General features: G+C 38.4%; 5 protein-coding genes across 7 annotated transcripts; 3 read left to right on the top strand and 2 right to left on the bottom strand.

Moving 5' to 3' along the window:
- The first annotated feature begins 3,178 nt into the window (after nt 1-3,178).
- Nucleotides 3,179-5,965, top strand: LOC133650855 (organic solute transporter subunit alpha-like). Its single transcript, XM_062048565.1, has 8 exons — nt 3,179-3,254; nt 3,509-3,660; nt 3,805-3,878; nt 4,479-4,637; nt 4,735-4,846; nt 4,927-5,073; nt 5,437-5,542; nt 5,630-5,965. The coding sequence occupies exons 1-8, from the start codon at nt 3,179-3,181 to the stop codon at nt 5,791-5,793; spliced, it is 990 nt and encodes a 329-aa protein (XP_061904549.1). The 3' UTR covers nt 5,794-5,965.
- A 2,616-nt stretch (nt 5,966-8,581) lies between these two features.
- si:ch211-244c8.4 (mucin-17) lies at nt 8,582-14,641 on the top strand. Its single transcript, XM_062048566.1, has one exon. It carries the CDS (start codon nt 8,752-8,754, stop codon nt 11,536-11,538), a length of 2,787 nt encoding a protein of 928 aa, XP_061904550.1. The 5' UTR covers nt 8,582-8,751; the 3' UTR covers nt 11,539-14,641.
- Nucleotides 14,642-15,207: 566 nt separating this feature from the next.
- phldb2a (pleckstrin homology-like domain, family B, member 2a) lies at nt 15,208-40,166 on the bottom strand. 3 transcript variants are annotated; one of them, XM_062048569.1, is made up of 18 exons: nt 40,051-40,166; nt 38,955-39,064; nt 37,753-38,049; nt 37,100-37,668; nt 36,687-37,007; nt 28,725-28,859; nt 28,097-28,234; nt 27,060-27,203; nt 26,527-26,637; nt 26,361-26,444; nt 26,123-26,260; nt 24,969-25,068; nt 20,893-21,100; nt 20,716-20,806; nt 20,457-20,603; nt 18,196-18,415; nt 18,031-18,116; nt 15,209-17,076 (listed from the first exon to the last, which is right to left on the bottom strand). In XM_062048569.1, exons 2-18 carry the CDS (start codon nt 38,998-39,000, stop codon nt 16,936-16,938), a joined length of 2,976 nt encoding a protein of 991 aa, XP_061904553.1. In that variant the 5' UTR covers nt 39,001-39,064; nt 40,051-40,166; the 3' UTR covers nt 15,209-16,935. The 3 variants fall into 3 exon arrangements, with proteins under 3 accessions (XP_061904552.1, XP_061904553.1, XP_061904554.1); XM_062048568.1 differs by having other exon boundaries at nt 15,208-17,076; nt 20,893-21,097; nt 37,100-38,049; XM_062048570.1 differs by lacking the exon at nt 27,060-27,203 and having other exon boundaries at nt 37,100-38,049.
- Nucleotides 40,167-43,977: 3,811 nt separating this feature from the next.
- On the bottom strand, nt 43,978-50,785 carry LOC133649956 (V-set domain-containing T-cell activation inhibitor 1-like). Its single transcript, XM_062046673.1, has 4 exons — nt 50,605-50,785; nt 45,333-45,641; nt 44,417-44,692; nt 43,978-44,351 (listed from the first exon to the last, which is right to left on the bottom strand). The coding sequence occupies exons 1-4, from the start codon at nt 50,783-50,785 to the stop codon at nt 43,978-43,980; spliced, it is 1,140 nt and encodes a 379-aa protein (XP_061902657.1).
- gabrr3a (gamma-aminobutyric acid type A receptor subunit rho3a) lies at nt 50,547-78,842 on the top strand. Its single transcript, XM_062048571.1, has 9 exons — nt 50,547-50,926; nt 55,420-55,532; nt 65,354-65,421; nt 65,494-65,717; nt 67,216-67,298; nt 71,230-71,367; nt 71,452-71,604; nt 78,068-78,261; nt 78,414-78,842. Exons 1-9 carry the CDS (start codon nt 50,784-50,786, stop codon nt 78,714-78,716), a joined length of 1,419 nt encoding a protein of 472 aa, XP_061904555.1. The 5' UTR covers nt 50,547-50,783; the 3' UTR covers nt 78,717-78,842.
- The last annotated feature ends 30,620 nt before the right edge of the window (nt 78,843-109,462 follow it).

Raw genomic sequence — 109,462 nt, forward strand, 5'->3', positions numbered from 1 at the left:
CATTAATTTTAGTGTGAACATTAGCGATTAAATAGTAACGTGTCATTCCATGTAGATATTTTAACACCTAGCTCCTAAAAACTGCACTATTAACACTTGTAAATTATTTATGTCCTATGAAAATGTGAATAAAATATTCTCCTATTTTGGAAAAATACTGTAATAAAAAACTAAATTACTATTTTATGGTCTGCCTTTTGAATATATTTTTTGGTATAGAAGTACTATACATCCATCTGGCACTGAATATTTGCTCACTCTTCCTTGCAAACGTGCTCCAAATCTGTCAGATTGTGAGGGCATCTCGATAGCAAAGTCCCCTTAGGGCAGCGTTTCTCAAAGTGTGGGGCGCGCCCCACTGGTGGGGAATAGAGACATGACAGGTGGGGCGCGAGGAACGGGAGGAAATTTCACTTTGATTTTTTTTATTTTTTTATTATTATATTCTTAGATTTTTTTTTTTTACTATGCTTTCATTTTCTATACACACTGGAAATCACTTTGTGGTTCTGTCTGTGAAATCTGCTATATAGATAAATGTAAATTACTTATTTTTCCTGTATGCTTTACATTTCTAGGTAGGAGCGAAAGTTTGACAGACAGCAACAGTAACTAATGGGGGCGGGGCTAAGCGGAAGCTTTGTGAATGGCGAGTCACTGTGCGAGGATTTGCTGTTTTGCAAATACATCAAAAATAGAGCCACTGCTGATGAGCTGTTCAAGATAATGAACAGTTTCCTCAAAGAACACGACCTTAAATGGGAAAACTGTGTGGGCTTTTGCTCTGATGGCGCGCATGGCAAAGTCAAGAAACGGGCTGCAGGCTCTAATAAAGAGGGTTGCGCCAAATGCGCATTGGACACAATGTGTCATTCACCGGGAAACACTCGCGTCAAGGCAGCTCAGCCCCGAATTCAATGAGGTTTTAACAGTGGCAGTGTCAAGCCTGCAACCCCGATTTGAAAAGCTGTGCAGTGCAAAACAGGCTCATTGCAGCCACTAATGCTGGAGTACTGTAAAACTCATGTTCACTTGCCCTGTCCTCCTTTTTTTGGCAAAGATTGCAAAGTGGCACTTTTATTTTCATTTATTATTGAACTTGATGCAAGTTATTTGATTTATTATTGAACTTGATGCAAGTTATAACACTTTTATTTGATTTATTATTGAACTTGATGCAAGTTATAACACTTTTGTTTTATTTATTATTGAACTTGATGCAAATTATAACACTTTTATTTGATTTATTATTGAACTGGATGCAAGTTATAACACTTTTTTATTTATTTATTATTGAACTTGATGCAAGTTATGACACTTTTGTTTTATTTATTATTGAACTTGATGCAAGTTATAACACTTTTGTTTTATTTATTATTGAATTGATGCAAGTTATTTTATTTATTATTGAACTTGATTTTATTTTGTTATTGAGTTTGAATGTATAAAACTTGATGTTACTTGATGTTCGATAAATTTGAAAATGTTAAGCTTGGCATTAGCGTTCTGTTGGGGCGATGGGGGCAGGTGGGGCTTGAAAACTCCCCCTTGTCCAAAGTGGGGGATGACAAAAAAAGTTTGAGAACCACTGCCTTAGGGTTACCCCTCACATTTCCGTGAGTTTGAGTCAGGGTTGTGAGCTGTTACAAAATATCTTTTTCGTTTTCTGACCATGTCATTCTCCTCCTACTGGCCTTGGTCCAGATGCTTGTTGACTTGTTTTGCTGTCGATGATTATAGTAATAATAGAAGTAAGGCAAATGCGAAGAATTATGCAGTTCAAGGCCTTACAGTTCCCCTTCGATCCTTTAGATGGCGTTGCAGCACATTATAAAGCAGCTTACTGTCAAACAAATTAAACAGATATAGTGCAGATCCCTCCACCAAAGCAAAACAATGATTATGAGATGCACATTATTACTCCTAGCTAAGCTTATTATAATACAGTATGAGATGTTTGTTAAAAACTGAAATAATTAAACAAATCCAATTGTCACAGTTTGATTGAAGTTATGTTCGATATGGTGCCACTCCTGTCCTCTAATTGGCAGTATTGTGAATTATATAGTTGTTGCTAACTGAAAAAACGAATGAAGAATCACTCACTATCCGCTAAATACCAACTTTTCAAATTTCCTCACACACACTTTGCGAATGTCTGTAGTGATGTTTTAAACACTTGGAATTGTATTTGAGTTTGGTGAAGTACAGTCGTCCCTCGCCACAACGTGCTTCAAATATTGTGGTTTCACCACATTGCATATACAGTATATATATATAAATATTTTTTAAACATATTGTACAACATGTTTGCCCTAAATTAACTAAAAATATTAATACTATACTAATATGGCCACCAGATGAGACTAAACCAATCAGATTACACTTTTTAGTATTGTAGCCACTGATTGGCTCAGCTTCAGACAGCATTACTATATTATATGAAGAGTGTAAAGATGACTAAAAGGTGTTATTTTATGTCTAGAGGGCTTTCATAATGTAAAAAACAAGTATTAGGAAAGTAGAAAACCATTTATTTGCGTTAGTTATGCAAATATTTTATTTATAATAAATAATTCCTACTTCACGTCAGTTCGCAGTCTTGTCCGGTACCAATCAACAGTGATAAACAATGGATTACTGTAAACTATATGCAAATCGCATATCGTTATACTGCCATGTTGGGGACCCCAAAACTAGAATAATCCACTTCTCAAGATAAAAAAAGATGTCTATTACTGTTGACAATGCTTTCTGATCATGCAAAAATATGTTCTAAATAATATATAAACTATATATTCCTCACAATCCTTTATCTGTTTTACACCTTTTTTATACTTACTGAGCCACACGCCCAGCCAAAGTTCAAGTTGGCCGTTACATTCACTGCCTCTCTTGTGGTTCCATTTTAATGACCGTGACTGAATGACTGAGTGACAGTCACTTATGGAAGGGTTCTCATAAACTTGTAATTTCTTACTGTGTCATCACGCCAGGGCTCCTTAAAAGTGGCATGAAGGTTAAAGTACACTTCACTTGAACTTCGCATTCTGCCATGTGAGGGAAAATACACTTTTTGTGACATTTTGATTCAAGGTTTGATCAGAGCTTATGAAGTTGTAATTACAGGACAGTTTAAGGCTATTTTGTTAACAATTGAAGAGGAATCTCAGGAGCCATGGAGGAAGCTGACAACAGTACCATTGATCCAGCTTGTTTACAGGAGCCCCCGTTGGCAATGGATGTTCTAAAGCGTAAGTGTTTCCTATCACAAAGCCACACTGAGCATCTGGGATCCTCAAATGTTTATTATGAATAATACTGCATTTTATGTATGTTGTCTTCACCTTCTCAGCCCAAAATAACTGTAGCAACAACAGACTTTTAAGCTGTAATACACTTCCTGTTATATGAATCAGGCTTACGATTTACAATTTCTTATTTCATGTGCCACTCATTGTAAACTTTACATTGACCCCACTCTGCTATTTTGGGTTGTTCGCTTCAGAGCTAGATGCGTTTGGGATGTGCCTGTACGCCATGCTCACCTTCATGTCCTGCATCTCCCTGCTGCTCTACCTGGAGCAGTGTGTTTACATCTATAAGAAATTGCCCTACCCCAAAAAGACCACCATCATGTGGGTCAATGGAGCTGCTCCGGTAAGCATCCCTTATCCTGGTCCTGCTAAATATTACTCATGCTTTCCTCTATATTTCTTTATTAAAGAGCCCTCACACAACTTAAAAAAAATAGAAAATGTAATAATGAAAAGGGTAATTTCTGCTTTTGTGTCTCGATTTCAGGTCATTGCCACTATGGCTTGTTTCGGGATGTGGATCCCCAGGGCCGTCATGTTTACAGATATGACGTCAAACTGGTGCGTTTTTTATTTTTAGCCTTCATGTTATTTAAATCTATAAATTGCAATATTTCAATTTGTATTATTTTGATTTAGATTTCTTATCTAAATATTTTAAATAAGTAGTACAGTATTGCATATTTTGAACATTGGCTATACTTGCATTGAGAACAGATATCAGTTATAATAATGTTAATATTATTATTATTATCATATTCGGATATTAATATTAACAGTATTATATATTGAACATTAAAATGTTGGTAAAACAAAACAGCAAAATAACATTTTATTAATAAACACGTCTTTCCGTTTTTTCTACTTTCTTATATCATTTCAGGCCCAAGATACCCATTGAAAAAATACGATCACTTTAACTCACAATTTGAAAAGAGTATAATTAACTCTGGGCTTTACTTACATCCTGTAAGTGTATGCTTATGCATATATCTAGAGGTTAAAACATAGTTTAAACCGCTTCATGAATCATTACACATGCAAATGTCAAGTATCATATCTCTAACTATGATTGATGCAAATCCTGAAAAAGTATAGGATTTTGTTTACTTTGAAAGTTTTAATATTTTAGTTTTTTAATTTGAGTTCATCTGTCTGTAGTTATTTTGCAGTAGTGGTGTACAAAGTGTTGGTCCTTCTGATAGAGGAGTTGGGTGGCAGCAGTTTGTTTCTGAAGCGCTTTTCTGGAAAAACTTTCAAGATAACAACAGGGCCGTGCTGCTGCTGCTGCCTGTGTTTACCTCGCGTGCCCATGACACGGTACTGAGCCGCCACTTGTGATGATGACCCATTCACTGTTGTACAGGTTTAATCATGCATGCTATTGTCTAATATAACACATTTTGTTATCTTTAAGGCGATTGCTATTCTTGCTGAAGTTGGGTGCACTTCAGTATGCCATCCTAAAGACTGTGCTCAGTGTCCTCTCCATAGTACTGTGGACAAACGGCTACTTTGACCTCTCGGATGTAAAGTTTTATCCCTTAATTACATATGCTCGCATTAAGGTAGACTATCAATTACCTAAAAAAAACCTTTTCTTTTCCAGCTGGAGATCACGGGCACAGCAATTTGGATCAACCCATTCATTGGCGTTCTCACCATTACCTCCTTGTGGCCGGTAGCCATCGTGTTCATGAACACCAACAGCTTTCTACGCATGATCAATATTGTGCCCAAATATGCCATGTACCAAGTGAGTACACACACGTCATTCACAATGAATGCCGTTACATGCCCCAATGTTACAGTAGGTACACCTTCACAATCTGTCGAGGATATGTAAATAGATACTAGTCATGATTAAAGCAAGAACTTTAGTTAAATCACAACACAAGCATTACTGTCACAGGTCAAAATAACCATCAAAGCAGAAAATGCAATGGCAGAAGGGTATGGCTGCTCAGTACAATATGGGCCGTGTAAAGTGGCCATTCCACCAATGCCATTTGTAACAGTGAATGTGATAATACACATATTGAAATACTCTATATACCTTAGTGAAAATACAATGCACAGACTGCGCATGTCCCTAATAACATCTTTCTTTTATCCTTAGCTAATACTTGTATTAAGCCAGCTGCAGACATCCATCATCAACATCCTGGCTCTGGATGGAACCATTGCCTGCTCCCCTCCTTTCTCTTCGCAAGCTCGTGGATCTAGTAAGAGACATTTCTCCTAATCTATTTTTATTAGTCTTGCCTTTGGCATGTCATGAACCAAATTCATTTCTTGCTGTTATCCCGCAGTGCTAAGTCAGCAGATGATGATCATGGAGATGTTCATCATCACCCTGGTCACTCGCTTTTTCTACCGTCGTACTTATGACACGCTTGCCTGTGAAGCACATGACAGCAACCACCAGAAGGACAGAGTTTCCCTGCAAGCTGCTCACATGGAGCACAATGTCTGAACGAGTGTGTCTCAAAGAGGCTCTTTATCCGAGGTACTGGCCACTTAATCAGGTTATGTGATGCAACACTACTTCATTGTCACTTGGAAGGGAATCACTCCACTAATTATCATCTGAATAAACTTTGAAAGTTGATTTTTTAAGCTCTTATCAGGCATTATGGGGAAGTAACAAAAAACAACGGAAACATTTTCACAGGATGCACTAAATTTTAAAGTTTTAAAAGCGTCTGAGTGACATTAAGAGTCATCGTGCATTATAGAGTATATATATACACAGTATATAGAGTATATAGTTATCGAACACCTGCACAAGATATTAAGACTATCAAAATATCAATAATGCTTACTATTATATTGTATTATCGTAGCTGCATCATACTGCTCAATGATGTATTTTTCAGACTATAAATCGCTACTTTTTCCCATGCTTTGAACCCTGCAGCTTATAAGGCGGTGCGGCTGATTTATGGATTTTTCTTCGTTAATGGCCACAATGTTTTGTATTCAACAAATACTTTTCATAGAACACGGACAGAGACACTGAACGTGTGTTATTGTTTGTGCTCAAGGAACTATCTTTTGGACGAGTTTGCTCACTGTAGGTGGTGCAAGTTAAAAATGTACTTCCTATTTTGTTCCTTTAACCGAAAGTATTCGTCCATAGCGTTTCTGCTCGAAAGGATTCTTCATTTATCATTCCAAGCAAGGTTTGTAAGTTTTACAATATAACTAAAGCAATTAATACTTACTAAGCCCTCCTGTGTGTGATGTATGTAGGAGTGTTATAATGCATATTTGTACGCGCTATTGTAATATAATCAAGCTAGCTTTGTTAGCATTAGCGAATATGCTAACACGTTTGCAAGTTTCTGTGTTAGTATTATTAACTTACAATGGCATTCTTTTTGTATTGTTTCGGTTTTGTAAATTCAACAAAACGTCACCGTGGAGTTATTGAGTCTGCTTAGCTGATTGGAGAGCTAGTTCCGCAGCTAACACGTCCATGACAATGACTTATGTTTTTTTTTAATCAGCCATTTTACTGCCGTATTACAGGCACCGTTTGGAAACAATTTAGGTATGTAAATAAATATTTACAAAATGTTTCTTACCGATATATATCTGTGGCTTATAGTGCAGTGCAGCAAATATATGTAAACATTTATTTTTTATAAAAATTGGTGGGTGCAGCTTCAATGCCGGTGCGCTCCACAGCCCGAAATATACGCTGGTAAGCGATAAAATGCGCTTTAAAACTAACTCCAATATTTGCATAAAATAATGTTTGCATCATTATCTGTGAAGGTATCATTCTTGAAGTTCTTGTATTGTATGTTATTCGATAGAATAAGTGAAAGTGTCCAGTGGGTTTAAAGAGCACTTATTTATTTTAGACATTATTACTATAAATAGCATTTCTTAATGCCCTAAACATTCTGTTTTTCATTCTGTAATGTATGTTCCTTACATGCAAGTTTACTTTGTAGGGTATAAAAGTGAAATGCTATTTCATCATCATGTTTATGGAGAATCAAGTGTTAGGCCTTGTTATTTGTACTGTATGTCTGCAAATCTGGATCGTACTTGCCTCAAACCTTATGATGTCTGTGAACAAAAGGTTTATTTAAAGAGAGCTGACCCACTTATATAAACATTAGATCAGGAAATTTTACTTTTGATGTGAATGAGGCTGCAGCTTTTCTTGTTGTTCATCCAAAGCCCACAAGAGAGCGTGTTTCACTTCAAAACCTCAATTATTGACCTGAAAATAAAGAAGTATGCCCTCTCTCTATCATCCCCTCATATGAATCATTTATATACTCGTTTATATGCAGGGCGTCAGCAGAGATGATTAAGGCACAAAATGAAATTTGGTTTAGAGAAGTTTGCCTGCAAACAAACTGGTTATAGTTATTTTAGTTACACGTAAAGATTATGCATGTATTATTCAAATAGTATTGAGGTATATGAATATACTATGTGTACATGCACATACAGGTATGTACAGGTATATACTCTAGTTGCACACCATTCTGATATATTTACCAGTATGCAATGTTTGATAATGCTTAACATATGAAAACAACACAGTATTTTACATAAACACTGGAACTTTGGATTCAGTTCAATCTATTTCTCAGAGATCGGTTTGTTTCTACTTTAAACTCATTTTATTTTTAAGTCCCTCAGCATTTATGAAACATTTCTAAACAACTTGATTTAACACTGTTTAAGTGTTCAAAGGGCTGCCTCCCAACACTTTAAAATTAATTTACTGGTTGTAGAAATTGACAGCCGCCTAACATTTTATTTTAAAACTTAGTTCGATATACTTCCCAATAGTCTGCAATGTCTCACATAAGTATTTTAAATTGTATTGGTGAAGTGAGCTAAGCTATCTACTAAATACAAATGTATTTAATCAAGTCTGTCACACATTTTCTAGGAAGTAAACACTGCTACATTAATGGATTTTTAAGATCGATATCGAGATTCAGCGAGTTAGATGGATTAATGATGACATTAAAAATAAATGACATAATTTGCTCATCTAAATTTAGCCCTATTAATAGTCCATTTGTCTTTGATGTTTATGTAAACAGTCATCAGGCATAGAGAGGAGGGAGAAAATGTTGATGACAGCCCCTGGCTCGGCATTGATGACGAAAGCAGCTTAGCCCTCAGTTGCCATGGTAACCATGGAGAGGAGCCAGGCAAAAAAAAGGAGTCAAAGGGGAGGGGCTTTGGAGAGAGAAATAGAGGAGAAAGCGTTGGAGATAGACAGAGGGAGGGGACTCAGGCAGACGAGAAGACGAGAAAACGAGAAACGCGGCGAGAGCAACAGAGGTAAAGACGTTTTTCCGAGGGAGACAAAGATACGCTCTCATATAAATGCTCCATCCTGTAACGAGGGAATAATAACCGCAGCAAGAGAGGGGGGGACGACGCAAAGAAGATGGATGTACAGACAGACAACATGGACCCCCCTCCTTGTGAGTCAAGTGGGAAAATTCGCAAAGGATTCAAGCTGTTTGGAAAACGCAAGCCTGGTAGCATCTTTTCTATGAAAAACAACAAATCACCTGTTATCAGGAGCCAAACCCACGATGGATTACCAGAAGGTGCTTCACCTGATTCTGAGTCGGAAGCAGACAAGGAGAAGGCGCAGGGGGTGAGTCAAGGAGACGGCGAGCATACAGAGGAGGAGCTGACGGACGAGATGGCTGCTGCCCGCAACTCCATCTCTTCAACCGGCTCGGCCAAGTCCCTCAGTTTTTTTTCTCGACTGAAAGGGGCTCGTAGAGGAGGCGGAGACCGCAAGGTCCACACAATTTCCCAGCCAGTGCGTCCACAACGGCAAGGGCTGAAGAGTCTTTTTGACAGCGTGAAGTTCCGCTCGAAAGACAAGGAGGACAAAGTGGACGCTCCCCTAAGCCCACTGCTCATGTCGTCCCGATCTAACAGTGTGGAAATTATCAAAGAGGACCTCAGTCTCACCCCTAAATCTCACCCTCGTTCCCTTGAGAGCCCTGAGAAAGTGAGCAGTGAGGCCACTCAGAGCTCTCCGACAGCAGCAGGTGATATGAAGGATGGAAAGGTGGCACCTGAAAGTAGCCTGGGCTCCTTGTTGGAGGACATTTCCTCTCTCCTCACCTTTGAGTCCATCTCCGGAGGAGACATCATGGCCGGTGTGCAGGCGGAATGGGGAAAAGTCAAATGTGCCACAAGTTCGGAAGCACCTGAGGTTTTAGCATCGACCACTTTTCACCTCTCTAGACTAACTTCCGCCACGCCAACAACCTCCACTTTTTCGCCTGTAGCCACCCCTCCAATCATGAGCACTTTTACCAAACCCTCCACATTTACCACTCAGTCGGTCAAACCAAGCTCAGACTCTGCTCTAACCTTTGAGCAACCTTGTATTGGAATTACAATCAAATCTGCTAACATTAAACCTTCATTTACTCTAGTGACATCAACAACTCCTCCAAAAGTGTTCACCCCTTCAGTCACAATGACTGCTACTACTACCACTTTCAATAACCAGGCCTCTATGAACAAGACACGTCTTAACTCAACTGATGGCCAACTGGCTTCATTAGACACTGCAGCACATCCATGTTCAACCCTCACCTCAGTAAGTAAGCCTGTCCCTGAAGCTACCCCTCCTCTTTTCACATCTGTCAAACCTGCAACCCCACATCCAGCCTCCCCTTCCACCTTTAACCAACCTGCTAATGATTTTAACTTGCAAACTTCCAACTACACCAAACCTCAAAATGTACTTGCAAAGGTTGAATCCGCTTCAAATACCATACCTCCTTTCATTTCCACCATAACAACGGTTATGCCATCTGTGCCAAGCATTTCTATACCTGCACAGTCGGGGATCCTTAATAGGAACTCTATCCCTCCAGATTGTGCCCAACCTGAGACTAGCCCACCCAGGGCTGAACAGTCTCTTGCGTTTTTAGACACCACTAGTCATGCAAAAGGGCAGATTCCAGTCTCCCAATCCAAAACTCCTTCTTTACCTGTGACTGTATCAAAAGACCCTCCTGCTCCTGCATATATACCAGTGTCTGGATCTCCTTCAGTTGGTGTGCCATCCTCAATTTACGCCCCTTCCTCTGCCCATGTTCCAGTTGCAGTGTCAAAAAGCCCCCACGCCCTTGATAATTTTACAATTGCACTGTCAAAAGGCCCTCCTGCCCTGGCTCATATTCCTGTTCCAGTGTCAAAAAGCCCTCCTTTCCTGGATAATGTTCCAGTTCCAACGTCTAAAGGTCCTCCTGCTCCGGCTCATGTGCCAGTTACACTATCAAAAGGCCCTCCCACCCTGGTCCTTGCTCCGGATCCAGTGTCAAAAAGCCCTCCTGCCCCGGCTGATGTTCCTGTTCCAGTGTCCAAAAGCCCTCCTGCCCTACTGTCAGAAGGTCCTCCTTCTCTTGCTCATGTGCCAGTTACACTATCAAAAGGCCCTCCTACCCCGGCCCATGTTCCAGGTCTAGTGTTAAAATGCCCTCCTACCTTGACCAATGTTCCAGTTACATTCTCAGATAGCCCTTCTGCCCTGACCCATGATTCAAAAAGCCGTCCTGTTTCCGCTCAGATCCCAATTTCTCCAACCAAATCCTCCCCTTCCCCTGTCACTTCCCTTCCGACTTCCCCTGTGCCTTTGCCAAGTGAAGCTGCACCATCTAACAAGATGACGGCAAGCGAGGAGCCGACAAACGGGCAGTTGTCTAGCCCGGGTAGCACAGATGCACAAAGTCCCAAAGTGGAAGAGCAGCTTAATGGGTCACGCATGGACCCCTCCAAAGAAAAGAGGACACAAGTAAGGGCAGTAAGCAAAATCCCTGTAGTTGGTGGAGGCCGAACAGGAAAGCAAACAGTGCGAGACAGCCACCACGCTGAGGATGAATCAAGCAGGGACCCACCTACTCCTGTGTTCGAAGAGAACAGGCCTCTCTTGGGCTTCCACGATACAGGAAGCAGAGACAAAGGTGTCAGTGTTGAGGTCCATGTGCCAACCACTAAACACAGCCAGGAGCAGAGTCAGCTGCCTCACCAGTCCAAACAACCCGTCAGTTTACCGCGTGACTCCAGGATCCCCATCAAGCACGGCGCCTCACAAATCCCACAAGCTAGAGAATCACCTCGCACCAAGATACCTGTCTCCAAGGTGCCGGTACGCAGGGTTGGGAATAAACCGCCATCTGCTGGTGGTACAAGAAAATAAAAATCATCCTTGTGACATCTCCCTCACTCCCCTTTAACTTCACAACTGTGTGTCGGTTTTTCATCTACTGGTTTCACGAAGGAAAGACGCCAGCACTTGAGCACAAACATCTGCACAAGCCTGACTGGCACTCAGGAACATTGTGGAGCAGGAAAAGGAACAGGTTGGGTGCTTTTCCTACAGACTTTAATTCAGTCTTTTCTACAGTATTTTAACTTTTGTTACACATGCTTTTTGTAGAGGACGTCAAACCCTTACTTCTTTCCTGGAGCACCCCTATGTTGGTATCCAGAGCAGCTCCAAAAATATACATTCCACAACCTATCTCTGATGTATGTAGCAGAAAATGTGCCATTTCGTTTGTTTTTGAGCTGGTCCCTATGTACATGCGCCCTTATGTGTTTGCCTGCTCCTATGTAACATGGCTAGATCACAAAGGGAGAGACTTTGAAGAGGGCATGGAAGTGATTCAGTCAGCTGCCATTATGAATGGCTCAGTGGACATTTGAAAAAATGCCGAGATGAGGCCTCTGGCTCGTGCATGGACACATATCCTGATCCCGCTTATACTCAGATGATCTGTGTGCATAGTCATAACTATGTAGTTTCCTATTTAACCAATAAAATATGTGTGCTTAGAAAGTGGACAACTCGTTTTAATGCAAATATAAAGCAGGATTTATTATGAAGTCGGATTATCCTTTCAGCTAATTTAATATGGAAGAATGACATAATGCTGTCATTGAGAACGAAGGAATATTTTCACTGTTCAAATCTCAACATGGTTTCACTGTGACCTCCTCACGCTGCAAGCTCACTGACCTGAATAGAAGGCACGTTCATGTCAACTGCAACCTGGCCAATCGGCTACGAGGGAGCACAATTATCATACGTAGCTTAACACGAAAAGGGCGTGCTAATTAGTGTCATTGCCATTTCAGGCGTGTACTGCATCTCAGTCAAAGTGATGCAAACAGGATTACATTGATGATGGATTTTAATAAAATAAAATGCATTGTCATTTTATTTTTATTTTTGGCGCTACCTATGATTTGTGCTCCAAATGTTTTGGAAGAAAAACTAGCGTTTATTACAGATACCATCATAGGTTTATAATCATTAGTCCAATGGTTAATGACTTATGACTCGAGCAGCAATTTCGTCTAAGATATTTTGCTTTATGGCGGCCATGTTTTTCATCCAAACTTTCTCAAATTTCACCGACATGTGCTTGCCAGTCCCCTTAAGGCAGGGATATTCAGTGAAATTGTTTGGGGGCCACATGTCCAGAAAGCTAAGGACCATGGGGCCGGATTTCTCCCTTCACTATTAGTCTTATTGTGTATATTCCTGAGAACCAGTGTCCTCTTCAGTAGACATTTCATTTTGGTCTACCGTATTTTTCGGACTATAAGTCGCAGTTTTTGTCATAGTTTGGGTGCGACTTATACTCAGGAGCGACTTTTGTGTGAAATTATTAACACATTACCGTAAAATATCAAATAATATTATTTAGCTCATTCACGTAAGAGACTAGATGTATAAGATTTCATCGTATTTAGCGATTAGGAGTGACAGATTGTTTGGTAAACGTATAGCATGTTCTATATGTTATAGTTATTTGAATGACTCTTACCATAATATGTTACATTAACATACCAGGCACGTTCTCAGTTGGTTATTTATGCGTCATATAACATACACTTATTCAGCCTGTTGTTCACTATTCTTTATTTATTTTAAATTGCCTTTCAAATGTCTATTCTTGGTGTTGGGTTTTATCAAATAATTTTCCCAAAAAATGCGACTTATACTCCAGTGCGACTTATATATGTTTTTTTCATTCTTTATTATGCATTTTCGGCCGGTGCGACTTATACTCCGGAGCGACTTATAGTCCGAAAAATACGGTATTTATTTTGTTACAGTTACAGGAGCGCTCTGCTGTTTTTAAGGACCTACTAGCGTTTTTAAGAATCTGCTGCAAAAATGTTAGTCTCTCAAGTTTTTTTTAACTGAGCTCACAGGCCACCAGTTGAGTCGCCCAAATAATGAAAAAGAGAGGACCAAAAATGGAAACTTGAGGAACACTAATATAACCAAAGAAGCTGAACAAATGACTACTAACTGCATTTGAAGAACAAGCTGCAGCAACACCTTAGTTGCGTAAATCACATTACTAAAAAAAATTGTACCAGCCAAAAAGGAAAGGACTCATTTATGTAAATCCCAAGTTTGCTAGCAAGGTTAAAATGTCAATGCAAGTATCTTTGATTGATTGATCGAAACTTTTATTAGTAGGTTGCACAGTATAGTACATATTCCGTACAATTGACCACTAAATGGTAACACCCGAATAAGTTTTTCAACTTGTTTCAGTCGGGGTCCAAGTAAATCAATTCATGGTAATCTGCCAATGTGTTTACTTTGTTCCATATTCCTCTTTACAACAGGAGCACTCTAATGTTTTTAGGAATTTGCTGCAAAAATGTTTGTCTCCCTAGTTTTGAAATGAACTCAGGGGCCGGTATGGTTTCATTTCCGGGGCAGGTTTGGCCCCAGGGCCACAAGTTGAATACCCCTGCCTTGAGGTGTGTACCAGATTGGGTTGCAATTCGACTCAACACCCAAACGTGGTTGCAGTAGAGCATGTTTTGACAAATGTTTACCCTTTTGTGAGCACCAGTTCAGTAGAATGTGTTTTACACACTGTAGATGTCCTGTCACGTAAAAGACATGTTTTTTCGTGGAGAAGTTAGGTGCTTTTTTTTTTATTTCTTCTTTTCATGAAGCTATGGTGCACCATACAGATCAGTAATGTGCAACACACGTTTGTTTGTATTGCAATATTAAACATGAGCTTAAAGAGCATGTAGAAATAATGGCTGTTTTGGAAGCAATCATAATTACATTATTCACTTGGGCCATGATCCTTTCCGCGGTTTGGAATAGGAAACCCATATGAGAAGGTCCACTGAATAGAGCCTTTTGTCCATATCACATGATAATACCTCATCAACACTTAAAAGTTATTACTACAAAGAACTTTATGGCAACAGAACACACTGAAGAGTTGGCATTGCATAAGCTTTCTTAGTCAATAAAGTGTTTGTGTGTGTTCCCAGCGTGATGCAGCAATTTCAACAACCATAATGCACTGGGACAGCCACCCTGGTACATCTCGTGGATGTGTTTGTGTCTGCATCTGCCTCTGGAGAGCAATGTGCCTCTTTAGAGCCTAATTTAGCATGCTTCATTCTGTGTTTCTATGCCAACCCCACTAGGTCAACCAATAGAAGTGTGTGAGCAACAGTGGGAGGAGTTTCTAAACATGAGTGCTTTACTCAAGCACTTAAAAGACACAAAGTGTGAATTGAACACATGTTTTAATGTTATTTGGCGGATACATTTGATCTAATTGTGTTTGTATCTGGGGTAAATAACTGGATACTGATGATTGTCGTTTTGCCTAGAGCAATTAGGGTACACACAAGTCACGTCAGGGTAGCAAATTTACATGAATGCATGCATTCCTTAGGCACATTGCATTTATGCCAGAGCTGCTTAACGCCATCATGTTATTCACATGTTATGGGGTTCACTGACAAAAATTTAATGTTATTTATTATTCCCAATTTTCATGGAAAAGTGATTAGTTAATCTAAAATCCAAAAGATATTACTTAACGTCAATTTATGCCTGCAGAAATAATACAAGATACCAAAATAACATTTGTATTCAAAAGTATTTATTTCATTTTTTTAAGACACAAAATATATATATTTTTTAAAAAACGTGTCAACCATGTATTGTGCAATACAAAAATATATAATTGTGATATACAACGCATATACAGGAGCATATTGATGTTCAAATTTAAACTGACAAACATTTCTATACTGCTCTGCGAGAGTTGACTGAGAGCATTACGTCATTTTGGTACAATAAATCTCGCACTGAGGCCCTCTGCTGGTTAAAAAAATAATACTGCAATGTTGACGTGACCTTATCACATTGTGTTAGCAGCCTTTATTACAGCTAGAGGGCGCAATTTGTTCTACTGATAATACTGGCAGCAGCAATCATAAACGCTATGGAAACAACCAAAATTAAGTACATTTAATTTTAGATAATTTATTTTAAATTGGAATACATTTTTTGTATAATATAGTATCCAACAAACAATTGAATTGTGAAATATTACACTAACTAACTATAGTGAAACTATTTACTGATTATTAATATAATGACCAGGTTATTTAATTCATAATAAGTATTTTTCATGGCCTTTTTAATTATTCAATGACTTGGCATTTTTATGAAACAGTCAGTAATCTGATCGGTTGAAAAGCATGGTAAATCTAAATGATGTATTGGTCATGAAATTAATAAACAGTTATGATATAATATATCATATAATAGAGTTGTATAATAGTTTCATTATTAATATTTATCAAATTTTACAAATTAATTAATAGTGAAACTTTTTAACTTCCAATTGTATTAAATCATTTCACATTTAATTGTCTATGTAATCATCTAATTTTGGCACACAAAAAATCCCTCCCTAAAATGCTGGCGTTTATAAGAGGTAAAAATAATACACTGTCACGTGTAAAAAGTAATTGTAAAACATATGGCAACATGTGCATTCATGTAAACACTAAGTAAGACAATGCTGTTGATTAGAGATCACCAGGACACTCCGATCAAATAAAACAGACTTAAGTGCTTAAGAAACATGACTAATGATTATAGTGATTAAACGTAAAGATATGGAGAACAAGGAGTAATTTACACCACTGTCAATTATGGAATAAAAGTGCGTGTTTTTGCACATTATAATGCCCCTTTTGCACTGCACAGAACCGCCTCTGCATGGCTCCAGTAGCCTGTGACATGTCGGTTGGCACTACTAGCATATGCCTACACTTCTGGATGCTCATTGGTCAAGCAGATTTTATTTGAATTCATATGACTAAATAAACATGCTAACTGGATGCTGCGGTATTCTCCACAGTCTCTACTTTGCTGCAGTGCCCTGTTTTCTCGCTGCCCTCTGATTCCTTACTGAGAAATAATCATAGGCAACACTTATGTCTTCATAGCTGTTCCGATTTTTGTTAGTTTTTTGCCGTTTTCAGCTGTATTATTTTGTAGTAGACCTGAACCATGACTGTGCGGTAGATTATTATTATTTTTGCTAGTTTGACACTACAAATGGATGTAGATCTAGTACATAAACAATTATAGCTTAATGATAAGACTGGTACATTATGATTTTTATAATTGATTACATGATAGAGTGGTTGAGCGACCGAATGTTCACATACTTGTTCCAACAAATGTTGTGGAGTTGTGCAAATCTTACACACACAAAACACCTCTTAGGCTGCGTTACAGCATGAAGTGCATGTGTCCCTCTGCGCCCGTCACAATGACATCCATCCAGATACGCATGGCCTCAGGGGACGGGGCTACCATGTAGTACACACGATCGTGAGTCTTCACACTGAAGGTCAGCGAGGGGTTGGGACTCTAGTGTGTGTGTGTGTGTGTGTGTGTGTGTGTGGAAGTAGTTTTGAGGAAAAAGGAAAATATGGGAGAAAGTTAGGAAAGATGTCAACACTATTAAAAAATAAGGCAAACAAAAAAGATGGAGGGTCAAATGGGACAAAATTAAATAAATAAATAATGTAATAATTAAATTTGTCATTAACAATAATTGGAATTAAATAAATAAATGTCTTATTTTCCATGTAAAAGTACATTTAATTATTTTGTGATTTAGTTATGTCATGATTGAATTAATTTTTTCACAATTTAATTTATTAGTTCATGATATGATTTATTTAATTACTTCACAAATGTATCTGTCAAGCTCAGCCATCAAAATCAGTGGGCGGGTCCTAACACCTGATTGTTTACCCCTCCACTCGACCAGGGAAGCGGAGGAGTACTGGTCGATATTTTGCCTGAAAGTGCGGAAATAACTCCGACAACTTCAATAAATTCCTTTACGTTTAACTGCTACTTGCTCTGGGTTCAGCAGGTCTTGCTTCCACAAAGTCGGCAAGGTCTACAATATCTAACGCCAACTCCTGAAAAAATTAGAGGGAATCCTCCTTATTCACTATGTTTTAAAGGACTTCCCAAAGTTCCAGGCTTTCAGACCAAAGCAATCATTGGACTAGAGTCCTGTTAGCGTCGCCCACTGACTTTGATGGCTGTGTTTGACATATGGAAAACAATCAGGAAGGTTCATGAAATAAATAAATAAATCATGAAGTCAACAATTAATTAAATCAATAATTGATTAAATACTGAACTAATTTATTGACTGATTAAATGTACTGTTATATCAAATACATTATTTATACATTATTGTATTTGATTCCAATTATAATCAATTGATGACACATTTAAGTAATTCTTTAAATATTTATTTATTATTTGATTTTGTCCCATTTGACCCACTATAAAAATGCTTACTTTGTGTGCATTCTTCAAATGGTCATAGTAAACCTCTTCTATGGCCTGGAAGTAAATGACTCCTTTCATCTTGGTTTCATGTTTATCTGTGGTAAACAGAGGAGGAAAAAACCCATCATATTTTCAAACTTCACTCTCTTTTTAATTGCAATACGAGTTACTTGCCTGCATAGTAAGTGAGAGTCCTGCGATTGTGGTCAAACACAAACCAGCGTTTCTTCCAGGTTTTGATTTTCCCCCCCATCTTGACAAGGAAGCCTCGGCACGTTTTGTCCGTGACGGCCAAATGGAAGCAAGCATCCGGATTGTGTCCCGCCACCTCGATATGGTCATGAAGGTCGAAGTCGTCTTTCCTTACAGGCAGGTAGCGTGTCAGTAGTCTGGACTGTGGGCCAAACATGTTAGTTTACACTTCATGAGATATATGCAAAATCTAATGAGATCCAATACAAGAGCTCGGTAACACTTTATAATAAGTACACAATATTAGGCATTAATAAAGCATGTGTATATTCTGAAGTCATTATTTATAAAGCATATTTCCGACATGCATACTAATTAGAATGAAGTTTATAGACAAAGTTATAAATGTTTTATTAATTATTAATAAACATATTAATTAAAGATTAGAAAAAATGTAATTCATAATTTATAACCCATGTTTTTGACATTAATTCTCATTAGTTATTATCATTATTTATACTGTATGTGTAAGTGCATGTATAAATGTACTTGTAAAGAGAATAATTATTTACATACCCTTTCTAAATGATCTAGCAAACCATTGACAATACCTAAACAACTGGTGTGTAAATGATGCAATACTATATGTTGATTCAGTCATTTATAACATATAGAAATACAACATTAAGCATTTTGTAGAGATTATTAATAGCTAGAAAAGGCAATTTTTGTAGAAGTTACGCATGAATGCTGAAATATTAAAGCTGAACATAGCATTTCAGCATTTTTTTTCCCACCCAAAAATAGGACTGAGGTGTACTAAGCAGTTGCATCAAGTACGCAAATGAATGATTCTGAGGTATACATGTGAAATTCGCTAAAAAATCTAGCATGACATTAGCACACATCAAGTACCAAAATACATCACTCTGAGGTGTATACCTGCAAAAATAAACTAAAAAAAGCTAACATGCTAACATTAGCATTCTAACAGTAAGCATGCGTCAAATACCAAAATAAACGATTCTGAGGTGTATACCTTTAAAATTCAGTAAACAAAAGCTAGCATGTCATTGGCACACGTCACGTACCAAAATATATGACTAAGGTGTATACCTGCAAAAATGTATTTTAAAAAAGCTAATATTAGCATTCTAACAGTAAAGATGCATCAAATACCAAAATAAATTATTCAGAGGTGTATACCTGTAAAATTGGCTAAAAAAGCTAGCATGACATTACCACACGTCAAGTATTAAAATATATGACTGAGGTGTATAAGTGCAAAAATAGCTAAAAATTATTACATTTTGAAATTTGCAAAATTGTCCATTCATTTCGAATGGGGATAAAGTGTCGCAGAAAAGGTGAAATTCCCAGAAATGTGTCACATGTTCATAGTTATATTTTTGATTCTATTAAATATATTCTTATAAACACAGTTATACTTTTTAGCATTCACACAAGGAGAAAAATATGACCGCGTTTATGACAAACTAAGATGTGTTCGGAAGTATGCTTTAGAAATTATAAATTCATTTTTTTCCGATGCTTTATTAATGCTTTAATAAATGTTACGCAACAGCTCTATAATAAATCATGCCATTTTAAGTTGACAATGGTCAGCTTTGATTGATGTTACTTTAACCATATTTTTTAAATTGTGGTTGTAGTTAGCAGTGGGAGCTGTTTAAATAATGTTGCTTCACGTAAGGAGCTTAAGAAGATTTAAAGAAAAATGTTTAAAATCAAAGGGGGTTGCATCTTTTAACAAAGTAAAAAGTGAACCTTTTAGATCTAGGTCTTGTATTGGATGTCACTAGATCCGTGCAGGTAAACCAAATAGTTTGGACACACCTTCTCATTCAATGTGTTTTCTTTATTTTCATGACTATTTACATTGTAGATTGTCACTAAAGGCATCAAAACGATGAATGAACACATGTGGAGTTATGGACTGAACAAAAATAGGTAAAATAACTGAAAACATATTTTACATTCTAGTTTCTGCAAAATAGTCACTCTTTGCTCGGATTACTGCTTTGCACACTCTTGGTATTCTCTGGATGAGCTTCAAGAGGTAGTCAACTGAAATGGTTTTAACTTCACAGGTGTCATAGTTTCGATGCCTTCAGTGACAATCTACAATGTAAATAGTCACGAAAATAAAGAAAACGCATTGAAATGAGAAGGTGTGTCCAAACTTTTGGCCTGTACTGTATATGCATGAAGGAGAACTGTACCTGAGATCTTTGTTTTTCCCTGAGCTTCACTTCCCTCTCCACAAGTTTCTGTCTCCTGGCGGTCTCCTCCTGCAGACGTTTCTCCAGTTCCTCCCTCCTTCTTCGCTCCTCCTCCAGGGCGTGCCTGCGTATCTCCATCTCACGCTCCTACAACGTCAGCTTGGTCAGACTCAACATCACACCTCAAACTCTACCCCAAAGGCATAATTTTGGATACGGCTTATGTGCTGATTGTGCACATTTGACTGTGAAGTGTTACCCTGTGCTCAAGCAGTCGTAGCTTTTCCACCTGAGCCTCTCGGAGTAAACGCTCCATCTCCTCAAGCTTGACCATGTTGGACATACTGGCACTGACAACACAAGAGGATTTGGTTTGGATGAGACACACACACACACGCTCACACATGGTCGCACATTGGGTATATTAGCTTCCAACCTGGAGATGTTATCAGGTGAGCATGCAGAGAAGCTGGTCTCCAGGCTGTCGGAGCTGTCCACGCTGACCGTGTCGGAGGCCTGGCTGTTATCCGGGTAGGACAAGGAGTCGAGGAAAATGTTGGGCTCTGACAGCAATCGGTTGCAGAACTCACTTTTTCTCTGTCTGTCGTGCACGCCGTCATTCGTGTGCGTGTGGCTGTTGCCTGCTGACAGATGATGGCAGAAACAGTCAACATTTTTAGTTCAACTCCTGAAGAAAATATGGACGCACCAGACATGGAGGATGTTCATTCATTTGTTTAATTTGGGAGATAAAAAATTCCAATAATGGACATGACACAAAACTATAGTCCAGTAATGTCAAAGTCAAGGCCCGCGGGCCGGGTCTGGCCCGCAAATTAATTATCTATGGCTGCTGGGATGATATTTGATTAGTATTTTGCACGCACCAATACTCCATCAGTGTTGGCGCGAAGAATTTTCAAAATGGACCCCATCAAGTCATAAAAATGAGGTCCCACAGTACATTTTTGGGTTCCCACTTTTTGTAAGCGTTTTGAATACACATGATAAATGTATGCATTATCCTGTTTTATCTCACATTCTACAGTATATTGTGTTTTGGAAAAAGGTTGTCATAAACGTTACTTAATTCATGAAAAAATAATAACACAAAAGAAAACAAATTGTTATGCATATGTAAATTTATTCAGTTATAAACATTAATTCACTTTTTTCTTTCCTTCATTGATCTAAACTTTACTGCTGCTGGTATTTTTATTATTGTAATATTTTCAGAATATGTTTGTTCTGTTTTTGGCCAAAGTAAGACAGAGAAAACAATCTGAAGTTGTCTTTATTTTTTGTTTTAATGCCATAATTTCAATAGTCCGGCCCGCGTATGCACAGATGTTCCTCCATGCGGCCCCTGAGCTAAAATTAGTTTGACACCCCTGATGTAGTCATTACAAATGGCAACTTTCTGGCTTTCAGAAACAATCAAAGAATTCAAGAAAAAAAAAATAGGGTAGTCTGTAACAGTTTCATTTTTGGATCAAGCAGAGTGAAAAAAGTATGGAATCACTCAATTCTGAGATGAAAATATGGAATCATGAAAAACAAACTGATAACACTAAAACGCACTACTAGTACTTTGTTGCACCACCTCTGGCTTTTATAACAGCTTGCAGTCTCTGAGGAATGAACTTAACGAGTGACAAACTGTACTCTTCATCGATCTTGCTCCAACTTTCTCTGATTGTTGTTGTCGGATCAGCTTGGCAGGTTGGAGTCTTGTCATGGACCATTTTCTTCAATTTCCACCACAGATTTTAATTGGATTGAGATGTAGACTTTTTGCAGGCCAGAACATTGACCTTGTGTATCTTTCTTCAGAGAAAGTTTTTACAGTTTTTTTCTTCCTGGCAAGATGCATTATCATCTTGAAAAATGATGTCATCACCCCCAAACATCCTTTCGACTAATGGAATAAGAAAAGTGTCTAAAATGTCAACGTAAAGTTGTGCATTTATTGAATGCGTAATGACAGCCATCCCCAATGTCATTACCTGACATGTAGCCCCATATCATCAATGACTGTGGAAAATGTGCATGTTTTTCTTCAGGCTGTCGTCTTCATAAATCTAACTGGAATGGCACCAAACAAAAGTTCCAGCATCATCACCTTGCCAAATGCACATTCACGATTAATCACTGAATAGACTTTCATCCAGTCATCCATAGTCCACGATTGCTTTCCGTTAGCCCACTGTAACCTTGATTTTTCTGTTAATATGTTAATGACGGCTTTTGTTTAGCTTATGTGTATTTAAATCCCATTTACTTTCAGCACTTTCTTACAGTTCGGTCACAGATGTTGACTCCAGTTTCCTCACATTTGTTCCTTATTTTTTTTGCTGTGCATTTTCTGTTTTCAATTAATTTTGCTTGAAGTTTTCTGTCTTGACGCTTTGATGTTTTCTTTGGTCTACCAGTATGCATGCCTTTTACAACCTTCCCATGTTTTTTGTACTTAGTCCAGCGTTTAGACACAGCAGACTGTGAACAATCAACATCTTTTGCAACATTGCGTGATGATTTACCTTTTTAAAGAAGTTTGATAATCATCTTCTTTGTTTCAATTGACATCTCTCGTGTTGGAGCCATGATTCATGATTCATGTCCATTTCATATTTTATTTCCTCAGAATTGAATTATTCTTAAATGTTTTCTCTCGGCTTCATCTAAAAATGTAACTTACTGAATAACACAATTTACATTCTTGATTTCTTTAAGTGTTTGTTAAAACTAGAAAGTTGCCATTTGAAAAGACTACAGTTTTGTGTCATGTCTGTTTGCATTTTTTCTAAAAAATTAACCAACTGAAGGAACTTGCTCTAAGTCTGGTGATTCCATCTTTTTCTGTAAGGGTTGTATATGATAAAAGTGCAGTTTCGCAACACACACAACTCAATCCAAGATCAAAATATATTCCTTGTTCAGGATGAATGAGGTATTATTATTGTTAAACCAAACACTAATTGGTACTAAGTTCTAACACTGTACTTTACATTGGACTTTTTCCCCTGTTTGATTGTAGGTCAGGTTATGGCCACTAGGGGTTATATGTCCATGACATCTGATGATGGCTATTATGGGTCATATCTCACAATGTACAGTGTCTTACAAAATTGAGTACATATGGAGGTTAATTTGTGTCACTATTATGAAAGCATTTTTTTTTTACACTGTATTTATGTGACTGATATTTTGTCTTTTTTGTCTTTTGAAGCAATGGATTTTTCTGCACTGAATTTTTAAACACTGAATTTTAAAACAATACATTTCTGTACAATAAAATTTAAAACACTGAATTTTTATGCAATTAATTTTAAAACACTGATTTTTTTATCTGCTGAGTGCTGAATTTTTAAAACAGTGAATTTTCAAACAGATTTTTTCTTAAACCGAGTTTCTTTACACTAAATTTTTATCTGCTGAATTTTTAAATACTGCATTTTTAAACACTGCATTTTTATACATAGCATTTTAAAACATTGAATTTATAAACACACGCCTTTTGCTCACAAACATTTGTTCATTGATATTGTCAACATAATTTGATGTATAAAAATTATCTTCACAAAATGCAAAAAATTCAGTGTAAAAAAAAAAGAAGCTTTCGTAATAAAGACACAAAATAACTGCCATAATTCCCTCCTCACAATTTAAATGGTAATTGGGTTATACTTAGCGCTTTTCTACCTTCAAGGTACTCAAAGCGCTTTGACACTATTTCCACATTCACCCATTCACACACACATTCACACACTGATGGCGGGAGCTGCCATGCAATGCACAAACCACGACCAATCAGGAGCAAAATTGAGTACATATGGAGTCTTGCTCAAGGACACAACGGACGTGACTAGGTTGGTAGAAGGTGGGGATCGAACCAGGAACTCTCAGGTTGCTGGCACGGCCACTCTCCCAACAGCGCCACGCCTTTTAGAACCATTTTTGTATCTTCTCAATGGACAATACTGTACTATACTGTAAAAATAAAACTTGGATCCAACTTAGGGTAGTCAGTGTACAGCTTGTATAGGAGTATAGATATACGATCCAATGAAACTAGCTGGCACACAACTGTTCGGCAATTTTCCTCCTTTCTGATTGGTCACAAACATCTACTGGCTACTGGTCCACGTATGTGCAAAATGCGTTTTAACGAGCGTAAAACGTAACAACGCCTACGTAAAATGAGTGCGTGCACGTACGCGGAGTGTGGTTTTTACACGCAAGGATTTTCACACTGTTTGTCGCCGTAGATAAAACAAAGTGGTTGCTGATATGTGAGATACTGTTTTAAACGAGCACTGAGTGAACATACAAAGTTGCAGTGAATTTTAATTCGCAAAAGGCAGCCATGACACAATGAGAAAATTATAATAATGATGATTATATAACAAGCATGTTTTCGGATGGTTTGCTTGTAAAATGGCGCAGATTATTCCATCAATGCAGTGTCTCCTGTTTATTGTGTTGTTTATCTGATGCGACAGCATGACTCACTTTTTGGCAGGCAGCGAGTGTTCAGGTCTCGAGGGGCGAAGCTGAGACTTTGCGGGATGACGCTGCCACAGCTGGAGCTTTGAGACAGAGGCAGATGGGCCTGTGTGGGGAGGGGAGGGGGGGCAGCAAAGTGCACGCTGGTCACTGCAAGTCGTCGCAGCGTTCACACAAATGCAAACATCTGTCCTGCATTGGATTCCCAAGTATTTCTATTAAGCACATCCAGAAATGTGGAAAATCCCCCTTTGTTGTCAGAAAACTTAATGGTAGTAATTATTTTGAATAATGTATTGTAGCAAGGCATCGACAGTTTAAGATCTAAAGCCTCCATATGACCATACTTGCCAACCCTCCCGTTTTTAGCGGGAGAATCCCGTTATTCAGCGCCTCTCCCGACAACCTCCCGGCAGAGATTTTCTCCCGACAAACTCCCGGTATTCAGCCGGATCTGGAGGCCACGCCCCCTCCAGCTCAATGCGGACCTGAGACTGAGTGGGGACAGCCTATTCTCACGTCCGCTTTCCCACAATATAAATACGCTTGCAAGTTCCAAAACGAATGGAAACAAGAATTTCAGTTCATCCAGGACAGTTCGAAGGGGAAGGTGTATGTTGCCTGTAAATATGTAGAACAGACTTCTCCATTGAACACGGTGGCCGAAATGATTTCTCAGTCATGAACAGAGAAGTTAAACAGGACAATACTGCCATCTAATGGATAGATAATTCAAGTATTTCTTTTATGTAAATAAAATAAATATATATATATATAGCTAGAATTCACTGAAAGTCAAGTATTTCATACATACATACATATATATATATATATATATATATATATATATATATATATATATATATATATATATATATATATATATATATATATATATACATATATATATATATATATATATATATATATATATATATATATGTATATATATATATATATATATATATATATATATATATATATATATATATATATATATATATATGAGAAATACTCGAGTTGGTGAATTCTAGCGGTAAATAACCACGCCCCCCCACCCCCCCACCTCTCGATATTGGAGGTCTCAAGGTTGGCAAGTATGCATATGACTCCTATTCCTCCAACATTGCAATGATTAAAAAGCAATGAACCCCCATGACCTTTGGCGTAAGGGTGCGTCCCAAAGATCTTCCATGGAGAGCGACGCTCTGCTCTCTCCTCTTATGAGTTCCGTTGTCACTCGGGTGTGCAGAGTTTTCCTTGCCGCTCCTCCTCCTTTCCCTCATGGCGTGTATTTGCTACAGCCAGCACACAAACAACATGGCTTTTTTCGTCACATCAAAGAAAAAAAAAAGTAGAAGACCACTATGTACCCGTCGGACATCATACTCCACCCACCTCTTTGATGGCCGTGTTATTGCTTTTCTGCTTCTCAGACAATTCTGCATATTTTCCTTCCAAAGACGCCAGCTTGTCTCTTTCCTGCAGGCCGCCATGATGACATCTTCAGTGATCGCAATAAAAGCATCGACATCGTCTGCCAACTTTTCGCTGAACGTCCTACCTTCTGCAGCATGATGAGCAGATTGTTTTTTTCCCTCTGGAAATTCTCTCTCTCCTGCTGGGACTGCAGCGCAATCTGCGAAGACTGTATTTTCAGCGTGGCAAGTCTCTCCTGCAAAAAAAAGAGCGTTGTTGTTAACTTCTGGACTGTAGAAATTGCATTCTGGGATACCAAAAGTTAATTTTGTGACATGTATGCTCCTACTGTACTGCGTCTACTGATTCATAATGATATTATAAATACACAAAACATTATTTAAAAAAGGGTCCACAGGTTCAAACAAAATCATTCTATTTTGAGTATTTTCAGAATACATACTGTATAATAACCCCCAGCGACCCCGAAAGGGACAAGCAGTAGAAAATGGATGGCATACTGTATAATAATATTCTATGCTTACCAGCGATGTCAATTATGATGATGTTTAGCTCATATAATAAATTGCCATGCCGTTCAACATAAATGAGATGCATGTATAAATAAATATGTAAATAAATAGTCAACATCTAATTGTACATATATACACGATGTACCTTGTGTGTGATAGCGAGACGTTGACAGTCAGCAATCTCTCTCAGTAACTGACTCTGATTTTCCTTTTCTTCGTCTTGGTCAATTACTTTCTCTAACTCCTGGAACTCCAAATCCTCCAAGGTTTTTGTTTGCTCTTCTGCCACCTGCGACAAACATGTATGCAACTGAACCATCTAAATTCTGCAGAAAATTCCGGGCCCACTTGAACGCGTCATAAAACACCGCGTGATATCCCCGGCTGTTCTTATTGGTCAGTGGAAAGCGGACACAGGAGTGTAAACAGGAAAAATGTCTTGAACGGAGATAACCGCAACATTGCACAAACTTGCCTTTTTCCGATAACTTTACTTAATAGACAAGTGCACTTTAAAGTACGTTTAGTAGACCCTTCTTCACACAGTGTAAAGAAGACGTTCTAACCACATATAAGGTACCCGAAATAAGTTGTCCGGTTCACTGGGGTTCACAAGGTGGGCCACAACTATGGTATACGCACAATTAGTTTTTACTTATTGTACACTTACTATATTTGTCAAAATAACATATCACGACACAAAATATCGATCTGCGCATTGACGAGAAGTTGTACGGATCGATTACAAATTCGATGGCATCGTATCGGGTCGACACCAGTTTTTTCGGTTCTTTTCCACAAGTTGTGTTGTCCAAATTGTTACATTATGATATTGTATACATTGTTATAGTGTCCAAACACATAGACACAGGGGGGCTTTAAAGGCAGAAAAAAAATCACGATTGAAAAATAAACAATAGTGCTTTTGTTTACTTATTTTGCACTATTGATTTAACAAAAGGGAATAACTGTATACTTTTGTTGATATCATTGTATTGTCTTATATTGTTGCATTTATATATTGTTCATAGATAAAAGGCAAAATCACAAACTCATATTATTATAATTACTTGGTAATGGGATCAATACAAATAATTTGCAATTTTTATATATAGATTATATATAAAAGCATCATAACTGATAAATCATGGAAATAAAAAAAACTGGTACATTGTTTTTTACCTGTGCCTTCTCATTGTGGCTAACTTTCTCAGAACTATGAATCTTTTCCCTGAGTTGGTCCAGAAGCTCCTTTTCTTTTTGCAGCTGGGTCATCTCTGACTCCTGCTCTCCTTCCAGCAATGCACACTCCACTTCCATCTGAAGGAGCCAATGAATAAATGAATATGTGCATGGGGAAAACCTGCAGTTACTGTATCTCCCTGCACAGAGTTAAGACACCTCATTAAATGCCCCTGCACCAACACAAGAGTTGTATAAAAAACAGTCTGCCTTACAAAGATAGGAAATAATTACCAGTATTTCTATTCTGCTGTATTTTGCAGTAGTGTAAGAAAACTACATCCTTAAAAGTATAATAAATTACAGGCACATATTTAAAGTAGGCATCTTTTTGGGAGCATTCAGGTTTGCGCTTGCAGCACGGCTGTGAGACCATGCTGATATTTATTTTGCATGTATTATGTCTACACCTAATACAGCCACAATAGTGATTTGATGACAGCTTCCTCTCAAATCTGCTGCGTTGCTGTACTTAAGTAATTATTTTTTCAACACTTGGTCAGAAGAAACACAGTTAGTGGCGTGTTTGGTGTTGGTGTTACAAGTTACACTGTGGTATCTACTGTACCTCTCTCACTGACTCCTCCATCTGGTTATCCAGGTCTTTAATCTTCTGCTCCAGCTCTTCAATGTTGTTCACGACCTGGATTCTCTCCTCCTCAATATGCGTTACTTCCTGCTTCAGCTGCACGCTCTCCAACACCTGCATGCCGTATAAGGGAGGTACGTAGTTTGAGTACTCTCACACAGAACCACAGCAGACATCTCATGGGTCTTTATGATCTGAACCCTAAAAAAAATCCCCCATCATAACAATTTTACAACAAGAGGGCAGGGGGGGAACGTCGAGGCTCCTTGTATTAAGTGTGATGTTAAACACATAGACAGGCAGTAGTACTTTTGAGAATAAGAGCAGCAGCTGTTTTAACATCCTCGCAGTTGAATGAATGACAGCGGCAGGATTCTTTTTGACTTGGTGCAGTGGGAAGCTCTAACAGTGCATTTTGGGGCCAAACTTATCCAAAATCTTCTATCATTCACCTATGTGTTGTTAATCTACCTCTAAGATGCAAACATGAGATATAATGTATGGTCTATAAAGCCATGTGACAAGCAGCTCCAATTTTTTAAGGTGTCATCTATAGTCTCGTTTTTTTATGAAGTTCTAGACATCTGGAAAAACGTCTTTGCCATGTGTATACAACAGAATTCGTCTATTCACTCACACACACTCACACTTATACACACAAATGCACATAAAATAATTCTCAGTGGGATAGAGTCATTTCCTGCCTTCCCAACCCCCTCCCCTCCCCTCCTCTTTCTTGTGGAGTTGAATGGTTGAGTGCTGAAGCACAACTAGGTCTTCTTCATTAAAACCAGACACACCATCAGGTTATAACAGTTTTCGAGTGGAAAAAGGCTTAACTTTTACAGATGCAGTAACTCGAGTGCTGAGACTCTGGCGGAGAACGCGACCTGGCAGTTGAAATCACACAATTTTTTACATTTATTTTGTGCTCTGAACAAAGACCACAACCACCATCTATGAAAATAATAGAATAATTGCAGTATCAATGCTCTAATGGAGTCATACGAAATGCGTTATCCCTATCAAAACACCCATTCAACAGCCTCTAGTAAAAGACTGTATAAAATACAACAGTGTTGCAACAAAGAGGGTCATGTGCAAGTGATCCTTGCTGCGCGTGTTTCCAATTTACATCAACAGAAATCTAGTTAGAACCAAACATTTACTGTGATGTCTATTAAAACGCCTCAGGACTCATTGGTTGTGCACTAAAAGATGATCTGTGCAGGATTGTGTAGGGAAAAAAGAAACATGTCTGCAGTGATTGTACAAAATGTAAACAAATAAAGATAAACAAGCTCTCGGCAGTCTGATATTGTGCATTCCACTTGAGGGGTGCGTCTCGATGGTTTTCATAACTACTTGTGGTGAAGAAGCAAATGAAGAAGAGCAAGTCAGAAGAAATTTGAGTAGGTAGTATAGTTAAAACTGTTCCAGGAAAGTATTGTGAATGAGCAACGGTTTTAGAAGCAATTTTCCAGATGAGGCTTTTCTATTTCAACTGTTAGTTTAACAAAATTAGCTTTGTTTAAATAACAAAAGTTACAAGGAAATAGAGTTAGTACCGTAATTTCCGGACTATAAGCCGCTCCTTTTTCCCCTCGTTCTGGTCCCTGCGGCTTATACAAGGGTGCGGCTTATTTACGGCCTGTTCTTCTCCGACACCGACGAAGAGGATTTCGGTGGTTTTAGTACGCAGGAAGAAGGCGACACAATGATTAAAGACTGACTTTTCATATACCGGTAGGCTGGTTATTTTGATAACGTACATGCGAGCACTTTGTATTACTTTGCACCAGAGGTGTGGACTCGAGTCACATGACTTGGACTCGAGTCAGACTCGAGTCATGAATTTGATGACTTTAGACTCGACTTGACAAAATGTAAAGAGACTTGCAACTCGACTTAGACTTTAACATCAATGACTTGTGACTTCACTTGGACTTGAGCCTTTTGACTTGACATGACTTGCTACTTTCCCCAAAACCTAAAGCTTAAAAAGTTATTTGGGAGCGCTCCGTAGCTTTCATTTTGTACGTGTCTGTCTATCAGCGTGTGTGCTGCGTGTCAGCGTGTGTGCTCTCAGTACAACAGCCAATCAAATTAGATCTACATTGTTTTCATCACACAGCATTCAGCCAATCAAATTGCAGGACAACCAATGAACAAGAGTTGTCAAACAACGCGCCAGTGAGAGAGATTTATACCAAAGTTGGTTTCGTTCGGGTATAAAAACTACGACTTGGTCAACAAAAAAGGAATTGCCGTATGCAAATCACGCAGTTCGAATATTACAGACGGAGACGCAACAACTTCCAACTTCGTTCGACATTTGAAGTTGCACAAAGAAGGGTAAGTTTTGAATGTAAGATAACGTTTATTGGCTAAGTAACGTGACTTTTATTTGCTGTGTAGTTAAATCAGTGAGGCTGTAAACTCACTGCTAACGTCATAACCATAGACATCTTATAAGGGTACGCAGCATCGAGCGCTACTGCTTACTGGCGCAGACGAGACGCGGGGCCGCCATCTTGGAGTGGTGATCCGCTCCACTCAGTGCAATTCATTTGGCAGGAGCAATGAACTGTCAGCGCATTTAATTCATTTTACCTCACTGAATACCACTCATTTTCACACGCTTTTTTGTCATACGTGTAGCTATGATAACGGACACATATTTTATTATTCATAGTTTGCTTAACAGTAATATAATATTCTTATATGCTATAAGTGACCAGACGTCCGAGATCAAAACCGGGAATATAAACCCAGAGAAGGGGGGAAAAAAAGGTCAGCTATTTTTTAAGTTGAAGAAACAATATAATTACGTTATATATACATGCGTATATCCTACATAAACAATGTATGAATACATTAGATATCTATATATCTTATAGACCGTATCTCTGTTGCTGCAGCAGCAGAGAGTTTATTCTGTCTTGACACTTTGTATTGATACTTTGTATTACATTCTTCCCTTAAATGATCATGTTTACAGTGATTGTTATATATGTATTTTTTATGTATCTCACTTTGGAAAAAGCGTCTGCCAAATACTTAAACATATATAAACACCTGAAAGTCCTTATATCAGCTAAAACCACCAATCTGTTTCACTGGATTCAGAATAAAACCAAATGCTGTCTTACCCAACAATGTTAGTATTTGAATATTGTTACTTGAAGACTTATTCCTGGTTACAATTATACTGTTAAGAAAGTATTGTCTTATATTTTGCCTAAAATGAGAATGCATCATAATCAGTGGCGGCTGGTGAATTTTGTTTTAGGTGGGTCTGAAAGTTTGTAAAGCAAATCCCTGTAGGGTCGTCATCCTCACCCAGAAGATTTATTTGTGATTTTCACATACAAATATTGAAGATCTTTGCTCCTTCTCAACTCTGTGGTAATGTTATTTTCATTAAATACAACCAATAGTACATTAATGTTAAATCTTACTTGTGAAAAGTAATCCCCCGATTCCTATTTTCAACAGTCCGCTCATTTGAGCAGAAAAACGCTGAACACCAGCCCGGCATCTTTGTTTTCTACCTGTCAACTGTCAGTTTAGTCTGCTCGCCGGCTCCTCATCACCACTTCAAGATGCAATATGCTCGCGTCACAGCAACCAATACTGCGTCTACTTATAAGATGTCTATGGTTATAACATCATTTCAAACACAGCAATCTGTTGCGTCCACTGCAGTTTGCTACCTTATTCATACTTTTTATCAAGTGATTTTTTTAAGCAGGGTTGCATGAGGTACCTACACATAACGTTCCGTTAGTCAATGTATCACACACAGTAACATAACGTTAGACGGCGGTCAGCAGCACCGTGTATTTTAGCCACCTACAAAAAGACAAACATAGTCAAATAAAGGTCAGTTAAAATGTTTACTGTATTAAGAATATGTGTACATATTGCATAGGGCCCTGACATCTAAAAAGTAAAACTCTGTTCATTGTTATGTTCGTGTATTTGTTATGTTTTTCATATGTACGCACACATAAACACACGTACAGTATGAGATGAGATCAATGAGATAAGGTAAGAACAGAATAGAAACTGCTGTGGAACTAGTTACAATGCAATATGCCATGGAAATACAATGTTAACACTTTTGTACAAATAAGTACAGTTGCACTTGTTTTTGCAAATGTGTTTATTCTGTAAAGGAATGAGTTAAATGTTTAAAATTGTTTAAACTATTAAAATGACTGGTTAATAGTGCTATTATGAATTGCAATGTCAGTACTATTTTTTTCCCTGCTATTTCAAATGCACTTGTTTTAATAAATAAATACAGCGGTTTAAAAGCATACACAATCCGTGTAAAAATATTAGTCTGTGGTTAAAAGGACTTGAAAGGACTCGAAACTCAAAATGCAGGACTTGTGACTTGACTTGAGACTTTCCAGTCTTGACTTTGGACTTGACTCGGGACTTGCCTGTCTTGACTCGGGACTTGACTCGAGACTTGAGGGCAAAGACTTGAGACTTACTTGTGACTTGCAAAGCAATGACTTGGTCCCACCTCTGCTTTGCACCGTTGTATTATTTGTACTCTGCACGAATGCTGTTTGCCATGTCAAAGATGTGAAAGTTTGATTGAATAATTGAAAGATTTATTGTTAATAAATGGGACGCTTTGCGTTCCCAAACAGTCATCTCTGTCCCGACAATCCCCTCCGTGGTAGCAGGAACCCCTATATACTACGCTAATTACACATCAAAACCCTGCGGCTTATAGTCGGGTGCGGCTTATATATGGAGCAATCTGTATTTTCCCCTAAATTTAGCTGGTGCGGCTTATAGTCAGGTGCGGCTTATAGTCCGGAAATTACGGTAATCGAAGAAAAGTTAGTAGGCAAAGCAAAACAAAATATTCAAAGCACAGGTTTGCAAGCAACACTACATACAACAGCATAATAATAATACTATAATGTAAGTTACAGACTACAAGCCGCTACTTTTTCCCCACGCTTTGAACTCTACGCTTTATAAAATGCTGCAGCTAATTTATGAACTTTTCTGGGTTTACAAACTTCACATGCCGCCAATAAATTTAGCCTCGTCAAGTTAGACCAATTAAATTGTTGAGCGGGTGGACCAATAAAATTACAAATGAAACACATTAAATGAAACACAATCATTCAGTCAACCATTTAGCGCATAATAGACTCACCCTCGTTATAGAGAAAAAAACACAGAAATGCACACCACGCAGCCCCAAAGCTGAATACGATCGACCTGGCCATCGAAAAAGGTAACTGCCGTCGCACAAAACAAAAGTATCGAAATGCTCAATGACCTCTGCGGTCACTGCCGTGTTACACTGTCTTTTGTTAAATTTGTGAATGATCACATGCACCTGTGTGAGTATGTTTTAATGTGTACACATGCAGCTTATAAACTTGTGTGGCCAATATATGTACAAAACAAAATGAGTCCAAAAATTAGGTGGGTGCGGCTTATAATTAGCTGTGCTCTATAGTGAATAAATCATGGTAATCATCCATCCATCCGTTTTCTACCGCTTGTCCCTTTCGGGGTCGTAACAAAACAAATTTAGCAAGGCAGTGTGGTACACCTAGGAGGATGGCAATACAGTAGGCTGACCATATTCTGAAATCCCAAAAAGAGGACACATATATGCGTGCCAAGGCGGGTAGCACGCCAAGGCCGGGACTAGGTGAAAATTTGCCAATGATACTCGAACTTGCGTTATAAATAATATATTTATTTAAATAAAGCATTTTTTCTCCTCTGTTGACAGCAGTGTTGGCACTAGGAATTTTCAAAGTGGGGTACCAGGGACCCCATCAAGTCATAAAAATGGGGTCCCACAGTAAATTTTTGGGGTTTCACTATTTTGTAAGCGTTTTGAAAACAAATGACAAATCTATGCATTATTCTGTTATATCTCACATTCTATATTGTGTTTTGGTAAAAGGTTGTCATAAACGTTCCTTAATTAATTTAAAAAGATAATACAAAAGAAAACAAATGTGTATGCATATGTAAATGTATTCAGTTATAAACATTCATTCACTTTCTTCTTTCCTTCATGGATCTAAACTTTACCACTGCTGGTAGTTTTTTCTATGTTTTTATTGAATAAGTTGTAGGTAAATGGTAAATGGGTTGTACTTGGGTAGCACTTTTCTACGGAACTCAAATCGCTTTGACACTATTTCCACATTCACCCATTCACACACTGATGGCGGGAGCTGCCATGCACGGCGCTAACCAGGCCCATCAGGAGCAAGGGTGAAGTGTCTTGCTCAAGGACACAACGGACGTGACTAGGATGGTAGAAGGTGGGGATTGAACCAGTAACCCTCAGATTGCTGGCACGGCCACTCTCCCAACTTCGCCACGCCGTGCCCTAGGTGTATTTATTTCAGTATAAAAGTGTAAAACGTGTTTTGCTTCGGTCATGAAATGATGATAATGGTGTGCCAGGGTATACATACATTTTATATTTAACGCTTAAATCCATGGAGTCTACATCGACTTCAGATTTTTTCCTAATTTCAAAATGTTTTGGTTTTTTTATGTTGTTTTTTTGTTTGTTTGTTTTCCGCCCTTTTTTGTCAAACAAAACTATGTTTTTTATGGCAAACACACAAAATATGCAAAATCTTCCACCAAAAATATATTTCAAAGTGAAATATTTGATGTGAAGTAATCGGAACCTTTGATAGGTCAATAATTCATAATAACATTGATTTTGATTCAATATTATGTTTTGAGCAATGACCGTTTGAAAGAAGAAAAAAACATATTTGTTTTATTAGTCAACATTGCAACTGTTTCTAAATTACATTTCACCCTTAATCTTTTTTATTTCACTTTTGTTATGTTTTTGTTTATTTTGATAGTATTTTTAGAATGTGCCGTGGGCCTTTAAAACATTAGCTGTGGGCCACAAATGGTAAAAAATTAAAAAATTTAAAAAAATAATCTGCGTCCTTTCTGATTTCAATGCGTTAAAAAGACACAATAAGTGTGTTAACGCCAACACTGGTTGACAGTATAACAAAATAAGTCACACTTATATTCTATAACATTCACAGTTTTGGAAAAAAAGTGCAGAGCTGTGCTCTATAGGAAAATAACCTCTTGTATATAATCTATACATAAATAATGCCTCAAAACAAGTTAATTAAATTTAAACAAAAAACAGCAGATGAGCTCGCGCCCTGCACAGCTGTTTTGTGCTTTGTAGAGTCAATATGGGCTTGTAGATCGTTGGCCCCTTTATTTGCCACAGATATATACGTTGTCACGGCCAGGACGAAAACTCAGACACTTTTCCCGCAAATCATCCGTGAAGTTGCATTTACGTTTCGGCTTCTCTCTTGTGTTCTGTCTGTCGCTTGACTGTCTCGCTCTCTCGATCTCTGTCTCTGCCCCTCCCTCACGAATGTTACTGTGTGCGCACACCTTCACAATGTAACCCCTTCTTAACTCTGGACGTACGTTGAAAATACACGCAACCCTAATTCAAAATACCGGACATTTGAGGCATTTAAGAAACCCCGCCCGGACAGACCGGACAGCCCCGCAAAAGAGGACATGTCCGGGGAAAAGAGGACGTATGGTCAGTCTACAATACAGTGTTCCCTTGATTATCGCGGGGGTTATGTTCCAGGTGTGAAAACCACGTTGCACTTATCAGAAGGAGGCATGCTAGCAAAACACAACACTAAAGGAGAATGAGTAACTCCTGTATGTTGGTTTCACTAAGCAGACTCATTTTAATCTAGGGGACAGTGAGGGCATCAAAAACTGGACCACTGCAGCAAAGTGGAGAGTGTGGACAGCAGCATGATAAACCCAGTGTTGACTGATCGGGTACTGGAGATGGTAGTCATTAGTGGCCGGTAGATGACATGCAGTGCAAAAGACAGCAAAAAGACATCAAATCACCTTAGATCTCTGGTGGCTGGAGGGTGATGGTGCGCTGCTGTTCATACTTCGAGATGGTGATTGGAACTCTCTGTAGCTGTTCTGCTGACGAATGCTGACTTGCTGCTCATCACTGAGAAGCAAGTCTCTGCCCTTGGTGCCAAAGCAGTTGTCTGGAACCGCGCTGCTAGGGGAGTCTGAGAATACAGACTCATCGTCTGACACCTGCAGCTTCTCCAACTCCTTATTGATCTTTTGCAGGTCCGAAACTGCTGAACCTGCAGGCTCCACCTTTGTAAACTCAGTGCACAGGTTCATGATGGTCTCCAGACGCTGGCTCTCCTGCAGACAAGGAGTTTTTGACATTATTGTCTTGTGGGAGTTCCAAGATGATGCAAAGATACATTTTTCTGAACTCTAAAAAAGGAACTCACCAGTTTCTGCACTTTTTGTTCCCTGAGTCTCTCATCCCTCTGGTGTTGGTGATAGTCTCTCAACTCCTCTTTGCCATTCAGTGAGGTGATGCTGCCCACCCTTTGTCCTGGACTCAGCCCTCCCTTTCCAAATGATAACCTCCGCTCTCCAAAGCTCACATCTAAGTTTGGACCATCTATCTCAACACCTAAAGAACTCAGTGAGGCCATGCTGGCTCTCCTGGGAGTATGAGGCATGCTGGCTGGTACAGTTACATCTGGAGGTTGCTCAAGGGAGGAGAGACTGTGTCGGGCCATTGTTGAGCGCCCTCCTCTGTGTAGATGAGGCGGCAGAGATAAAATCGGAGGATCAACAGGATTGTGGAGGCGTGGTAGGGAACGACTGTGCATGCCCAGATTGTTGAGGGAACCCGTTGAGTATTTCCTCTGCCTGGATTCACTCATGGCTTTACTTTGCGAGTACAGTCTGCGGCCCATTCGAGGGCTTGAGGGCACACTAGCTGTGCCACTCTTGACCCTCGGAGATCGAGGTAGCGGTTCTCCATAAGAGGAAAGGTGAGAACTTTCGTCTGTGGGGAGGAGCAGGCTGTCCTGTGACTGGTGGCGAGAATGGGAGTGACGTAGAAAGCCATTAGAGTTTAACTGACGCTCACCCTGGCGAGGGGATGGGGGCATGCTGCTGCTGGTCATGTAGGAGAAGGTTCTTGAAGAAGATGGCTGGTGCTCCGTGTTGCTGAGGAAGGATAGTGGCCGTTTGGACTGGGGTCCACCGGGGGAAGGCATGTTGAAATACTTGCGACTGCACTCCGCCGCCCTGAGACTGGCTTCCAGGGCGCTCTTCCTACGCTGTAGTGTCTCCATCAGCTCCTGAAGCTCCGCCTTGGAGCGTGAACCCCTGGGCAAGGTCCCACCTACTGGGCCACTGCAGCTGGGCTCCATCTTCACACAGTCTGTGGATGGGTGCAAGTTAACAGAGCATTTAATCCTAACACTTTTTTGGGGTCATGTCACAAGTGAAGCTGCTTTAATAAGCTGAACTATCAGACATGTGCTGAGTAAGAGGGGGGAAACCAGTGAAGAATGTGCGCTTATACACTTTTAAGCCCAATACAAACATTGGACCTATCAGTTGCCAAGTGTCTTCTAAAAATGGAAGAAGCCAGAATGCATCATGCACTCTGAGAACACCAACCAGCTCATGTCTAAATGCACTATAAGGGCATGCAGACTGAATCTGTAGTGTCATAGAGCCAGAGAGAAAACATAATTGTGTCATTATATTCAGCCACTTTTCCACCAAGCAGTAGAGTCCATTTGTGCATTTTAAGGGAAGTGTACAGAAATAACCTTTGCAAAAGCTGTGTGAGTACCAGTCACAGTAGTCGTAGTAGTAAAGGGTGGAGATTGATGGTTTTATGTTCAAGGTGGAGAGATTTATACAACACAGCACCAAACAACTTATCCCCGAGCCAGTCTGAGCTTTTCTTCCTGTCACTCACACAAACCAGTAACCTGAAGATATGCAGCCATGACAAAAGGACCTGCTCGGGGGGGGGGGGGGGGGGGGGGACTGTCCTAAATTTTGGGCAAATGAAACAGAGTCATCAAACTTTTGAGCAGCTAAGAAAATACAGGTTATGGCATATATATGGTTATATTCAGGATCGTAACGATCACAGTAATTGGTTCTTTATGTACATGACCCAGTCCCAACAATCCAGCATAACCTTTGTGCCATGGAAAAAAAATGCCAGACCAGATTTTTACCGTTGTATATTGTTACATGGACAGTGGGGCATATTTATACTGCTTGATGGAAACGTGAATGAAATCTGCAAGTCGGGTCAAATCTTACCAGAGCCGTAACCCAGCGTGCTCACTGCTGCTCGTTGAGGAAGCATCCTGCTCCTCGAGTTGAACCTCAGATATTTAATTCCGTCGGAGTCGAGACTCAATTGTGCTTTGCTGCCAGAGAACAAAACAAAACAAAATCAAAATGTAGACCCACATGGGGGATAAACGTTGAGAACATGTAATTAGCTGTAAACAATGCAGAGGAACACATCAAGAAAGTGCAACCAATTCTCGCTGTTACTATTCCATGCATCATCAAATGTCAAATGTCTTGAATAATATATACACTTAGTGATTCTAAAGTCAGACTATACTTTTTCCGACACGCACAAGCGTAGAAAACGGAGAGATGGTTGATGTGAGACTTTGTGGTCCTGCTGTCTGGAGACCAGCGGGCCTACAGGAAGTAGGGTATCCTTTTACACACTCACACAATCAATCAGCATGAGTTCATTCTTAAGACCCACTCCCTCCTAAAAAAGAGGTGGGCCTCATGTCAGGAGCGAGAGATTTTACTGCATCACCCAGACTACAAGCCAGCAGGGTAATGCAAAGAGTTAACATATTAGCATGCTGAATGAACACACTTAAATGCGTGCTACAACATGGAGATTTGATGCATCAGGTTCAAGTAAAAGAACATTTGTTGGAAAGAGATTATAACTATGACTTTTATTATCAAAGTTGGCAAATAAAAATGTAAAAGAGCACTTCTGTCGATAAATAGGGCAAAACTCCATACATGTGAAGGGATGTAGATAACTGGCTAAGAAACTACCAAGACGACACAACTTACTTCTTTGTTATTATGTAAAGAAGAAAACACTGTTTTTGGTGATGATAATTAGCATGCAAACACAGACCAGTGTTACTTCTAAGCAGTCAATAAAGATATATAATTAGAACAATTTAACATGAAAACTGCTAAACTCATGCTTTTGATGACTTTGCACAGTTTTGACAAAGTACAAAAAATTGTATTTGCATATATCAGAAAGTTCATATGCACCACAACCTGGACATACATCTCTGCGAACATCTATGCATCATCCCCTTATTTGTGTGACCCGACTTTCCACAATAAAAGCTCCCCTCACCTTAGTTGTGCGTCGCATTGACATAGTTGCTGTCCCTCCCAGCTGGCTCGGACGTGAAATCCTCTTGTCCCCGCACGGAGGAGGCAACGGAGTGAAAACCCCAAAGTCCTCCTGTGACAAAGGATCAGACAGGAGACCCTTCCCACCTCCCCTGAGATGGGAGGGAGGAATTACAGACTGGTGAATTTTACTTTGCAGTATTACGCACCACTGCTGCCCCTTTTGGTGGTAACAGGTATTATTTATAAATGAGGGGGGAAACCAGAATGTAATCAGTAAGTAAACTAATCTGTCAGTAAACTAATCAGCTCCTTTAAGAAGTGTTACAAATCATCTGTTCCATGAAGAAAATAGAATGACAAAGTTCAACGTGATAACTTTTCTAAAAGGCATTTAAAATTTGATGATGCAGCTTTGTGTTTTAGCTCTAATTGGATCAATTAAGTTGCAGTCAACGACATCATCAATTATGTCATAATAATGAGTAAGAAGTAAGTGTGAAAGCATTGATTTAAGCTTTATTTAGGTTTATATTTATGTACAACTGATTTAGTAAGTCAAGGTAATCTGTGTTCCCCTCCCAGAAATGCAGTCACATCCAAAAATGTAAAACATGTACATAAAACAAGACCAATCCAAAGTATGCATTTAGGTAGTAAATATGTTGAGTCTTGGATTGTTGTTTTTCTGCGGTATGTGGAGGCGTGGGTGGCCGCTTTGGCTGCCTTATAAAGAGAGGGAACTTCACCCCTCCTCGTGATGTCTGACCATACAGATGGAGAGTAAAACCACCTAAAATAAACTTATTAAACTGTGCTGGTGGTGTAAAGCAATTAGTTTGTCATGAACACTTCATGGCAAATATTGTTAGGACTCATGACAGAGATACATTTAAAAAAAAGAACTAAAAAAAAAACTAAGATACAGGAGAGGCAGCTGAAGGAAAAGCTTACATAAGAAAAATCCCCCAATTCTCCCGGAACCGAAACTTCAGTGACATCATGGGCAGGGGGCTGTGTGGAGCCTGGACAAGATGATTACTTCCAGACTCAGACCTTGGAGCTTAGACATAAAGTCACATACACAAACATCCACGTCTTTGTGGGCTGCAGTGGACACCTTTTTGGGGGCAACTTTTTAGTAGACATTTTGGTTATGATAGGAACCTAGTATGTACTATGTTAATTAGCTGTATGGTTTAAATATACAGTGCATAAATATGAATTCATTATTATTACTTTATATGATACATGTATTTGGTTAACTTTGTACAATTAGGTAAAAACATGGCGAAACAGGGTGAAAATGTGTTAAAACATGCACATTTACTGTGTTGCCTGTACTATTATTTAGCTGACAAAAATACAACATGTTGGCGCTGTTTTTCAACCTCAAAGTTCCACCCCATACTTGAAAAAGTTGAAATTTCACACATCAATGCACTCAACAAAACACCCACCATAACTTCAGGGGGATTAGCTGAATCACCACAAAATTTGGTATATACCTTTAGGGTACTGACACGCACAAGCGTTGCATGTCAGCAACATTTGCACAAGATTGGTTGAAAAACATGGTGGACATTAAGCAAAAAACCAAAAAATTGAAGGGGCACAGCTGGGACTTACAAGTCATTGATCATTTGTCTAATGATAATACAACATTGAGGATAGCTGAGATACATGTACATTTGCACCACTAATACCATTTATTTAGGGCACCTCATGCCACAAACCCTAAGTTACCACCCCTCAAAACTGGAATTGTATGCCTTTTTTTCCTGAAAATGATCCTAATGTGGACTTTCTGTAAAACTGCATATCACATATGTTTCGTAGCTATTAGTGGAGAAGAGCCTTTCTGCCCTTATTCAGTTGCTTTCAGACTAGAATTCCTGACCAAGTGAGAAGAACATGCACACAAAGACACACTAACATATTTTCCCCTACATTTGAGGGCTATAAACAGCAAGGTCTCATTTGTCACTTTTCTGCCTACATTAAACACAGATGTGTTTGCCACAAAGCACTGGAATGTTACACCTCCAGACTGGGGGAGGGGGATTGATTGGCTACCAAGCGGCGAGTGATTATGCGTTCGTTAAGTCTAACCATATGCCGTGTGATTCCAATTCTGAGCAGGCGCCAAGGAAAAAGTGAACGTGGAGGAGAATGAAGGAAAACATGGGATGTATTTCCGAGAAGCCTGGTGAAAATGATTGGATTGACAGTTTATTTAGGGTCTGATATGTTATTTTCTTCTGCTGCAAAGTTGTCAGGCTCAGTATTGACAAACTTCACCAGCTCTTCACTGCTGGACTGCTGACAAGCATTTTTTTCTTTCCTCAGTTTTTCCTTCTTCTTTTCCTTCTGGTGTTGAATCCTCAGCGTTGTAATTTTCTGTTACATTTCTGCCAGGCAGTCCTTCCCGCGGTCGGGGTTGTAGGTGTAATCCACTGCAGTCAACAGCATGTTGCCTGATGATGTATGTAGCTGTGTGGTTTGGGTCTTTGTGCAGGCCAGCCTCAATAAGACCTGCACCATTGTGTCTGTGTGTCGTCGACTGTACTGCTGCAGGCAGAGGGAAATGAAACATTCAGTAATGAGACAGTTCACGACAACTAGAAACTGTTCCGATCAGGTCGGGGTGTAACATGTTTAGCCTCGTCCCCCAGTGATAACAGTATTTATTAATAATACCCACAGGGGTTCTATTGTACTAAACCAACTTTTCTTGCCTATTTTTGTGTATTTGGTATCCTTATAAGTCCCGAAAATCTGACATCAAACCATAAAGGCATGGCGGGGGACCAATCTTGCCTTCTTCTATTTGGATTTTGAGTATGTATTTTTCCATTGTTACGACAGAGGATATCTCTACATATGGTAGCGGTTTACCCAAAAAGCTTTGCGCGAGTCTGCCATTTTAATTCAGTTGTAATCAATAAGTTCCTTCTTGTTTTTCTATCCACTTGTTGAGGGGCAGACTGGCTCATACATGCACACACGTGCTAAAATCCTGCACTGCTGCCATTTCTTATATATAAAAAAAAGAAGCATATAGCTCTAACTTATCTGTGTCAGTAGACTCGAGGTGGAAGCGCTAAAAACTACTACGCAGTCAAAGGGGGTTTGGAGTGGAGGAGGGCTTTGGCACGTAAATAAGACGGCCAACAAAACGGCACATTCTGAAGAGACAGTCAGAAGGGGACTTGAAGATGGTCTGTATAACAAAATCTATGCACAATTTTGACCAGAGCACCAACATTACTGTATTTGTTATGTAGAACAAAAGAAAGTGTTTTAAATTTAGGGGAAAAAAACATAATATGACCTTTTTAAAGTACCAGTCGAGTGGAAAAACAAGTTGACTTTATATGCTTATTTGTGTTCCATTAAGCCATATACAATTGTATTTACAATCTAAATAAAGTATGTGAAAACATCACAAAAAAACACAAATTCAGTCAACCATTTTGAATATTGCGCTCTGAATACCTTTGGCTATTTTTGGAGATTGACATCACAGCAGTAACGCTTCTGCACTCTGACAATGTTATCAGATCAGTCATACTGGAAATACGCAAAAATTGTGACGAAATGTGCTGTTTACCATTCACAATCCTTATGTATGTCAAGAGCATATATGCTTGGCTTTTTTATACTGCTCTGAACAGGGCTGGTTATGAAGTGTTTTAAATGGGCTGTACTTCTTGACCTTATGTTATTAGAACACCTAAGATGTGTACAGTTTTTGTAATATTTTTCCTTTAAATGCTGTGCATATGAGATAGAATTACAGTACCTCTATGCCTGAGACACTGTGGAATAGCCAAAATGATGGTGAACAAGACAAAAGCTGCAGATGCTGCGGCGCTCCATCGTGACCTCTGCAAACTCCGCTCAGTCAAACCTGCAGAGCAAGGATTTATTTCTGGTATTTTTTTCTTTCTTTCTGAGCAGTGTAACACTCACCCATTGATGCCACGGTGATGTTGACATTGGTCTGAACAATGAGTCGGCTCTGCTGGCCTGTGAAGATGCACGCGTACGTCCCAGAGTGCTCTTCACTGTCTGGCTTGTGAAGCAAAAGGGATCCATTACCCAGCAGGAGGTGCTCCTCGTCCAGTTCGGCTAAACCCTCCCATAGGTTGACGGTGTGTCCGCCGTGTCTGCTGTCGTATCGTACAATTACTGTGGGCTCACTGGAGGAAGTGAAGGTCCAGATGAGGGTGAAATTGGGAAGACCGTGTGGGAGAATGCAGGGGATGCACAGTGTGTGCCCCTCTTCCTGTGTCATCACTGAAAGACATGACCTTTTTGTTGCTGTCGACATATCATCCCATTTATTATAAATTTGGCATTACCTTGATTTTTCCGAGAGGCGGTCCACACTTGGGTCTTGTCCGCTGACACAAATGAACACAAGTAGGTATACTCAGAGACGTTCCCCTGAATCTTCACTGAACTTTGTACGTTGAAAAGTCCCTTGTGGTCTGTGGTTTTTGTGGTGACATTCTCAAAAGATTCCTGTGTAGAGGGGGGGACTGTGGCCCATGTCACAAGGGGCGCGGGGTAGATGTTGTTGGAGGAGCATGTGACCATTTCATCACTTAACTCCATGATGACAGTGTGGATCAGAGCTTTAGGGTAAGACAAAAAGACATCCTGATGAGCACCATGCTATTTCTTCCGCTTTCTGTTCCCTGTAGTAGTAAGACAGATCTACCAGCAGATGGTGCTATTTGAGTGCATTTATTGCAAATATAAGCTAAACAGTAAAAGTGTAAGTACCATATAAGCTTTTATTTAACAAATAATCTGGTAAAAATAGAAGAGAGTGTATTCTTTGAGTCGTTGTTTAACAAAGGTTTTTTTTTTTACATTGGAATGTATGAGAAATACCTTATGCTTGACTTTGCTCTTGTCTACAGCGATGCAATTCTTTAGATCAGTGGTTCTCAAATGGGGGTACGCGTACCCCTGGGGGGGTGTTATGGTATTTTTATTTTATTTTTATTTTTTTTTGTCATAAAGAAATACAATCAAGTGTGCTTACGGACTGTATCCCTGCAGACTGTATTGATCTATATTGATATATAATGTTTATATTGTGTTTTTTATGTTAATTTAATAAAACAATTAAAAAAATACAGTATATATTTTTATTTTTTTTAAATTTCTTGTGCGGCCCGGTACCAATCGGTCCACGGACCGGTACCTGGCCGCGGCCCGGTGGTTGGGGACCACTGCTTTAAGGTATGTGGATAAAACAATACCGACCCTTCACTTCCAGGTTGACAAAGATTTCTTGGTTCCCCTTGCGTGTGCTGGTGTAGCACTTGTACCTCCCTTTGTCCTGAACTTTGACCCTCCTGAGCAGGAGAGATGCGTTCCCTTGAGGGATATGGGAGTTAAATAGACAAGTCCTCCCGCTGAAGTGTTTGTTCTGGAGCCCAAACTGATCCTTGTTGTAATAGTAGCTGTGTACGGGTATTTGCTGCTTGTACCAGTGGATCACCACTGTGCCGGGGGGGTTGAAGCTGCAGGGTAGGATGCAGTCGTCATGGATGATGCAGGAGATGTTGGTCTCTGCAAGTCCAGCATGAGCATAGTTTGGATACAGAGAGACATCACAAACTTTTTAGATTAGTGGTCGTGCTGTACTTTGCATTATTAGTTTGAAAAAGTATTGAGTCTCATTGACTCACAGGTGTCAAACTCAAGGCCCGGGGGCCTGATCTGGCTCGTCATGTTATTTTATGTGGCCCGCAACGTTATTTTATATGGCCTGCATCCTCATTATATACGTGGTCTGCAATGTCATTTAATGTGGTATTCTACATAATTTAAGCGGTCCGCAGCATGTGGTCCGCCAAATTGTTCATTATGGCCTGCCACGTTATTCAAAGTGGCCTGCCACATCACTCAATGTGGTCTTCCACGTCATTCATTGTGATCCGCCATGTTATTTAATGTGACCCTCTGAAAGCAGCCATAATTGCGATGTGGCCCTCAATAAATGCAAGTTAGACACCCTTGCATTAACTAATCATTAGAGATTAACTAATTACGCTTGAATCTTAATATTTTTAAACACTGTGTCTGACCTATGAAATATAGGTTTTCCTAGAAGAATTTAAAATGTTGTAAAAAGATATGTTTCTTCTTTGTTTGCTTCTTCCGGATGTAATAGCCCTTTGTTCCAATATGTTTGTCCATATAGTGTCTATACACGGTGTATTTAAATACTATGTGAGGAAAAATATATTGTATTAAAGTAAAGGCTACTGAAATAAACAAAAACAAAGAAAAAAGTACTGTTAAACTGTTTATTTTGTTTAGAAAAATTATTAACAAAAAGCAAATGTGGTTCCCATATTGGTTTTGTGTTCCCCTAATAAACCTCTCAGCGTGTTTTTATAGGGGTTAATGTATTTTTTAAAGGCTCCCCCACTTTCCTCCCACCTTTTTACGGGCTCATAGTATTGCGCAGATGTGTGCAGATGTAACATGAAGAGTTTAGGACACAATGCATCTGTATTTTTTGTTAAACTGAAATACCCGTGTTATCTACAAAATGAGCCACCTCTGTTATTTTATACACAAAAAGTCATAGCAGAAAAGTCAGATGCAACTCTTACTGTGGATATAATTTTCTCTCTTGACATTTTTCTTGGGTTGAATTATTTGTCGAAATAGAGGTTATAGCTGCAGGCTGCCTGGACTGTCAAAATTAATTACTGTACTCTTTTATAATTCCCACTTCTCTGTGAGCGCTTTGAGTATCTAATAATAGAAAAGTGCGATATAAAATCTAATCCATTATTATTATTATTATTATTATTATTATTATTATTATTATTATTATTATTATAATGCCTTTTCTATTTTCAATCTTATTAAATATGAGGTGCCCAATTAAACAAACATGGCCATCATCCATCCCTTGAATTTCTCAGTGTAGTTACCAATTTTTACAGAATATGGATGTAAGTATAAGAGGATTTACAGTACCTTTTGAGAGTGTTGTTAAGAATTTCCCCAGGCAAATAAGCAGCACCATTGTGGGTCTGTGTGTCTCCATCATGTCTCAACAGTTGTTATCTAAGTTGTCATGCATATATATGTGTGTGTTTGGGAACAAATGCTGGTGTGCAGTGAGCCACATCTGTGCGAGCCCGCTTTACACCCTTACCAATACTAATGAAACACTGACTAATTAACCAGTCAGGTAAATATTTAACATGCCTCCTCGTGAATGGGCCTTCACGCAATACCTCTCGCATCCTAATTGTTTGCTCTTTCCACCATACTTTAACAGTGGATTTTGTATTCATCTCATTTCTGTTCTTTATCAAATAATATCTTGCTCCATTCCCCTGACTTATTAGTTCAACTGCACAGTCTAATGCGAGTCAAATGCTGCAACAACATTTTTAAATTTACACAGACAATAATGTTTGGTTTTGGGCTCTCTGGGAGTAAATATATAAGTCATGTTTGCATAAATGCATCTGCAATATATTTATGATATAAAGTGCATTGTCTATAAGTTAAAACAACAATAATTACAGGCATTACATTAATAGCATAGTTCAAGGAACAAATAAACTCATTTTACAACTCTACAGATCATCTTGAAGGAAATTTCTGTTAAAAAAATCTTTGTAGATTACGCAGTACAGGGGTATTCAAAGTGTGGCTTATTTTTCTTATTGGCCCGCAGCACAAATATCTTTATATCTATCATAGAAATACAATTCAAAAACTCCTGCAAAATTGAACAATTAGAGCAGCAAGACACTATATAATAAGTAAAGGTAGAACTGTTTATGCACAATACACACAAAGTGTCTTTAAAAAAAATATATATAATGTTTTTGGTTTTTTTAGCCGTAGCATATGTGTGTGTGTCATATTATATATATATATATATATATATATATATATATATATATATATATATATATATATATATATATATATATATATATATATATATATATATATATATATATATATATATATATATATATATATATATATATATATATATATATATATATATATCTAACAGGGTGTCCCAAAATAATGTATACACAAACACCTGGTTTACTCATTGTAAACCAGGTGTTTATTATAATTTGTTTAATTTTCAACACGTAAAATAATTTACAAACATAATTCTATTGTTTTGTCACCGCCTGTTCTCTGATGTCCGTTCTGGTCCAGACACTGCAGACAACGCGAAGCGATGGAAAAGCAAGCACAAATGCATTAACAAATGCAACGCAGTATAAGACCACCGCAACATTGCTACGAAGCCTTTTTTTTATCGGAAGACTGACCATTATTCTGTATTTAGCATCTCAAGAAAGATACAACATCCCATCAGTTGTCATCCCAGTGAACGCATACATTGTAACTTACGGTTTTATGTTCTTATTAAATATTACATTTTATCATAAATGTTTATGTTACTACTACATTATATACTGTACATAAGAAGGCTTTATAGGCAGACTAGATCGTATCCTTGTTACCTGCTTTGTTAGCTGCCTCTTATGAGCAATTTTTCTCTATTTGGAATGCACAGAGAGGAGACGTGTGTTCTTGTCTCACATTAGAATTGTGGATAATGGGCAGAATTCCAAAAAACTTTTACTTTCCCTTTAATGGGGAACTGCTCCCTTTTTTTAAATATTTTACCTGTCATTCACAATCCTTATGTGGGATGCACACACATATGTCTTTCCTTTTTTTTTGGTAAATAAAGTTTAGCAAAAGTCTGCTTACAATTGGAGCCTATGGAAGTCGCTCTATTCTGCCTATATATAAAGCGCTTAAAAAAGCATCCAAACACCTCAATTGAGGTTTTATACACCCACTGTAAGTATACAGTATGTCAGGGCTATTCAACTACATAATGAAGAGGCCCGCAGTCTCAAGAGCCCAAAGACTCAGGGGCCAGACATGGAAACGTGGATGTTTGGTCAGAAAGTGTCTCCGCAGGTTATATTTCTTTGAGACTGCGTTTACTAAATTGCAAAGTAAACACATCGGCTTTCACACTGCACTGTCAATAAATTCATTATTCTTCTCTAGCTACTTGTTTCCAGCGTGTGCAGCTAGTTAAAAGCCTGAAGAAAAATAAGCTCTAGTTTTGTTGAGGATTGATGTTCCTTATTTTGAATTATTTTCCTTCCTTAGTTTTATTTCTTTACACTTCTTCCTTCATTTAGGTTTGTGAGACAGAAAATATAAACATATAAATAAAAATATCAGACATATTGCATTAAGCAATATCATTTTATAATTTCATAGCTTCTGGATGAAATTCAATTGATGTGTTTTGGTGTCAGCTGGCATTTTTTCATATCAAAGATATATAATTGACTATTACATCATATAGTATACTATTCTCTTGCATATACTTCTTAACGTTTGCAGTCAGTGCTGCAGCCTCTCCCATTAACGCACCCTCAATGCATAAAAAAAAGAAAGAAAGTGGTTTCAATGTAAATGCACCGCAGGACTGCTTCTAAAATGCCTAGAAAAAGTGGTACATGTCTGCTCCATGTTTAAAAACACATGTGACAGGTTGGAGAATGATAACTTAGATGTGCAGTAAATGATTGAGTGTCTCCATAGCAAAAGCCCTGTATAGTATACGCAAAAACCTCATTTAAATATGGCGGTGTCCACCACTTTTCAATTGCACACACAGTCTTAGTAGATCACATGCAACACGCCCACTAATAGTATACACAGTTTTATTGTTTAGTGTGTGGCATTAGGAACTTAGTAGATCAACATCAGTGAATGCTCAATAGATGTCCTCCTGGCTATCTCCTCACACCTGCTGGAGGTTAATTTCTATTCTCTGTGCAGTGCTTTTCCTGTGCAGTGGGCCTGCTGCTGGGTTGTTGGCATCCTGTGGACGCCCCCTCCATAGTATACTGACCTTTCTCCATTGTCGCCATTCCTCAATAGTGGTTGCCTCTTCTTTTTACTTGTTGAACATCTCAGTTACTCAACAACAGGTGGATTTAATACCCTTCAAATGCTGATGTCATGAGATTTTTTTTTTCAAACCAGAGGGTAGCCCTGCAAATACGACATTTACAGATGTGAGACAAACATATGCTTACATCTGTCCCCTCTCCATGAGATCATTCACGTCCAACCATCCTGAGAGAGTGCAACTGGAGGGAAAATCCTGCTGTGTGTAAAAGTAGGCTACAGGCGTTTTATTTTTATCTCTGTAGAATGATGATGAAACCACTGGTTGTATTATCCCACCCCCCCCCGCCCTCGGCTGCCTCCAGTTTGTAGGTTACTGAAAGATTTCACCAACCACAGATAAGAAGATTAGGGAGGAATTAATGGTATTCCTTTGTCATTATTAGAATAAATTGATGTTTGGTTTTAGATCAGAGGGTGGAGACTGTGTGGGATCAGGGGGGAGCATGAGGTGTCAGGAGATGCAAGAGGAGGGATGGCACATTTGACCACCAAACTCAACCAAAGGACTATCTGGGCTCGTGCGCACCAATTTTGTCAGAGATGAGAGTGCAGGACAGCGTGCCGCGTACTGGGCATGTGCACGCCACAGCGGAATGAGTACTGCTGGGACATGGACGACGTGCCAGTAGGGGACTGAGGACTTTAGTGGGCGGGAGGGGGAGGACGCTCAGGGGATCCTCTCGTGTTCGCAGCACCGGTTTCACCATGAGAGTGGACCTCCTGGCCTTAAGACTGATATGCTTTGCCTGGTTGTGGCCTGTCACACAGCTCAACAGCAGCCACTTCCCCAGCAAGAGGAGACACAAGGAGCTCCGCCTCGGGGACGGCAACAAACAGAAGCATGGCGGGTGAGCCGAGTAGGAGTTTTAACTTTATTGCTGGGCTGTTCATGCTCTTTAGGTACCTTTTAAGAGATTTGAATCCTTTGTTGTTCTCCTGATGTGGCTTTGTGGAAGCTCTGTGATCCTTGTGGCGCTTTACTCTGTAATCAGATAGGCTGTAGGGTTGCGTAATTGTATTTGGATCGGACACTTTCCATTGGAATGGATGAGAAATTCAGGTTTGTTTATGAAAAAAAAATATTGGGGAAAAAAAACATATTTGCAATTGTGGTATATGTAATACACCAGGCTCGAACCCAGGTCTACAAATCAACACTGAGTGAGACTTATTTAAGTAGTGCTAGCCAACGAGCTCAAGGCCACAGGTTGCCAACTGATTGTGTTATAAATGCATATGTTACATAGGCTACATACATTAAGCACATAACAGGGAATCAGTGAATTAAAAATAAATGAATGCAAAGAAATGTGATATATATTTAATATCTCTTATATCTCAAATATTAGTTTGCATTCATGTGTCTTGATCCCACATGACAGTTTGGACTTTGGTAATTGTTATTCTTTTTTTCTTTTCTTTTTTTAAAAAATTAATCAGTCCAACAAAATAACACACAATACAATAATAATACAATTCCAATTCCAAAACCAAACCGGCCCAGCAACATTCAGAATAGCAATCAACAGAGTAATTGAGATAGTTATTTTTCTGTGTTCTGTCTTGTTTTCTGTCCTGATGCTCTTATTTTTGGTTTTACTTCTTGTTGAACTCCTTGTTTTGCTGCACCGTCACTTTGTTTGGTTTCCTGCCAGTGAAACTGTTTTCCTTTTCTAATCATGTCTATTTAGGTTCACCTGTTTCTCCTTGCCAATGCTTAATTGTCTTTTTTTAGCATGTCTTGCACAAGCGTTTTGTTTTTTTCAGTTTTTTACTCTTTAAAAAGGGGAACTTCACTTTTTTTTTAAATATTTTGCCTATCATTCACAATCCTTATGTGAGACAATCACACATATGTTCTATCTTTTTTATCTATTCTAACCCCTAAATAAATGCTAGCAAAAGGCAGCTAACAATGATTCAGTCTATTACACCTATAAAGCCCTCAAAAAAAACATTCAAAAAACCTCAGTTTTTTATCGTAGCTGTAAGTATATAGATCGTTATTTCCTTCAACAAGTTATTGATTCAGTTTATTTTGAACACGTATACAGATACAATGTGATACGTCATATAATCTTATTCTCATTTCTCTTTATTACATGTTCGAAAAGGAGTAGGAAAAAGCAAAGCTTATTTAATGCTAACCCTTTTTCAATTCATAGCAATTACAAAACACATTTCTTCAGTTCCTGGTCTCATTTTGTGACACAATTTACATCTATGAAATACAAGAGTTCTTTTAATAGTTAAGCTAGCCACGATTCACATAATGAGATGAAAAATATCTAATTTTCACCAAACTTCAAGATGTCTATCAATATTCTTCTTCATTGTACTTTGTTAACACTTGTAGCTTTAACAGACTCTTAAATTGGGTCATATTAGTACATTTTTGGACTTCTTTGCTTGGTCCATTCCATAATGTAATTCCACATACGGATATACTAAAGATCTTAAGTATTGTAAATGCATACACATGTTTCAAAGTAGATTTTCCCCTGATGTTATATTTTTCCTCTTTTTTTGAGACAAATTTGTTTACATTCTTGGGTAGCAGGTTATAGTTTGCTATGCACATGAGTGTTTATATGTTCTCTGTATCCAACATTATGTATTACTTGAACAGATCTTTTTTGTAACAGAGTTAGTGAATGAAGTGTATTTTTGTAGTTATTTACCCATATTTCTGCACAACAGCTCAGATATGGTAACACTAGCGAGCAGTAGGGAATTGAGTGATTTTTGATGCAGAACATATTTTTCTTTATTCATTATTGAAATATTTCATGCCATATCTTGTATGTTTTTCCATGAGATTTCCAGTTCATTTTACCATCTATTATTACTCCCAAAAATTTGATTTATTTTACCCTTTAAATGTCTACTCCTATTTGTATTTGACCTTCTCTTCGGTTACCAAATATAATTATTTTAGTTTTACTGAGATTCAAAGATACCGTAGTCTGTTTTTGTCAAACCATCTCTTTAATTTGTTCATTTCTTCTGTTATTATTTGTATGAACTTCTGTGTGTCCTCTCCTGAACAAAACTGTTAGTCCTTTGTAACTTTTTATAAATGTTTATACAGAGTGGGAATAATTGTGGTCCTAATATTGATTTCTGGGGTACGCCACAAGATATGTTTAGTTCGTTGACGCTTTTTCACCTATCTTCACGTATTGCTACCTGTTGGTTAAGTAGCTTCGTACCCAGTTAAATACCAATCCTCTGATGCCATACCGTTCTAATTTATTAAGATATTATGATTAATTGTGTTGATATTTTTTTTTATATCGCACTTCTCACAGAGAGAGGTCACAAAGTGCTTCACATGGTTAAAATACAAATGGCACAATCAAAACAAGCATACAGCATGATGCAACAACAAAGACATTGCAACTAAAATAATAAATATGACAATAAAAATAAATATTACAGGAGTGCACATTTAAATGTGTTTTTAACTACTTTGAAAAATGTCCACAGAAGGGGCAGCTCTCAGCTCATAAGGGAATGCATTTCCTTAGGGGCAACTGCTTAAAGGCTTTATCACTTTTACTTTTTAATTTGTACAAGGTACAAAAAGCAACAACTACTATTAATGGCAGACTTCATGAAGCTGACTACTTTGGGACAATTGATGATTCAGAACCTTATCTTTTTGAGACTGAGTATACAGAGGTTGAGCTACAAGTTTTAGAAGCAGAGTGATACACAGAGTAGCCCTAATGCTAAGTGCTGAACAACAAATACAAAGTACGAACATAACAATCACTTACTGTATAATGTCTGCTCTCACTGTGACGGAAACTGATTGGGTATGTGTATCTTCCCATTTAGATAAAGAAGTAATCATAATCCACACAGTTAGAAAAAAAACGACGATGTCTGGGTCTAAGTTGAATGTCAAAGTTGTCTAACTTCTCGGTTTATGGCCACAACCTTCTACTATACAAGTGAGAGGTATGATTTATGGTTTAGAATTATATTAACAACTCGGAGGCGATGCAGCAGCTCACTGGCTCAGTATGTCAATAGCTGCATAAGCTTGTTACCTTTTTGTCATGACGGTGCCGCTAACGGTAGTTCCTCTGCGCTGCTGCTTATGATAACAATAACGTTAATATTTAGGTCTCGACATGTAAATGGAGAATTATTGGATTATTATTTGGAGGGCTTTATGGGCACAATGACTCCTATTTGCTTAATTTTTAACAACCTCGTACTTGCCATATATTACAAATGATAATGCATAAAAAAGAAAAACATTTGTATTCTTGTCTTACAAAGGGATCGTGAATGATAAGTAAAATTCCCCAAAAAGTGCAGTTCCCCTTAAGTAAATAATTAAAGAGTTTGACCTGCACACCACCCTCTGGTTTTGCGTCGTGCGGTCACACCATCAGCCGACAGCATGTCTGCTTTCAACCTCAATTAATGTTTACAATTTTTTGTATTGGTTAAAAATCAGAAACATTACCCTAAATTCCCAGTTACTTCTCATTAACTTTTTATATAAAAAGTGTGCAACTGAATATTTTTTCCAGAACTCCAAGCATCCTAAGAACAGTTTCTGGAAAGTTTTTGCAACTTACCTTATCTGGATGCTTCTCTGCCCTTTTGCAGCCCTAATTGTGATTATAATGGTTGTAGTAGTTAGCCCACAGTTTAGGTACATAATCATGTTCATTTGATGTCAAAGTGTGACTTTAACCAGACTTGAAGGCAGGTGCAGCAGTTTATGAAAAATAAAGAGCAACATTGTTTTCACACATGCTCAGCTAACTTTAGATCTAACTTCCTACAATGAGCTAAAAATTACAGAAATGTACTCCAAAGTATCAGTTTTTCGGGGGATGAAGGGGCGATCCCAACTTTATGATAGTCTGTGAGAAAGATTTATTAAATGACAAAATAATGAAGGGTAAAAATGATAGAGGAAGTTCAGAAGTTGTCTGGTGGCATACATGGTGGTTGTCACTACTAGCATGCATTTGGAGTTTATTATGGCCTTGTTGCTGGGGATCCTGGATCATGTGAGGTCTAATAGAACATCTAAATCTACACAATATTTATTATGTGTTGCTTAAGGGGAAAGTGTAGAATCTATCATTATCTTTGATCAAAAGTAATAAAAGAAGCAAGATATGCATAAAGCCAACAACCAGTTAGATTAAAAAGAATGTTGAAAAACTTCCAGTAAACGAGGAACTGTCATTATTTAGATCATTGTGCCAGCTTTTAATCACACCACACACTCATCACCAGATGTCACTTCAGCAATAGATCAAGATTTTCTTGACCAATCAGCTGTTGTTTGTCCCTTTTTGCTTCTTAGACGAGTGGACCTCAAGATGAAAAAGCTGGATAGCACAAAGTCTTTGCTAATTAAATCAGAGCAGCTGCTTCGAATAGAGGACCATGACTTTGCAATGAGGCCGGGCTTTGGAGGTAAGGACCACTGTGTAACTGTCTGTCAGTCTGTTTGTCCGTCCATCATCTGTCTAGTCTAGTGGGAACCCACATTTTTATCTTTAAGAGACAAAGTAAAAATGTGCAAATAGGCCAAACATAGCGATTTTAAGCTTACAGCAGAACCATGAGTGAAGAATTTAGCAACATATCCCATATTTAAATTTAGTGAAGATTGCCCCATTTGACTAGTTAGCCTTGCATACATCTCATCAATGATTGTGAGTTTAAAAGAGCTCAGTAGGAAAATGTTACATTTTGCGCCACCTTTTTGGAATTGAAATTTGACCCTCAGGCCCCAATGTAGGCATCTCTGGTCTAGTCTTTAGTCATCTATATATTTGTCTATTAGGATTTATATATAAATTTCTAAATTCTTAGATTCAACTATATCAATCTGTGCTCGGTAAGTTTGCCTTCGGAAAGATAGGTATTAATCCAACATCGTTTTAAATGGAAATTGATAGATTTTATCAATTTTAGAAAAAAGGAACACATTGGATTTAAAAATGGCAGACTTATTATAAAGCTTAACACTTTTAATCATAAGGACGTTAAACGTTATTCAAGTCTGTCTGCCATTCTGGCATCATCGCCATCGGTTGTCAAAACAAGAATGGCGGATAGTGGCTGAGAAAGGTCACGACAAATGCAAACTCGACAAGACAAAATCATAAATTACAACAACAACTTTCGGCTACAGCACGATTGCAAAAGCCACAACAAATACAAGCAACACAATAATATTAAGCGACAAGGCAACTTTAAGCCACAAAGGATGGAAGTGACAGCGGAGCAAATTACGGCGACGGACCAACATCCAGAATATAGTATATAAGTATGAAAAATTTAAGTTATGACTGAAAAAGTTGTCACACTTCAATGTTTTTTTTCCAACTTGGTTCATTACACCCTTTTTAACTTTCCGTCTAAGGTGAGTCGCTGAAACTAGTCCGCTGTCACTTTCGTTCCGTTTTTATATTGTCGTGTTTTGGCTTATAGTTGTGTTATGGCTTTATGTTGTTTGGTTGTGGTTTGTAGTTGTTGCGGCTTTTTGCAATCTTGCTAAAGCTGAAAGTTGTGTTGTGGTGTGTCATTTGTCGTAACTTGCCTCTGCTATTGTAGCTGTTTATCAATATGAGAGTAGTAGCAGGTCAAACCATTGCTCTTTTAACTTGAAAAGATTTGGTTGCTCTTAATTTTTTTATATGTGTATTATTTCCAAGTCAAAAAACAGCAAAAGTAGCCGGTATACCTAGTGTTAATTCAACCTGAAAATATTTGTGTTGGTTGCTCTTTTTTTAATATTTGTATTGTTTATTTATTTTATTTTAAAAACAAAAGCAAAGTAGCAGGTAAATCTACTGTGAAAATGTTTGCTTCTGTACTTTTATTGAAAATGTTTTGAATACTGAAAATGTGAGCAGAAAATGTTTCCTCTTAATTCAACCTAAAATGTTTATTGCACTTTATTCAAATACAATTTCAATACATTGGCCATTAATTGTAGTTTACTTGTTTGTTTGTATTCATAATTCATTTATACCTAATTCCTACAGTAATTAGGTATAATTCAGGGGTGGGCAATTAATTTTTACCGGGGGCCGCATGAGCTACCCGAGCACTGCTGGAGGGCCACATCGACAATATTTCAATTAAATTTTGCTCAATATTATTTTTGATATATACCGTAAGATAAATAATAATAATAATAATAATAATAATAATAATAGTAATACTTCAACATAGTGTGTGTAACAGCATTCCATTACTAATATATATAAATTAACATTAATAATAAATGACAGTAAAATAAGCACACGTATGACTGAGGAGTCATAGTGTAACTTTGTGTGGTATTTGAGTTGTCCGACTTTTTGTGTGGCCTTAAACGCACCAGTGGTTTAGTGCTATGCGTGTTGGTGACAGATGACAAGTTGGTTTTGGCCTGGTTTGTACGGCAGAAAATGACTAGTTTTTCGAGATAGAATTGTTTTACTCATGTTTTTGGTGTGGTTATGTCCGAATATAAACAGTTTTGTTCAATAAAGTGATCGATATAATTCCTGTCCTCGAAGCATCTCGATAGACGTTACAATAAATGAACGGTGTTCAATTGAACGGTGTTGACGAACACCATTAGGGCCGCTTGTTGTCACTGTCACTCAAAGTTGCATTGCAAAATTCCATAGAATAAATATGTTTATTTTGTTTATAATTCAGATGGGATTTGATTTGGTGCGCGGCATATACTTGCTGCGCGCAGCAGACGCTTGAACAGTGCGCATTTGCGCAGGCACGCACCTTAGGTGAGGGGACGTTGCTTTGCAGTTCATGTGTTGTTGAAAACACGGCATTCCTCATCAACTTTTCTCTTTTTGGCGTCTCGGGTGTAAACCGTGCATCACTTGTCGCTGCATGTGCACCTTCACTCGCAGGTTACACACGGACACACGCCCATAAATAATACTTTTCAAAATAAAAGCAGCACAGTTGTGTTGCGCGCAGGACATAGATGTTTTTTCAACTTTATTTTGTAATTGCAGTTGTTCACATTCACTCACAATCACGCATACGTCCACACGGAAGTAATACAAATAACGATTTTCAAAACAAAAGCAGCACCGTTGTATTGCACACTCGACATAGATACTTTTTTAAATGTATTTTGTAATTTATAATTGGCCTCACGCGGGCCGGACAGGGACGCACAAAGGGCCGGATGCGGCCCGCGGGCCGCAGAATGCCCAGGTCTGGTATAATTGCATTACAAACTTTGTAGGAATATGTGAAATATATGAAACTTTACCTGCAGTGTCCAGTATCGGCCATTTATTTCACAGTCACACTGCCTGATTTTTTTGCTCAGAAGTTACTGAATCCATTTAAACTCACTGAATCGTTTTGGATCCTATCGTTCTAAAAAAAATACATATATATTGTCCCTAAATCGTATCGGCAGCCACAAATTCTGAAATGAATCAAATTCTTGTTGAAATGAATTTTTACACCTCTACTGTTCATATATCCATATAAATAAATGATAAATGGGTTATACTTGTATAGCGCTTTTCTACCTTCAAGGTACTCAAAGCGCTTTGACAGTATTTCCACATTCACCCATTCACACACTGATGGCGGGAGCTGCCATGCAAGGCGCTAACCAGCAGCCATCAGGAGCAAGGGTGAAGTGTCTTGCCCAAGGACACAACGGACGTGATACCCATCCATCTAGCAGGATTATTCAACTATATTGTTTTGGGGCCACATTTCCAGAAAACTACTCACCGGGGTGCCGGACATCTCCCTTTACTACTATTCTTATTTTGTATATTTCTAAGACTTAAAATGTATTGATCCAAAAGGGAAATTGTCCCACACAGTAGCTCAGTTACAAAGGATGGAAAGGAATTTTGGTGGACATTTCTTTTTTGTCTTTTTATTTTGTCAGATTTACGGAATTCGAGAAAAAAACTCCCTGTCTATATAACAGGATTGCTCTTTTGTTTTTAAAGGACCTACTACAAAAATGCTACAGTAGTCAAATATAATCTACTGTATATGACAGTGCTCAAATGCTGTTAGGAATCTGCTATAAAAATGTTAGACTTTTCCAAGTTGTTTTAACTGAACTTGCGAGCTGATATTGTGTCATTGCCCGCAGGCTGCCAGTTGAATAGCACTGATCTACAGTAAAAAATACAATTTATACATCCATCACTTTATTGTGTTTCCTCAGCAACAAGACTGATGTAGGTTACTGTGCTGTGCTTGGTATTACGCCTCCCTAAAAAGCCTTTGGTGACCTAGATTATCTACGTGTGAGACAATGACTGCAGACAGTAGTGCAGATCAAAATCATCTGAACTGTGCACCTCATCAAGAGGAGGAAGAAGGGGACAGAATCCAGATGTTTTGTAGGGGATTGAAATGTGTTGCAAAAATAACAGTACATTTGTGGAAGATGTTTATTTCAAATAGGACACCAACAGGGAAATATGGTAATGAAGACCAATGCCTTTTTGTACTTTAATAATTTTATAAGCAAACATGTTTTAGTTTAACAAGTAAAAGGCCATACTTTAAAAGAGGACTCTTAAGGATATTGTCATGTTTAAAATAGTCCTTTTCATCATCATCACTATGGACATTAAAATGTGTTTAATGAAAACTACAAATCACTGATCACGTCTGTTGTATTTTTAAACAAATATTTCATATTACTGTATTGATTATCAAATAAACAGGGCGAGACTACAGCTGCTGGTCTCATTGACTGTTAAGTTTTGTGCCCATTTGTTAAAATGTCAACCTTTTTTGAGGAAACTGATAGCATCAAGTCTGTTTTTATAAAAAGTTAACGTAAATTGGAATTTATCGCCGCAGAAATGCAGTTTATTTCACTTATATTAATAAACTTTTCATCAAGTGTTGGCTTGATAAATCCCAAATTTGACAATTTTTTTAAATTGAATTATGCTAAAATTTTATTGGCACTGTCAAGTATTTAGTTGATTATGAATTTTACAAAGCCTAATTATGGACCTCTGGTCCACAGTTGTCCATTTTCTCGTTTTAATGTTGCGGCCTGGCTGCGTGGGGCCGATGGTCCCTTGTTCCCTGGGCGCCACACCTACTGTTTTGGGTTGGGCTCTCTGGGTGGCTGGGGCTGTACTCTGGCTCCCACACATACTGGGAGGCAAATATATTGTACACGCAAAGACACATATATACATACACAAATACAGTACATACCTACACGCTCAAAGTACGTACATCCACACGCACATTCACTGTAGAAACATACATATACACATACTGTACATATGCATCCATCCATCCATTTTCTACCGATTGTCCCTTTTGGGGTAGCGGGGGGTGCTGGAGCCGATCTCAGCTGCATTCGGGCGGTAGGCGGGGTACACCAGTCACGCATAAAATTACGTTTCGTCAAACATATTAACGTCTCATAGAGGAAACTGGGTAACACACAGCACACTGACAAAGCTTAACCTATTGTTACTATAACAATCTACAAGGTTACAGTTTGCTTCTCTTTCTTCCCCCTCCATTTATCTGCTTTCTTTTGTATTTCAAGTTATAACATATACTGTATGTATTGTTGCATTTGAAACAATTGTATTGTTGATAATAGAGGTAATTATTGTTATTCATTATCAATAGTGCTTTTGGTATTTGTATTGCTCCATTTGTGGTATAAAAATGTTTATTGTCATTTGTGTTATTTACTTCACGAACTGCTTCTCTGCTTTCACTATCATATTTGTACATCGTATTTGTTGATGTTGTTCTGTTACTGTTATGTTTGTTATCTCTCTCTTATCTCCCTCAGTCTTCATTTTCTCTTTCTATACCATCCTGCGCCAAATAATATAAATCCATTTAATAAAGTCAAATACAAATAAGACAAGATAATTATCCCACACTTCTTTTGTAAAGTAAATCTGTAGAGCCGATATGGGCATCTACATCAACAATATGATTTGCCTGAGTAGCTGGGCAGGGGGGAAAAAAAAGTATTAACTTCAAATCAAAAATATTAGTTAACACTTTTTGTTTTTCATATGTGGCAAAACGACTCCCGCATTTCTAATTTTTTCTGAATCAGATTGATTTTTGCTGTTATCGGCTTTACAAACTAGGAATTTTCTTCAGTGCAATGCTGCCACATAAAAACATGCAAAATACCAAAGATAAAATACATAACCTCTGAATATAAAATGTACATATCAAAAGTTTGAAACAACTTTGCTTTAGTCAAAAACATTTTTGTCCAGCAGATAATGCTGTGTTTCAAAATAATAGTATGACTTTAATATCTTTTCAACCTTTTTACTTGCAATCCACGCTTTTTTCCCCCTCCTTTTGTTTTGTCCCCAAGTACTTTAACATTAGCCCCTCATGATCACACTTGTAATGTTATACACCAGACTTCTTAGACAGTATAATGTTTACTGTTTGGAACCAAAAATATTTATCAGTCCAGGTGATATAATCCCTCCTACTTCACTACTCTCTTGTCATGGAGGACTGATACTTCTGAGTGGTAGTCCTCATTAGGTAATGGTACTGATGGGATAGGATGTTTACAGCTCACCTCATACGTTTTCATTATGGTGCCACTAAACCATGACGCAATGGATGTATCTTTTATAACACAATATTTATGTAATACCCTTGTGGAGTATCAAACAAAGTACCACATCGACACACATTGCTTTTTAAGTGCCATGGTTTTTGGTATTTCCACTTACTATCGCCATTTACCATGTGCTAATTGGTCGGTGGTGTATGAAGTTAAACAATATTTCAGTAAAATGAAAACTCAATTTGATTTCAATTTCAGTACATCGTTGGTCAGTAATGTAATTTAATTATATAAATTTGGGTATAACATTTTGACAATAAAATTGTGTTTGTTTTAAAAATATTGGGGTCTTTAGGTTAATTTAAATTAGGCAAATAATTAACCTGACTTTTTTTATTTATTGTTTTATATATATATATATATATATATATATATATATATATATATATATATATATATATATATATATATATATATATATATATATATATACATATATATATATATATATATATATATATATATATATATATATATATATATATATATATATATATATATATATATATATATATACACGCACACACAATGCTGTGTAATTGTATTTCTTTAAAAATCCACAAACTGGAGCCCACGTACCACCAATAGTGCTTGTGGCTGCAACGATTTGATCAAAAAAAGCTTTGATTTGTAGGTTAATCATTTAATGAGCGAAACTAATAAAAATGTATAAAATCCAGACCGCATGGAGTGCTTGGAACTTTAAATACGTGGACATCATTTCTGCACCGCTGCTTTGTGTGGCAACAAACAACTGAGTTTTTTCTATTAATGCACACATGTTAAAAGTGTAATTTAAATTATTATATTTAATTATCAGAATGAGAGATGCTACAACCAATCTAGTGTAGGTCAATGTACAGTATGCCAGACAGATATGTATCTGAACAAAACATCCACATCTCAGTTTTGTGTTGTAGGTCTGTGTTTCTTAACCATGTAGGGCAAGGGCCCATTGTTGGGTTGTGAGAGCCCCCTAGAGGGCCATCAAAACTGTTTCTCGACCCCAATTTCCTCAGGATGCGGAATGGCAGCGAAACATAACTGGCATCTGTCGTCCGGCAATCCCCATCGCCGTGCAGCCGTATAGCGCAGACTTTTACGATAACTCCTGAATCCCTGCATAATCACGTGGTTCCTGCTGGCCCCACTATGGACTGGACTTTCGCTGATGTGTTGGACTTTCACAATAATATGTCAGACCCACTCGACATCCATTGCTTTCGGTCTCCCCTAGAGGGGGGGGGGTTACCCACATATGCGGTCCTCTCCAAGGTTTCTCATAGTCATTCACATTGATGTCCCACTGGGGTGAGTTTTCCTTGCCCGTATGTGGGCTCTGTACCGAGGATGTCGTTGTGGCTTGTACAGCCCTTTGAGACACTTGTGATTTAGGGCTATATAAATAAACATTGATTGATTGATTGAGAGTAAACACTGAAGTAAACACCGTGGAACGTCTCGGGCTTTGCCTGCGATTAATACCCACAGGCAGACGCGTCTGACGACATTGACTTGAGGAAAATACTTTTTCTTTGAAGCAAACAGTAACTTCATCCTTGGTGAGCATTGTAGACACAAACTCCCGCTAACCACGCCCCTGTTTCACCAGCCCCCGTAACCGCTGGTATTTGACACAGGACCCCATATTCGCTGCCTGGGATATGCCTGTATATGATTATTTAATTTTGGACCTCCAAAGAAGGTGACATTACATCTGAAAACCTTTGACAAGTTGACTTCATGTCCGTCCTCACTCATTAGGGCGTTTAAAAATGTAAAATACGATTCACCTGGAGGACGGACTATTTTGAAAGTCAACTGCATACATTATTTTGTTTGTGCATGACCTTCTGTCCAACACAAGCAGATTTTAGCTAAATTGGAGTGCCGTGTTGTGGCGACCGGCAAAAATAGAAGTTCTGCGTATATTTAGTGCAAGGATGTGGAACTTCACTGCCATGTCAGTGACGCAGGCGATGGAAACTGACACATTGTCACGCTCTGGTGGCAGAATGGACCACAGAAGCGGAAGAGGCGGAGTTGTGTGTGCAAAGTCTTTAATATGAGCACAATAAGGTAGAACACAAAACAATGGGACTGGTGGGAAAAACCAATGCCACGAAAAAAAACAGGTAGACAAAGTAGCAAACAAAAATACTAGCTTGGAGGAAAGTAGAGGGAATCGAAGCACAACAAAATGTACAAAATAAAGTAAATACTCACCAAGTCCATGCAGGGGAAAATTAGTGAGGAGATAGTTGGCGCGGTCTGATGTGCATGGAAGACATCGGGGAAAAAAACAGCAACAAAAGGTGAGTGCAATCAGTTTATACAGTATATTGAGCTAGGGATTGCTATCAGGTGTGCCCCGAGCTCCAACCTTCCTCCTACAGCCAGACACTGGAGAAAGATCGAGAGCAGAGCCAGGAAAATGCAGACAGAAAGTACAGGAATGTAACCCATATTGACTTGAATAAAAATGGAAAGAGTCCGGATTACGTTTCGTAGCCGTTTCGCATCCTGTGAAAATCAGGGGTCAGTTGTGGTTCGTATGGGCCGCAGCAGTACTCAGTTGTAATCCACTTTTCCACCACTTGTGGCAGTAATGACAATCTTAAACAATCAGAAGAAGTCCGGAGCTAAAGTCATAGAGAAGTTTCCTAAGCGCAAAAAATATGACTTAAGTGGTGAAGCTGTATTGTTATCTGTACTTTAATTTTATTGACAATTTATTTAAGAAATATATTCATTATTATTTCAGTTTATTCATTTTAGCACAACATATACATGGATGGATAATTGTGTGAGAATGTATTTTTTGTCAGTTATTTATGAGTCCCTTCTTATGCAGTATATGTGGGTAGTGCTTATTTTTGTAACCAGCCTGACCTAAGCCTAAGATTTGTGTTAAAAGCTTTGTGATTAACACATGGTTTCATATCATTTGACAAGGTTGTAAATTGTAAGTGAGTTAGCAATAGTTATTGAATATGATTGAAAACAAGAGTAAGATTACTAATTCAGTGTTAATATTTGAGTCTATGGGCCCCAGGGCCCTCTGTATTGCAAAGGTTGGGCCTCGAGGTCAAAAAAGTTGAGAATCCCTATTATAGGTGACAAAGTCAATTACTGTAATATATAATGACATATTTTATTAATACAATTAACAAACATTTTATTTTAGGAATATGTCCAATATAAAAATGTGCTGTCAACCGAGAAGGGCCACTGGACTGCTCTTTGGACAGCTTGCATTAGTTCAAAAATCTAAACTCCACATACATGTTCAGTTTCTGTTGAGCAAATTTGTTAGACACTTCTTAAAGTACACCAGTACACTCAAAGACATAGATCGTAAACTATTTTCTATGTGGTCATAGCATCATAGCATCTTTGTGAAAAGTGCTGCTATATCCTCTCTGATCTGTTGAGTCATGATTATTATCTAATGTTTTGTCTCCAGCGTCTCTATAGTATGGATTACATCTCCTCGTACGGATCGAAAGGACATTTAAGCGCATAATCTGTGGTAGATGTACAGATGAGGGACGATAAAGTAGATCATGGTGTCATGTTAACCAGCTGTTGTTGAAAGCTGATTTATCGTGACATATGATCCTTGTTCCAGGTTCTGCTATTCCTGTCGGCATCGATGTCCAGGTAGAGAGCATCGACAGCATAAGTGAAGTAAACATGGTAGGTTGCGTTTAGATTTACAGCTATACAGTACAATTCATCCTTCTCATGGTGTTTTTTTTGTATTTTCAGGACTTCACAATGACTTTGTACCTGAGACATTACTGGCAAGATGATCGTCTGGCCTTCCCCTCCAGCAACAATAAGAGTCGAACGTTCGACTCCCGTCTGGTGAAGAAGATCTGGGTGCCTGATGTGTTCTTTGTGCACTCCAAGCGCTCTTTTATCCATGACACAACCATGGAGAACATCATGCTGAGGGTATTCCCTGATGGCAACATTCTCTACAGTGTCCGGTAAAAAAACAAAAACATTTATCACACACATTTATATTTTGCTATTGGTCTGTAAGGTAATATTCGCCATTTTTTCCTAAATTTTGCTGCCACCGTTAACTACAGTTCCTGTATGTTTATTAAATGATAACATGCAAAATAATGCATACTTGATTAATGTGTTGAAATAAGACAAAGACTAAGACATGGTGTTGTTTAATCTTTTTAATCAATAAATGTATATTTATATGGAATGTTCATGCAAAATATAAATAGAATAAAAAGTCTAAAATATTCAAAAATATATTATATAATAGTAGTATAGTCATAGGTTCCGAACATCACCCGATAAACACATTTCTACAAAGTAGGTATCATTAATTATGAATTAAAAATATTTTCATAAGTACAGGATAAAAACAAGTTTACTACCTTCTAAGTATGTTTTTCAACATCATGAGAGCCCTCTATACATGGAATAACACCCATTAGTCACCATTACACTCTTTTAATCCAACGTAGTACTGCTGCCTGAGGCTTTCGGTCGTGAGTTCAAACGAGTCATACCAAAGACTAAAAAAATGGGACCCATTACCTTCCTGCTTGGCACTCAGCATCAAGTGTTGGAATTGGGGGTTAAATCACCAAAATGATTCCCGAGCGTGGCTACCGCTGCTGCTCACTGCTCCCCTCACCTCCCAGGGGGTGGAATAAGGGTATGGGTCAAATGCAGAGGGTAATTTCACCACACCTAGTGTGTGTGTGACTATCAGTGGTTTATCTTGAACTTTTTAGCCAATCAGTGGCCATGATATTGAACAGCGTGTTCAAGTGTGTCTAATTATATTAGTGTTTAAAATACTTACAATTGTATTAATAGATATGAAAAAAACAATCAACAGGGTTGTTCTGATATGTGATGCAGTCAATATGCTTCATCATATCCATGTCACTGCCTCATGTTGACAATATGGCGGCAAGACTGACAGCCTCGCACCGCAACAAGCTGCACCAGCAGATTGTAAGCAGTGGCTGGCAGTAATTAGTAAATGAATTATACTGCAGATGGGTAATGCAGCTGACATTTGTTTTGCTATTTGATGCACTACTCAAACTTGCACCGACAACACTACATTTATGGAACTTAGACTTGTTTTCTTAAAATTCACATTTTCCATATTTGTTAACTTACAGTTGAGTTAAAGAGGACAAAAAACATGGAACCATGTGACATCTCCCTGCCAATCACCTAGGAAAGATCAGGATGGTAATGAAAAAGAATATAAGGATTATGATTTAAATGTAAAAGTCTTGGTTTGTGCTTCAATAATTGTCGGGGTTCAAAAATTTTAAATTTTTGTACTTTTTTGTATAAATTCCTAGTCAAATGTTTGTGTGAAAAACTTCTGAGGTCCATCCAGGCTGCCATGGACTAAACGTTTCAACATCCCATTAACGTGCAGTTATGTGCATACTGTAGCTTGTGTGTGTGTTTGTTTAATGTTAAGCTGTGTTTTAGGATTACTGTGACAGCACTATGCTCAATGGACTTCAGCAGTTTCCCTCTGGACACACAGAACTGCTCGCTGGAGCTTGAGAGCTGTGAGTATAGAAAACATTGCTTTTGTGAAATGCCACTTAGCATAAAAAGATTACTGCAACAAATATGAGCGTGTGTTAAAGGGGCTGTTTATAATTTGCTTAAAGCATAACACTATTTTTTTACCAAAAAATATAACAAGACTGACTTATAGATAGATATATAGATAGATAGTACTTTATTGATTCCTTCAGGAGAGTTCCCTCAGGAAAATAAAAATTCCAGCAGCAGTGTACAGAATTGAGATCGAATTTAAAAAGTAAATAATGGGGGTATAAATGGAAACAAAATAGAAAAATATTACAATAAGAATAAAAATAAAAAGCAACAATGAGAATAAAAATATAACAGTAAAATAAGAATATCACAAGAGAAACTAGGCAGTAGTGACCATGTTATGTTACCATTAGTGGTTTAACAGAACATGTATTTTTTTAGAGTGTTTATATTTATCACAATTGTATTGAATAAAGATGGTCTTGTCCACATGTACACGGTGGGAGCATGTGCGCATACACAAAAGCAGTCACGGAGAAACAACTAATGATTTGCAGTCTTTGTTTGATTGATTGAGACTTTTATTAGTAGGTTGCACAGTGAAGTACATATTCCGTACAATTGACCACTAAATGGTAACACCGAATAAGTTTTTCAACTTGTTTGAGTCGGGGTCCACTTAAATTGATTCATGATACAGATATATACAATCAGATATATACTATCATCGTAATACAGTCATCACACAAGATAATCACATTGAATTATTTACATTATTTACAATCCGGGGTGTGGAGGGGGGGTTATGTTTGGTTGTTATCATCAGTCATCAACATTTGAAAACAGAGAAATGGATATTGGAACAGTGTAGGTCTGACTTGGTAGGATATGGACAGCAAGTAGTGGACATAGAGCGAGAGAGAGAAAGAGAGAGAGAGAGAGAGAGAGAGAGAGAGAGAGAGAGAGAGAGAGAGAGAGAGAGAGAGAGAGAGAGAGAGAGAGAGAGAGAGAGAGAGAGAGAGAGAGAGAGAGATCAGAAGGCATAAGCTGCCTGGAGGTGAACTTTTATTGCGGTTTTGAAGGAGGATAGAGATGCCCTTTCTTTTATACCTGTTGGGAGCACATTCCACATTGATGTGGCATAGAAAGAGAATGAGTTAAGACCTTTGTTTTACTCTGTCCTCCACCCTGAGCCAGCTCACTTTGGAGAAGTGGGTAGGAGTGAGTGGGATCTGGGGTGGGATCTGGGGTGGTCATGTCATGTTGCTGTTATGATAGAATAGAAATTGAATGATAGCTAACTTTTAATAGCTAAACTTTGCTAAATCGCTGTCATTAGCTGACCATACACAAAGCTAAGGCCGGTGCATGTGTGTTACGTACATACTGGCATAGTTACGTCATTGCTAAACGTTGGAAGAGAGCGGTATACATTGCTTACAACACACTGGAACGTTAGTGCCGTCTCGGCATCGGCGTTAAAGTTACAGACAGCCCCTTTAAATGTCCCATATCCTATTTTTCAACAATTGCCCTTGTCTATTGACACCCCGACGAAACTTAAGAATCTCCCGGATTGTGATGTTTTTGCATATAGGTGTATATAAAACAATGTGCTAAAGGATGACGAGGAGGTGGTCAAACAACAATCTCTTAAAAAAACTAACCTTTTTCCTAGTTTTACTCGCACTCATCCAATGACCAGTCAGGACACATTTAATGACTCTCTAACTGTCGGGGTAAAAAAACTCTAAAGCAGGAATGTACGACAACGGGTATTTTTTTAAATGCGCATTTCCTACACACAAAATAACGTCAATCTACGCTAGTGGAGTTTAGAAAGAATTGTGTCTGTTCACATAAAAACACATTCAATTTGTTCGAGCCAGAAAAAACAACCAAAGATGACTGGCACATAACACCTTTGTTCATCAATATAAAGATATATTATATGTGCAATGACGTGTATATCATCTTTAAAATCAGCGCATAGAAGTCTTACAGGTGACCACCTGCTGCAATCCATCCTAAGGAGTCTAAAGAGCAAAAAATCTAACTCCAAACATTAATGCAACATCACAACGTAACTTTAAAGACTTAACAACACAAACTTTAGCAACACTAGCATATGTGATCTACAGCGCTAACGTTACACTCATAATTAACTGCAACATGTAGCTAGATTAGCATATAGGCTGAAAAAATACTAAATTGTAAAATACGTGTAGCTGTCTGAGTGATATAGCAAAGGGTAGCACAGGATCAGTGAATGTGCTTCACAAAAGGAAGGTGTTGGGTTCAATCGGGGTCTTTCTGTGTGGAGTTTGCATGTTCTCCCCGTGACTGCGTGGGTTCCCTCCGGGTACTCCGGCTTCCTCCCACCTCCAAAGACATGCACCTGGGGATAGGTTGATTGGCTACACTAAATTGACACTAGTGTGTGAATGTAAGTGTAAATGTTGTTTGTCTGTCTGTGTTGGTCCTGCAATGAGGCGGAGACCTGTCCAGGGTGTACCCCGCCTTCCACCTGAATGCAGCTGGGATAGGCTCCAGCCACCCCCGTGACTCCGAGAGGGACACATGGTTGAAAATGGATGGATGGATGGATGACTGACAGATAGTTTGGCCAAGGTCCAGGCTAAATTTTGAGACATGTAGCAAAGCCTGCTTTTTTTGTTTATCATGAAGTGGTGGGTGTGTACATCTAGCTAGGGGCAGGTCAGAGGTGATATGTCCATGAGGAAGGTGTTTTGTCCATCATGTCATAATACAAACACAGAACTTTAAAAGAGAGAGAGTCTGAGTGCTTTTTTTGTCAAAACCCGCTTAAGGGACACTTTTAGAACATCATCAAATAGTAAAGTTTGTGTAATAGGTGACATTCAATTGAAGTATCGCATATTTGAGCACCCAAAAAACAACAACCTTTTAATAAAATATTTTATTTTTATTCTGTTGGGAGAAAGCTCCAATTGTTGAATATAATTTATTTGAATGTTTTTGTGCAAAGATTTACATCATAGCGTTAAATGCAGTCACCCTCTGGCCATTATATACTTTTTGTTTAATGCATGATTTATTTCATAGGGCAGTAGTTCTTAAACTGTGGTACATGTACCACTAGTGACACACCAGCTCCATCTAGTGGTACGCTAAATGATCACTTGGATAAAGTACAGTGTTTTATTTTCTTTTATTAACACACAGTGGGGCAGCACGATGGAACAGGGGTTAGTGTGTGTGCCTCACAATCCTGGGCTCGGGATGTTTCTGTGTGGAGTTTGCATGTTCTCCCCGTGACTGCGTGGGTTCCCTCGGGGTACTCCGGCTCCCTCCCACCTCCAAAAACATGAACCTGGGGATAGGTTGATTGGCAACACTAAATTGACCCTAGTGTGTGAATGTGAATGTTGTCTATGCGATGAGGTGGCGACTTGTCCAGGGTGTACCCTGCCTACCGCCCGAATGCAGCTGAAATAGGCTCCAGCACCCCCCGCGACCCCGAACGGGACAAGCAGTAGAAAATGGATGGTTGGATGGATGAGACACAGTGTTATTGTTTAAACTGAGTGTAATGTAACAATGGCCAAACTATTAAATATACTTGCTAAAAAAACCTCTGGCTTGTTTTATTTGAATATTTAGGCTTACTCTGCTACCGTAATTTAATGTTGGTCATTATGAAGAACCAAGTTTTGTCTGAGGTGGTACTTGGTGAAAAAAGTTTGAGAACCATTGTCATTGGGGATTATATTTATGTTTCATTCTTCTCTTTGAATTCATCAAACTTGAGCTGAGCACTTTTACCTTTTGTGTATTTAAATAGAACATGTCTCTTTGTTTCACTGGAGATGCAGAATTGCCCTTACTTTCTCTCTTCTTTAAAAGCAGGCATAAGTAAAGCTCCTATTTTCCTCCTTGTCCCTTCTCTCAAAGATGCTTACAATGAGAATGACCTCATGCTCTACTGGAAGAACGGAAACGATTCATTAAGGACTGATGAGATCGTGCTCTCACAGTTTTTTGTTGAAGACTTCCAGCCTTCTTTTGGGCTCGCCTTTTACAGCAGTACCGGTATTTGTGATTGGACATGTTACAATACCCATAACAGGAAACTGTAGTATTTGTAAACAATGCACTCTTTCCACTGTGTTCCAGGATGGTACAATCGGCTCTACATTAATTTCATTCTCAGGAGGCACATCTTCTTCTTCATGCTCCAGACGTATTTTCCCACCATGCTGATGGTGATGCTGTCTTGGGTGTCCTTTTGGATAGACAGGAGGGCCGTACCAGCCCGTGTCTCTTTGGGTACTCAACATAACACAACCACTCTACAGTATAGGATGTTTCTCATTGTTCTAATGTCATTGAAGACAGGTAGAGTCAGGGGATTTTTTTGGGGGACAGACATTAAACACTGGCTTTATCATGGTAAATCAAATTTTGCATGTAGAATCAAGTTTAACCAAAAACTCCAACATTTTTGATGACATCCATAGCTACATACTAGAATGTGTAATGAAATGCTGTCAGCCAACAAGTAGTGTCAATAAAATTTGTATAAATATTAGGAGTATCAAAATTGCATTAATCATGTACACACATAGGTTAATCATGCAATTAATTTTGACCGTACAAGCTCTTTTACCTTAACCGCTATACGGTCAGTGATCAGATCAATGCATAGGTCAGTATAAAAATGAGTGAGGAGACCCCAACTGGTGTGCTCATTGGCAAATTTCACTCCAAAATATAGCCTAAAAGAACTTTAGATACAAATGTTACCAAGTTTTGTCCAAATAAATGACATGCATTGAAGTGAAACATTTAAAAACGTTCCTGGATGACATTCTGACAATAAAATTGCATTTGTGTACAAATATTTAGATATTTTCTTATTTTAATTATGCCAGCAAGTAATCAACTGTGATTAAGCATGATTATTCCAAATTCCAAAATATGATTACAGTTTTTTTCAGTCGCTAACAAGCGTTTTTCTAAACAGTAGTCACATTTTCAAAACTCTAAACACGATTAGCACAACATCGGTCCTTTGTGGCCATACCATTCACACATTTCATGTTGTTTTCACACAATATGCAGTCAGTGAACACATTTATATAATGCTTACATTTTCTTGACAGACAAGCTATACCTCCAAAAAAATTATGGATTGTTTTTGTATTATTTACAAATGTTAACACACAACATCCCACAATTGCAAACACAATATTCCAAACCTTAGATACAGTATAAAAACCTCTGTAATACAGTAATATCAGTTCTAAAACAATATATCCCAGCTGATAATACTGTAACATCAGATGCGATGTGGATGAAAACTTGTGGCCTAACCCTGAAGATCGCAGGGATTAGATACTGTAAAGGAATGTTGTGCTTTTTTTTAGTTCTCCCTTTTTACTGGGCTTTTTGCTGTTGCTTTTTTGTTCATGGATATGTTGTTAACTTTACTGTAAACAATACTGTAAAACGTTTTCTGTTGTATCATACTGTAAACAGTATTTCTACTATACCTCCTGTAGTAAACAGTAAAGAAAAAAAAACTGATTCGCTTTTTACTGGAATGCTTTTGAATGTGAACATTACATGTGGATATACAGTTCCCAACCAAAAAATTAGGCGTAAAAAACTGTGGATTGCATGTTTTGCACGTAAATACCTGTAAAACTGAAACATAAAAGTCTATGCAGTTTTTCTAATGTCCACAATAGCCAGTATTTTGAAACCTGGTGTACTTTGATTGGCTGCATGTTCCTTGTGAAGTGAAAACAAGAGTTATTCTTTGAAAGAATAATTTCATTTTGAGTCAGATGTCCAGGGTTTTGGTAAAGTTAATGTGTGCAGAGAAAGATGTCTTCTATTTTGAAATGAAGAGTTAGTATATAGTTAACAAAATGTGCTTTTGAGAAGAAAATGATCTATTTGGCCAATTGTGTTTTGTAGGTGTAAGTCTGTGTTAAGAGTTTAGTAAAAGTATTTTAAGTATAGGTAAGCGCTTGTTAGCGATGGAAAAAAACTGTAATCAGATTTTTTTTTTTTTTTAAATAGTCATTTGACAGCCCTAATAAATATGTATGACGAGAGGAAAAAAGGCCAAATAAACCATTGTGGTTCAAAGGTTTTGGCAGTCAATAAAAATATATATATTTGTATTAATTGTACTTTACCGAAATAAATAAATAATCCTTTTTGAGGTTTCAAAGACTTTTAATGAAACATACAAAACTTTTTTGTAAGTAAAATTAAACATTAAGATATGCTGTTAAGTGAACAGAAACCTTTTTTTTTGTGATAATTAATTTTCTTTAAAATATAAAAATAAAATAAAATCTTATTTTTTTATTTATATTAATATTGTTTTATGTATGTTAAAATATGTGGAAAACATATTTTAATTGTCATACCTCACAGATAAATAATACAAATGTCTGTTATTATTGGCAATGGCATCCCAGATGCCTGCTACTCAACTGAATTCCGCAATTTTTCTAGCCAAAGTGGCATTCTTTTTTTAGATTTCGATATAAAACCTCTGACTCGGCTGCTCTCCGGCGCTCTGTGGTTAGCTGGCTTCTTAGAGCCACGCTAGCAGGCCCAGTACAGCTGAGAGTACAGCCTGCAAATACAGCTTCTCTCAAACCAGACAAAACATTGAACTAATGACGTAAACTATTCAAAGTCAATCATTCTTAGAATGGCTAATATTGATATGGTAAAGATATTTTCTCAACAAAAACAATGAACTATTGATGAAAAAGAGGTGTGGTTTTCAATTTATAGCAACTAAAATATTGAAACCATTGGTAAGATTTCTTGCTCTTTTACATAATTTTTATCTAGGAAATGCCTTCCAAAGCATCTTTAAAAAATTTAAAATCTCTTCAACTTCCCCCATCAAGGCCCCCTCAAACCCCAGCTGATATTTTTCAATTCCTCTATTTTTTTACCTCACAGGGATCCCTGATTTTGAAGTATCAGTATACATTATTATGTCCATCAGAAATCCACTTTCTAGCCATACTTCCTTGTTTACATATACAAGCATCATGCAAATACGCCCCCTAGAGGCTCTGAGCAGTATATCCATCCATCAAATCCATCGCATCACACATGATAAAAACAATTGCAAAAAGATAAACATATAAGATGTATGCAAAAGTATGAAGACACTTGCTCATGCAATTGAATGAGAAGTTGTGTCCACACTTTTGACGTGTACTGTATTGTTTCACAAGAGGAAAAAAATTAAAAGCCTTGTTTGAAAAATAATCTTGCCGTTTATCATAACCATGTACAGTATGCTGTGTTTCAAACCAGTACATAATTGTGAATACATGTAAATCAGGGAAGTTACCAAACAAGATGAAAATAGTAAAAGTTGTACCGATTTATGAGATTGAAGACAAACACTAGTTTACAAACTATAGACCTGTTTCCTTACTTCCACAATCGTCTAAAATATTTTAAAAAATGTTTAACAACAGATTGAACAAATTCATAAATAAAATGGAAATACTCACAGAGAACAAATACGGATACAGAGCCAACATTGATGGCATTCATCAAAATAACAGAATATATTACCAATGCAATAGATGGGAAACATCTATCTTAATAAACAAATTAAAACAGTATGGCATCAGAGGGCTCGTTTTGAAATGGGTAAGAAGCTACTTAACCAACAGGAAACTATACGTGAAGCTAGGCGAACACACGCTAAATATATCTTGTGGCGTACCCCAGGGATCAATACTGGGAGCAAAATTGTTCAAACTCTATATGCATGCATCTGTAAAGTTACAAAGGACATAAAGTTAGTATTATTTGCAGACGACACAACTATGTTTTGTTCAGAAGAGAACACACAGAAGCTTATATAAATAATCACAGAAGACATTTATAAGGCTCTTTTAGGTTTAATACCTCCATACTTGTGTACTCTGTTACAAAGAAAAAGCAGCTCTTATGCGTTACGTTCTAACAATTTGTATGTTTTAACTGTTCCTCATGTACGGACTGAATTTGGCAAAAGAGCTTTTGGCATTGCTGCCCCTATGGCATGGAATGCATTGCAGACGAAACTGAAACTTACAGAACTACTTCCATTTGGAGCCTTCCGTTCTGTCCTGAGGGACAAACAGCGAGAGACGTTTGCACAGTGCCTGTGTTTTTAAAGATGTAAATCTCTGATGTTTTACAGTTCTCTTATGTATTTTAAAATGTATGTCTTAATGTATTATTTTTAAACTGCTCTGTGACATGTGCTGTTGACCTCTTGGCCAGGTCACCCTTGTGAAAGACATCTTGATCTCAATGGGTTTTCTTATCTGGTTAAATAAAGGTTCTACATGAACCAATTAAAAAGATGGTTTGACAAAAAAAGACTATCTTTGAATCTTAGCAAAACTAAAATAATGTTATTCGGTAACAGCAGAAGAGGAAAGTGAAACACAAATATAAACAGACGGCGTAGACCAGGGGTCACCAACGCGGTGCCCGCGGGCACCAGGTAGCCCGTAAGGACCAGATGAGTAGCCTCCTGGACTGTTCTAAAAATAGCTCAAATAGCAGCACTTACCAGTGAGCTGCCTCTATTTTTTAAATTGTATTTATTTACTAGCAAGCTGGTCTCACTTTGCCCGACATTATTATTTCTAAGAGAGACAAAACTCAAATAGAATTTGAAAATCCAAGAAAATATTTAAAAGACTTGGTCTTCACTTGTTTAAATAAATTCATAATTTTTTTTACTTTGCTTCTTATAACTTTCAGAAAGACAATTTTAGAGAAAAAATACAACCTTAAAAACGATTTTAGGATTTTTAAACACATACCTTTTTACCTTTTAAATTCCTTCCTCTTCTTTCCTGACAATTTAAATCAATGTTCAAGTAATTTTTTTATTTTTTATTGTAAAGAATAATAAATACATTTTAATTTAATTCTTCATTTTAGCTTCTGTTTTTTCGACGAAGAATATTTGTGAAATATTTCTTCAAACTTATTATGATTAAAATTCAAAAAAATTATTCTGGCAAATTTAGAAAATCTGTACAATCAAATTTAAATCTTATTTCAAAGTCTTTTGAATTTCTTTTAAAATTTTTGTTCTGGAAAATCTAGAAGAAATAATGATTTGTCTTTGTTAGAAATATAGCTTGGTCCAATTTGTTATATATTCTAACAAAGTGCAGTTTGGATTTTAACCTATTTAAAACATGTCATCAAAATTCTAAAATTAATCTTAATCAGGAAAAATTACTAATGATGTTCCATAAATTCTTTTTTAAATTTTTTCTAAAAGATTCGAATTAGCTAGTTTTTCTCTTCTTTTTTTTGGTTGAATTTTGAATTTTAAAGAGTCAAATTTGAAGATGAACTATATGTTTCAAAATTTAATTGTCATTTTTTTCGTGTTTTCTCCTCTTTTAAACCGTTCAATTAAGTGTAAATATCATTAATTATTAATAATAAAATAGAGTTAAAGGTAAATTGAGCAAATTGGCTATTTCTGGCAATTTATTTAAGTGTGTATCAAACTGGTAGCCCTTCGCATTAATCAGTACCCAAGAAGTAGCTCTTGGTTTCAAAAAGGTTGGTGACCCCTGGCGTAGACATTAAAAAGGGTAAAATAAATAAAATTTTGGGGTTTAATAATAGATGATAAAATAAACTGAAATTTTTCATATAAAATATCATATAATAAAGTATTGAGAAGCGCTTGAATTTGTTGGACTTTCACAATATTATATCAGACCCACTCGACACCGAGGATGTCGTTGTGGCTTGTACAGCCCTTTGAGACACTAGTGATTTAGGGCTATATAAATAAACATTGATTGATTGATTGATTGATTGATTGAATTCATTTAATAATGTTACAAAAGCAGTCAGTTAGAATAATACATAACGTTGGCTATTGAGGACATTCAAACCCTTTTTATTTATTGAATCATCCATCCATCCATTTTTTACTGCTTGACCCTCTCAGGGTCTCGCCTATCCCAGCTGCATTTGAGCGGAAGGCGGGTACACCCTGGACAAGTCGCCATCTCATCGCAGTTTATTGAAGCAAATTATTCAAATTCAATGAGTTGGTGCATTGCAAACAACTCAAATTATGCACAAAGCAATCTATAACCTGCTACCCAAGAATGTACAACAATTCTTCTTAGAGAAAAATGTCATTCAAAACATTTGTATGCACGTACAACACTTTTAAGACCTTTAGTATATCAGTATGTGTAATTGAATTATGGAATGGATTAAGCAAAGTGAAACAATGTAATAATATGACCCAGTTTAACAAAACTGTTCAAACTCAAAATGTTCACAAAGAAGAAGAATCCTGACAAACATCTTGAGCCTCGTTGAAAAATGTCATTATCTTATTCATCTCATTATGGGAATTACCACTTATTTATCTATTTCCTTATAATAACTTATTTATTGTTTATTTATGTATTTAATATTTACTAACTTACTCGTTTGTCTATATATTTATTTATCTACTCATCTATTCATTTATTCACTGTTGTGTTACAAGCTGAGTACAAACAATTGTGTTAGAAATTGCTACGATATGAAAAGGGTTAGGATTAAATAAGCTCTGCTTCTTCCTACTCCTTTTCGGACCTGCTGTAATAAGACTCTAAAAACATGTGATGTGTCATATTGTAATTGTATGCTTGTTCGAAATAAACTAACACATATGTTGTAACGAGTGCCCTGCTGTGCTCCTTGCATCCAGGCATCACCACGGTGTTGACAATGTCCACCATCATCACCGGTGTGTCCGCCTCAATGCCTCAGGTGTCTTACGTCAAAGCTGTGGACATCTACTTGTGGGCTAGCTTCCTCTTTGTCTTTCTCTCTGTCATCGAGTATGCCGCCGTCAACTATTTCACCACAGTGGAAGAGATGAAGAAGCTCAAGAGGGCAAAGGTCGCTGATGCACCCTTTTTTTTTTACTGTAATATTTCCATAAATCTCATGCGACTCATTTGACCCACAGAAAATCTTTTTTTTTGCACCATCTGGATCAGCTTGCATAACCTAAAAACACAACCCTCCTCTCCTTGCTGTGTCTATTTCAGATCCCAGCGTCCTTCGACGCCACCCAGGCCATGGCTTTCGACGGCTGTTTCCATGACAACGACATCGACCTGACCTCTTTCCCAGAGGTCTCCAGCACGGCAAACACAGACAGGAACACGCAGTCACGAAACTCCACCGTGTCGGGCCCCACGGAGGGCACCAGGCTACGCCGCAAGAATCCTTTAAAACACAACCTCAGCTTCATAATGAGCAACAGTTATATGATTGACTCCTACTCAAGAGTTTTATTCCCCCTGGCTTACCTGCTCTTCAACATCATTTACTGGAGTTTGTATGCATAGCAACACTATTTTTTTAAACCTATTATTATACATCATAGTAAGATGTTTTTCACAAATGATTGTATTTCAAGCTACATTGTGAACTGCGTAGTTATTGTACAACACTGGAAAATAAATCTATCCAGTACAGCGTTATCATGTGTCTTTTACACCAGTGTTTTTCAACCACTGTGCCGCGGCACACTAGTGTACCGTGAGATATTGTCTGGTGTACTGTGGGAGATGATGTCATTTCACCTAATTGGGTTAAAAATATTTTTTGCAAACCAGTAATTATAATCCGCAAATAATGTGCCGTTGTTGAGTGTCTGTGCTGTCTAGAGCGTGACAGAGTAACCCTGTAATACTCTTCCATATCAGTAGGTGGCAGCAGGTAGCTAATTGCTTTGTGGATGTCCGGAAAATGGTTTGTCGTGATCACAATATGCAGACGACAGCGGGAGGCAGAGTGCAGGTAAAGAGGTATCTAATGCTTAAACCAAAAATAAACAAAAGGCGCGTGCCGCTAAGAAAAGGCATTGAAGCTTAGGGATGGCTATGCAAAACGAAACTAAAATTGAACTGGCTGCAAAGTAAACAAAACCAGAATGCTCGACGGCAGCAAAGACTTACAGCGTGTGGAGCAGCAGATGGCGTCCACAAAGTACGTCCATACATGACATGACAATCAACAACAAAATAGAAGCGCAAGACAAGAACTAAAACACTACACACAGGAAAACACCAAAAAAATTCTAAAGTCACAGCGTGATGTGACAGGTCGTGACAGTACACCTACTTTGAGACGAGCTATAGTGATGCATGCTTGGTTATGGTTTGAATTTATATCCAACAATTGCGAGAACAACTTTTTACTGTCAATATCGGCTGCTGACATTCTGCTAGTGGTGTGCCTCGGGATTTTTTCAATGAAAAAAATGTGCCTTAGCTCAAAAAAGGTTGAAAAACACTGTTTTACACAGCGTACTGTTGTTGTAACCATGCCAGTACTCTAGAGGGCAGTACAACTACAACCTCGACTATTACTTAGCCTTAGGCAACTTTACCTGCATGTGTGATGCTAATCTTTTAATAACGGGTGGTCGTACATATAATTTATAAACTACACTTTTTACATTAAGTGGCCAACATTTATGATCTAATTTTATGTTTTAGGTTTTTTCCCCCCACCACGTTATGAAGAACCTTGATAGCCATTGTCAGACATCATATATATATATTTTTTTATTTTATTTTTTTTAAAAGTTTTATTTATACATTTTAACATTTCAACAATCAAATAAGTACAAAAGTAGTACAAAACAGTACAAAAAGAATACAAAGCAGCGCCAGGGGGTTATAAATTCAAAGTAACTAAAATAGAATGCAAAAAAACATATATATAATATAAACAAAGTGCAAAGCCATAGGCTCACTCAATTTCAGTAAACAACTCAAATTTGGAACACAGCATAATCGTCTTCACAGCTTTCTGGTTGCTAGAGGTAGAGAGTGTCTTAATGTACAGTTCTAACTCTTTTTTAAAGGCACAAAAGACAGGTCGGGTATTGAGAAATTTACATTTATGAATATAAAACTTAGCCAATAGTATAATGAGGTTGCAAAGGTAAAATTCCTTTTCAAATTTTTGTTCATATACTGCAGGGGTCACCAACGCGGTGCCCGCGGGCACCAGGTCGCCCGTAAGGACCAGATGAGTCGCCCGCGGGCCTGTTCTAAAAAAAAAAAAAAAAAAAAAAAAAAAAAAAAAATTCCAAAAAAAAATTTTTTTTTTTTTTTTTTTTTTTTTTAAATTAAATCTACATAGAAAAAACACAAGATACACTTTCAATCAGTGTATCAACCCAAACAACCTCCCCCATGCACACTCATCCACACAAAAGGGGTTATTTCTTTCTGCTACCAATATTCTGGTTCCCACAACATAGACAACACATCTGCAAGGGACACAGTCCCTGAAGCACACATGATTGTATAGGCTGCTGGTCCACTAACATTTTCATTAATTACTATTTTTTATGTAATTATTTTTATATTTTTTTACTTTATTTTTTATCCAAGAAAATGTTTTTTATTTATTTATCTTATTTTATTTTATTTTTTAAAAAAGGGCCTTATCTTCAACAGACCAGGTTGTCAATGAAATTAGATTTTTTTAAAGGGTTTTTAAACCAGGCCCAGTCCAGATAATGTCCAAGTCGGACTCAGCAACACACACCTTCATTCATGTACACAGAAAAAAATTAGAGAACACAACAGATTGCATATAATTTATAAACAAAACACTTTGCATTCCATTCGAAAGGACGTTCCCTTTAGATTTCCAATCCTTAACATTTTACATTTATCATAATTAAGCTTAAGGCCAGATTGCTGTGAAAATATGTCCAAAAGATTAAGAAGGTTCCGCAAACAATGAGGAAAAATCTTATCTTTGTGAATCAGCCTTTTCTGACATGAACTTCATCAAGAACAAACACAGAACACGCCTCACTGATGCACATCTGCAAGACTCACTCAGAGTTGCAGTGTCAAGTTACACACCAGAGTACAACACACTAGTTAACAGCATGCAATGCCAGGCTTCCCACTAACTGACAAAGAAACAGATAACAGATTTGGTGTCCAGTTCAAAGTGTGACATGATTTAAAAATTTGAGAGTTTACTTTTGTATTTTACATGAGTTATTATTTGTACAAACATGGTGCAAAGTAATTCATGATTTCTTAAAAAATGTTAGTGGCTAGCTAGTTAAAATGGGATATTTTGATTTCACAAGACTGTCTTAGAAGTGATCATTTGAAAATGTTCAATTTGAAAAATGTGCACTTAGAGAAAATATAAAAATAAAGTGTTGCATAGTGATATTTATCTGTTTCTATATATATTTATTGCGAGAAATCATTAAGATGATCAGTGTTTCCACAAAGATAAATATCATTAATTATTAATAATAACAGAGTTAAAGGTAAATTGAGCAAATTGGCTACTTCTGGCAATTTATTTAAGTGTGTATCTAACTGGTAGCCCTTCGCATTAATCACTACCCAAGAAGTAGCCCTTGGTTTCAAAAAGGTTGGTGACCCCTGATATACTGTAAAACCAAATATCACATCTTTAAAACAAAGCACAAATTTGTCAAGAATATTGTCCAGGATGAAGCGACAGATGCCCTGTCATAGTGATCGAGTGCTTTCACAAGTCCAAAACAGGTGGTAAACAGTCTCTGGATGCATGTTACATAAGGTGCAGGTAACATCAATGTCCTTGTATCTAACCATCACAGTCTTTACAGGGTAATAACGATGAATGATTTTAAAAGATATCTCTTTGACTTTGTTGGTAAGTAAATACCTGTTAGGAAGGGACCATGTTTTGACCCAGCAGATGTCATTCACAATATTATTCCAGAGCGCAATTACATAGGAGACAGACACACAATCATTTTGGAATAAGCTGCGGATTTTTCTGTTATTTTTCTGATCAAAGCAAAGTTTCCCCACAGGAGTGTCAAGTGGATCATTCACAATTTTTACAGCAGAAAGAGGAGATGAGTAAGCCCTGTACAACATAACAACACCTGTTGGAATGGCATCAAATACAATGGCAAATTGTTTGGGAGTTACAGGGACCTTAAAGTGGTTGAGAAATTCTTGGTAATTAAAAAGTTGACCTTCCTTATTGAAAAGCTGACTCACTAAAATAATATCATTGTTGAACCAATTGTTGAGGAAAAGAGATTTCCTTTTGTAACATATATCTTTATTGTTCCAAATGAAGTATTTAGTAGGTGAGAAATTGTGCTTGTATATAAGAGACCATGCCAGAAGGGCTTGTTTGTGGAAGTTTGAAAGAGCAACAGGAATCCTATCAATGTTGTAGTTACACAATAGCAAAAATTTTAGGCCTCCAAGGTTAGAAAATACATGATGAGAAATGAAGTTCCAAATTGAGGTAGGGTCTTTCAAATAGTGTCTTATCCAATTAATCTTGAAGGTGTTGTTTAGTGTAGTGAAATCCAGAAAGTTTACACCACCCTGATTATAATTGTTCATTATAACAGATTTCTTAATATAATGAATTTTGTTTTTCCAAACAAAGTCAACAAGTATTTTGTCAATAGTTTTACATATTTTTTGGTTAACATCTAAAGAAATAGCCGCATACGTAAGCCTGGAGATACCTTCTGCTTTGGAAAGCAAGGTTCTGCCTTTTAAGGATAAATCTCTCTGTAGCCATTGGTTAAATCTTTTCTTAGTTTTTTCTACAATTGGATTAAAGTTCAAGACCGATCTAGAACTCTGATTTTTAGTGATAAGTATTCCTAGGTAATTAATACTATCCTTAACTGGAATTTGACATATAGACATCATTTCACATCTCTTCACAGCCATTAGTTCACACTTATTCACATTCAGACGGAGACCAGAAGCCAAGGAAAAAACATGAATCACATCCAAGGCAAGAGGAATTTGAGAAGAGTCCTTCAAAAAGAGTGTTGTGTCATCAGCCAGTTGGCTGATAGTTATTTCTCTGTCTAATATAGATATCCCCTTTAAACAGCTAGATTTTATATGAACCGATAGCAATTGGGTGGCTAACAAAAATAAATATGGAGAAATAGGACAACCTTGCCGTATCCCATGTTTTAATTCGAATCTTGGGGATGTACCAGATTTTAGCTTTATCGAACTATTGCCATTGCAGTACAAAGTCTTGATTGTTTTGCGGAAAAAATTGCCGAAGCCAAATTTGTCAAGTGTCCGGAAGATAAATTCATGTTCGATCGAGTCAAAAGCTTTGTAGAAGTCCAGGAAAAGCAGGATGCCTTCATCATTAATGACCTCTGGGTAATCCAGTATGTCAAGTACAAGCCTGATATTATTCGAAATGTGTCTCCCTCTCATAAATCCTGACTGTGTCTCATCAATTATGTCATCCAGAACCAATTTTAAATGTTTAGCAAAAATAATAGCTACAATCTTATAGTCATTGTTTAGGAGGCTAATTGGACGCCAATTATCAATAATCAGTAAATCTTTGTTTGGTTTGGGTATAAGGGTAATGAGGCCTTGTGTTAAAGTTGGAGGAAGGGCACCTGTATCAATACTTTCACAAAACACTTCTAGTAAGAAAGGAGCTAGCTCTTTTGAAAATATTTTATAGAATTCAGATGTAATACCATCCACCCCAGGAGATTTGTTATTTTTTAAACTATTAATCGATTCCACTACTTCCTTGAGACAGATTGGACGGTCACAGAATCCCTGGTCAGCTGTGCTGATTGACTTAGTTTCAGTTAAGGCATCCATAAACGAAATAGCATCACTTTCACAGTATTGACTATTGTATAATTTTTTGTAAAATTGAGAACAATATTTTGCAATCTGTTTTGCATCATTGCAAATCAAATCGTTTATTTTCAGTTGATCAATGGTGTTGTTTTGAGCCTGCGATTTTTCTAAACGAAAGAAATACGCAGAATTTTGTTCACCTTCCTCCAGCCATTGTTTTCTAGATCTTACAAAGGCTCCTTCTGCTTTCGATTGATACATTTTGTCTAATTTATTTTGGTTTTCTAAGAGACTTTCTTTTTCTTCTGCTGACATATTATCTGGACATAAAGAGGATAATGCAGTAATGATGGAAATCACATTTTCTTCCTCAGAACGCTTATTCTTAGCTAGATTACTGCAATATTTTCTAATAAATTTACCTACCTCATATTTAAAGAGTTCCCAATTACTACCATAATTGTTTTGGGTTTTGGCTTTATTAAAAAACAATTCTATTATTTTAACTGCTTATTTTAACTCTATTATTAACTGCTTCATGACATAAAACCGAATTATTGAGTTTCCAGTATGAGCTTTTTAAACAATTGTGAGAGGGATGTAGAGAGATGTGAATCTGTATAGCTCTATGATCAGTCAAAGGAGTGGAGAGAATTTGAACAGTAACATTGTTTTGCAGTGATTTAGAAATTAACCACATGTTGATTCTAGATTTTCTTGAGCCTGACTTGTTAGACCAGGTAAAGGATGTCTTATCAGGATTTTTATATCTCCAGGCATCAATTAGATCAAGCCTTTGCATTAGTAACTTTAGATTTGAGCTGACACTATTTTGAGAGCCTGGTGGCCATCTATCAAGTGAATTGTCAATGACAGTATTTAAGTCACCTCCTACAAGTATATAAGCATTTGGAAATTTGGCAAGCCAGTGTAGAATTCTATTTTCCACCTCATTATATAAAATAGTATTGTCGGGCACCGAGTTATATCCATAAATGTTAGCAACTATAAAGTTAGTTTTCTGAATCTCAAAAACCTGACAAATATAATGGCCATTTTTGTCATAGTCACTATGATGCAATAGGACTCCTGTAATATTGTTTTTGAAAGTGCCAACTCCACCAGAGCGCTGTGATGCATGAGAGCAATATATCTCATTACCCCATTGAGATCTCCAGAACTTTACATCATCATTCATACTGTGTGTCTCCTGTAAAAAACATAAATCTGTTTTACATTGTTTAAGAAATAAGAATAAAGCTTTGCGCTTCAAGTTCTGCCTTAACCCCCTGGCGTTGAGAGAAACTACAGATAAAGACAAGCTTAAACAAAAATGATTTAGAATTAGAAATTGCTTTGAGTTAGAAACAAAGCAACTAGACGCTGCGGGAACAACATCATATTAATATTTAGAAAAGTGCAAAAAACTGGCTCGTGCGTAAGTTGTAACTCTTCATCTATCCATCCTCTTTTAACAAAGTAAAGTCCAGACTAAGTTAATGTCTGAAAGGTGTATCTTCAAACTGGAAGAGGGATTTCTTTTTTCTCAATAAATGCCCGACCACCTACAAAGTAGGCAATTTTCCCTGCCTTGCGAGCTTCATCCACCAGTGGCCATAACTTCATTCTTGCTTCTCTGTCGACTTTACAGAGATCCTCGGCGAAGCGCAGCCCGTTGCCTCGCAGGTAAGAGGAATTCTTTGCAGCGGCCCAGATTGCAGCTCTGTGCACCCGGGAGGAAAACTGCAGTAACACACACCTGTTACCTTTCGGCTTCTTCACTCCAACGCGGTGCACGGTGTCGATAACATTCGGGAGCCGTTCAGCATCAGACGGCAGCAGAGCCTGGCAGACTCGGATCACCTCTTCACGTACATCTCGGTCCTCCACACGCTCGGCCACACCATGCAGTCTCAGGTTCCATCGTCTCGAATATCTCTCCATATCTGTGATGTGTTCTTGAAGTACATTGATTAGCTTCTTGTCCCCCTCCACAGCCAGTTCCAGCCCAGAAACTCTCCCCATAATCTCGCTTACTTGTTTGCAAACTTGTTCCACTTTAGCATTTCCACTAGCAATTTGAATGGCATTGGCCTGGATCAACTCCTTCAGCTCATCTGAGCGGGCCTCCGAGCGGGCGCTCAGCTCGTCCGAGCGGGCGCTCAGCTCGTCTGAGCGGGCGTTAATTAACACGGATAGCGTAGCAACAATGTCACTATTGCCCATTTCATCTTTACCTTTCTTGGTGGGAGGCTTCTCCGGTGTAACTGGCAGGGAAGGAAAAACTTCTTCATTCTCATGCCGTCCCCATTGATGATATTGTAGTGGATTGTCCGAAGCTTAAGCAGGCAACAAAAGTAGTTTAGTACAACAAATGTATTTACCCATTATCAGAAGTGCAGGTTGAATTAAGTTGGCCGTGCAGACAGACCACATGTTACTCCGGAGTAAACAAGACACACACAAGCCAAAATCACTGTCGAGTTCCGGTCTTCTGCCATTTTTTATATGTCTCTTGTGCGTCATTGTTTGTTATCTAAATGCGTCAATGTCTTGTTGTTTTCCCTATCTGTTCCATAACAACTCGAATCCTTTAGACAGTCAACACATTTTGTAGACAGGTTGGCACGACTTAATATTCACTTTTGTCCCACAACTGGTCCATTCAATGGCACAAAATACAAGAGAATTGAAAATGAGCGAACATTCTTAAAAGACAAGAAATATTGGTCAAAAGGTCAGAAATTCTACGACATACCCTCCTTCCAGGGTCTTAAGACCCTGGACCAAAACAATTTCTGATGTAGACCACTAGTTAAATCTCTACCAAAGATAGAGGCAAAAACCTCAATGTTTTTATACGAGGCAAAAATTCCGTCTATGACCCTCCTTCAGAGCGATCGCTGTTACCAGCCTGCAGTAAAACCATCTCACAGAACACAATTAGTGGCCCACCCTTTGATTTAGTAAAGGAATAACAAATACTTTGATCATGAACATCATTGAACATAAATAGATGAATGTATACAGACTTATGACTGTAAGACATTTGCAAAAATATTTTTCCCGGCATTTGCAATGAATGTAGTTACCAATATTGTTAATTATCAATTGATTTTGAACACACAACTGAATTTCGTATGAGTCCATGTTCGATTAGAGCTCGTATAGATGGCTCGGTGGCGCCACAGGCTGGTGGCCTGCCGACACCTCGTTGGGCTTTCGGCTGCCCTGGTGAAGAAAGAGATCCACTCAAACAGTCTGTCTCTGTCTCTTCTTGGGGTGTGGTTCAGTCCATTGGGCATACTGTGCAATGGCATGTCCGTGCTGGCCGACATTGGGGAAAAGCTGAGAAAAAGTTGGAGCTGTGGGAGCTTTGGGGAAGGCTGGGGCAGAGTATGGGGCGTGGGGGCTTTGGGGAAGGCTGGGGCAGAGTATGGGGCGTGGGGCTTTGGTCCAGGCCCTCGGCTTGCTTCAGGGCCTCCTTCCACAGCTGCTGGAGTCCCGACGGACACATATTCGTCATCGCTGGCAAGGTGTTGTCTCTCCTCTCGGTTCCTTCCAGTCAGGTATCGGGTGTTGGTCCTGGATCGGCTTTGACCGTGCCCCTCTTAGCGAGTGCAAGGGAATCTGGGGTGGCTTCTTTCATCCTCAAATCTGCACAGAGGAACTGGCACACAAATTCTACATTTTGCAAACTTACCATTTTGGTCTCATGGTCTTTCCACCTTCCTAGGAAGCTGCTGGTCCTGAGAAGTGCTGATCTTGTGACTGAAGAAGATTAACCTGTTTTCTTAAAATAGGTGCCGTTGTTTGACCTAATCTTTTTGGGGAAACCATGTCGGGATATTAGATCATTCACAAAACATTTAATTACTGAATTGGCACCCTCTTTTGAGGTTGGGGTTGCTTTCGCCAACCACTGCAATTGTCAATCTAAATCATTACGTTCCTTTATCCTTGTACCGGATTGATCATATTGATTAAATAAAACCTCAACACGCTCAAACTTGACCCAATCCAAACTCACCTCCCCCCTCTGTCCCTCTCACAGGGACAGTGTTAGTCGTAGTAATAGTAATAGTAATAGTACTAGTAGTATTAGTAGTTTCAGAAACATCCAAGAAAAAGAAAAGACAGCTGATAGTCAAGCGCAACAAGAACAGAGGCGGAGGACAGGTCATGTTTGAGGTCACTGTTCGCTTTTGCAATAGTACTTTGATATTTTACAACACCTAGTGAATTATTGTGGCCTCAATAATTCACTAAATAGTTGTATTTAATTTAGTCTATCTATGATGGGACAATGCACAGAAACATTAAGTTCAGAAACAGATGTGTTCTGTACCAGATTATATCTAAATAGCTACTTTCCATCTGTAGTCCCTGGCTACCTAAATTAAGGGGATCCACAAATCAAGCAATAAAATTATGACACTAATTAATCATAATAAATATATACATTCATAATAATCAATAATTAATAAAAAATAATCATACTGTAGCATGTAATCAGATTAAGAGAAATCCTAAAATGCCCCTTCATGGACACATTCTTAATATACAATACAACCACACCTTATTTACATCATCACACAAAGACAATACATGCTCTTGTTCACATCTGTCATCATTTGTAACAACAACCAAGCTTTTAACAGCCATACCTCACAATTTACAACAAAAATGCTCTCATGGATAAATATAATACTCATTAAATTGATGTGTCAACATAATGCCCCTCTTAGTGACCGTCTGAGCAGCCTTGATTGCTCCAAAGCCACTTTTTAACTTCAAATTTTTTATTCCTTTTGTTATAACGTGGAGAAGGCTAATTGGTCTGTACATGTTCTGGTCTTCTTTATTTCCTGCTTTATGGATTTAATCATAGTAGCAGTTTCTCGACGTGGTAGGGAAAGTGTTTTCCGTTATTGATTTATTTATCAATCGTTGTTATACGAGCAATAATACAATCCTTATATGTTTTTAGGAAGATAGTGTCCAACCCATATATATATATATCTAGATCGTGAGTCTGATAATGCAGTGAAGATTTTGTTTAACTTTGTTTCATTTGTTAATTCTAAAATTAGTCCATCCTGAATAAATGACAATTAGTTGCACTGATTTTGAGGGATATTTTATTCAGGGTTTGTACAGACTGGATGAAATGTTCATTAAAATTATTACTTATGTCCAGACTGTCTGCGTTAGTAGCGCCATTGATATTTAATGTTATAGTGTTGTTTCTTGTTTGCTCTCTTTCCGTAAGTTTGTATCTGGTTTTCCATAACTTTCTAATGTTCCCTTTTGCAGCTTTGATTAATTTTAAGTGAAAGTCAGTCTTAGACTTCCGCATAAACATTGTAACTTTTGTTCCTCCAAACTTTTAAAATCATACGATCTGTATTTAGACCTGTTATAATTGCTCTTATGAGAGCTGAGTCCCGATGTCTTATTAGAATCCAAATTGTTTTATTAATCCAAGGTATTTTTATTTATTTATTTTTTTTCACTCTTCTTTCTGGTTTTGTATTAGTGTATTTACAGATGATCTCTTTGATTTTTGTCATCCAATTGTAATTCTAGTAGGGCTGCTTATCATTTGTATCATGTAGAAGCCGTTTATAATATCCTTAAGTTTATTTCTACATGTTTTATTTAACCAGTCCAGATTAACGTCCCCCATGACGTTACTTCTTTCATACTATGCTGTTTGAGGATGTCTGAAAATGAATCAAGAAAAATGTCTTTAGCTGTGGTCGGTCGGTATACTACAATTACCTTGAAATACATTTCTGAGGAAATTGTGATTTTAATTTCAACATACTCAAATTGATCTACTTTTAATGTTTTCCCTTTCATAAATCATAATTCCTCCCCCCTTTGTCACTCGATCTGTATTTTCTGTAATCTTGTCCCCCGGTACATTAATTAGAACAAAAGTTGTTGTGGGTTTTAACCATGTCTCTGATAGACACGGTAATCTGGATTAGAGTCTGACAGTAACTGCTGTATTTGTTCAGTATGTTTCCTGTGGTAGAAAGTTTAATAATGCGGACACGTTTGTTACTGAATACTTTCTACAGACTTCTGTCTCTCTGCGACTTTGTGTATGTAATAAGCAACTACAATTATTTGATATGCTTAAATTTTGTTTTAGCTCAGCTGTTGTGTAGCTGCTAGCTCTTTATAGCCTACAACAGGAATGTCCAAATTGCAACCAATAGCTATGTTTTTAACAGACAACCGAAATAATTTAAAATGTGGTATTAGCGTATTGGTTCAATCAGCGGCAGCTACGCCCTGTTTTATCATTTGACCTACATTTTTGGTTTCGTAGGCAGGACAGAGAGCAAAGGAACAATGTGGGTCATTAGTTGTCCATCTTATACCACTCTAATTGTTGTAAGGATAGTTCACATGAGCGGCCATACCTTGAGTCCCACCATATATAAGAGTCAAAAGGCTCCTATTATGAGTCGTCTGATTGGTGATCATACACTTTGGCGGTTTGGGTGGCAGGACACACGGACGCACCTCAGTCAGCTAGTGCTAGGACAGTTGGAGCAGTCCCCGTCTTCCACTCGTTCCTGGGAGGCGTCCCCAGTAGTTGTCAGCTGATGTCGTGCTGTCAGGCAACATCAGGAAGTTCCTTTTGTGCGGCATTGAATTGTCAGGGCACAGTTCGTAAGCAGGTCATTACAAGGTGTGTGCAGGTTGACCACAAAGGAATGCTTCAAAGATTGTGTTGAACATTGTCCGTTGACACTTATGTCCAGCAGGGGTCTGTTTGTATCCTGCTGTTCGTCCTGCTGTCACACCTGTATTTTTTGTGAGCATGTTCTGGCTACAACTTTGGAGCTTGTCTTGTTCAGATTGGCAGTCCCCCGGCTGCACATCCTTTCCACCCTCGCTTGACCAAGCACAACCGTGGCTACCACCCAAGTCCGTCTGTATGGTTTTACGTTTTGTTGAGGTTTTTTTCCTCCAGAATTTGGAACTCAAAACATGTACACCCATCGTTTTCATATCCTCTCGGTTAGTTCAATTTTGCATATCACGTTTTAAAATTACAGTCTTAACTATCCCATTAATTGCTAATCAATAACCTTAATTCAAAGATTATACGTACTACTTCATGTGTATTTAAGTACCCTTTTAATTCACTTAAAGATTATCTATGAGTTAATTTAAACTATCATTTGTCTATCAGTAGGCGCGAGCAAGCTGTCATGCTTGCACTCTGACCTCCTGCTGTACGTGATATTCTCCAAAACAAAAGAATGTATTTATTCACGTTTCTCCTTATCTTTCAGCTAAATCTTTTAATCTTTTAACTTTTAACGTCCGCACTGTTTTTATTTTTATTGTCTGCATTTTAATTTTGCTTTTATTTTCTTTCATTTCACTTTGTTGCATGAAAAACGCCACACAAACAAAGCTGCATATCCTTGCCTTGCCTGTCTCCGACTGGTTATCCAACCTAGTCACAACAAACACACAAGGCCATGCTCTAAGCGCCAGGCGTAATCACACTTCTCCTCTTTTTTAACACTTTACATATCGGCTCTTATTCTAATTATTAATGTAGGCTGTTATTTGTAATTATTATTCAACACTATTCACAGCAAACAGATGTAAAGTTATAGTTATTCGCATTATACTCTCAAAATCTATAGCTAACTGAAAGCTGTTGAGATTTGGTTTGCCTACTTCATCTCAGTGGCCTAGTGGTTAGAGTGTCCGCCCTGAAATCGGCAGGTCGCAAGCCCAAAACCCCGGCCGAGTCACACCAAAGACCACAAAACATTTTGGGAGCCAAATCACCAAAAACGATTCCCGGGCGTATGGTATGGTGCACCGCAATGTCTAAATAAAACTATAAATTACTCCAAACTAAAATGTCAGACTGCACTTTAAAGTTACTTTTATTAAATTAATTTCCAAACTAACCACCACCACAGCAGACATCTTCCTCAATCCTATCCCAATACTCCCATAAAGTAAAAGTGTTTCACAACAGTGGTTAAGTAGTTATTTTAAGTAATAGATCTCAATATGTAGAAATTAATAAGACTAAATTTGTCCTACTGTGTGAATGTTGTCTGTCTATCTATCTGTGTTGGCCCTGTGATGAGGTGGCGACCTGTCCAGGGTGCAAAGTCAAATTGTGAAACACAAATTAAAGTTGAATCAAGTGGAAATTGACAGAGTACATGAACTACATTCTTGAGAATAGTAATTGATCATTAATATGTTGGAAGCCGCATATTGAACATATAAAAGAAAAATATCCAAATCCATTGCTATTCGGTATAAAGTTAAACACATGCTGAATAAGCAATGTCTGCACATGTTATATTATTAATTTATTTTTCCATATGTAATATTGTTTTGAAGTTTGGGGAAATGTTTATAGAAGAAATATAGACCCAATACTTAAAATTAAAAGGCTCATTTCAATATTACACAAAGCATTATTGTTATGATCATACCAATCTATTTTTTATAAGTCATAATGTGTTAAATGTTCAGATAATTTAATTTTAAAACAATGGCAATTATGTTTCAGAGTAAAGAACAACAGCCTTCCAGTTTGTATTCTTAGCTTGTTTACATTATGAGGAGACACTATCATTTACGGGGGATATTGATTTTTGAAATAGGTCAAGTAAAATAAAATAAAAACACAAATGTATTTCAATTTTAGGAGTTAAATAATGTACCATCCTCAGTGATGAGCTGAACACATGTAGTTTTTTGTTATGGTTTTGGAGACCCTTGAAAGGTAAAGGTTTTTGAACATTAAAAAATATAGTAACAATTACTTTCATCTTTTAACGTTGATGTTCCAGGTAATTTAATGTTCAGTAAATGTATATCATAGGCCAATATAAGCTTTGGCTTCCGCCTATTCTTTTTTCGGTCATTCTTTTTTCTTTTCTTTTCTGTGTGTAAATGTGTATGATTGTTAATATGTCTAATTTACTGTTAAACTGCTCACACAAATTGGTTGATGGTTGATTATATGACCAAAATAAACTTATTTCATCTATTCATTCATTATCTATCGCACTCATAGTTTTATTCCATTTTGCATGTAATTATTCCTATTGATTTCTTCCCCTTTCACTCAAACAACTAAACAAACAAACAATTAAACAAACTTGCAGCTAACCACAATCAACAGCATACCATTTACGAATACCTCCATTTGTCACTTTCTCATCTTTTCTTCACTTTCGTTTTCCTTTACAAACAACATCCTGTATCCATCTCTTCCTTACACTTCACACAATGTTTCTATTTTCTGTTCTCCTAGAAACCATTCACATAACGTAAGGTTATAAACATCCTTTTCCCATATTTTCTCAAACCATCCTCTTCACCCTCAATCTGTTTTTTCACCTGCTCTCTCTTCCTCTCTCTCTCACTTTCTCTCCTTCTCTCACAATACAAACACAATAATCCAAAATAATCAGTCTTATAAAATAATTTTAGCTTTAGATATGATTTAGGGCAGTGGTTTTCAACCTTTTTTCCCAGTAAAATAAAGAAATAAAATACAGCATAATGTCATCATTTTCTGATTTATTAGATTGTATAACAGTGCACCATATTGCTCATTTGTTGTGGTCTTACTTGACTTATTTGGACAAAAAAAAATATATATAAGAATAACTAAAACGTTTTAAAAATTAAGCAAGTGATTAAATTATAATCAAAATTTCTATACATATAATCAATCATCAACCTTCTTTGGATATCAAGGTCAAGGTTCAAGGTTCAAGGTTCAACTTTATTGTCCCCGCGGGGAAATTTGTCTTGGGCACAGAGCATCATTGCTTTCTTAACATACACAAAAACAAAAACACAAGCACAGACACAACCACAACCAGATAACTAACATTTAAACATGAGAACATGGAGCTTGATAGACATAGGTGGCACTTTGATGTAGGCATAAAATCTACAGTATGGAGATAAAGATAAAGTACCAGTGTGCATTGTACTAGAGCTCATGGATAAAGTGCTATGTGCTAAAGTGCTTAGTTCTAAAGTGCTATGTGCTAAAGTGCTATGTGCTAAAAAAAAGTGCTAACCTATGTATTAACATTCTATTGCACATTGTTGGTCAGCTTAATGGAGGCTGGGACAAATGATAATTTAAGGCGGTTAGATTTGCATAGTGGGACCCGGAGTCTTCTCCCTGATGGCAGGGTTCTATATTCAGGGAAGAGTGGGTGTTGTGAGTTGGAAATAATTTTCTTAGCTTTTTTCCTAACTGCCTGCTCATAGATGCTCTGTATAGGCTCATATTCTTTCCTCCCTACGATTTTCATTGCCGTTTTATGCATGCCGGCCAGTTTGCTTTTTAGCTTAACGGTTAGGTTGCCAAACCATGAGGTGATCCCGTATCTAATGATGCTCTCTACAATGGCACGGTAGAAAATCATCATGATGTGGCTGCTTACACCGTACAATCTTAATCTTCGCAAAAAATATAGCCTCTGTTGCAGTCTATTGCACAGTTTGTCAATATGTGTCTTCCAGCAGAGAAGATTATCAATATGAATCCCTAAATATTTATATGAGGATACCTGGGTGATTTCCTGATTTTTGATGACCACTTGGTCAGTCACTTTCCTCGGATCCAAAACCATTTCCTGTGTCTTGGTCACGTTTAGAATAAGATGGATATTGTAATAGAGATCCATCTGGGCTCGTGAACTTAATTCTAAATATTTATTTTGTTGAAGAATTATTCTTTTATAATTACATTTATAAAGGATTTTGAATTGTCGCTATTTTAAAATATTTAAAATCTTAGGTACCCCTTGGCATACCTTCAAGTACCCCCCTTTTTTGTCCGGGCGGAAACACCATATCCTCCTGGTTTAGCCTATAAAAAATCCTTTGTCTCATACATCATTACACTGTACAACTCCTCTTTGGGGGGGGCTAGGATGACAGGGAATGCAAAACAATAACAGTGCAATACTTTTTTTATATCATGGTCGTTAATGCCTAGTTTCTCTTATTTTACTGTTCTATTTTTATTCTCCTTGTAATATTTTTCTATTTTGTTTCCATTTATACCTTTATTAGTTACTGTTTACTTTTTAGTTCTTCTTCCTGAGGGAACTCTCCTGAAGGAATCAATAACGTTTTATCTGTCTATCTATCTATCTATTACTAACCCGAGCACAATTCATGACGTCATGCTCATCTTGCAGACAGTTATTTCCATTTAGTTTTATTCTCTATTTGTTATTCTACATGCACCAATGTCACATAGAAATTTGCTTTCTTTGTTATTTATTTACATTATTATTTCTGGTTTACTTGCTGTTTGTTTACTTAAGTTCTCATATTTTGGTCTGTCTTCCTTCTGATTAGAATTTGTTTAACGCTTCTCTACGTTTTGTTTTGACAATGGCGCTGAGTGGCTCTTATCTGTACTTCTTCAGACTCAATGTTTCACAGCCTGCACAGATACCCCTAGATGTTTTAGAATATAAATTTAACTTTTATTTTATTGTGTGTTTATTCCTAAAAAAAATTAAAATGTCAATGTATAATCAATTTATCTTTATCAAATTTAAATTCAATATTATTAATTTATTTGTTGTATAACTATTAATTCAAAGTTACAGTGTGTCCTAATCTATGATGTGTGTGTTTGTCGCAACTTCCCACAGGAACTGTATGGATCAGCAGAGCATCAAGGCTGTACCAAAAAAGTATACTAAACATAAATGAATGATGAATTAAACAATGTTTCAATGTCCCACAATCCGTATTTATTTATTGATATTTAAACGTGTAATTTTCCATATATCTATTATTTTACTGGACTTAGCAAGCACCTACTACTAGCACACTCTACAGACCGAGAATAACTGTTCAACCACACTTAGTAATGCCAAGCTAGATGCTAACTTAGCCTTACTATGCCTCAGTAAGCAAACTTTTGCTAACCTATGCCAATGCTATGCCAACACAATGCTAACCCAGCTCAATGCTATCAGTGTCACTCCTCTTCGAACCAATGCCTCGTACAGCTGACACTCACACAGCCTCGCCACTTCTGACACACTCTTATCTCAAAATGTCTCCCAGCTGAGACTCCTTTTTTTTTTTCTTCTTTATATGTGTCACACAGTCACTCACACACAGAGAATTTACCAGCGAGCAAGAGCCTTTTTTCCCGTACTCAAAATCTCAGTGTGTAAAACAACTGTAATATCGCACAGTCACAATCACCAGTACAGTTAAAAGTAAATTCAAATGACTGGAATTCGCTCGCAGCGCCCAAGAGGGGGAGCCTCCCTGCTTAGGCTGCTGCCTCCGCGATCCAACTTCTTGATAAGCGGAAGAAAATAATTATATGGATGGATCATTCACTCATGTGTTTTCTGTACATAACTTTGTCTATTTTCTCACACGCACACACATAACCGACAATTTCCCAGCTCTTGCAGATCAGCGTGGGTGCGAAAAAAGCGTGAGGGAACTCTCACAAAAGCATGAGGGAGGGAGGTGAGGAGGAGAGGTTGATTTTTTCAGAGGGGAATTAAAACAGATAAGAAACCAGGTGCTACACAAATGTTATTACAATACGCAGATATATATATACATATATAAATTTTAAAAAACACACACACTTATCCCACAAACCACGCCCCCCTGGTCCGGACCAATATAAACAACTAATGCACGCGTGCTTTTGTGGAATCGGCCGTCTCATTAACAAACACACGCAGGTCATTCTTACTCATATAACGGCGATTAACCCGTTTAGCGGAGCAAACCCTGCTTTTCCTTCCTGACCAACACGGATAACCAGCCTAAGGCGCTGTAGAATCACCAGGAATCACCCACCAATTCTACAGTACATCGTGTCTGGTCAGTCCATATAGTTTCACCAAGGCTCTACCATATGGAGCCCTTAACTCTATCCATTTATACTGCAGCAAATTTCCAAATTCGTGACAACTTGGCTCAGTTGATCTCCTTTACCGGAGTCACTGAACGATCACCTTATATCAGGCTTTTTACCTGGCTGCAGTTTCCACATAGACAGATACGTAGGACCTTCATAGACGTCATACATTTGTGTGGGCCAAATGTCACACCAGTTAGCCAACCTTGCCTTAAATTTCGCTGTGTCCAACTCCGGCTAACCTAATATACTTGCAGAAAAAAAGCATCCTCTGCCAACAACGACAGAGGATGAAGAGGTTAAAAGAAATTTTTCGTCTCACATCGTCTATGCTTCTACACTCCAAACCACCAAAATTCTATCAACAATCCCCTTATGTTAAAAACAAGAAATCACAAGTTTTCAACAAACACACAGACAAATGATCACATGTAAAACAACTCAATCCAACCATAATTTACCCCATTCCAGGTTGTTTTTGGAGAACCTGACTAAACCTATCTTTTATCAAAAATAGATTCAGCAATTAGTCTTATCGATCCGGCTCTCTCCAGGCAGAAAATGTTTACACTTTAAGCAAAACGCTTACCTTGTTATGCGCGCGTGCAGCACACTGTCTGCCTGACTGAGAGAGCGGGAGCGGCTGTCGACCTGTAGCTTCTAAACCATCCTGTTCGTGACGCCAATTTGTGTAGTGGATTGTCCGAAGCTTAAGCAGGCAACAAAAGTAGTTTAGTACAACAAATTTATTTACCCATTATCAGAAGTGCAGGTTGAATTAAGTTGGCCGTGCAGACAGACCACATGTTACTCCGGAGTAAACAAGACACACACAAGCCAAAATCACTGTCGAGTTCCGGTCTTCTGCCATTTTTTATATGTCTCTTGTGCGTCATTGTTTGTTATCTAAATGCGTCAATGTCTTGTTGTTTTCCCTATCTGTTCCATAACAACTCGAATCCTTTAGACAGTCAACACATTCTGTAGACAGGTTGGCACGACTTAATATTCACTTTTGTCCCACAACTGGTCCATTCAATGGCACAAAATACAAGATAATTGAAAATGAGCGGACATTCTTAAAAGACAAGAAATATAGGTCAAAAGGTCAGAAATTCTACGACAATATAGTCATGGCAGTTCCCAAATAGCGGGTTTGAAGTTGTAGCATTTTCCGCCAGTTTCTTCGCCACACCTTTCCTTTTCGTGCCAGAAGACGTCGACATAGTTCAAAGGAGCAGTCGTTAAGTCCAGCCAAATGAAACACAAAATTAACTAAATATTATAGGGAAACTATTAAGTCTCTTTTAAATCATATACGAGCCTTTTTCACAGGATTATGTTCTTTTTTTTAGATGCTGCTCCCGCATGTAAGACCGTTCACGGTGCCATCTTGGATCCTCCCATGTGAATCTCAGACATCATATTTGCAGGTATGGGTGAGGGCGGACCTACGTCACTTCCGCCTACCAATCCCCTAGCAACCAGGAATTTGTTGAAAACAAACCAGCTCACAGCGAACACAGCATTGACAGAAAAAGCATTTAACGAGCGTTGTGGCTTGGAAGTCGGCGTTAAATCCTTCATTTACGCATTTTTACTTATTCGCAAATCGTGTGAAAAAACGAAAATGTATTATTTGCGTCAGACTCGTCTCAGTGAACTTTAAAGCTTCTCAGGCTTAGCTTAGCTTGCTAGTTAGCTTAGCCTGCGCGCTACTAAGAAAGAGACGCGGAAGTTATCAACAACGAGATCAAGTGTTAGTGTATAAAATATTGAGAGATTTGAGGGCTACATGTATTTTTTAAGTACAACAAAGGAGAGTTTAAACAGAGAAGGGGGAGGTGGCAAAATAACCTAATAAGGAAAGTAATACCAAGATTACGGGTAAATAATACTGGAATGTGCGGCAAAAAACCCCAAAAGAAAGAAGACTGACCCCTAGTAGCCTGGTCCTTGTAAGTTGTAGCCTTATGAAGGCGCAGTACAGCAGGCGAATAATGTACAAAATATATGTCTTTGTATTGAAAAGTCTTGCAGACAGCATTTTTCGACTGTCTTGAAAAGTTGATTAAATGGCAACATGAAAATTATAGGGTTTATTGGTTTTTAAAAACCCAACTGTTAAGTGCAAATTTAAACGAAACCGGTTTTCGAAAATAGCTAGCTAGGCTATAGACTATATAGTATATTACTTACTTAACTTAATCCTCTTCTTCCCGGATGGGAAATAAGGCTTTGACGACTCGACGCCATTCATCTCGCTGCTGTGCTCGCCCTGTGCTTCATCTCTTTCAGCTCCCCTTCAACTGTTCTTCGCCAGGTGTTCTTTGGCCGCCCTGGCTTACGTTTTCCCGGTGGTGTCCATCTTAACGCTGCCTTTGGTATCCTCTCGTTGTCCGGTTTTCGAAAATAGCTAGCTAGGCTATAGACTATATAGTATATACCGCATGTTATTTTTGTACAACAACTTCAGCTGTCGAACGTTATAAGGTACAAATTCAACAAGTACAACATTAGCACGAACGGTATAGCCAAGTTGTGGTTAAGAAGGTGGATTTTTGTTCCTTATATTTACCAGAAACGAAGTGATCCGAACACACGACCCGGGACTTTGGGGGACTCCAGTGAGAACCGTCCTCGTTTTCCCGGTGTAAAGCTGCGAGCCATTTGTCTCGTCTCTGTGGGCTTTTATCACGCTTTGGCAGAACAAAATACAACCTTTGTTTTCCCTGTTTCCAGTTGTGGTTAGCACAACAAAAACAACACAGTTTTTCGGCATTTTGGAGGCAGAATGAAGGGTTTAACCAGCGTAGGTCGACAGGTTAAAGAGTAATGGCAACGGTTTGTTTTCAACGGCAGTCTGGTTGCTATGGCTCGAAGAACCCGTATGTAGCTCAGTTGCCCGGATGTCGGCCCTCACCTATGTGAAACTAATTAGCCTGAAGCTAAAAAAAAACGATGACATGCATTATTTCAAACGTCTATTATTAAGCATTTGTGATAAAAGTAGCCTTGGATTCACTCAAAATATAAATAATGTCTTGCAAATAAACAATAAGAAGCTAACTCGCTGGATATAAGTTACACTAAATTCTAATTCAAAAGCTAACCAAATCAAGTATCTTAGACTAGCTAAAGCAGACATTTGGATATAAAGTGGCTCAAATTAGCAAAACAAATGTCAAAATAGTAACATGCACTCGTACTGTGCTGCTAGATTTCTGACAAATAAACCACTTGGTGGCGCTGTCAGTAAGTCTGATTAATAAGTACCTTCACTGTAATTTTGGTACCCACCTTTAAGGGACTCACATGGATATCGACGGATGCATATATCCACATTTATCCATAATTAAGAGTTACTTCTTTCTATATTTCTATAGTCATATTTTAAATAGCTAATGTTCCATCTTGTACTCTTTTCATTGTTTTGATCGTCTCATGACAAAGTGCTTGCAATGTGGACGGCCTTGAAGTAGGAGGCAGAGAAGAGGAGTCCTCCCTGCTTCCCTTCTCGGGCCGACTTGAGATAACGGACACAATGGGCATCTGTGCGGCCGTGAGGGGGGGGGGGGGGATATTGAAGAGGAGAGTGCATTCCGGGATGTTGTCAGATCGACTTGGGCTACGCATTTGTATGTGTTGTTCGAGGCTGGTCTCTATTCTCAAATATTTGACAACAAATGACAAAATACCTATCCTGTGCTTGGTGGTACATTTGAGTTCAGTTTGTATGTCATCTAAGGAACTTGGGACTGACCAGCGTTTTACATCCCAGTTGGAGGAACATCTGGTCAAACGCAACAATTTGGGGGCTTCGTCCGAGATGACACGCTGACAATTGGACCTTCTCTTGCAATCTTCTGGACAGACTCACATGGCCAAAACATAATTCAAGGTAAGCAGAACCTTTCTTTTTAGATAAAATCTGCATTAGGAGTCTGTCCTGAGGTCTGTAAGTCAAACACAGAATTGTACCCCAGACACAGAGTGGTGATTTTGATAGATTGATTGCATTTTGATTGATTGATTGCATTTTGATAGATTGGTTGCATTTTGCCGTAGCCACCATTGCATAAAAGTTGTGAATACCACTACGTCATTGTGTCAAGATTACCGTGACGGGCTGCTTCACTGACGAGTAAGCAAATAGTCGGGTGTGGCTCACCCTGGGTAGTTGGTCGCCGCCTAAAAGAGTAACGGGTTAGAGTTAGAGGCTCTAGCTGCGTATTGTACGATAAATTGCACGGGTTAGAGTTAGAGGCTCTAGCTGCGTATTGTACGATAAATTGCACGGGTTAGAGTTAGAGGCTCTAGCTGCGTATTGTACGATAAATTGCACGGGTTAGAGTTAGAGGCTCTAGCTGCGTATTGTATGATAAAAGTACGGGGTTAAAGGCCACCGTATGGTTTGGGGGTTAAAGGCCCTCAGGGGTTCGAGGCCCCTGAAAAAAAAAATGGACACAATGGCCAAGGAGTGTGACAGACAAGAATGTGATGGCGGCTGGGGAAAATGTGATTAATCATTACTGTGTAATGATCAATTGAATGGACGGTTGTCGACAATGGAACTAGCAGGTAGAGGAAAAAAAAAAGAAAAAGGAGAATGTTCCTTGAAAGGGTTAAGAGGGAGTTTATAATACTCGAAAAGTCGTGAACTCAAACGTCTGGTAAAATAAAAATAAAAAAAAAATAAAAAAAGTAACTGGAAGTTTTATAGTGAAGTGAAACGCAGAGAGTGTGCTGCTGAGTGTGAGAGTGTGTGTGCGGGAGTGCTTACGCGTGCTCGTGTGTGTGTGTGCTACTGAGTGTGTGTGTGTGTGTGCGGGAGTGCTTACGCGTGCTCGTGTGTGTGTGTGCTGCTGAGTGTGTGTGTGTGCGGGAGTGCTTACGCGTGCTCGTGTGTGTGTGTGCTGCTGAGTGTGTGTGTGTGTGTGTGTGTGTGAGTGTGTGTGCTGCTGAGTGTGTGTGTGTGCGGGAGTGCTTACGCGTGCTCGTGTGTGTGTGTGCTACTGAGTGTGTGTGTGTGCGGGAGTGCTTACGCGTGCTCGTGTGTGTGTGTGCTGCTGAGTGTGTGTGTGTGTGTGTGTGTGTGTGTGTGTGTGTGTGTGTGTGTGTGTGTGTGTGTGTGTGTGTGTGTGTGTGTGTGTGTGTGTGTGTGTGTGTGTGTGTGTGTGTGTGTGTGTGTGTGTGTGTGTGTGTGTGTGTGTGTGTGTGTGTGTGTGCGCGCTGGTGAAAATGGAACACTCAGGGAGAGAATTTAAGAGTTTGGCGTATGATAAAAGTAAACGGGGATTACGTGGAAAAACGAAATGCAGCAAAAGAACCGATGATTAATGACAGAATTGACTGATTGTTTTTTTGTCTGCCGCGCATGCGCAAGACAATTCAAACGACCCGCCCAGACTTTGACTAGGCCACCGCCCCCTACTCCAGTGACAAGAGAAGGAGGTATTAACACGGCCCCTCTAAGATTAATCCTGCCTCCGAAAATTAACCCCTAGTACACGTCTGACCATTTTCTCTGGCAGACATTTTTGACACATGACATTAACACTTTGGACATACTACAATATAAGTCTCTTGCCGATGCATACATGCAAGCCATTGTTGACCTTGCTTTCCCACCTGTACCTCCGGGAGGGAACCTTTGGCCAAACACTTTGGACAAAGTTAACCCTGATATACACGGTGCCAAAAACAATATATGGCAGGACATTTTATTCATCCCATGCAAAATAGGGCTAATGACAGAGCAACAAGGAAACGACTCCTTAATTTACAGATCGCTGAAGATAAAAGGTCAAAAGCACTAATTAGTAAAAAATCAGCTAGGGTATATTCAGCACTGGGTGACCTTGCTTCTGAGTTCCAACAGGTGGAGGAAAGAATCCTCAACAGACGTGCGACCAGACGGTTGGACTCGGGTGGTGGACAACACGGTGCTTCAAAGCCAGTCCGGGGTGGAAACTGTTTCGGCTGTGACCAGCCTGGTCACTGGAGTCGTGACTGTCCGAACATTTCCGAACAGGCAACAAACGAACACAAAAGCGTGGCAAAGGACGCCCACCGCAGGAGCCCCAGCAGGAGATACAGACTGGCCCCCTGCTGGACATGAGTGTCAACGGACAATGTTATCAGTTCGTGATTGACACTGGCGCCACACATTCGATTCTGAATGCAGAGGTACCAAAGAAACTGTGTGCTTCCTCTTTAAAGGTTGAAGGCTTCGCAGGGGTCACAAGAAGGTTACCTGTGACCAAACCACTTCCGGTTCAGATTGCGGGACACACACTAAAGCACCCCTTCGTGATTGACCTGCACACACCCTGCCAGATTGGTAATGACCTCCTTTACAGACTATACCCTGACATTCAATATCGCACAGAAGGAACCTTCCTGGTGTTACCTGACGGCTCAACCACCAAGCTGCGACACCACTACCAAGGCTCCTCCATGAGCTCATACCACAGCCTGAAACAACAGGAATGGCTGACATCCAACTGCTCTAACAGTGAAAACCCTGACTGGCTGAGATGCTTCCGTGTGTTCTGCCACCCAACTCGCCATATGTTATGATTATTTATATATGTTGGAACTCAAGGTGTGGCTGCTCATGTTGACCTATCTTTGCAACAGCTAGCATGGTATAAGATGGACACAATAGTGTCCCACATTGTTCCCTTGCTCTCTGTCTCGCCTACAAAACCAAAGAACTTAGGTGCAATGATAAGACACGGCGTAGCTGCCAAACATTACACCGACACCCAAATACCACATTTTCAATTGTTTAGGTTTAGCACATAGTTGTGTTAAACACATAACTATGGGCTTCACTTTAGACACCTGTAGGCTACGAGGAGCTAGCAGCTACACAACAGCTGAGCTAAAACGTCACATTACACATTTAAGCATATCAAATAATTATAGTTGCTCATTACATACACAAAGTTGCCATGGCAGAAGTCTGATAGAAAGTAGTCAGTAACAAATGTGTCCGCATCATTCGACTTTCTACAACATGAGCTTGACTTAATCAATTATTGGGGCCACCAGGTGTGGTAAAATTTCAAAATACTATTGATAAAGCATCCGCCATAAGGGTAGTATTTTTCTAGTATTTGTGACAATATAAAATATAAGCATATTTAGTGGAGTTTCAGTTATTTGTTATATTGCTAAGGGGTCCCCTACCCTAACAACACCCCCCAGTGGACCACAGAGGCTAAAGAGACTATCATTGACCTCAAACATGACTTGTCCTCCGCTACTTGGCTATTAGTTGACCTTTTTCTTAGATGTTTCTGAAAGTGATAGTATTACTAACACAGTCCTTTTTTCAGAAACAGAAGGGGGTGAGTGAGGGTGGATACAGACTCCTTGGAACAAAATCGACAATAAATCCGACTCTGACACATTCCATAGTTTTAACGTTTTTCCCGTGGGTAAGAAGTTATAACTAATTTTAATTTGAAAATAACGATTTTACACATCGATAATAGTTTAGTAAATCAAATTTAGAATATGGAGGAGGTGAGGGTGAACCATGTATAGTCTTTGATTTCACTGATATGATCAATACGGTACAAGGGAAAAGGTACGTACTGACTTGTGTTGACAATCACAGTGGTTGGTCGGAAGCAACAACAACCTCAAAAGAGGATGCAATATCAGTAATTAAATGACTTGTGAATGACCTAGTACCCCGACATGGTTTCCCCAAAAAGATTAGGTCAGACAACGGCAACCATTAAAAAAAAAAAAATACTCACTTAGCCTTGGTCGAAATGGCTTTCGGACTAGAACACAGGTTTGGGGTACCATCCTGAGTCCCAAGGTAAGGTTGAAAGGATGGACCAGAACATTAAAAACTAATTGGCTAAAATCTGTGCACAGACCAAATTTAATTGGATTGACATTTTGCAATTAGCGTTAATGATCATTCGAAGGTCCGTGAATAAAACAGTTTTACCGCCCTTTGAGTTTTTCACCCTATGAGCTGCATACAGGTCAGCCATTCACAGGACCAGCAGCCCCCCATGGAAGGAGGACTCAGCGTAAAACCAAAATGGTATTTTACACAAAAAATGCAGAATTTGTGTGCCAGTTCTTCTGTACAGATACGAGGATGACAGCCCGCCACTCCAGATTCCCTTCCGCCCGCTGAGAGGGTCAAGATCTAGGTCATCAAACGCAAGTGGACGGAGCCCGGGTGGACTGGTCCCTTCAAGGTCATGGAACGGACGTCCCACGCCCTTCGATTGGCTGGTTAAAGGGACACCTGGTACCACCTCTCCCTCTACACTTCTGCTGAAGAACCTGACAGATTACCAGTGGATGTCATTGCTGACATCGCCACTACATCTGCCCCACTCGACCCCCTAGCAGCGCCTTTTGAGCCTGAGGTATCTGAAGAAGAACGGGAGCAGAAAACGACTCATTTTTAGTGTGTGTGTTAACGAGGTAACACACATAAGGGGTGATTGTGCTAGTAACCTCTCCCCCTCTAGGTCATAGAAGAGCGAGGCTTTAATTACACACACATAATCCTACAGCCCAGAAGACGACGCTGAGAGAGAGATTTTCTACCTATATTACTCTTTTCAACTTCTATATTGTATATCCTTATTTGAGACCAGCCTTTATACTCGAAGTTATCCAATTTCTCTTGCTTGTTTTCAGCATAACTACATGTGTCGTTACATTAAGTGAAAAGTTTGATGTTTATCCCCGTTTTGTTACCTAAATTACTCTGATTTTGATAGACGAAAGGCAGGATGTTACACCCGACTAGTATTCCCTGACAGACTGCTGCTTGGGCTTGTTCTACTGTCTTTGTGTCTCAGTTCTTCCTTCCTGACGACAGTGACTGACAAATGTCTTAGAACATACAGCGGACTTTAAATAGACTGGGTCAAAGGGGATAGCAAGACTTGTTTTTTTGACCTGTGCAGTGTGATTAATTACGGGGGACACAATAGCTATTACCGTGGTAATAACCTCTATATTTGTAACGACTCAACCCTGAACCATTGGTGTCGGATGCAGACAACATACTCTGGTAAGTGGTGCCCATCGTCCCTTTTATGTTGTTTTGGGGGTTGACCTGACTGATACAGACTCTAAAGGAATTATTAAAATTAATGTCCTTGAGAGGGCGTTAACTACCTCTACACCCTCTGTAGCACCCAAAGTACCACCCCACCTCGGTGGTGTTTCAAAGGCTCTCACATCTGTGCGTGCTAATGACATCACCACCGAAGGCCTGGTAGCTTTGACCTTAGGAGCAGGTGGCTCAGGTGGATGACTAGCATGGCTAAGAGCCAAAACCTGGGTGACTGTGTTGCTTGTTCCGCTGGACGTCCTCTCCCCACACTTATCCCGCCCCCTTTAAGTTGACTGACATAAATGGCTTGGTTCAGAAGGGGCCGACTTGAGATAACGGACACAATGGGCATCTGTGCGGCCGTGAGGGCGGGGGAGGGGGGGGGGGTATTGAAGAGGAGAGTGCATTCCGGGATGTTGTCAGATCGACTTGGGCTACGCATTCGTATGTGTTGTTCGAGGCTGGTCTCTATTCTCAAATATTTGACAATAAATGACAAAATACCTATCCTGTGCTTGGTGGTACATTTGAGTTCAGTTTATATGTCATCTAAGGAACTTGGGACTGACCAGCGTTTCACATCCCACTTGGAGGAACATCTGGTCAAACGCAACAATATGTATGTAAAAAATACAGTAGATTTGTTTGAAAGGCATTGCTGCCATCAAGCAAAAATTGCAGTGACACTGATAGGACTTAGCAACTAATTGTCCATAAATCATTGACCATTTGTCTAATCATTATAAAACTGTGAGGATATTACATGCATGCTAGCATGTATTTTACCACATTCTGGTCACAAATGAATTAGTACAGTAGTTCCCAAACTTTTTCACCAAGTACCACCTCAGAAAACACTTGGTTCTCCAAGTACCACCATAATAACTGACATTAAAATACAGTAGCGTAGTAGGCCTAAGCATTCATTAAAAACAAGGGAAAGGTTGTATTTAACAAGTACATTTAATATTTTTGGCAACTGTAATATTACACACAGTTTGAACATTAACACTGTAACAGCGGCTCAAGTCACGTCATTCCCATATTTAATCAAGTGATTCTTTGGCATACAACTAGATCAGGGGTCGGCAACCGTTACCACTCAAAGAGCCATTTTGGCAAGTTTCACAAATTAAAGAAAATGATGGGAGCCACAAAAAAAAAAAAAAAATTTAAAATGAAAAACACCGCATATAAAGCTTTCATTGCTTTGTGCTATGTTAACCAGGGGTCTTAGACACACGCACCGGCACGCACTTTAATATGGAACATTGATGTCAGTGCGGCCCGCGAGATTTGAATCAATGGCGCTTGATAGCGTCAACCCTCTCATTATTTCCGAAGACTCCCGAATATCAGGGAGTGATGGCACTGCTTATGGTGCCCTCTACAGCCTGCCCAAACAGTGTACCTGCTCGGCCACATGTAGAATGCAGCTTCAGCTTGCTCACGTAAGTGACACAAGGCGTACTAGGTCAGCAGCCACACAGCTTACACTGACGGTAGCCGTACCGTATAAAACAACTTTAACACGGTTACGTTACAAATATGCGCCACACTTTGAACCCACACCAAAAAAGAATGACAAACACATTTCTGGAGAACATCTGCACTGTAACACAACATAAACACAACACAATAAATACCCAGAATCCCATGCAGCACTAACTCTTCCGCTCAACCGACGCACGGAGGGGGGGTTGATGTGTGGGGGGGTTTTGTGGTAGCGGGGGTGTATAATCTAGACCGGAAGAGTTAGGGCTGCATGGGATTCTGGGTATTAGTTGTGTTGTGTTTATGTTGTGTTACAGTGGGATGTCCTCCAGAAATGTGTTTTTCATTCTTTTTTGGTGTGGGTTCACAGTGTGGCGCATATTTGTAACGTAACAGTGTTAAAGTTGTTTTATACGGTACGGCTACCGTCAGTGTAAGCTGTGTGGCTGATGACTAAGTATGCTTTGCTGTCTCCTATGTGTGCAAGTAAAAGCTACATACAACATGTGGCCGGGCTGGCACGCTGTTTGTAAATGCTATAGAGGACAATTACTGCAGTGCAATTAGGGCACGCCCTTAATTTAGTAATTAGAGTGAAAATAGGATTATATTTGCCCTGAGAGCTATCTAGGAGAGGCACTGAGATCCATAAGTCTCCTGGTAAAATCAGGGGGGTCGGCAAGTATGCAGCTGAGCCGCATCAGAGTGGTCAAAGAGCCGCATGCGGCTCCGGAGCCGCGGGTTGCCGACCCCTGAACTAGATGGAGCCTGCATACAATTAGATGGAGTCCTCTGTGTACAGCAAATATATGCCGCCCACAAAATCAAATTCCATCTGAACTCTAAACAAAATATAAATTTTTTCTGTAGGATTTTGCAATGCAGCTGTGAGTGACAATGAAGACAAGCAGCCACAACAGATAAAACAATGTTCGTCAACACTGTTCAATTATTGTAACGTCCGTCGAGCGGGGCCAGCTGGACGTAGAGGCAAGAGGGGGCAGAGAAATAATACAACAGGAAATGATGCAATATGTCACTGTATACCAGTGGCGGGCCGTGCCTTTCCCACCTAGGCCTTCAGTGATCTAAGACTTCAATGATTACCTCTCAAAATACTATAATTGATGTCACCACATGACCATTGCTGGAGAAATACTATACAGGAACACATACACTCCCTGCTGCTCATTGAAACACATAAACAGTGTACAAAACGGGTTATTTTCTGGCGCATTTAAAAATCAATTAAAACGCATTAGCAATTAAAACATTTTATGTGGTACTGTCAAAATTAAAATTGCAAAAATTTTAAACATTTTATGCTCACAAATCGTGAATTTAGCTCACAAAATTTTGGACAAAAATTAAATTATAAAGTTAAACTTTTTGTACATACAGGCGATGCAACCTTAAACAAAAGATACATGCAGTATTTCTTCAAAAAGAACCACCATGAGGTACGTGCCGGCACCATCAATTTCTCTGCTTGGCTTATGCAACTTCCGGTCAATAAAGTTTGATTCAAAGTACACGCTTTTCAAAGATATGTTAACTGCCCCTACCACATGATGGCGACAAATACACATGTAACAATGTTAATTAAATGACAAGCATGACACTCTTTAATGACAAGAGTTTACAACTTTTAGTAACAGAACAGCTACTGTCAACAACTTGTGATCTGATTGGCTATCACAACTGTCTCTCAACTCTGTGTTCTCAAATTCATCCACTAACAGTCCCGATGAGTATTCAATCACGGGACGCGTAAATGTCACGTTCAACATGAGGCCATCTAGAAGGCCTTACTGACAACAACTCGTGATGTGGTTGGCTATCGCAACTGTCTATCACTGTATGTCCCCGTTCGCTTACAGTGCACAGACGCCCACATTG

Source organism: Entelurus aequoreus, linkage group LG05 (genome assembly GCF_033978785.1).
Source record: "Entelurus aequoreus isolate RoL-2023_Sb linkage group LG05, RoL_Eaeq_v1.1, whole genome shotgun sequence".
NCBI classification, from domain to species: Eukaryota; Metazoa; Chordata; class Actinopteri; order Syngnathiformes; family Syngnathidae; genus Entelurus; species Entelurus aequoreus.

Excerpts from the sequence above, each read along its gene's own strand:
- LOC133650855 (XM_062048565.1), top strand. The coding sequence starts at position 3,179 with ATGGAGGAAGCTGACAACAGTACCATTGATCCAGCTTGTTTACAGGAG. Across the intron at positions 3,255-3,508 it reads GGCAATGGATGTTCTAAAGC|AGCTAGATGCGTTTGGGATG; the intron begins GTAAGTGTTTCC and ends TGTTCGCTTCAG. Across the intron at positions 5,074-5,436 it reads CCAAATATGCCATGTACCAA|CTAATACTTGTATTAAGCCA; the intron begins GTGAGTACACAC and ends TTTTATCCTTAG.
- si:ch211-244c8.4 (XM_062048566.1), top strand. The coding sequence starts at position 8,752 with ATGGATGTACAGACAGACAACATGGACCCCCCTCCTTGTGAGTCAAGT.
- phldb2a (XM_062048568.1), bottom strand. The coding sequence starts at position 39,000 with ATGCTTCCTCAACGAGCAGCAGTGAGCACGCTGGGTTACGGCTCTG. Across the intron at positions 28,235-28,724 it reads TGGAGGAGTCAGTGAGAGAG|ATGGAAGTGGAGTGTGCATT; the intron begins GTACAGTAGATA and ends TGGCTCCTTCAG. Across the intron at positions 20,807-20,892 it reads TCACCTGATAACATCTCCAG|TGCCAGTATGTCCAACATGG; the intron begins GTTGGAAGCTAA and ends TTGTGTTGTCAG.
- gabrr3a (XM_062048571.1), top strand. The coding sequence starts at position 50,784 with ATGAGAGTGGACCTCCTGGCCTTAAGACTGATATGCTTTGCCTGGTTG. Across the intron at positions 65,718-67,215 it reads AACATTCTCTACAGTGTCCG|GATTACTGTGACAGCACTAT; the intron begins GTAAAAAAACAA and ends GCTGTGTTTTAG. Across the intron at positions 78,262-78,413 it reads AGAAGCTCAAGAGGGCAAAG|ATCCCAGCGTCCTTCGACGC; the intron begins GTCGCTGATGCA and ends TGTCTATTTCAG.
- LOC133649956 (XM_062046673.1), bottom strand. The coding sequence starts at position 50,785 with ATGGTGAAACCGGTGCTGCGAACACGAGAGGATCCCCTGAGCGTCCTC. Across the intron at positions 44,693-45,332 it reads TGTCAACCTGGAAGTGAAGG|CTCTGATCCACACTGTCATC; the intron begins GTCGGTATTGTT and ends CTTACCCTAAAG. Across the intron at positions 44,352-44,416 it reads CGCCTCTCGGAAAAATCAAG|TGATGACACAGGAAGAGGGG; the intron begins GTAATGCCAAAT and ends CATGTCTTTCAG.